Genomic DNA, 129,651 nt, shown 5'->3' with positions numbered 1-129,651 from the left:
GACCAGGGCAGCGCTCCTCGAGCTGAACCGTGCATGCGAATCACCTGGGATCTTGGGAGATGCAAATTCTGATTCCTAGGGATGGGAGTGGGGGGTGGGGCGCCAAGATCCGCATTGCTAACGAGCTCCCAGCCAACACTGCTGACTCCGGAATCACACTTTGAATGGCGGGCTGCCTTCATAGCCATGAAGTCATTACACACGAAGGGACTCCAGAGACCGTGCTTTCCTGCTTCCCTGCTTCCCATTAAGGCCAGAAATCCTTCCTGCAGCCTGACCGACGGCGGGACAGCGCCTGGCATGTACCAGGTGCCAAGTGAATGGTAGTTGGCCCGAAATAAAATGACTTCCAGGAGCAGCGAGCTCTTCTGGTGGCGCGGCTCTCTCGTGGGGAGGAAGCTCCTGCTGTTGGCGCAGCAAGGCTCCCCGAAACTGCTACCCGCTGGCCTCGGCACACCCCACGCCGCCTCACGCGGGGCCGAGGCTGAGCACAATGTCTGCAGCCTAAAAAGCGACCGACGAGCAAATAAAAAAGATTGCCTTCGAAGACTAAAAATAGCACACTCACAATTAATACATGTCTGCCTGCAAAATGTAACGTTTGGCAAACGGGTAAGTGCAATACTACTGTTACATAATTAGATATAGTTCGTTGGGGGTGCAGGTGCATTTTATTATGTGTCATGTGACCTCGGGTGGCCCTCAGACTCTTTCTCAGGCTCCCTTCCGCCTTAAAGGTCAGCAATGGGGGTCCCCCGGCGAGTGTCACCGCTCTGCCAAGCTAAGTCAATCCCACAGGCTTCACGAAGGGAAGACATACCTCAAAAGCAGCTCACAATGCTGCCAATCTTCTGTCAAAAATCACATGTTTTGGGGGGCTCCTGGGTGGCTCAGTCAGTCAAGCATCCGACTTCGGCTCAGGTCACGATCTCGCGGTTTGTGAGTTCGAGTCCCGCATCGGGCTCTGTGTTGACAGCTCGGAGCCTGGGGCCTGCTTCGGATTCTGTGTCTCCCTCTCTCTGTACCTCCCCTGCTCGTGCTCTGTCTCTCTCTACCTCTCAAAAATAAATACACAGTAAATACACACACACACACACACACACACACACACACACACACATTTACGCTCCTATCTTTCCATCAGGTTCCCGGGACACACTCCCTACTCCTCCCATCCCACTTCTGCTGAGTCTGTTGCAGCCGCTTGCCTCCAAAGAGAGGCCATGCTCTTTCTTGCCACCATGTGTTCATGCACACACTAATACCTCTGCCTGGGATCCCCTTCCCATATCCTTTATGTAGAAAATACAATTCTCAGGGCGCCTGGGTGGCGCAGTCGGTTAAGCGTCCGACTTCAGCCAGGTCACGATCTCGCGGTCCGTGAGTTCGAGCCCCGCGTCGGGCTCTGGGCTGATGGCTCGGAGCCTGGAGCCTGTTTCCGATTCTGTGTCTCCCTCTCTCTCTGCCCCTCCCCCGTTCATGCTCTGTCTCTCTCTGTCCCAAAAATAAATAAAAAACGTTTAAAAAAAAAAAAAAGAAAGAAAAGAAAAGAAAATACAATTCTCGGGGCGCCTGGGTGGCGCAGTCGGTTAAGTGGCCGACTTCAGCCAGGTCACGATCCCGCGGTCTGTGAGTTCGAGCCCCGCGTCAAGCTCTGTGCTGACAGCTTGGAGCCTGGAGCCTGTTTCCAATTCTGTGTCTCCCTCTCTCTCTGCCCCTCCCCCGTTCATGCTCTGTGTCTCTCTGTCCCAAAAATAAATAAAAAACGTTGAAAAAAAATTTTTTTAAAAAAATAAAAAATAAAAGAAAATACAATTCTCTCTTCAAGCTCAGTACACGTCTGGGGGCGGGGGGGAGGGGGGACGATGAATATGGATGCAAGCATTCCGAAACACAGTGACAAACACGTGGAAAAGCTATGGGAAAGCAGAGGCTTAGAATCTCCCTGAAGATAGAGCTGGAGGGAAAAGAGCTCTTGGGGACTCTTGTCCAATCTCTTCACTTCATGGGCAGGAGACCCAGGACAGAGAAGGGCACCGACTGGTGTCCAACATCCCCAGCAACTGATGGCAAATCTGGGAGGAGAACTCAGGGCTCCTAATTCCAGGCTGGCCTTTTCTCCATCACTCCACACCACCGTCCAGCGGCAAAATGCTCTTTTGGATGGCCTCTTATTCTTCGAAATTTTCTGCTGCTCAATTATCTACCCTGAGTACCCTATCCTGCTCAGGGCCTTAGTCCTTTTCAATTAAATGCCTGCGCCTTATGTTCATTTATTTGAGAGATGATTAGAGCGGTAATCCTCAAATCAGGAGTGGCAGCATCACCTTATTTGGAGGCTTATTAAAAGTACATTTTTCCAGACCCCTCTCCAGATCTATAATATCAAAAACTCCGGGAAGGGCCCAGAAATATATATTTTGTTTAAAGCTCCCCAAAAAGAGCCAAGAAACTGATAACAGTGGGTGCCTCTGGGGAAGAGAACTAGGAGACAAAAATGGAAGGACCTCATATAATTTTAAAATTCTGAATGTATTACCTTTCAATAGATAATAAAAAAAAATTTTTTAAGGAAAGAAATAGAATAACCAGACAGAAGATCACTAAGTAAATGCAGGACCTGAATGATACTGTAAACGAATTGACCAAACAGACATATATAGAACACCCAACAACAACAGAATGTACATTCTTCTCAAGTACACACAGAACATTCTCCAAGATAAACCACATGTTAGGCCACAAAACAAATCTTAACAAATTTTAAAAGATCGAAATCATAGACGGTATCTTTTTCCAATAACAATGGAAGGAAAAGAAGGAATCAATAGCAGAAGGAAAACTGGAAAATGCACAAACTCCTGGAAATTAAACAACACACTGTTAAATCACCAATGGGTCAAAGAATAAATTACAAGGGAAATTAGAAAATACGTCGAGACAAATGAAACAAAAACACAACATACCAAATTTTATGAGATGCAGTGAAAGCAATGCTAAGAGAAAAGCTTCTAACTGTAGATGCTTACATGAAAAAAGAAGAAAGATCTCAAATCAACAATCTAACTTCATACCTCAGGGAACCAGAAAAAGAAAAATGAACTAAACCCAACCTAGCAGAGGAAGGAAATAATAAAAGATTAGAGCAGAGATAAACGAAATAGAGAATAGGGGAAAAAAAAAAACAATAGAAAAGCATCAGCAAAATGAAAAGTTGCTTTTTGAAAGGATCAACAAAATTGACAAACCCTTAGCTGGATTAACTAAGAAAAGACGAGAGAAGACTCAAATAACTAAAATCAGAAATGGAAGAGGAGACATTACAACTGATTTTACACACATCAAAACTATCATAAGAGAATAATGTAAACAACTGTACATCAACCAGTTAGGTAACCTAGAGGAAGTGGATAAATTCCTTAAAATCACACCTATCAACAATGGGTCATGAACTGCTGTTCTGACTGCAGGCCCCACCTACCAATGAAATCTTCTCAGGGGACAAGGGAGAGTGCCCTGCAGTTTCGTGCAACCCAGCTCTGGCAGATGCCTGGTCTGACCCAACTCAAGCCCACAGCAGCCCCAGACTGGGCCATTAACAACATAAGGACAGTACTCTGCCAAAATAGGCCAAGAGAGCCACCGCAGGTGACTAGACCGAAGGCAACTGTAGCTCAGTCCCAACAGTAGGGTGCATGGAAGACACACAGGGGACTCTCCACTGCAGGGCACTACAGGACCTCTTTCTTGTAAGACCACTACTTTCAAGAGCAAGAGATGTAGCTGACTTTCTTAACACAGAGAAACAAATACAGAGAGTTAGAAAAAAGGGGAGAGAGGAATATGTCCCAAATGAAAGAACAGGACAAGACCACAGCAAGAGAGGTGAATGAAACAGAGATAAGTAATATGCTTCATAGAGAATTTTAAGTAATTGTCATAAAGATACTCACTGGACTCGAGAAAACAGTGAAGAATTTCAGTGAGACCCTGAACAAAGAGATAGAAAACATAAAAAAGAACCAATCAGAGGATGAAGAACTCGATAACTGAAATTAAAAATACACTAGATGGAATAAATATTAGACTAGAGGAAGCAGAAGAATGGATCAGTGACCTGGAGGACAGAGGAATGGAAAACAAGCTGAGCAGGAGAAAGAAAAAAGACTGATAAAAAATGAGAATAGATTTAGGGAACTCCATGGCACCATCAAGTGTAATAATATTCACATTTTAGGGATTCCAGAGGGAGAAGAGAGGAAGAGAGAGAAAAGGGGGTAGAAAATTTATTTGAAGAAATAATATCTGAAAACTTCCTGAACTAGAAAAGGAAACAGAAATCTAGTTCCAGGAGGCACAGACACCCCCTCCCAACAAAATCAACCCAAGGAAATCCACACCAAGACACAAAGCAATTAAGATGGCAAAATGTGGGGGCACCTGGGTGGCTCAGTCGGTTGAGTGTCTGACTTTGGCTCAGGTCATGGTCTCATAGTTCGTGGGTTCAAGCCCTGTGTTGGGCTCTGTGCTGACAGCTTAGAGCCTGGACCCTGCTTCAGATTCTGTGTCTCCCTCTCTCTCTCTCTGCCCCTCCCCGGCGTGCACTCTGTCTGTCTCTCTCTCTCTCAAAAATAAATTAAAAATTTTTAAATTTTAAAAAGGATGGCAAAAAGTAGTGACAAAGTGAGAATTTTTAAGTTGAGCAACAGAAGAGAAAACATTTATATACAAGGGAAACCCCATAAGGTTATCAGCAAATTTTTCACCAGAAATGTTGCAGGCCAGAAGGGAGTGGCATGATACATTCAAAGTGCTGAAAGAAAAAAACCTGCAACCAAGAATACTCTATCCAGTAAGGCTATCATTCAGATAAAAAAGGAGAAAAAAGAGTTTCCTAGACAAATAAAGGTTAAAGGAATTCTTCACTGCTAAAGCAGCCTTAGAAGAAATGTTAAGGGGGACTCTCACTGGAAAGGAAAGACCATAAATAGGAGTAAGAAAAGTAGGAAGCACAAAAGCAGTAAAATTAAGTATATCTATAAAAATCAGTCAAGAGATTGTGAATCTCTTGAATAAAAGGATGTACACTATCACACCATATACATAAAATGCGGAGGGAGAGGAGTAAAACTTTAGTGCTTTTAGAATGGGTTCAAGGGGCGCCTGGGTGGCGCAGTCGGTTAAGCGTCCGACTTCAGCCAGGTCACGATCTCGCGGTTTGTGAGTTCGAGCCCCGCGTCAGGCGCTGGGCTGATGGCTCGGAGCCTGGAGCCTGTTTCCGATTCTGTGTGTCTCCCTCTCTCTCTGCCCCTTCCCCGTTCATGCTCCGTCTCTCTCTGTCCCAAAAATAAAAAATAAAAAAAATAAAAAAATAAAATTAAATTTAAAAAACGTTGAAAAAAAAAAAGAATGGGTTCAAGCTGAAGCGACCATTCAATTTAATATAGAAGATGATGAAGAAGATGCTATGTACAAACCTAATGGTAACCACAAATCAAAAACTGGTAATAGATATGCAAAACGTAAAGGGAAAGGAATCCAAGTATATCACTAAAGAAAGCCAGCAAACCATGAAAGAAGAGAGCAAGAGAAGAAAGAAACAGAGAAGAACTACAAAAATGACAACACAAGTAACAAAATGGCAGTAAGTACACACCTATCCATAATTACTTGGAATGTAAGTGGACTAAACACTCCGATCAAAACAAGTAGAGCAACGGGATGGATTTAAAAAAAAAAGCAAGAGTCACTTCAAGGAAGACAGCAAAGTGGTAGGACCCTAAACTCACCTCCTCCCATGGATACAACTACCTAACACTCACATCAGTGCAAACAACCCAGAAAATGACCCAAAGACCGGCAGAACAAACTGCACAACTATATGTAGAAAAAAGGCCACAGTGAAGAGGACAGGAAGGGCAGGGACACGGCAGAGAGCTAAACCCTATGGGTCTGGCCAGCAGAGATGGGGAACCACGGCCGGGCCCAGAGAGGGGTGAGAAGCAGGCTATCACACCGGGACCCTGCACAGGAAAGACGAATCCACATAGCATTTGACACTGAACATCAGAGGGGCCAAATTTCATGAGTTCTTACAACCAGCTGGACACAACGCCTGGAACTTTAAAAAGCAGTGGGCTCAGCTCTGGGGGAGCCCTAAGGGCAACAGGAAGTGAGTCCCCACCCTTAAAGAGAAAGCAAAACAAACAGCTTGCAGAGATACAGCAAAGAGACGGCAGTCTGAAAAACCACCTGGAGCACAGAGGAGGGAGAGTTAGTCACTGATCTCAGAGTTCCCTGAGGGACTTCTCCAGGAATAAAGGAGTTGGCAGGTGCCATTTCCGTCCCCTGCCTCCCAGCATAAACACACAACCACTTGCAGGAACCAGTACGGTACCCTGGCATTCACTAAGTAACTTGCTAACATTGTGTCCTGCCTCCTTCGGCCACACCTGCCTCAGTCTGAGGTCAGCAGGTCCCCTCCCCCAAAATGCAGGTGCAAACCTTGCCAACACTGCATCTCCCAACCTCCTTAGGAGGACACCTGCACCTTGTTAAAACTGCCCCACCCACCCACATCCGCTTCGAGGTGCAGCCATGGCCACCTTGGTCACTGTGGTAGCTGTGTGTCCCCTGTGGAAGAGGACTTGTTAAAAATGGATGCCCCGCCCACTACTACCACTACTATGATAGCAAGAGATGTAGCTGACTTTCCTAAGAACAGAACCAGGCACAGAGAGTTAGGTAAAATGAGAAAACACAGGTATCTGTCCCAAATGAAAGAAGAGGACAAAAACCACAGCAAGAGGTCTAAGCAAAACAGATAAGTAATATGCCTGAAAGAGAATTTAAAGTAATGATCATAAAAATACTCCCTGAATTTGAGAAGAGAGTGAAGGACATCAGTGAGAACCTTAACAAAGAGATTTAAAAAAAAAAAAAAAAAGAACCAATCAGAGATGAAGAACACAATAATTGAAATTAAAAATGCCCTTGATGGTTTAAGTAGCAGGCTACAGAAAGTAGAGGGACAAATTAATGACCTGGAAGACAGAGTAATGGAAAGTAATCAAGCCGAGCAAGTGAGAGGAAAAAGAATTATGCGAAACAAGGATAGACTTAGGGAATTCAGTGATCTATCAAGTGTAATAACATTTGCATTATAGGGATCCAAGACGAAGAGAAAGAAAAGGGGGCAGAAAATTTATTTGAAGGAACAATAACTGAAAATTTCCTTGATCTGAAGAAAGAAACAGATACCCAGGTCCAGGAGGCATAGAGAACCCCCAAGAAAATCAACCCAAGGAGGTCCACACTAAGACACATAGTAATTAAAATGACAAAAGTAGTGCTGAAGAAAAAAAATTTAGAAGCAAGAGAAAAGAAAATAGTTACATACAAGGAAAACCCCATAAAGCCATCAGCAGATTTTTCAGCAGAAACTTTGCAGGCCAGAAGGAGTGGCATGGTATATTCAAAGTGCTGAAAGGGAAAAATCTACAGCCAAGAAAATTCTAACCAGCAAGTCTATCATTCAGAGTAGAAGGAGAGATAAGGAGTTTTTCACAGAAACGAAAACTAAAGAAGTTCATGACCACTAAACCAGCCCTACAGGAAATATCAAAGGGGGCTCTCTGAATGAAAAGAAAAACCATAAATGAGAGTACACATGTTGGACGCACAAAAGCAGTAAAAATAAGTGTATCTGTAAAATAAGTTAAGAGACTCACAAAATAAAAGGATGTGAAGGATACCACATACCTAAAACATAGGAGGGGCGGGGAGGAGAGGAATAAAGAATGGGTTCAAACTAAGTGATCATCAACTTAATATAGACCGTTACATGTAGAAGAGGTTATCTACAAACCTAATGGTAACCACAAATCAAAAACCAGTAACAGATATGCAAAGAATAAAGAGAAAGGTATCCAAGTTTATCACTGAAGAAAGCCAACAAACCATGAAAGACAGAAAGAGAAGAAAGGATCAGAGAAAATCCACAAAAACAACCAAAAAACAAGTAATAAAATCAATAAATACAGATCTATCAATAATTACTTTAAATGTAAATGGACTAAATGCTCCAGTAAAAAGACACGGGGTGAGAGAGTGCACACAAAAAAAGACACATCTGTGTGCTGCCTACAAGAGGCTCAATTTAGACTGAAAGACACCTGCAGATTGAAAGTGAAGTGATGGAGAAACATTTATCATGCAAAATGGATGTCAAAAGAAAGGTGGGTGAGCAATACTTATATGGAACAAAATAGACTTTAAAACAAAGACCGTAACAAGAGACAAAGAAGGACACTATATAATAATAAAGGGGACAAGTCAATAAGAGGATATAACAATTGTAAATATTTATGCACTCAACATGGAAGTACCCAAACACGTAAAGCAGTTAATAACAAACACAGAGGAACTAATCAATAGTAATACAATATGGGTAGGGGACTTTAACGTCTCACATCAATGGACAGATCATCTAAACAGAAAATCAACAAGGAAACAGTGGCTTTGAATGACACACTGGACCAGATGGACTTAACAGATATATTCAGAAAATTCCACCCTACAACAGAAGAACCCACATCTTTTTCAAATGCACATGGAACATTCTCCAGAATACATCTCATATTAGGCCACGAAACCAGTCTCAACAAATTCAAAATGACTGAAGTCATACCATGTATCTTTTCTGACCCACAATGCCAGAAAACTAGAAACCAATCACAAAAAAAAAAAAAAAAATCTGGAAAGACCACAACTACATGGAGGTTAAATAACATGCTACTAAACAAGGTATCAAAGAGAAATCAGATTTATGTAGAAACAAATGAAAATGAAAATACAATCGTCCAAAATTTGGGGGATGCAGCAGAAAGGGTTCTAAGAGGCAAGTTTATAGCAACACAGGCCTACATCAAGAAACAAGAAAAATCTCAAACAACCTAAACATACACCTAAGCAAGCTATAAAGAGAAGAACAAACAAAATGTAATACCAGCAAATGGAAGGAAATAATAAAGACTAGAGCAGAGGCAGAGAAATAAAAACTAGTATGATTACATCCAAGTAAAGTTTCTGCACAGTGGAGGAAACAATCAACAAAACTAAAAGACAATCTACTGAATGGGAGAAGATATTTGCAAATGACATATCTGATAAGGGGTTAGTATAAAAATATATGAAGAACTCCTACAACTCAACACCAATAGTAATAATAATAATAATCCAATTTAAAATGAGCAGAAGATATGAATAGACATTTCTGCAAAGAAGACCTATGGATGGATAACAGACACACGAAAAGATGCTCAACATGATTAATCATCAGGAAAATGCAAATCAAAACCACAGTGAGCTATCACCTCACCCTTATCAGAATGGCTAAAATAAAAAATACGAGAAACAGCAAGTGTTTGTGAGGATACGGGGAAAAAGAAACCCTCATGTACTGTTGGTAGGAATGCAAACTGGTGCAGGCACTGTGGAAAACAGTATGGAAGTGCCATAAAAAATTAAAAATAAAATTACCACATAATCCAGTAATTCCACTATTGGGTATTTCCCAAAGAATATGAAAACGTTAATTCAAAAGGAGATATGCAGCCCTATGTTTGCTGCAGCATTATTTACAACAGCCAAATTATGGAAGCAGCCCAAGTGCCAATCAACAGATGAATGGATAAAGAGGTGATACACACACACACACACACACACACACACACACACACACACACACTGGAATATTATTCAGCCATAAAAATGCACGAAATCTTGCCACTTACAAAAACATGGATGGATCTAGGGGGTACAACAGTAAGTGAAATAAGTCAATCAGAGAAAGACAAATACCATATGTTTTAGTCATATATGGAATTTAAGAAACAAAGAACAAAGAAAAAGACAAACAAAAAACCAGGCTGTTAAATACAGAGAACAAACTGGTGGTTACCAGAGTGGAGGTTGGGAGGGGGGATGGGACGAAATAGATGAAGGGGATTAAGAATACACTCATTGTGATGAACACTAGGTTGATGTACAGAATTGTTGAATCATTATGTTGTACACTTGAAGCTAATATAACACTGTATGTTAATTAAACTGAAATTCTTGAAAAACACATAATAAAATAAAAAGACTGGATCATCATAAAAAACAAAATCTGGGGGGCCTGGGTCACTTAGTTGGTTGAGCTCTTGGTTTCTGCTCAGGTCATGATTTCACAGTTTATGAGTTCGAGCCCTGCAGGCTCTGTGCTGACAATGCAGAGCATGCTTGGAATTCCCTCTCTCTCCCTCTCTCTCTGCCCCTCCCCCACTCATGCACACACTGTCTCTCGTTCTCTCTCTCTCTCTCTCTCTCCAAATAAATAAATAAAAACTGTTAAAAAAGATGTGAGGGACACCTGGTTGGCTCAGTTGGTAGAGCATGCTACTCTTGATTTCGGGATTGTGAGTTCGAGCCCCACATTGGACATACAGATTACTTTAAAATAAAATCTTAAAAAAATAATAAACAAATAAATAAATAATAAAAAAGAAAATCTGAGGAATGCAATGTACAGCATGATGAGTATAGTGTATTGCATATTTGAAAGTTGCTAAAAGAGTAGATCTTGGGGTGCCTAGGTGGCTCAGTTGGTCAAGCATCCAACTCTTGATTTTGGCTCGGGTCATGGTCTCATGGTTCCTGAGATTGAGCCCCGAGTCATGGAGCCTGGTTGGGATTCTCTCTCTCTTCTCTCTCTGCCACTCCCCGCTAATATGCGTGCTCTCCCTCTCTCTCAAAATAAATAAACATTAAAAAAATCATCTTTTTTTTTTTTAATTTTTTTTTTCAACTTTTTTTTAAATTTATTTTTGGGACAGAGAGAGACAGAGCATGAACGGGGAAGGGGCAGAGAGAGAGGGAGACACACAGAATTGGAAACAGGCTCCAGGCTCCGAGCCATCAGCCCAGAGCCTGACGCGGGGCTCGAACTCACGGACCGGCGAGATCGTGACCTGGCTGAAGTCGGACGCTCAACCGACTGCGCCACCCAGGTGCCCCTAAAAAAATCATCTTTGCAAGAAAAAAGTGTAAAACCATGTATGGCAATGGATGTTAACTAGATTTATTGTGATCATTTTGCAATTATGCAAATTCTGAATCATTACGTTGTACACCTGAAACTAATACAATGTTCTATGTCAGTTACACTTCAATAAAATAAAAGAAAATCTTAACAGACCTATAAGCAGCAAGGAGCTTGAACTAGTAATCAAAAACCTTCCAATAATGAAAAGTCCAGGACTAAATGACTTCATGGAGAACTCTACCAAATATTTAGAGAACTATTTACACAAATCCTTTCCAAATTTCTCCAACACAGTTGAAAAGGAGGGAACACTCCTCAACTTGTTTTATGAGGCCAGAGTTAAGCATATACCAAAGCCAGACAAAGACATGGGGCGCCTGGGTGGCTCAGTCAGTTAGGCGACTGACTCTTGATTTCGGCTCAGGTCACGATCTCACGGTTAGTGGGATGGGGCCCCATGTTGGGCTGTGTGCTGACAGCACGGAGCCTCCTTGGAATTCTTTGTCTCTGGCCCTCCCCACTCTCCCATGAGCCCTCTCTCTCTCAAAATAAACAAATAAACATTTAAAAGAAAAAAAAAAAAACAAAGACACTACAAGAAAAGAAAACCATGACCAATATCCTTGATAGATATTGATGCCAAAATCCTCAACAAAACATTGGCAGACCAAATTCAACTGCACATTAAAAAAGATTATACACCATGACCAAGTGGAATTTATTCCCAGAATGCAAAGATGGTCCAACATACAAAGATCACACAAGTAAATGGAGATGTCCTGTGATCATGAATCAGAAAAGTGCAGATTGTTGGGGCACGTGGGTGGCTCAGTTGGTTAAACTTCCGACTCTTGATTTCGGCTCAGGTCATGATCTTGCAGTTTGTGAGTTCAAGCCCCATGTCAGGCTCTGCTCTGCTGGTGTGGAGCCTGCTTGGGATTCTTTCCCTCCTTCTCTGTGCCCCTCCCCTGCTTGTGCTTTCTCTCTCTCTCTCAAGATGAATAAATAAACACAAAAACTTTTTTTTTAAAGAAAAAGAAAACTGCATATTGTTAACATGTCATTATTATCCAAACTGATCTACAGATCAGCATGATCCCTCTCAAAATCCCAATGACTTTTTGTGTGTGTGCAGAAATTTAAAAAAAAAAAAAAATCCATCCTAAAATTCACTTGGGATCTCTAGCAACACAGGATAGCCATGTATGATCAAATGATCTTTGAGAAGCATGCCAGGACCACTCAGTGGGAAAAGGACCACGTCTTCGACGAATGGTGCTAGGAAAACTGGATGTCCATGTCAAAAAATAAAGGTGGATCCTTACTTCATGCCACATATAAAAATTAATTCAGGCGCACCTGGGTGGCTCAGTTGGTTGAGCAGCCGACTTTGGCTCAGGTCATGATCTCACGGTCTGTGAGGTGGAGCCTCGCCCCCCGCTCTGTGCTGACAGCTCAGAGCCCGGAGCCTGTTTCCGATTCTGTGCCTCCCTCTCTCTCTGCCCCTCCCCCACTCTCTCTCTCTCTCTCAAAAGTAAATAAACATTTAAAAAATTCAAAAAATAATTCAAAATGGACGAAAGACCTAAACGTAAGACCCCAAACTACAAATCCCCTTGAAGAAAACATCAGGCAAAAGCTTCGCGACGCTCAATTTTGCGATGACTTTTTGGGACACGGCACCAAAACTACAAAAACAAAAGCAAAAGCAGACAGATGAGATTGTCACCACACACCCATTTAAAGCACAGAAAATCACAAGTATTGACGAGGACGTGGAGAAATCGGAACCCTGTGCACTGTTGGTGGGATTGCAAAATGGCACAACAGCCAAGGAGGACAGAAGGGCAGCTCCTCAAAGAATGAAAGAGAAGCACCATTTAGATCCAACAGTCCCACTTCAGGGTAAAGACTCAAAAGAATTGAAAGCAAGGACTCAAACGGATATTCGTACACTCCTGTCAACGACAGCATTAGTCACAAGAGCCAAAGGATGGAAGCAACCCAAATGTCCATCAGTGGATGAATGAATCAACCAAATGCGGTTTACAAATATGTGTGTGCGTGTATGTATATACGCTATATGGTAGAACGTTGTTCAGCCTTAAAGAGAAAGGCCACCCTGTGACACGCTAACCATGGACGAACCTTGAGGACATCAGGCTAAGGGACGTAAGCCAGTCACAGAAAGACAAATATTGTACGACTCCTCTTATGCGAGGGATCTAACGTAGACAAATTCACAGAGACAAAAGTTAAAGGGTGAGTGCCAGGGGCTGGGGCAAGCGGGAAGTGGGGAGTGTTTGTTTAATGTATACGGTGCCACTGTTGCAAGTAAAAAAGCTCAAAAGATATCTGTTGCACAGTAACGTAAATATTCTTAAGACTATTGCACTGCGCCCTTAGAGATGGTGGAAGTGGTAAATTTCATATTATGCGTTTCTGCCACCAAAAGAAAAAAATTTAAGCCATGCCAAAGGAAAAAAGACTTTCTCAGGTGAGTCCCAATGCCCCAGATTTGCAAACTACTGGCCCAAAGGGACTCTGCGTGGTTTCTGGAAAGAAGGGTGGCTGTAGGCGGGGCTGCAAAGGGCAGAGACGTTTGGGTTGGGCAGAGAGGAGGGGGAGGATGTTAAAAATGGAAAGAATTAGTTTAGCAGCAGTATCATTATCATCAGCAAGGTCGTTTATTATAAATGTCCCTTGTGTGCCAGGCATGTGGTTCACTCGTTGTTCTCTAATGTAACCCATACAACAGCGACTCTGTGGCGGGCGGCGGGGGCGGGGAGGTAGGGGGGTGCCTGCCGGTGCCATTTTACGGATGAGAAGGCAGGTGGCAGTTTGGGAAGAATGAGTGAGGGCCCCAGTCGGCCTGAGGGAAACGGTGCACATACATTGGAAGGGAGAAGGCAGGCCATCAAAGGCCTTGACACGAGGCAGAGACATCACATGATACCCATGGACATGGGGAGTCATTACAGGTCCTGGAGCGGAAGCGTGTGATTCGAGTGGCGTCTTTAGCAGCCGAACCTGGAAACTGTGTGCGGAAAAGACCCGACCGTGCCCTGCACTAAGTGGAAACCCAGTCAGTGCGAAATGAGGGACAAATGAGTAACAAACAGATGTGCAAAGTTGGGGTCAACCCCCGAAGCAGGTGCCCCGTTCTCTATTTCCCCCACCCCCAACACTCCCAGGCCTCTCCTTTGAATGACTCATATCCCTGGGCAGCGGGTCTCCTGGGATCTGCCCTGCTCTGGCTGAGCCGGATCAGAAGGGACAGGGCTTGGGGGCACCTCCCATCCCTGAGCGCGCCCTCTGCTGGAGGCGCCTGGTCTGGCAAGTGTCTGCCGGCCAGTCTGGGCACTGAGCCTCTTTGGCTTTCATTTTTTTATTAGAACGATGAGATGTCCTTCGGAGCCTCAGTGATATTAATTACAGCGTAAGGTTTCAAGACAGTGTTCTTTGTTCCATTGGCCTCTGGCACCCAGACAGTCCAGCCAAAAGGATTGACTTCTCAAGGATTCTGGAATCTCTCCTTCTTCTGCTGTTCAGCATGAGCCTTCAGCCCCACCAGCTCATCCCCAGGAGGGCCTATCAGGCAGAATCCTGGAGCTCCTGGTAGGCTATGCTGGAGCCTGCTCCTTAGGAATGGAGAACTCGAGAAATCTATCTAAAATTGGACACAGGGTGTAGAGACCAGTTAGTGCCTGGCCTTGCGGATTTGATCTTTTCTCCTTCTGGACCTGAGGCCCCTGCCACGACCACGTTACGCCAGATCCTCAATCAGGCCAAGAAGCATCCGAATTTGACCTCCCTCCTCACATTTATTGGGGGTGGAGGTACCGGGGCAGTACCGTATGTCTTGTGCCTGGCCTCCAGACGTCAGTTAGGATCAGAAAAATAACCCAGAGCTCTGAACAGATTGGGTTCCAATGATCAAGACAAGTTTTATTCAGGGCATGTAGATTACAGCAAACTGAAGAAGGAAGGTCCAGATTTCTAAATAACGTGTTTCACTGTAAAGCTGCTTAGCAGGAAGCTCTTCCAGAAACCATCCACATGGTTTTCCACATATACAAGGAAATCCGTCCCTTCCAAATGCACAACACGGTGCTCGTATGTGTTGGGTTGTACACGGATTAATACAGAGCTGAAACTTGGGCCGCCTGGGTGGCTCAGGCGGTTAAGCATCTGGCTCGATTTCGGCTGTGGTCATGATCTCCCGGTTCCTGGGATCGAGCCCCGAGTCAGGCTCTGCGCTGACGGCACCCAGCCCGCTTGGGATTCTCTCTTTCCCTCTGTCCCTGCCCCTCCCCCGATTGTGGGCACGCACTCTCTCTCGCTGTCTGAAAATAAATAAATCAACTTTTAAATACATAAATATCTGAAACTTGAAAAAAATAAAATAAAATTAGACGCGGCTGCCCATGACGGGACACTAGACTCTTGCTCCGGTAAAGCAAGGTACTGAATGAAGTCTACTCCTGCAGGATTCTTCGGAGAAGGGCCTCGGCCTCACCGGAGGAGCCCCGTAATGGACTCTCGCTCGGAGCCCTGGGGTTTGTAAACCTCCTTCAACAGCACAGCCTGGATCCCTGCCGACTGGGCCTTCTTTGCACTGATGCAACTCTGCAGAGCCCAGGATCCCTGAGGCCAAGGCTGCAGGCCCTGCTAACATCCCTTCCAACCGTGAGAGTCCGCACTCTGCCATTCCAAGCCAATCAAGTAGTATTCGATGAAGGAAGACCAGTACATTTGAAAGTCAGACTCGCCCTTGGAGGGTTAAGTATTCATTTCTGAATTAACCCAGGCTGGACTCGGGGGTTCCTGAGTTTCTGATTAGTTTTTCCTCCTTTGGTAACAAAGCAAAACTCAGGGAGGCTGGAAAGGCGCCAGGAACCGTGCTAAGTGTTTTACATGTTTCTCTCTCTGTCTGCACAGTAACGTTCTCATGACCATGAATGGAGGCTGGAACGCTCAGAGGTGATCTGTCCCAAATCTCCCAGAAGGAGGCCAGGATTCAGATTCAGGTCTGTCTGACCCCTGAGTGGCTAGCCTGCTTTCTTTCTCCCACTTGAGCCCCTGCCCCGTTTAACAGCCCCCACCCCAACCACCTCCTCCATCAGGGAGCCCAGCCCAAGCCCAATTCTGTGCTGCGGCCCTCCCCACCCTGTCCCCAACATACCCATCCTCCAGGGCACGAAACAGATGTAGAAAAAGTATGTTAAAAACGTTTGTTTAGTGTGCATTGGAAGATGGCAGGACCCAAACCATAGCATATTTAGGCCATCTGGGGCCATATTAGGATTCTAGAGAATTTTACAAGTGTTTCCACGTTCCACATTCCAGTCCCCACATCCATCCTGTTGAAAGAGACAAGCGTCGATACCCTCATTTTCCAGATATAACACAAGGCTCAGAGAAGCTGTGACCCACGCAGGGTCACGCAGTTGAGGAAAGCATCTCAGCCAGAACCCAAGGGATGGGAGTTTCTGGAGGAGTTGCCGCAGGCTGGGACCCAGCTCCCCGACACCTGGGCCAGCGCCCCTGGCATCGGCTGGCAGAGGGTAGCCGTCTGCATAAAGATCTCCAGACAGCGGCATTTCGCGTGGCTCTTCCTCCCTAGCACGTGCTGTTTTCTCATTATTCTTCCTCCTTTTGCTTCTCTTCCTTGTCTCTCACCGTAAATTACATCCCTCGTCTAAGGAATAATTAATTCCGCTTAAATAAAGATAACAGCAGCCTCGTTCCTGTGCTCACATAATTACGGACCATCACTTGCAGAGCCAGCTATGGACACGCTCGAGGGGTACCCTACTGCTTGCCGAGCTTTGAACGAGGTGCACGCATTAGCTCATTGCTTCCTCACACGTCTCGGAGATGGGTTTCCACTTGCCCATTTTACAGATGGGGTAACGGAAGCTCAGAAAAAGGCACTCAGAGAGGCACCTGGGTGGATCAGTCGGGTGAGCGTCCCACTTCGGCTCAGGTCATGATCTCACGGTCCCTGAGTTTGAGCCCCGGGTCGGGCTCTGTGCTGACTGCTTACTTCAGGCATCATGCTTTACCCCATTAGGTCATTCAGTCCCCACAAATGCTCTGTGAGGGGGAGACGGCTACCCCCATTTTACAGATGAGATAACTGAGTCTCAGTAACGTGCCCCTGGCACACAGCTTGCGAGCAGTGAGATGAGGATTTAGACCCAGATCTGGCTGATGCCTTCCCCACCTTTCTCCCCTCCTAAAAGCCGGGTTCACTATTCTTCCAAACACGGCGCGAATTCTTCCTGCCTCCAGAGAAGGGGCAGGAGAGGCAGGTCTGGTCAGTTTGGCCAGCGGGAGGCTCAGAACACCCTGGGTTCATGTCTCCTTGCTTCTGCCCCAGGCTGGCTGCCTGTCCCTGCAGGAGAACTACTCCAGGCTTCAGGACAGGTGCCAGAGGACAGCTAATGTCTGCTGGAGCCCTAGGAACGTATGTGACTGGCCTATTTGCAGGTGCAGAGGAGACAGGAGCTCAGACTGTTTAAAAACAGTTTCTTTTCTTTCAGCAAGTCATGTATGCACTGCTCATCCTACAAGGAGAGAGAGAAGGGTAGTGCATTTCAATCAACAGCGGGGCATCGGCAAATCTGCCAGGAGGCTCACTAATGCAGATGAGACCAGCGGACGAGAGAGAGAGAGAGAGAGAGAGAGAGAGAGAGAGAGAGAGAGAAAGGAAGGAAAGGAGAAGAAAGGAAAAGAATGCAAAAGTCTAATGACATCAACAACTCAGACAACAACAGATGTTGGCGAGGATGCAGAGAAAGAGGATCTCTTTTGCGTTGCTGGTGGGAATGCAAGCTGGTGCAGCCACTCTGGAAAACAGTATGGAGGTTCCGCAAAAAATTAAAAATAGAACTACCCTACGACCCAGCAATTGCACTACTAGGCATTTATCCAAGGGATACAGGTGTGCTGTTTCAAAGGGGTACAGACACCCCAATGTTTATAGCAGCACTATCCACAATAGCCAAAGTATGGAAAGAGCCCAAATGCCCATCGAGGGATGAATGGCTAAAGAAGATGTGGTATATTTATACAATGGAGTATTACTCAGCAATCAAAAAGAATGAAATCTTGCCATTTGCAACTACATGGATGGAACTGGAGGGTATTATGCTAAGTGAAATTAGTCAGAGAGAGACAAAAATCATATGACTTCGCTCATATGAGGACTTTAAGAGACAAAACAGGTGAACATAGGGAAGGGAAACAAAAATAATATAAAAACAGGGAGTGGGACAAAGCATAAGAGACTCATAAATATGGAGAACAAACTGAGGGTTGCTGGAGGGGTCGTGGGAGGAGGGATGGGCTAAATGGGGAAAGGGCATTGAGGAATCTACTCCTGAAATCACTGTTGTACTACATGCTAATTTGGATGTAAATTTTAAAAAATAAAAAATAAAAAAAATAAAAAAGAATGCAAAAGTCTCCTTGGGGTGAACAAATTCATGAACAGATCCACAATTTTGTGGCCACAGAGATATGCCAAATAGCTTCCAGACAAATTATCCTCCAGAAATTCATTTTTAAATCAGTTTTGAGCTCAGCACATTTCTACCCATGTGGGGAGAAGGGAGGGGGAGTTTTTTATTGTAAGCTTCCCAAACTAGCCTAACATTTTTAAATGTAACCCATAATAGAGTGGAAATGCTTGGATATTTGTAATGAAAAAGGGAGAGCAAAACTTCCAACAGTGGATGATAAATAAAAAGGATTTTGGATCTGAAACCTTGCCTTTATTTGCTATGAGTGCTGCTGCTTGGGAAAAAGCACACTAATGAATGAGAATGAGCTTCCAGATGGAGACCCCAGTGAGGCTCTGAAGGGGCTCCCAGCGCTCTCTGCCATGTTGAATTTCCCTCCACATGTTATGGTTTTCCTTTCTCTTGGCATAGGTACATCAAGGAGAACATTTGTCTTACGCCTTCTTTTTACAGATGTGTGCGGAAGTGAGTCTTGTAACTCTAGTACGATTTGGGTCATTTGGGGCCCACGGGTGGAATCCAAGGGAGGAGACGGGGCCATAATCCGGGAGGTGGTTCCATAGGACCGGGTTGGTGCATCGGGCCAGGTTGGAGGACACCTGTTCACAGTGGAGGTGAGAAGGTGGGCCTACGGAGGAATTATCTGAGCCTGGGGGAGGGAACAGGCGGGAGAGGGGGCCAGTCTCAGCCCCAGGTGCATTCAAACCCCCGTGTCTCCAGCACTCAGCCTTTCCCTTCTCTGACCATCTAGAAGTATGGCGACAGCACCCCAGCTGAGCCTAGGCCAAAGCCGCCCCCCCCCCCCCACATTGGCCAGGGAAGGTGATTCTCTGTGCCGTTTCTGTTTCCCAAGAGCTATCGATTACACACTTCCCTCCCTCTCCTTTTCCCTGTGCTCTCCCCCCAGTGCAACCACGCCACAGAATTTCTCTGCCTCAAACACAAATCTGATTCCATCATTTGCAACCCCCCCCCCCCCCCAAGACCTTTCAGGTTTGCCTAGGGCCCACAGCAGCATCTCTTATAACCTTCCTTATGTTCCTTAGAACCCTCATTCTTGGGTCAGGCAAGTTTAAGAAACCCTTTATACCTCATGTATTCTTACAGAATCCCAACACAAAATGACAAGTTAAGCGCTCCAAGCAGTCTTCCGGTAAAGGACCTGTTTTGATTATTTCTTACTCCGTCAATCCCTCGCCTCATTTGAGACCAAAGCCATTCTTATGCATTGTCATTTTTTTTTTAACGTTTTATTTATTTTTGAGACAGAGAGAGAGCATGAACGGGGGAGGGGCAGAGAGAGAGGGAGACACAGAATCGGAAGCAGGCTCCAGGCTCCGAGCCCATCAGCCCAGAGCCCGACGCGGGGCTCGAACTCACGGACCGTGAGATCGTGACCTGAGCCGAAGTCGGACGCTTAACCGACTGAGCCACCCAGGTGCCCCTCATGCACTGTCATTTAACAAACACACTTTGGGAATCGCTGGCTTAAAAGATAAAGCCCAGATAGCCTAACACAGCATCCAAGACCTTTCCGTTCTGGCCACAACCCCTTCTCCCAGCTTCGCCACCCAGAGTGCTTCCACAGATGCACCCTGGTCACCCCCATACAGACCACACACACACAAACGCTTTGTGCTTTCAATTTCTCTATATTTTTATACGTGTTCTTCCTCCTTCCTTCCCCTTTCCCAAGTAAAACAGCCTTTCCCAGAAACTCCATTCAGATGATTATTCTGTTAATACGAACGACCAGCATTTACTGAGCATTTACTATGTGCGGGGCCCTCTCTATGCAGTTTTCTGCACTCAGGCCCTCAAGCGTCAGAGCTCGAGCAAGATTCTGACCATGGATACGTTGCCTTCTGTGTTTCGATAAGCCCTTCAGCTGGCCCCCACAGTCCCTCGTACCAATGAACCCCTCTCTCCTCATGGTCATCCTAGATGGCCTCTGCCTGGCTTGGATCTCCAACCGAGTCCCCCCTCATCACCTCCTTCCCTCCGAGAAGAGCTTTGCAGCATCTAGTTGACAAGGATGATTGACCCCAGGTTCATTCAGACATTTATTCATTCATTCTAAATATTGACTGAGCACTGGGGGCTTTAAGAAAGACATGGTCCCCCCCCCGCCGACACACACACACACACAAAAAGACATGGCCCCCACCCTTACAGAGCCACAGGCCAGAAGAGACAGACAGCAAACACAGTGTTACGAACAATTCAATAATTGCTAGGGCACAAAGTATTGCCAGGAAGTGGGGGGGGGGGGGGGGGGTTTGGACCTATGGGAGGAACTTACCAGGGCCCTAATCTGGCCTGGAGGTCCGGGGAGGGCTTCCTGGAGGAGACAAAGGCCCACAGGAGATGTGACAGGACCGTGAAGGGCAGAGGTGGGAGGGTCGAGGCGTATTTAGGGGCTGCAACAGGCAAAGGATACCAAGATGGCTTTGGAGGGGGCTGGCAAGTAACAGGCAGGGCCCCTGGGACTCTCCTTGAAAACCCCAGCACAGTAATGGAGTCAGCAGGCTTGGGTATGAATCCCAACTGGGTCAGTTAGCAACCGGGGGGTGGGTGGGTTGGATAAGTCTCTTAACCTCTCTGTTTCTGCTTCCCTAGCTGCAAAAGGGGGCATCTTCTCGAACACCTAGCTAAATTTAACAAGCACTTGCGACCTGCTGGGCACGCTCTAGGCACTTGACGTGATGTAACTAATTTGATCCTCATGATAACCCAGTGAGATAAAGTATTATCCCCACTTAGCAGGTGATAAAACTGAGTCACTAAATGAATTCGTTGACGGTGGCCCAGCCAGCTGGGAGTAATGGTATCTGCCTAACAGGGTTGCAAGAGCTGAAGGAGATAAAGCACAGTGCCTGGCACACAGTAGTTGCTTAATAAATGTCGCTTTTTACCTTGAGTTATCCTGAGAGCAATAGACATCCATTAAAAGGATTTAAGACAGTAAGACTTTAAAGACTGGTCAGAGGGCTCCAGGGTGGACACAGAGAGAGGGTCAGAAGGCTAGTACAGGGCAGCTGGCCCAGGCCCGTGGGAGCCCGGGGGGCCCAGTCGGTTAAGCATCCAACTTTGGCTCAGGTCATGATCTCACCGTTCCTGACTTCGAGCCCCACATTGGTGCTCTGAGCTGAAAGGGCGGAGTCTGCTTGGGATTCTCTCTCTTCCTCTCTCTCTCTGCCCCTCCCCCACACACGCAAGCGCACTGTATCTCAAGAACCAAAACAAAACACTCAAAATCCCTTTGCCTTCTTCAGCCTGTCCGCGTTGTCCCCTGGTTTCCTCCTAGCTCTGGGAAGCCCCAAAGCCAAGCTTTCCCCATTGTCAGGTGGTCAGCCCTCGGCAAAGAATTCGATTTTGTCTGAGCCTGGCCATCCCACCAGATCTGCTCCCCACACGGGGCCCTGTCGCAGAAAAGGCAGGGAGGCCGTGCGGAGGCAGGACAGGGCCGCCGGCTGCACAGGAGGCCAACTCTGGCAAAATCTCCAGCTAGGAGGATTTGGGCAGGGGGCCCCCTTCTGGCACTGCCCCCTTTCCTCCCTCTGCTGCAGGCTCCCCCAACGTGCCCACGTCCCAAGATGGAGCTGGCCCTGGAGCCCAGAAGGCAAGCTGGAATCGGAACCCGCCGGGCTAGCCTTTAGTTGAAACAGCTGTGAGTGTGAACATTTTCTTCGAGTTTTGTTTTCTGGTGTTTTCTCTTGAGTGACCTGGCTCATGGTATCTTTTCATCATTTATCTATTGGGATTTTACAGTTAAAAAAAATTGGGGCGCCTGGGGGGCTCCGTAGTGGAGCCGCCGACTTTGGCTCAGGTCATGACCCCACGCTTGTGAGTTCGAGCCCCGCGTCGGGCTCTGTGCGGACAGCTCAGGGCCCGGAGCCTGCTTCGGATTCTGTGTCTCCCTCTCTCTCTCGGCCTCTCCCCCGCTCATTCTGTCTCTCTCTCTCTCTCTCTCTCTCTCTCTCTCTCAAAAATAAATATTTAAAAAAGATTTTTTTAATTAAAAAATCATTTATACAAGCTCTTTATATAATTTTTAGAGATGGCTTTTAAAATATTTAAAAAAATATTTCACAGTCTACCTTTTTGTTTTTGTCCTCACTTTATCTTTTAAAATTATACAAGCAGGGGTGCCTGGTTGGCTCAGTCGATTAGGCATCAATCTGACTCTCGATTTCAACTCAGGTCATGATCTCACAGTTGGTGAGTTCAAACCCTGAGTCAGGCTCTATGCTGTCAGAGCTCGGGATTCTCTCTCTTTCCTCAATCTCTCTCTCTCTCTCTCTCTCTCTCTCTCTCTGACTCTCTGCTGCTCACGCTCTCGCTCATCTCTCAAAATAAATAAATAAACTTAAATAAATAAATAGGTAAATAAAAAAATTACACAAGCAAATATGAGCCTATTCTTGATATAAAAAATCTAAATTCCCATGCTTCAAATAAAGCAGATATGGGGTGCATGGCTGGCTCTATCAGTTAAGCATCTGACTTCGGCTCAGGTCATGATCTCTCAGGTTCATGAGTTTGAGCCCCACATCGGGTTCTGTGCTGACAGCTCGGAGCCTGGAGCCTGCTTTGGATTCTGTGTCTCCCTCTCTCTCTGCCCCTCCCCTGCTCATGCTCTGTCTCTCTCTGTCTCAAAAATAAATAAACATTTAAAAAAAAAAAGGGGGGGTTTGTTTTTTTTTTCAAATAAAGCAGATGTCCCCTTGGCCCACCCTCTTCTCCAATCCACTCCACACCCCAAATGCTATCAGTTTGTGTACGTCTGTTCTCACCATGTTCTAGACATTTATACACATGGTATAGTTGCACACAAATATATAGCTTTGTTTTGTGTGCACTTTTCTTCCTTTTGTGAACATTATACTAATTGCAACTTGATTTCTTCACTTACTAATAGATCTTAGAGAAAATTTTTGTTTTCTTAGCATGGCAAAGTTTGACTTATTTACATCACCAAAAATGTTCTTTTTCCTGTTGATTTCCTCCATTGAGCCTAAGCTTGAAAAGTTATTCCTTCACCAGCTGTTTGAAAGTGTCTTTAAGGGGCGCCTGGGTGGCTCGGTCGGGTAAGCATCCGACTTCGGCTCAGGTCATGATCTCGCGGTCCGTGAGTTCGAGCCCCGCATCGGGCTCTGTGCTGACAGCTCAGAGCCTGGAGCCTGTTTCAGGTTCTGTGTCTCCCTCTCTCTCTGACCCTCCCCCATTCATGCTCTGTCTCTCTCTGTCTCAAAAATAAATAAATGTTAAAAAAAAATTTTTAGAAAAAAGAAAGTGTCTTTAATGTTTTAATGGTTTGATCTATTATTATTATTACTATTATTATTAAAGTCCAAATAGAAGCTATTTGCTGTATTATTATGTAAGGTAAGAGTAGAATCCCCCCCCACACCTCAATGGCTGTTAGCCTAAAATAATATTTTTTTAATGTTTATTTATTTTTGAGAGACAGAGAGAGAGAGACCGAGTACAACTGGGTGAGGAGGGGAGAGCAGAGAAAGAGGGAGACACAGAATCCGAAGCAGGCTCCAGGCTCCGAGCTGTTAGCACAGAGCTCAACGTGGGGCTCGAACTCACGAACCGTGAGATCATGAGCTGAACCAAAGTCAGACATGTAACCAACTGAGCCATCCAGGCATGCCAGTCCAACATAATTTTTAAAATAACCCTCTTTTGGGGGGCGCCTGGGTGGCTCAGTCCGTTAAGTGACCGACTCTTGGTTTCAGCTCAGGTCATGATCTCATAGTTCATGAGTTCCGGCCCTGAGTCGGGCTCTGTACTGACAGTGCAGAGCCTGCTGGGGATTCTCTCTCCCTCTCTCTCTGCCCCTCCTGAATTCTCTCTCTCTCTCCCTCTCTCTCTCTCTCTCTCTCTCTCTCTCAAAATAAATAAACTTTAAAAAGTAAAAATAACAATAACCCTCTTCTCCCGATGACAGTACCTGGTGACCTGTTAAATTAGTCCGTGGATTGTTGTCTTCTGAGCTACCTAATTTAACCTATTAAAATAATTGTACATCCTTTCAAGAAGAACTTGAAACAAAAAAATAATAAAATAACTACATCTTTGCCCTAATAGCACCCAATTTTAAATATTGTAGTTTTCCAATATGTTTTATTTTTTTTTTAATTTTTTTTTTTAACATTTATTTATTTTTGAGATAGAGAGAGAGACAGAGCATGAACGGGGGAGGAGCAGAGAGAGAGGGAGACACAGAATCAGAAGCAGGCTCCAGGCTCTGAGCCATCAGCCCAGAGCCCGACGCGGGGCTCGAACTCACGGACCGTGAGATTGCGAGATCGTGACCTGAGCTGAAGTCGGACGCCCAACCGACTGAGCCACCCAGGCGCCCCTCCAATATGTTTTATATAGAGATCTGTTCCCTCCATTCTTCTTCGCGTTGTACAAAATTGTCTTTGAAATTCTACCTGTTGGGGCGCCTGGGTGGCGCAGTCGGTTGAGCGTCCGACTTCAGCCAGGTCACGATCTCCCGCTCCGTGAGTTCGAGCCCCGCGTCGGGCTCTGGGCCGATGGCTCGGAGCCTGGAGCCTGTTTCCGATTCTGTGTCTCCCTCTCTCTCTGCCCCTCCCCCGTTCATGCTCTGTCTCTCTCTGTCCCAAAAATAAATAAAAAACGTTGAAAAAAAAATTTAAAAAAATAAAAAAATAAAAAGAAATTCTACCTGTTTGTGTTGCTCAATGAATTTTATAATCTTTTTGTAAAAGTTTGAAAGAGAATCACGTTCAGATTTGCGCTAAGCTTGTAAATTCACTTGACCTTTCTACATGCACATTATTCAACCTTTACCTCAGGTGCAGGGTCTGTCTCTCCCTATTCACATCTTCTCTTGGAAAAAAAGAAAAAAAAGGCAGTTTTCTTCACATAGAAAATGCTATATTCTGGTTTGACTTATAGAACACGGGGTTCCTCACGCCTCAAAACTATAAAAGACACCCTCCCCCGCCCCAATAAAAGCCTCTGGACTGAGAATTCTGGGGGGGAGAGTGTTCTTGATATCTTTCCTAAATCCTTCCTCAATGCATTTATTCATTAAAGTAGTATTTATTTCAAATGCCTGCTGCGTGCCAGGCCCAGGTTCTGTGCAGTAGGTATACAGCAGGAAGCCACACGGTTTTCTTACAATTATCTCAAAATAAAACATTTAATTAAAAAAAAACACAATTATGTCAAAATAAAAAGTTTAATTAAAAAAAAAATTCTCTCTTCGCAGGAAGCTCATATTCCAGTGGGGAGAGAGGAAGGGAAACAAGTAAGCAATTAGGCATATGTCATATCAGATGGTGTGAAACGCTGTGGGCAAAATGGAAACACAGGGGGGTGGGGGGCGCGGGGCTTTGGAAAGTGGGCCTGGGGACCGCTGTCTGTCCAGGGTGTTTCTGAGCAGAAACTGAAGGAAGTACTTTAGAGTTTCTACTTTTGATTCTGTCAAACCGAGGAACTTCTCCATTTTTTCTTTTCCCCAGAAAATTACCTATTCCGGGTGCCTGAGTGGCCAGGTGGGTTAAGCGCCTGGTTTGGTCTGACTCTTGATCGCGGCTCAGGTCATGATCTCGTGGTTCGTGAGTTCGAGCCCCGCATCAGGCTCCGTGCTGACAGTGTGGAGCCTGCTTGGGATTCTCTCTCTCTCTCTCTCTCTCTCTCTCTGCCTGTCCCCTGTTCGTGCTCTCTCTCTTTCTTTCAAAACAAAACAAAACAAAACACACAAAAAAACTTTTAAAAAAAGAAAGAAAATTATCTATTTCGTTGGAGTTTTCAGATTTGTCAGCAACTTCATGTAAGATCCTTTTATATTTTTCTTTTTAAGATCTGTTTGTTATTCCCACCATTTTCACCTTGTGTTCTTGTCTTTGTTTCTTTTTCTTCTTCGTGATGTTTATCCATTGTATTTTTCAGACCTCACTCTTTTTTTTTTTTTTTTTTCAACGTTTTTTTATTTATTTTTGGGACAGAGAGAGACAGAGCATGAACGGGGGAGGGGCAGAGAGAGAGGGAGACACAGAATTGGAAACAGGCTCCAGGCTCCGAGCCATCGGCCCAGAGCCCGACGTGGGGCTCGAACTCACGGGCCGCGAGATCGTGACCTGGCTGAAGCCGGACGCTCAACCGACTGCGCCACCCAGGCGCCCCATCAGACCTCACTCTTACAAAAAGAACCAACTCAAGGACACATGCATCAATGGGACTGTTTTCCATTTTCCTGTTCTTTTTGGCTTTTTTCCTGATTGCTTCCTTATTTTTGTTTGGAGTTTTGTTTTTTAATGTTTCTAAATTGTGTGATGAGTGTTTTGTTTAACTTTTTCTGAGTTTAATAGTAAAATCATCTTAAAAGCTAAATAACTTTTTGAGTAAAGCTTTGCACATACACTGTTGGTTTTGGTAGATTTGGTTCTTCCTGTTATTTTCCAAGCGAACATTTTATTCTTCATTTTCTCCTTTATCTAAGAGCTATTGTGGAGAATTTGAAATTGTCAATTAACATTTATGTCTACTTTTAGCATATCGTAAACAAAAGATGTGGCCCATAAGATGTCTCTATTTCAAATTTATTGAAGGGGGCACCTGGGTGGCTCAGTCAGTTGAGCGTCTGACTCTTAGTTTTGGCTTAGGTCATGATCCCAGGGTCATGGGATCAAGACCCATATCAAGGCCCCACACTGAGCATGGAGGCTGCTTATGATTTTCTCTCTCTCTCTCTCTCTCTCTCTCTCTCTAAATTAAAAAAATCAAATTTATTGGAATTTTCTTTAAGGTTGAAAATTCCAGTTTGTTGGGGGGGGGGGGGGCGGCGGGTGGCCCTGGGTGGCTCAGTTAGTTGAGCCTCCAACTCAAATTTGGCTCAGTCATGATCTCACTGTTCGTGAGTTCCAGCTCCATGATCAGCTATGTGCTGACATTGTGGAACCTGCTTGGGATTCTCTCTCTCTCTCTCTCTCTCTCTCTCTCTCTCTCACTCTTTGCCCCTCCCCCACTTGTGCGTGCTCTCTCTCTCTCTTTGCCTCGCTTTCTCTCTCTCTCGATATGAATAAACAGTTTTTAAATTTTTATTTATTTATTTTTTTTTTTAATTTTTTTTTTTCAACGTTTTTTATTTATTTTTGGGACAGAGAGAGACATAGCATGAACGGGGGAGGGGCAGAGAGAGAGGGAGACACAGAACCGGAAACAGGCTCCAGGCTCCGAGCCATCAGCCCAGAGCCTGACGCGGGGCTCGAACTCACGGACCACGAGATCGTGACCTGGCTGAAGTCGGACGCTTAACCGACTGCGCCACCCAGGCGCCCCAAATTTTTATTTATTTTTGAGAGAGAGAGAGAGAGTGTGTGTGTGTAAGCGGGAGAGGGGTAGAGAGAGAAGGAGACACAGAATCCGAGGCAGGCTCCAGGCTCTGAGATGTCAGCACAGAGCCTGATGTGGACCTTGAACTCACAAACAGAGATCATGCCCTGAGCCGAAGTCAGGCAATAAACCTACTGAGCCACCCAGGCGCCCCTAAATAAACATTTTTGTAAAAAGCAAAAAGAATTCCTTTTTTTTTTTTAAGTTTATTTATTTGTTTTGAGAGAGAGAGAGAGAGAGTTCGTAAGCTGGGAGAAGGGCAGAGAGGGAGAGACAGGATCCCAAGCAGGCTCTGTGCTGATAGGGCAGACGTGGGGCTCGATCCCACCAAGCGAGAGATCGTGACCTGAGCTGAAATCAAGAGTCAGACACTCAACCATCCGAGCCACCCAGGTGCCCCGAAAATTCCACTTTTAGAAGTATTTTGTGGATCCTGGAAAATGGGCTGAGTAGCTTGCAGCCCAAGCCAAGAGTCAGTACCTCCAGGAACTGGGGGAAAAGAGCAGTCTGTGAACAAGAAGTAAGCTTAAGGGGAAGTGACTTTGATGCCAAGAGGACAAAGAACGGGCTTTTTTTCAGTAGCAACTAGAGGCCAGGCTCTGGGAAAGGCCCTTTGCATGGATTGTCTCCTTCCGCAGTGAGGTAGGATGCCTCAGAGCAGGAAACTGGGGGGTAAGGAACTTCCTAAAGTCTATTCCCAGCTCAAACTCTTCCCTTGTTTTGCTGAGCAGATTCCCGCTTTTCTTTCAAGACGCCTTTTAAACGTCACCACTTCTAAGAAGTCTTCCCAAAGCCAAGAGCTGGGCTCTCCTGTTCCTGCATAAGTCATCACTAGTCTTACACGTGTCACCCTTGGTTGCCTGGGAGACCCTTGAGGGTGGCCGGCACAGGGTAGATTCTCAGTAAATGTTTGTTGATGAGGCGAAGATTAAAGGCAAAAGAAGGAGACCAAGAAGAGAATTCGTGTCTGAAGATTCGACACAGCCAAGCCATCACCCTGAGGTACCCCTCCCCTGTCCCTGCCAAGCAGGTGATGCCTGGGGGTGTTATAGGTAATCATGCTAACATTAAAAGCTCCTTCCGTTTGCGGAGTGCTTTGCTGTCTACACAGCATTACCTTGCAGGCATCATCTCATCTGACCTTCTTGAGCCTAGGTTGCCCTCAGCCCATTTTCCAGGCAGTGAAGCTTTCAGAGGCAGAGTCTGGCCAAGGTCACACAGCTGGCAAGTTGCCACAGCCAAGAGCTCCTGAGACTCAAGTCGTTGCCGCATTCAAACTTGAACTCAGGTCCCTCCTGACGTGAAAGCAGACACACACACACACGCACACACACACACACACACACACACACCCCTTGCCGCCTTGGTGAAGACTATAAATTCGCCTCCTGTCTTGCTTGGCATCATGGCTTCACAATGGAGTCTTTCTTTTCCAGACAACATGTTTAATTAATGCCTTAAAGGAAATTCACGAGCGTGATCCCTGATGCCATATGCTTATTCGTTCATCTTTTCTTAGGAGGGACAGTAGACATTTGCTGAGCTCCTGTCGATGAACACAGCGCCAAGGACTCGGCGAGTCCTGGACACTGTGACCTGCACGGAGGCCGGGAGGACGCCTTGGAAGGGCCTTCAGGACAGCCCTGCCCACGGCCCACCCACCACCCCCCAGGCCTGCCTCCTCCTCCCCGCGCCTAGCAGTTACCACCCTACCACCGGGCACCCTCTTGATTTCCCTTCATAAAAAGCCCCATTCTCCTTGTGCACAATACACTTTCACAATAGATAGTCTATTCAGCCCGGAGCCCAAACCAGCAGGAACCAAAATGCTGGTTCCTCTTTACCATTAGGTCTTCGAACGTTCCCAAGGGAGGAGACCTAATTGCGTCCTGCAGAATTAACTTCCTGTTTGCTTGGCTGTCGCTTCTAGGGACTGGAGGCCCCTTGAGGGTCTGGCCTGGGTCTTTTCACTGTCGCCTAAGGAGAGGAGATCTTCATTGCTTAAAATAATATAATCAGGGGTGCCTGGGTGGCTCAGTCGGTTAAACGTCGACTTCGGCTTGGGTCACGATTCCACGATCTCACAGTTTGTGAGTTCGAGCCCCCTATCAGGCTCTGCCCTGACAGCGCAGAGCCTGCTTCTGATCTTCTGTCTCCCTCTCTCTCTGCCCTCCCCCCCGCAAAAAAAAACATTAAAAAAATAAGATTATTATCAGCATAGAAATTCGGCAAACAGACTAAGAGTCAAAGAAGAAAATAAAAATCACCTATAATTCCCAGACAGAAATAACTCTCGAAAGTTGTGTTTCCTTCCCAGCATTTTATATGTGTTTTTTGGGATAAATCTATATGTATATGCAAAATTGTACAAAAATATAATTCTGATGCCTATGCAATTTTGTATCTCGCTCAGATTACAAACATTTCCCATGTCATTAAATATTCTTCAAAAACATGGTTTTTAATAGCCAAAAAGTACTACATCAAATGTGCATGCCATAGGCTCTTCAAACATTTCCTCATTGTTGAATACTTAGGTTACTTCCTTCCTTCTCCTTATTTTTTTGTTTGCAATTTTTGCCAACATAAATAATACTTTGATAAACACCCTTAACATACGTTTTTGTCCACCTCGCTGATTCTTTTTTTTTTTTTTTAAGTTCACTTATTTATTTTTAAGTAATCTCTACATCCAACATGGGGCTCAAACTCAAGTCACATGACTTGAGTTTGGCTCTTCTGACTGAGCCAGTCAGGCATCCCCCACCCTGCTGATTCTCTCAGATTTCTAGACACCAGTGTGCTGTTTTGTTTTGTTTTGTTTTGTTTTGTTTTGTTTTGTTTTGTTTTGTTTTGTTTAAGTAGGCTCCACACCCAGCATGGAGCCCAACTCAGGGCTTGAACTCACAGCCCTGAGATTGAGACCTGAGCAGAGATCAAGAGCCGGATGCTTAACATGACTAAGACACCCATGCACCCATTTCTCTCAGATTTCTAGAATGAAAGTTACTGAATTAAAGTAGCTTTGAAACTTGTCTTAGTCTCCAGTATCAACCTATTTTCCAGGCTGGGTACTGATTAGCCCTCCCATAGCCATACGTGTCGTCATTGTGGCTTTTATGTATTTGTTTTTAAGTGTTTGGTGAAGCTGGCAGTTTCCTGTTTATGGTCGATGGCCTTTGTTTCTTTGGGCATATTTTTATTCTTATATTTTTGCAAATAAGGCCAGTGAAGTTATGGATCCAAGTGATGATGGGAATTAACTCACGCAGATGTGCACCATCGGTCACAAGGAAGGGGTCAGAGGAGCTGGGTTATTCGATGGCACCCTGTCATTCCTCCTGGGAAAATAATTTGCAAATGTCAGATGTTTGCCCCCACCTGTCCACACAGACTTTTGCTTTTCTTTGGGTTTGCCCTGCAAACCCTGGTGATTCCTAAATTATTACTATACTTCTGAGGACTGTGAGTGGGTGCCCATTTTCTGTGGGACGTCAGTCCCTAGCCCCGTTCTCAGTGACCCTCCACCCGTTCTGGGTCTCCTGGCATCCAGCCCGTCCGTCCACCTCTGCTCTCCGCAGTCCCTTTTAATTCAACCCTGGGGTCCTACGCCTTCCATTGGCGGGATTCCAGTCGGGAGGTTTGATACTAAAAATCCAGATGTTGAACACTGCAAAGGCACTGATATATTTTTTAAATGTCTGTTCTGTCAATGAAAGAAACATTTTAATATTCACCTGCTAATCTCCAAGCGGTTACTCTGGCGAACACATCAATCGAGACACTGAAGAGCTGTGTTTCATCCCTTTTCTCAGCTTACAAGATTCCTCAGATTTTCAGAGATGGGCATGAACATTCTGGAAGGCCTGTGGCATGAATGCATCCTCCCTCGGGGAAATCATGAGGATTAGTAAACCTTATAATAACAAACCTTCCTTCCCATTTCAGCTCTAGGCAGGCAACCATGGCATGCCCAGGAGAGGCCTCCGTTTACTGAGTCTGCCTCACAACTGCTGATTTCTTCCTCTCTCATGGGAATCTGGCGTTCCTTCCTCGGTTGGGGAAGTAGAGGGGACTTGGCTGAACAGTCTTGGCAGGTGTCTGACTCTGTATCTAGGCCCTTGCTGGTAGCTCCTGACATTCACATAAGCTTTACAACTTATGAACTACAGCGCCACGGGTCCTGTCTCACATATTACCTGCTTTCGTGCCTCCCAACTACCCCCAGACGTGGACCCTAATGAAATTAAAAAGGTCTCAGAAAAGGAAGTGGGTCACCTGCCCAGACCGGTTCTCACCGGCAATCTGTGAGAGAAAAAGGTATCAGGGAGGTAGGTGGAGAGCACAGTTACTCTAAAGAAAGGGAGAAAACAGGGGCGCCTGGGTGGTTCAGTCGGTTAAAAGTGTCTCAGTGATTTCGGCTCAGGTCATGATGTTACAGTTCGTGGGTTCGAGCCCCACGTTGGGCTCTGCTCTGGCGGTGCGTTGCCTGCTTGAGATTCTCTCTCTCCCTCTCTCTCTGCCCCCCCCCCCCCGCCCCCGCCATTTCAAAATAAACTTTACAAAAAGAAGAAGAAGAAAAGGAGAAAACAGACTTGCTGGAAAGAAATCCCAACTAGAAACTCTGATTCAGTCACTCCATAGCTGTGACCTTGGGAAGTTTTGTGGGTTTTTTGTAACATCTCTGTGCGTCAGTCTCCTCGTATGCAAAAGGATGACCAGAATACGACACCTACCTGGCGTAAAGGTGACTGTAGAAATCTGTTTATCATAGTAGGTTCATAAAAATGGAAACATCCACTTTTTAAGTGCAACAATTAATTTGTTTAAACAAATTAAGATACATGCATATATGTATATATGGAATGGCATCATTCATTAGCAGTGACCTTGTGTTTCTAAACAGGGAGAGATATTTGTGGCCTATCTCTGGGTAGGTATCGTTGTAGGGGCGCTCAGTCAGTTGGGCGTCCGACTTCGGCTCAGGTCATGATCTCAAGGCTCGTGGGTTCAAGCCCCGCATTGGGCTCTGTGCCGACAGCTCAGAGCCTAGAGCCTGCTTCCGATGATTCTGTGTCCCTTGGTCACTCTGCCCCTCCCCCACTCGTGTTCTGTCTCTCTCTCTCTCTCTCTCTCAAGAATAAAACATTAAAGAAAATTTTTTTTAAAAAGTGGTTGTAATTCAGTTGGTATAGGGTTATGCCATTTTTGTTAATTTTGTAAAAATAGCATATTTACGTGTGTAATCATTCATCTGTTTAACAAGATTGACTTTGGAGTTTTATTATGATGTGCATTTACATGTGGATATGTGGGTATAAAACACCCAAGAATATACACCAAAATATAATGTCTCTACAGGGGGTTCTTTCTCAGTTCGGCTTAGCTGATTTTCAAATTCTTTCACAATGAACTTGTGTCACAGAGAAATAATAGAAGTATAAAATGTTTACAATGCAGGAACTGGAACGTCGGTGTCTGCCTCCAACCGGGGGGCGTTTTCCTGGTGCCAAGTTCATCTGCAGGTTGCTGGGGGAATGAGGAACCCAAGCAAAGGCCTGAGAGGTTTTAAGAGATTTAATTCGGGCTCTGGAGGAGTCGATAATCTCTTTCTCTCCCTCTCCCCCCCTCAGTGTGAACTTCTGTGTCTACTTCTCTTTGCTGAGCAAACACAGCCAGGTGTCTGCTCAGAGGGGCCCTCCTGGATTTTATGAGGCCTCCCTCTTCTAATTCTTGTTTGTTCTTCAGGCAGGCCACAACTCCACGGAGCAGGTCAGGCCTCTGCAACGGCAGTCTTCCCATTTCCAGGATGTGAAATTTCCGAGACATCCAGGATGTCCTGGCCATCCCGATCAGGCTTTAGGCGTTCCCCACTCCCAGTGAACCCACTGGGACACAGGCCATCTTTGAAGGAATGCTTCCTCCACAGAGAGCCCATCACGTTTCTGACACGGTGAGTCATTTTGGTTTCGGCCCAGAACGTAAAGTCATTCCCAGGTTGTAAGGGCACCTCCCTGGCAGTCACTCCCCGATTTATAATAATAATGAATAAAAGCCACCAGGTATTGGCACTTATGCACCGGACGCTAGGCATGGGCTCAGTTAAGCCTCACAACAACGCTGGGGGTCAGGTGTTTTCATGCCCATGTTACAGATGGGAAACTTACATCAACTTGCCCAGGATATGCAGCCAGTGAGCCCCCCCGCCCTTAAGACACAAGACCCCGTCTCTGCACCGCACAAGACTTCTTGACCCCGTTTTATAAGTGAGGAAACCGAGTCTAAGTTATTCACTGGGACTGTTGTTCACCCAAGTTCTTGAAGTTAGCAAGTGGGAGAAGCTAAAATTTGAACATCTCGCTGATAGGGCCCCGCTGCCTGACTTGTGCCCTGACACAGTCCCCACTCGCCCCTCCCTGACTTGTGTGCCCTGACCTTCCTCACTCCCCACTCCCCCACTGTACTCCACACTGCAGCAAATACTTGTGGCTATTCCAAGAATCTGTGAGAATGTGCTCTCTTGCCCTGGGGCCTTTGGACAGGCTGTACCTTCCCATGCGTTTGCCTGGCACAGGCCTACTTTTCGATGTCACCTCCCGCAGGAAGCCATCCCTGATCACCCCGGTTCCAAGAATGCTCTGTGGCGCCTCCTTGGTTCATTCATGGCATTGCGGTTGCCGGCCTCCAGGCTTCTTCCCCTCCCCTGCGGGTCTACAAAGCCTAAGCGAGGGCCACGTGTGCTGATGGCCAGTTCCTCAGCATCCAGCACTGGGGCGGGCACAGAGTAGGGACTCAGTAAGCATTTGTTAAATGAATGTCTGATTATCAGAGCTGCGTTTTGCTTTGTTTGGAGGACACAGCTGAGGTGCGCTGAGGGGGGAGTATATAAATAATGACAGCAATGTGGCTTCCCTTCTATCCTATTTAGAGGGCTTAGTGGGCGAGTGCGCTGGGGTCATACCGGGCTCAGTGCCCTGATGTGAAAACCATGGTGTCCCCCTGGCTGAAGCAGTCTCGGGCTACTGTCTTCTCACTCCCAGCCAGAAACAGTCTGAGCGACTGGAGTCATTGCTCACAACACCGGGAGCCGGTTTAGGGTGGGGCGAGGGGCAGTGGCCTTGGGGCTCCACTCTCTAAAGGCCCGGGCCTCTGGGCTGGGGGGAGGGGTGAAGAGTGGCAGGTCCCGTCCCTGGGAGGCTGCAGTCACTGGGGGAGAGACAATGGGGCTCAGCATCTGCTCCCCGCTGGGAGAAGGGACCCTCCAGTGAAAAGCCAGGGAGAGCAGGGAAGTGTGGGAGGAATTGATGAGGAGAAGGGGTGGAGCCAAGGAGAAGCAGCCGGGAGGAAGGAAGAGAAGGGGAAGGAAGAGAAGAGGGAGGGGTGAGGATTCAGGCTTTCCTTCCTCTCGATGACCCGGTCCCGGGCTGCAGCCCGCTCCGGCATTGTTTCCTGCGGAAACCCTGGGGGCCCACGGAGACCTCACGTTTCTCCCCAGCCCCTTGGCGGCAGCCCCGTCCGTGGGTCAGGCATCCAGCAGGTGCTCAAAGCTTACTTGGGAAAATGAGAAATGTGGCCAACTTTGCTCAGGGAACTTTTCCCTTGCCTTCTCCCCACTTCTCCGGAGAAGCTGAGGGCAGAGCAGGTCTTGGGAGCACGCCCAGGCGCCCCATGAATAATTGACCCTTCCTGGCGGCTCTGCCCGGCTCAGTCCGAGGACTCCAGACCGGCCCAGCGTCGGAGTCGAGAAGCGGCTCCGAGTGGCGGGCGTTCGGGAGGTTGGAAGCCGAAGGTCCGGCCTGCCCGGGGAGCGGGGTCTGGCGGGGGGGGGGGGGAACGGGGGAGGGCCAGGCGGTGGCAAAGCCCGCGGCCCCGCGGGGAGGCGCCTGGGGCCCGACCCCCCGCGCCGCGAACGGCCACGCCTCGGCGCCCCCCAGCCTCGCTCCCGGGGTGGGGATGGGGGGCGCGGCCCAGGCCCCGGGATCGGAGAGCCCTCGGGGGCGGAGGCGCGGGGGGGGGGAGGGCGGCGATCCCAGCGCCTCCTCCGAGCCCCTTCCCACCCCGGCCCCGGCGCTCGCAGCCCGCGCCGCTCCCTCGAGTCTGGCCGTCCAGGGCTCTGCAAACAGCTGTTTAAAGGCTCTTTTACAGTTCAGTGCTCTGCGGGGATGTTTGTTCCAAGCCCATCTGCCTACTTTAAAAATATATAAGTAAAGAACACACCCAGCCTTCCACCCCTGGCTGGGGAGGGGCGGACTCGGCGGCCCCCGCCCGCACTTCGGAAGGAGCCGGCACCCAGCCGCCGCCGCCGCCGCCGCCGCCGCGGCCCCCGCCCCCGCCGACCCTCCTCACGGGAGGACGCCCCGGGCTTCCCAGGGGGGGAGGGGGCGCGCAGCCCCGGGCCCCCTTTGTGCGGGGCAGGGCCGGGCCCCCCATTTCCATGCGAGGTTCAGACGCTCCCCCTCTCCCCCGCTTCAGTTAATCTTTGTTCCCCTTTTCTGCTGAGAGGAGAAAAAAAAAAGAGAGAGAGAGAGAAAGAAAAGGAGGAAAAAAGGCGTGACTTGATTTTCAAACGAAACTCCCACAGCAAACAAAACCCTTTTAGAGAAATAAGAAAGGAGGAAGAAGGAAGAAAAGAGGGAAGAAAAAAAAAGGAGAAAGAAAACCCTCCAGGCTTTCAATTTGAGTGGGAGAGTTGAACCGAAAGAAAGAGAAAGAAAGGAAGAAAAATCCTCTCTGCGGTAGAAAGAGAAAAGAAAACTTGGGCTGACAGGAGGGGGGTGTTGGAGGGGGGGGGGGTGGAAGGAAGTGAGAAAACAAAAGAGAGATAAAAGGGCTGCTTTTCTGTCTCTCTTCCTCTGCGAGCTGGGTTAGGAGGAGCTGTTTTGCATCCCTTCACGTCAGCCCTGCCTCATTCCCTTCTTCCAGGGAGGGAGAGAGAGCGAGCGAGCGAGAGAGCGAGCAGGAGGGAGAGAGAGCGAGAGAGGAGAGGGAGAGAGGAGGGGGGGAGAGAGAGGGAGAGAGAGAGAGAGAGAGAGAGGGAGAGAAAGAGAGGAGCCGGAGGGAGGGCGGCAGGAGCAGGCGGCGGGCGCGCGTGGAGGCGGGCGGCGGGCGCGCAGCAGCAGCCCGGGCGGTGGGCAGCCAGGAGCCCCCGGCCCGGCCCCGGCCCCGGCCCCGGCCCCGGCCCCGGCCCCGGCCCGCCGAGGGCCCCCAGCGCAGGAGCCGCGCCCGGACCAGGGTGAGTGTCCCGCGCGGCCCCCCGGCCCTCGGCCCCGCAGCCCCGGGCGGCGCGCCGGCGGGGGCGCGGGGGGCGCGGGGGTGGGTCGAGGCGGCGGCGGCCGACCCGCCCCCCGCCTCTCCCCGGGGACGGCCGCGCGCAGGCCCGCGCCGCGCTGCAAACATGTCGTCTTTTCCTTTCACTTCCACATTCCCTCATGCCGGGGAGCTGGAGGGAGAGAGGGAGAGCCGGGGAAAGAGGGAGAGATGGCGTCTGGGGGGGGGGGAGGGGGGAAGGGAGGGAGGGAGCGAGCGAAAGAGGGCGAGAGCGAGGAGAGCGCGCGAATGAGAGAGAGAGAGAGAGAGAGAGAGAGAGAGGGAGAGAAGCAGAAATGAAAGGAAAGCGCCGCGGTGGCGGCGGCGGCGGCGGAGCGGGAGGCCGGGGAGGCGGCGGCGGCGGCGGCGGCGGCTCCCGGGCCCGCACGTGGGTGTCCCGGCGCCCCGCGCGCTCCCCCCGCACCCGGCCCGGGACTCAAAGTTTCACCCCCTCGCCGCGCCGCCCCGCCCCTGCGGCTGCCCACAAACTTTATTCTCCGGTGCGGGGGGGGGGGGGTTGGGGGGACGGTTACGGCGCGTCCCCGCCGTCCCGGGAGGGGGGGTGGTGGTGGCGGCGGAGGGCCGAGCGGACTGAGGGGGGGGGGGCTGGGGGTGCCCCCCGAGGGCAGCCGGCGGCCGCACGTCGTGCGCTGCGGGACCCCCGCCTGGCCGGCGTCGGGCGCCCCGGGCCGGGGACCTGTTGAAGGTGCTCGCCGGCTGGCGGGGTCCCCACGGCCTGTCCCTAGCCTCCCTAGTCTCAGTTCCCCTTCCTCGTTGCCCACTCGCCGTCTCCTCGCGGTCATTTTCCTAATTGGACGGAGCTGTGGGGTGTGATCGCCGGCGTCAGACGGCGGGGGGGGGGGGGGGCCGAGGCTGCCGGGTGGGCGCGGGGACCCGGGTACCGACGGGGCAGCCCCTGCAGGCGCGCAGATCCCACAGACCCGGCCCTAGTGCCACCGCCCCCCTAACTGCGGACTTGCTAACTAGTGCGTGTCGGGTTTTTTTTTCCAACTTGCCTTTTAAGATGACTTTTATGGTCGCAGCAACTGCTTCCCTCCAGTCTGAGCTGTAGTTTGGGAAGATTTAAGAGGCCAGGGCGGTGCTTGCGTGGGTTTTAACTAACCCGAAACGGTCCTTAATGTATCTGTCTCTCAGCTCTGCGTTGGTTGGGGCGAAGGCAGAGCCGTAGCCTGGGTGCATTTTCACTGGGGAACTGCGAGGTGCCCGTCCTTCCCCGTCGGAGCGGTCCAGTGAGTGGCCATCCTGGTGGCCCACCTTCGGGCTGCCGGGCCGAGCGCCTAACTGCCAAGGGCACTCTGAACGCCTTTATTTCTGGGCAAAATGGAAACTCCTAGCCGGTGTCGACCTGGAGGGGACGGTAGCCGGGTCCCGTGGGTGCCTGGGAGAGTCACAAAAATTCCCCCACAGGTGTGCAAAGCAGGACTTTGCACCCTTGGGGGTCACCCAGCCAACTTTGAAGCTACTCTTTGAGTCCTGCCTTTGTACACGTGTAAGCAAAACCAGTCAAAGTTCATTTCTGCCAAGTAGAGGGCCCCTGGGCCTGCATCCCTGGTGTGCTTTTATCAGGGGCCTTTAAAAGACCTGCCGGGGGGCGCCTGGGTGGCGCAGTCGGTTAAGCGTCCGACTTCAGCCAGGTCACGATCTCGCGGTCCGTGAGTTCGAGCCCCGCGTCGGGCTCTGGGCTGATGGCTCGGAGCCTGGAGCCTGTTTCCGATTCTGTGTCTCCCTCTCTCTCTGCCCCTCCCCCGTTCATGCTCTGTCTCTCTCTGTCCCAAAAATAAATAAAAAATGTTGAAAAAAAAATTTAAAAAAAAAAAAAAAATAAAATAAAAGACCTGCCGGGTCTTGTGGGAGAAGGGAAGAAAACCACCCCTAATTGCCATTAGACATTAGAACATGTATTTTTAGTGTTTGCGATCAAGCCATGGGCCTGTCTGGTTTTGATTTTTGAGACCTAGCATGACTGTATGTTTCTTGTTTGTTTTAAGTGAATATTGTTTTCTAGAGCTTTCTTGGTGGTTTTGTCAACCGGCCCATGGGCCACATGTCACCACCCTGTGCCAAGCACCTGTTTGAGCCCTAACTGGTCACCTATAGTTCCAGCTGCATTAGTGCTCCAGAAACCTGCAGGACCTGGCTTCCTCACATGAGGGCAGTGGGAGAGAGCAGCTCTCTTTTGAGTAGGGGGGTGTTGGACATTTGGGTCACATTTTCTTTCCTCCAGGCTCGCCTGGAGGGAGACGCAGTGAGTTGAAGTGAGAACAGATGCTCACTCTTCCCTGGGCAGATTCCTAGGTGAGTCCTTGTCCTGTGGTGTGCGGCCAGCAGGCCGTTTGTTCTGTACTTGGGTCACCTCCATCCCGACCAGGCATTTCCTACCGGGGAGACTTATTTTAGGCTCGCTGTCTAGAGACCAGGAGACAGACAAGGTCTGGGATGGTTTTCGAGTGGACAGAAGGGAGACTAATGGGACCACCAGAGGTTTTGCACGACTTCTATTTTAGGTTTGCCTTGCGGCCCGGAGATATTTCCATCTGAGTTTGCTCAAGTTTGAAGGTAGAAGGGAGGAAGTAAACAAAGGAGGAGTCAAGTGTATCCCGGAGGATGCTCCCCACAGGCTCCTCATTGGGCTTGCTCCCCCACCAGGTCCCAGGGCAGGGGCTCATGTTGCTGACTGAAGGAATCTCTGCCTCTGCTGAGTCTCGTGTTAATGATGGTTGGTCTCAACCCTTAGACTTCAAAGCCGGAAGACACTGTAGAGATTGCCTGAAAGAAACTGAGGCATGAGAAAAGCTCCATGCCTGGGGCTGTGCTCTAAGTGGCAATGCCAGTACCTGAATCAGAACCTTCGGAGTCCATTTCCGGTGCTTTTATTTTTTTTTTTTTAAATTTTTTTTTTTTCAACGTTTTTTATTTATTTTTGGGACAGAGAGAGACATAGCATGAACGGGGGAGGGGCAGAGAGAGAGGGAGACACAGAACCGGAAACAGGCTCCAGGCTCCGAGCCATCAGCCCAGAGCCGGACGCGGGGCTCGAACTCACGGACCGCGAGATCGTGACCTGGCTGAAGTCGGACGCTTAACCGACTGCGCCACCCAGGCGCCCCATTTCCGGTGCTTTTAAACACAGGGCCTTGGCCTCTGTTCTCGCTGGGGATCCCGAATCAGGCTCTGTCCAGAGAGTGTGGCTCCGAGACCATGAAACCGTGGGCGTATGCTCCCTGCATGAGACGGGTAAACAGGGCACTTTATTGTCCAGCTCTGTTACACACATACTATTCCAGAGGCTTTGACGGGCCACTGTGACTACTAGGGGACACCAGGAACAAAGTCTGCCAGTTCAGTGAGGCAAGCGGTTTAGTTCTCGGGATGTTCCCAAGTCACACTCGGCACTTTTTGATCCGGAATGCTTCCTTCGTGCCCTGTTCTTGTGTGTGATTTATTTAGGATTGGTCTGCGGAGAAGAACGGGGGTGTAAGGAAGAGCCAGAGACCTGAACCGATGTCTCTTCGTGGGTTAGCTCTCCTACTAGAATGTCAGCTCGTGAGGGTAGGAGGTCTGTGTTCGTGGCTAAGCCCCTGTGCTCAGAACAGGGCCTGGCACATGGTGGGCCCTCGATAATCCTTGGTGAATAAGTGGACCGGGCATTAGGAAAAAGACCTCCCTCCCAGTAGGAACCCACGAGTGACACACAGAGGTGGGGACAGGGAGGTGATTGATGGGACCTGCAGACTTTTGCAGTGAGTCATGGCTTCAAACAAGCTCCAGACAGGTAAGGCAGGAGCAGCTGGGAAGAGTCGATCCTGCATAGGTGGAGCCACTGGGTGGAGACTGTGCAGAACAATAGAGACATCTCGAACTGGACTGGATCGCGGGAGAATAATAATAATCAGGGTATCTTGGGCCGGGCTTGTCTACGTGCTTCGTGTATATCGTGTCCCTTAGTCCTTGCAGGTGCTGGTACTAAATCGTTATTCCCGTTTGGCAGATGAGGAAACTAGAGCCCAGGGGCGTTGAATAACTCGCCCAGGGGCACAGAGCTGATACCTGAACCCAGGCTGACTGACTTCAGGTTTTGCCTCCCTGCAGTGAACAATGAGGTCGGGGATCCCTGCCCACACCAAGGAGCTGAGCATTCAGAGCTTTGGGGTTCCTCGAAAGGATGGCAGCAGAAACACTGAAAAAGAAATCGTTGGTCTGCAGTGGAGCGAGGCTGGTCAGGGAGCCTGCCCTCTGCTTCCCTTCGCCGGGACCCGCACCGCGCTCGAAGACCATTCACCCAACGTACACTCGAAGGGATGCTTCTTTGGGAGGCCCCCCTGTCCCCCGAGCAGAGTGGCTAGCACCAGGTCGGGACTATTTCGCACTTGATAAAGATTTAGGAGACGTTTTCTTTTCTTAAGCATGCCTTTCGACTTCAATTTTGGCTGGCAGGTATTTGAAACCGGTGGGGATTTTAAAGCTAGAAGTGTTTCCCACACGTGTAAACCCTCCCTTCCTGATCCAGGATGCTGGTCCAGGCTCTTCCAGACCACAACAGCTACCCTTTCATTGTCGGTGTGATTTACCAGCCTCTGTGCTGGGCCCGACCTCATGGAGCTTGTAGTCTCCCTGGGAGACAGACACTGAACTAATAATTACACACATACTCTTTAATTACAGTTGTTATAAACGCTTCAAAGGGAAAAGTACAGAGGCCATGGGAGCTGATAATCAGGGAGGATGAGGGAAGGGAGGCTTTCCTGAAGAAAGGGCATTTAAACAGCCACAGGAAAAAGGTGGGTGAAGAGGCCTTAGCCAGGGTGGGATAGTCCGTTAACCTTGATGTAAACCCCGGGCCCTGCACCCGCAGCACCAGCATAGTCTGCCCGGCCCGCCCAGGAGCTTGTTAGCAATGCATAATCTCTGGCCCTCAGCAGACCTGCTGAATCCGCATTCTAACACGACTCACCTGCGTGGTAAAGTCTGCGAAATGCCAAAGGAATCAAAGTTCTGAACAGGGAGGGAGGGGGGGATTCTCGGCTTGGCTGTGAATGAGTTGGATGACCACGGGAGAGTCACTTCTCTGGTTAATGAGGGAATTAGATCATCTCGCAAAGTTCCTTCTGGCTTCTGTCATCTCTGGCTTTTGCTGGTGTGTGCTGTTTCCAAGCTTATTAAGAGTGAGGGCCTGGGCGTCCACAGCATCCACCTCTGCGGTGCCTCTGGTGGCGCCCCCCCCCCTCCCCCCGCCCCCAGCAGGCGCTAGTCCGTGTGGTGGTCTGACTTCCCATAAATGCTGCAGAGCGGCCACACTGGCAGAGCTTTGGGGAAGGATCAGAATAATTCGCAAAGAGCGTGTGGGGCTTTGTTGCACGCAGAGAGATTGTCTTAAGGTGACCCAGGGAGGATTTGGCCTGAATCGAGAGAAAAACTGTTCAAGGGTCAGAAGGGCTTTGGGGAAGAAAGGTATACCATTTCTGCCAAAAGCGGAACCTAAAACGAGGGAGTTGCTCAATAGTTCCTTGCTTGTGAACATAATACTTTAAGAATGGCCACGGAGTGTTGTGCCTGAGATCCTCACGTCAGTGTGGAGAGGACCAGAGGGCCAAGGCCCGTGGTGCTTGAGCCTTGCAGTCTGGGGAGGGTGGGGGAGGGAGGGCTTCGGTTGTGCACGTGCGGCCGTGCAGAGTGTTGTGTGGATGTGTGCGTGCTTTGCTGGGGAGAACATCCAGAGCTTTTGCCGGCCTCAAAGGGACCTGCGGCTTCCCCGAACTAGGGGCAAATGCCTTTCTTAGCTCATTGCACCCAACTCTCTTCCTACACGGCACTTACTATGGACCAGGCACCATCCTAAGCACTTTCCATATATCCGCTCATTTAGGATGAATAGCTTTCTGGAGGTCACGTGTCAGAACCAGGCCTGGCACTGGACGGTTGGGCCCCAGAGTCCCGGCTCACAAAGCCTAACTTCCTAGCAGGGCAGGTGGGACTAGGGGAGAGCACTTTTAGGAGAATGGAAATTGAGCTGACAAAGGTCCCTAGGTTACAAGCAAGTGTCTCCCAGGGGCGCCTGGGTGGCTCAGTCAGTTGAGCGCCCGTGACTCTTGGTTTCAACTCCGGTCATGATCTCGTGGTTCATGAGTTCACGCCCCGCGTCGGGCTCTGCGCTGGCAGCGTGGAGCCTGCTTGGGATTCTCTCTCTCTCCCTCGCTCTCTGCCCCTCCCCCACTCTCTCTCTGTCTCCCTCAAAATAAATTAAAAACAAAAAACCAGGTGTCTCCCAATTGCTCGTGCATAAGACAGAAAAGTTTTTCCCCACGTTGCCAGGCTAGCCCACGAGAGTCTGTGTCACTACTGGGCCTAAGTCATTTTGTTTGCTTAGAAAAAAGAATTAGGAAACAAGACAGCCGCAGCACTGCAAGCTAAATGAAAGATTCTGGATTCGGCCAGAAGATTGTTGAAGAAGTGCACTGTCGAATAAGGGGTGGGGTGGTAGCGGGAGATTGGGACAGATTTTGAAAGGGGGATTAAAGGATATTAGAAGCCAAAGCAGGGCCAAAAATGTATGTCGAATCGGCAGCTTCCAAAGGTAAAATGGACTGGTTCTCATTACTTACTACTTAATGCGTGTAGCTCACAGACCTGACCCTTCCCCCATCCCTAATGCCTTACCCCCAAGTACAGAGGCCTTGTGTTTTCTCTTTAATTCATTTCTGTGCTGTTTGAATTTTTATCAGTGTGTATGATCTTTATAATTCATATACTTATAAATGGAGTGAAGGACTGTTAGAAGTGGGTTGACCTCTAGGGGGGTTTTAATTCTGTCTTCTATAACCGTCATCCTAAAGGCGTCTGTGATATTAAATATATATGCTCTATTGTGTGTATATTTTGGGAATACTGAGAGAGGTGTTGGAAGCAGGAGGATTTTCAGTAAAGTCAGAAGCTGAGACCAGGGAATCACAATGTAACCCGACCACCTTCCCTTTCTTCGATCCATACCCTCAGTGTGTAATAAATAGGGAATCAAGGTCAGGTAGGAAGGATCGCCACAGAAAGCGGGAATGTCCACCCTCCAGATTGACAGGGGAAACTATCACTTCTGTAATGACTCTTGGTTCAGTGTGGTTTGTCTTCTGGTCATGCCCGAATGCCATCTATGACCCCATCCCATTCCCAGTGGGGCAGCCATGGAAGAACGGGGTTCCAGATGGGGAGGCTATCCTGCAGGTGTTCGGTAAGAAACAATAGCCGAACTTCAGTGGTTGTTTTACGCACCACATCAGCATGTCCTCAAAAGGGCCACATCCAAGCCGGCCTCTTGAAAAGCATCAGGTTCCCTTTGGAAGCTGGTGGTGCCGGTAGGTCAGCCCCACCCTGCGATGTTTGATCGTGGGGCCCCCGAGTTTACATGCCTCCTCTCCCATCAGGCCTCCGTTCACTAGCCACAGACCACAAGTTCGCTGCGGACTTGCTATTACCGGGAAGCAGGTCACCTCTGAAATTCTGAACTCTTCCCATCTCCCCACCGCACTTCCCTCCTTGAACACCCCTGCGCCAAGCTGGGAAACCTATGCCTACCCACCGGGGCAACATGTCTACCATCAACCCCATCCCTAGGTCCCCTGTGTCCTGCCCTGGCTGCCCCCGTAGGCCTGAGCACCCCACATCCTCCTGTGCCCTAATTCCCTGCCTGCAGATACAGACACACCTGTCTCCCTCCTCTTTGGCCCTGCTTCTCCCCAACCCACTTCCCGTGTCACTCCACCCAAAACTTCACAGAGAAGAGTTCACCCTTTCTGTCCCTGCTTCCTCTCCCTCTCTCCTCTCCAGCTCCAAAACAGCAGAGTATTTCAACCCCCACTCCTACCTGCTCTTGCAGAGGCCCCTGACCCACCCCCTGAGCATGCCTGGCAGTCCCTTTTGTGGCCTCTGCTTACTTGACTTCTCCATAGCAAATACTGGCTATGGGGTCACTCTGGGCCCTCCTCTTACGACTTACTGTTTTCTGCCATTCCCTCCTCTCCTGCCAATACTTTGGTGCCTCGGCCATGGTTCTCTGCTACTTTTTCCCCTTCTGTGCTTATGGTTTCAGTCTGCAAGGCCAGGACTCTTGTCCTGTATCTATCTCTGTCTTCATGTCTCCTGTACACAGTTCAGAGCTGGGTTTACATTGGTTATAGTTTTGGATACATGTGGATTTCTTTGTACTATCTTATTTTGTGCTTTCTGTTTCTTCTTTTTCGTATTCTTTGTTCATTCTTTAATTTAAAAAAAAAAAAAAAAAAGATTTTATTTTTAAGCAATCTCTACACCCAACAGGGGGCTCGAACCCGCAGCCCCAGGATCAAGAGTCGCACGTTCCACCGACTGACTCAGCCAGCCGGGCTGTTCGTTCTTTTAAGTTGATTAAAAGATTTTTTTTTTTTTTTCCCTTTCTTTCCTTCACTGTTTTTTTCTTTACTGCTTTGCAGCTTACACACTCTGTTTCTATTCTTTTGATCCTTGCAGACTGCGGAAGATTTAAAGTTAGTTGGTGTCTATCTCTTCTCAAATAATGCAAGGACCTTGGGAATGCTTTCTGTAAAGTCACTGTTGTGACACATGCAGTCGTCACCCAGTGGTTTAGCTGCATCGTGTTTCTCTCTTCAGTTCCACAAACCGGGCATTTATTTTTAATGTTCTATACAGTTAGCCTTTGCTTTCATTTTCCGCATATTTTCCATTTTGCTTACTTAACGTTTCTCCTTGCATCTCAGACCTACTTTCTGATATCACAACATATGGTGAAGATCTTCTCATCGTAAACTTCTCGTTCCTGTTTGGCTAACGTTTTATGTCATCCTTACTGTTACTGTTTTAGTGGGTATAAAACATTAGCTTGCCAGTTATCTTCCCTAAGTGTTTAAAGATAGTTTTCCATTGTCTTCTGGCCATTGTTGATTGTTGATGTTGAGAAGTTGGTAGCAAATTATTGTTCCTCGTAGGTAATCTCTTCTCCCTGGTTGTTGTTGGTGGTGGTGGGTTTTTTTGGGTTTTTGGTAGTGTTTTCTGGGGAATATCTTACTTGTCTTCCAGCTTCTTAATTCTCTCTTTAGTTATCTCTAATCTTCTGTTTAGTCCACCCACCGAGGTGTTTTTAGTATCAGGATTAACTCACAAATTGTAATATATTTGATGTGTTTCCATTGCAATTATTATTTTTGATGCTCATGATTTGAGGGTTTTTTTTTTAAGTTTATTTCTTTATTTTGAGAGAGAGAAAGAGAGAGAGCGAGAGAGAGAGCGCACGCACATGTAGAAGGGACAGAGAGAGGGAGAGAGAGAGAATCCCAAGCAGGCTCCGCACCATCAGCATGGAGCCCGACGTGGGGCTCAGACTCATGAACCGTGAGATCCTGGCCTGAGCCAAAGTCAGACGCATAACCGACCGAGCCACCCAGGTGCCCCTTGGCTTTGGGTTTTTAACCTGGATGATTATATTTTTTTATTGCCGTGTTTCTATTCTATCCTTTTCTAATATGCCTGGTGATTTGTGTTTTTTAAATAATCTCTTACTCCTTAGTTGTGTTTTTAATTCTCCATTTTATTGATCACATTAAACATACTTATTTTGTATTCTGCATCCAGTAATTCCAATACCGAAGTGTTTGCAGGTATAGTTAGTTCTGTTGTGTGCTGCCTCTGCTGGTTCCCACTCTTGAGGGCTTGCTTCCGTATGTGTCTCATGATTTTTGATTGCAAGTCTATGTTTGTTAGAATTCTATCTGTGAGAATTCTTCAAGGTATGGGATGAAAGTACATTCTTCCACAGAGGATATGCTGCCTTCTACCAGACACCTTAAGGCCCTCCAGATGGGTCCACTTATTTATAATTCTTAGCGTGTAGTTTTGAGGGCCTGCCAATGACCACAGGTCCTCAGAGGAACTTTTTTTGAAAGTCCACCCACAGCTAACGCTAAGCCCGATTACTTCCTTCCTGACTGTATACCACCAGACACCCCACTTTGTGTCATCGTTCCCCTATTGCCAAATACTTTCACTTCACATTTGGGCAAGTCCTGGTCACGCCAGGCCCAATTAAAAACTGTGAATCTTCTGAGCCTTCCCCATGCCGTCCCTTGCAAAACTGACCTGTTCTTCCACATCCATTGGCCACTGTTCCCTTACCGCTCAGTCTATAGGTGTGTGTGTTTAGTCCCCATGCTGGACTCTGAGCTTCTTGAAAACTCAGAGCTGTTATTTATTTCTGGAGCCCCAGTGCCTAGTTCCCTGTTGGTCGTAGTAGTTGCTTAGTAGATCCCTATTGATTGAGCAGAATTTACGGCAAAATCAATTCTTCTCCTCTTCTTGGGTAGTAATTAAAGAAAAAAAAATCCAAGCGCTAACCCACCCTGTAATCTTGGACAAGTCTAGTTCACCCTTTTGGATCTCAGTGTCCATACCTATGAAATGAAAGGATGCTTCTAAGGTCTCTACTTGTTCTAAGATGCCGAAATTCACCACCGCTTGTATGGTTATCAGTCACGATAATATGGACCAGCCCTTGGCTCACAAACGGAACGAAGGCATGTGAGGACCATGGAGAGAAAGAGCATGATGTGAGGCAATTGGGCAGGATTTGGAAGAGAGAAAAGACAAGGGACTTAGAGGTCAATTACAGGTAAATTAATATGACATAAAGATGGCATTTTAAAATTTGTGACTTGGGACAGCAACTTGATGGCCTTCTAAAAAAAACGAGCACATTATAACACAGTATATTTCAGATGGCCTAGAGACGGTAAATATAAAAAATGAATTCAGGAAAATACTAACTGTGACTTAAAACCCAGAAGTCATAAAGGAAAAGATTAATATACTTGTATGCAAGTAAAAAATTTCTGTGTGGCTAACATCATAAATGGAGTCAAAAGAGTCTGCTAGTTCTCAAAACTAGGGGACCGTTTCTGCAACGTAGGTCGTAGATATGAACTGGTTTCCTTAATATCTAAAGAACTCCTACAAATCATGAAGAAAAAGACCATCAACTCAATTTTTTAATGTTTTGTTTATTTATTTATTATATTTTATTTCTTTTTTTAAATTTTTTTATTTTTTATTTTTTTAAAAAATTTTTTTTTTCAACGTTTTTTATTTATTTTTGGGACAGAGAGAGACAGAGCATGAATGGGGGAGGGGCAGAGAGAGAGGGAGACACAGAATCAGAAACAGGCTCCAGGCTCCGAGCCATCAGCCCAGAGCCTGACGCGGGGCTCGAACTCACGGACCGCGAGATCGTGACCTGGCTGAAGTCGGACGCTTAACCGACTGCGCCACCCAGGCGCCCCTATTTCTTTTTTTTAAGTAGCTCTACACCCAATGTCGGGCTCAAAATCACGACCCCAAGATCAAGCATTGCATGCTCCACCAGGTGAGCCAGCCAGGAGCCCCGCAACTCAATTTTTAAACTAAGCTAAGAACATGGGCAGTTCACAGAAAAGGAAATACAAATGGCACTTAACCATCCCACTACTAATTAGAGAAATGGAAGTCTACTATGGAGAAGTGACACTGGGAACAGATATTCTGATAATTGTTGATAGAGCACACAGTGTACCGAGAGGATTTTTATTAAAATGTCTCTGTTGTATAGAGACGATATTTATTAAAATCCAAAGTGCATGAGGTGCACCTGGGTGGCTCGGTCGGTTATGTGTCTGACATCGGCTCAGGTCACGATCTCCTAGTTTGCAAGTTCTTTGCTGTCGGCGCATAGCCTACTTCGGATCCTCAGTCTCCCTGTCTCTCTCTGCCCCTCCCCTCTCACACACGCACACTCTCTCAAAAACAAATGTATTTGTAAAGAAAGAAAGAAGTTTGGGAGGAAAGAAAGAAGGGAGGGGAGAAGAATCTCACCTTTGCTCTGCATTTTCACTTAGGCTGTTTTAGTTATTACTCCCCTCAGCAACCCCCAGTGAGGTTACCATTTTTATAGACCGAGAAACCGAAGGCTGGAAGTCCGAAATGACTTGCCCAAGTTCATGGACAGAGCCTTGGAAACTGGCCTTGAGTCCAGTTCGCACTCCAGAACCGTTGGGCTCCTGTCTGTAGATCAGCTTCTTGTTTTGGGGGGTTTTTTCTGGTTTTCGTCCTTTATTTCGAGCTGCCATCTCATTGGTCAAAGCCCAGTGACCCGTACACCGTGGCCTGAGGCCCACCCCTCCCGAGGGAGTGGATGTGCACTTCTGTCCCACCTCCCCCAGCTGGCTCGCTGGCTGACAAATGCCTATGGGGCAAAGCTCAGGCAGTAGGTGGTGAAGCCAGCCCAGAACCCAGCCAGCCACATCAGACACAACGAGGAGGATTAGGGATGGGCTTTGCAGTCCTACCTTTGAAGTTCCCAGCTTTTATCAGAGTGTCTGAACCTTAACATTATTTCAAGGGAGCTTTTATTACTGTCTGTGGACTGGCCTCAGGTAGGTACCAGCTGCTGCCAGGTGCCGAGGGAACACTTCCTGGTGCCTTAAGCTGGTGCCTTCGCTTTGTTATATGGCAGAGAAGTTTTTCGGGCCAAAGGCACTGGGTACTTAGAAGATTCTGGAAGAAAAAAAAATTTCTGTTTCAACTTTTCTATCTAGAGGTGCGATGGGATGGCATCCCTTTAATTAAAGGGAAGGAAAAGTGCTTGCTCACTTTATTCTCTTTTTTTTTTTTTTTTTTTTTTTGTCTCACAGAAACACCTCCTCTGCTGTTTTCAAAGTAGAGTATTGACTGCTTCCTTTTTGTCAAGGAGAAATGCTGTAGGAGAACAAAGCTAAAGGTGTTGGCCGTATATAATACGAGGCTGTAATTTATAGGTACGGCTTCACCTGGGGGAAGAATTTGATGTCTTTAAGAGATACAAAAATCATCCAGCACCACCTGTCCTGGGGTGTGGTGTCATATTTATTTGCAGAGTTGGAGTCGTCATTTCTTAAGGAAAAAGCAGGGCTCATGGGGGTAAGAAGTCTTCAGGATCCCGGGGTCTGAGCCGACCTTCCAACTCCCTGTCACTGTGCTACTTGGCATCTTTACGAGGGATGCATCCTAATACCCACCCTGTCCGTTTTTGTTTGTCTGGTTGGTGGACATGGAAGTGCCCTGAACGTCACAGAGCTGTCCCCATGTGAAGTTCGTACCCAGCTGTTTGCTGAACGCGTGAACAGATAGGAGGCGCCCGGTAAACGTTCCTCAGATGGATACATTTTGATATTGGAGGTAGACTTTAAAGCTTTCGATCATCAAGAGGACTCGAGAAACGTAGACGTCTGCCATTATGCTTCCGTGGATTTTCCTGACTCTTGAATAATTAAGTGTGTCCCATGGAATTTTTCCTTCCTTGCGCTGTAGGTCATCTCTCTTTAGACAAAGGCCAACTTCTGTAAATGGTACACTCTGTGCTCTTACTAACTCTCCCCAGCAATCCCGTCCATTATCTGCCTGTGTTCTAGCTCATTCTCCAGGAAAACTTCCATGTAACATCAGCCAAGTTCTTTTGCTTTGGTTACAAAGGCTTGTGAGAATTTCTCTTCCAAACCCCTGTTTTAGAGCTTTTGTACCTGGGTGGTCAAAATTCATTCCCTAGCACCAGGTAGATTAACAAATCTCGGCTCAGGAACTGGCCTCTTTCTCTCTCTCTCTCTCTCTCTCTCTCTCCTTTTTGAATATACTGTCTCAAGAGATGGCCACTGCCCTGTCCTCCATGAAGGACAAAGGTAACATTTGTTTTGCCTTTTCGCACCTTGGCCCCTCGGCTTGCTGTCCTCTTCCTCCCCTGGTGACAATTATTCGAAGGAGCTAGACAGGAAAGTGGACTTCTGGCTATTCTGGGGGAGTTGGCTCTTTGCTTATGACTCACACCCTCCCTGTACTCATTCAGGCCTCCTGGAGATTTTCATTCCCCTTCACTGGAAACTACCCCTTGTTGAAAATATTCTTAGGTGGTTTTAAGATGTCTCCATTCAGGGTTTGGGTTTTTTTATTATTATTTGTTTGTTTGTTTTTTCAATTCCACTCCAGGTTTGAATGTCCAAGGAATGAGAGGTCTCTTGACTCCTGGATCTCTTCCTTTTGTTTTTTTAAGAAAATCGATTTTATTGATTTTTTTTTCTTGTTACAAAGAGATTTATGATTTTTTGCAGAAAATTTAGGAAATATAAACAAGCAAAAAGAAGAGAGCAAAAACCATCTATAATTATTAATATTTTAGTATGTTATATACCCTTCCAGCGTATATTTTTTAATTCAAATGAGATCATACCGTGTGTACCTTCATGTTGCTTTTTTTTTTTGTTTCCCTTTTTTTTTTTTCTTTTCCTTTATTTTGGGGGGGTCCTGTTTTCTTTATTCACTCTGCCAATTTCTTTTTTTTAATTATTAAAGCATATACATTTTTTTTTTTTTTAATTTACATCCCAGTTAGCATATAGTGCAACAACGATTTCAGGAGTAGATCCCTTAGTGCCCCCTCCCCATTTAGCCCATCCCCCCTCCCACAACCCCTCCAGCAACCCTCTGTTTGTTCCCCATATTTATGAGTCTCTTCTGTCTTGTTCCCCTCCCTGTTTTTATATTATTTTTGTTTCTCCTCCCTTATGTTCATCTGTTTTGTCCCTTAAAGTCCTCATATGAGTGAAGTCATATGATTTTTGTCTTTCTCTGACTAATTTCACTTAGCATTATTCCCTCCAGTTCCGTCCACGTAGTTGCCAATGGCAAAACTTCATTCTTTTTGATCGCCAACTAATACTCCATTGTATATATATACCACATCTTCTTTAGCCATTCGTCCCTCGATGGACATTTGGGCTCTTTCCGTACTTTGGCTATTGTCGATAGTGCTGCTATAAACATGGGGGGTGCGTGTGTCCCTTCGAAACAGCACACCTGTATCCCGTGGATAAATGCCTAGTAGTGCCATTGCTGGGTCGTAGGGTAGTTCCGTTTGCAGTTTTTGGAGGAACCTCCGTACTGTTTTCCAGAGTGGCTGCACCAGCTGGCATTCCCATTTTTTGCTTTTCCTTAACAATATGTGATTAAAATTTTCATTGAGTTAAACCCCTTCCTTCGAGTCACATTATTTTTTTATTTTAATTTTCAGTTCCGGTACAGTTAACATACGGTGTTGTGTTAGCTTCAGGTATGCAATATAGTGATTCCACGTTTCGATACATTGCAGAGCGCCCCTCCCCTCCAGCTCACTTTAATTTTTTTTTTTTTTTCAACGTTTTTTTATTTATTTTTGGGACAGAGAGAGACAGAGCATGAACGGGGGAGGGGCAGAGAGAGAGGGAGACACAGAATCGGAAACAGGCTCCAGGCTCCGAGCCATCAGCCCAGAGCCTGACGCGGGGCTCGAACTCACGGACCGCGAGATCGTGACCTGGCTGAAGTCGGACGCTCAACCGACTGCGCCACCCAGGCGCCCCCCTCCAGCTCACTTTAAAGGGCTATCTTCTGAGCAGACAGGACCATAATACACATAAGCACACTCCTCCATTTACATTCTTTCCCCTTTTTCTCTCTTCTAAGGAATGCTGCAGCAAACATCCTTGGGCAGTTTTGCCCGTGGCCTTGATTATTCCTTGGGACTTGTTTCTAGAAGGGAATCCCTGGGCCGAGGACCCATTCTCAAGGCTCTTGATTTAGAAGGTAAAATTGCCCTCCAGAAAGGCCGTATGCAGATTTTACTCCTTTGGGGTGAAGACTTAAGTCATTCTCTTTTAAAACCTGGCTGTGTGTTTTTCCGACATCCCTTTCCAAATGTTGAGCCCCTGTTTGTTAAGAGTAAGTGGCCCTCCCATCCTCGAGGGCTGAGGCCTTTCTTAAGAGTCTCTGACTGCAGGCATCTGGGCAGGTGGGAAGCCCCAAGATGCCCATCCTTAGCATGCCCGGGACAGTGCTGGCTTTGAGGGTTCCAGAGTCTCTTGGGGAAATTTCTCGAAGCCTTTCTTCTAAGAGGATGCTCATAAAACAAACATCCTACCCTAACGCCAGAGACCAAGGCTGCTCGTCCTGACCTGGGTTGGGGTTTGGGGTTGCGGATGGGGGGGATTTCCTATCCAGGCCCCAGAGTCTGTCCCGGAGGGAGTGCATCTGCCCAGACCTTCAGCCCTGGCAGCCTGACTCCTCCACCATGGCAGGGGGTGGGGGGTGCGAGGGGAGACACTGCAGGGAGGTTTGATGGAATTACTGAGGAAGTAGCATTTGCTTAGGCTAAATCGGGCTTTCCTGTTCCAGCTCCACACTCTTCCCCCTTTTCGGCTCTCTTCCTCCTCCGTGTCAGCATGTTCTTTATGGTAGTTTTAGTTGGTGTGGCCGCTGAGGACCTTCCCGACTTCTTAGCTTTCCTCTTCGCCGCTGGTGACACCCAGGCTGGTGCCCACCTCCTGGATCTGGCACATGCAGGCTGACCACTACTCTTTCCCTGCACCTGCTCTGCTGTGGCTCCCAGCCGCCCTCCACCCTCCAGTCCCATCCGAGGCCCGATCCCAGCCTGCCCTCCTTTCCCAGGCCTGGCAGGAAGGCCACCGGGGCTCCTGGAGGCCCAGGCTGCGCCCCCCGCCGCACCCAGAAACACAGCATGCCAGCTGCTGCCCGTCGGGTTACAAAAAAACAAAAACACAAAACTCACCCCCTTGAGAGGAGGGACGGACGTTTCCGTCTCTATGAACCTGTTCTGGAAATGAGAGGCACGGGTTGGGAGAGGGAGGCTGGAGGTTTCCCTGGGGTGGGCTTTGTTTAAAATTTAATATGCTCTTCCTTTCTCTCTCGACCCATCAGCGATGGCTTCTAGGTCCTTTGTCATTTTAGCCCCGTTATCTGTCTGGTGGATGAGATCTCTTATCTGCCCGGTCCTGCCTCTCTTCCCTGAATGGCCCATTGCCATCCCCCACTCTCCGACTTGTGACACATGGTTAGATCCCATCCTGCTACCTCACATTCCATGAAACTTGTCACTTTGCTTCTTAGCCAATTAAGATCCGGGGAAGACGGGGGTCTGCTTTTAATGATGTTGGATTCACCCAAGGCGCAAGGAGTGGGCAACTTTGGTGTCCTGTTAGAGGGGGTGTGGAAGCCCACCCTTAGCAGGTGGAGAGTGCTGGGTCCCAGGGTGGGGGTCTCGGTTCCGGGTGGCCTCAGAGAGTCCTAGGTTTGCTCCTGTGCGTGGTCCAGCTTCTGCCCTGACACCTTCTCGGCCTAAGGGAACACAGAAACACAGAGCTGCTCTTTTTCCCACAGGCTCCCCACCAAAGTGGGCCCAGAGGCAAAGGGGAGGACGTTACTTCAACCCACAGGACTCAGGATCACAGGAAGCATGACTCACCATCTCCTAGCCCCAGTGAGGCACAGCCTCCATGACCAAGCCTTGGTTTCATGGCCTGTGAAATGGGTTTATGAGCCTACTTTTTTTTTTTTTATAGCTGTGCTCTGTGCTGTGTAAACACATGGTTATCATTACTACCTGGGTACCAAAGGGCCGTGAAGTCCAGGGAGAGGCCTGCGCCACCCTGGGTTCTCTTTTCTCTTGCAAGTCTCCTTATTCGTTTCTTTATTCCTTCATCAGATCCGCAAACATTTACCAAGCACCTACCATGGGCTAAACTCTGTGATCTAAAGGGGAACGACAGGGTTTTTGTCCCCGGCAAACCCTCAGCCAGAAGGAATATTAGAGAAGCAGACATGAGAACAGGAAGTGAGGAACGTGGTGGGGGCGGGGGTGTGTGCAAAGACTGCCTGGTGGAGGTGGTATTTAGCAGGGTCCCAGCAGACCAGGAGCAGGAGGAAGATCATTCCACTGGGTAACTGAAACATGCAAAGGCAGAAAGAACAGGCACGTTTGAAGACTCGGGCGGGGCGGGGGGCGGGGCGGTGTTGGTGTGGCTGGAAGGTAGGATGTGCAGGTGGGATGTTGGAAGATGGGGCTGGGGGTGTAGGTCGGGGCCGATCTGGGAATGTGTCCAAAGGCTTGGACTTAATCCAGAGGCCAGGCAGAGCCCCCCGGTGGGTTCTGAGCAAAAAAAACAACATGACAGATCGCTGGCATAAACCAGGGGGACTTGGGGCTTGTGTTGTTGTTAAAACTCCATGCGGGGAAATCCCCTTGGAAATGTTGATCTGAGAGTTGAGAAACCCCTCAGAGGAATAAGTATGGCACTTTTGCCTGAATTCCTTCTCATTTCACCTAAAATTTCAGCTTTGTGCCAGTTGTTTACAGATCATTTACAAAAGTACATTCTCTATGCTTCGTTGTTTCTCTTAAAACTCACCAAGAAAACAAAGAATAAAAAATTAAAAAGAAAAAAAAAAACCCTCATCAAGAAATAACCCCAAGTAAAATTTTTCCACCAGGGTGTGTTCCTAATACATATTTATAGTTACCAAGTTGATTTGAGAATGTAGGAAGATCTTTTGAAATGTTGCCTGAGTGCATGAGATCTTCAGGCTCGGGTTCCCAGAATCTGGCAAAAGAAAGAAAAAGAAAACCAATGTTTGTTGAGCACCTGCTCTGGGCCAGGCATGGGGCTAGACTCTTTGAATTCAATTACCCTGCAAGAAACAGCATTCCAGACCCATTTCAGAGGCAAGGAAACAGGTTCACAAAGGTGGCCACTTTCCCAAGGGCTCGAACCTGTAAGGGATGGTAAGGGGATTTGAACCCACGGTGTAACTGAGTCCAGAGTCCACACTCCATCCATTTGAACCACCCTGCCACCCAGCCCCTAGGGCATAACAGACCAGTAAAGCAGGAGATGTAGAGGCTGGGCCAGATGAGCCACTGGAGAGCCTTTTGACTTCTAGATAAAAATTAGACCAAGGGGCGCCTGGGTGGGTTAGTCAGTTGAGCATCCAACTCTTAAGTTTAGCTCAGGTCACAATCTCACGGTTCGTGGGATCGAGCCCCGCATCGGGCTCTGTGCTGACAGTGCAGAGCCTGCTTGGGATTTTCTCTCTCTCTCTCTCTCTCTCTCTCTCTCTCTCTCTCTCTGTCGCTTTCTCTCTCTGTCGCTCTCTCTCTCTGCCCCTCCTCCACTCGTGCCCTTTCTCTCTCAAGATAATAAATAAATGTAAAAAGCAAACAAACAAACAGGAAACCATGAGCTCACTCCCTTTCTCTCTCTGTAAGTCCTTCTGCTGGCTGATGTGGCAAGAACACAGCTTTCCTGGAGAGCACTCTTCCAGAGAAGGCCGTGGCTGCAAGTCCTTGGCTGCACTCTGATTTGGGTGTTTCAGCCTGCCGTGTAGATGCTGCACGGAGCAGAGGGCAGGAAGTTGGTGCCTGGAAGTGGAGTCAGTTTTGAACGTAGACCTGTTTGAAGGTCACTGCCCAGAACCTCCAGGGTGGCGGGCAGAACTGCCTGGACAGAGGAAGAAACAGAGGCGGTGACAGTGGGACGGGGTTTTGGAGAAAGGATGTTCTTGGCTCTTTTTCCTGGTGGCATCATGGGACTCTCGTCCACACCCCTTACCTGGGCCAAAGCCAGGCAGCGAGCATTCCCCAGAGACGACACTGCTGGGAGCAGGGCACACCCGCGTCTCTCTGCCCGCGTCCATCTTTGCTTGGCCACCTTAATCCATTCCCGGTGGGGAAGGGCACCTCCCTCAGGATTCTCTTCCCCGGCTTTCTAAGTGTCTCCTCCCTGTGACACAGGTGACCCCAGACTACCCACCAGACTGGGCAGCAGCTCGTTGGAAGCCAGGCGAGACATCTGAAGGTCCTCCCAGTCCCCCTTCCTCCCCAGCACGCTTTTCTCCCTCCTCCCTGCCGCTGTCTTCCAGGGCAGAGGGTTCAAGTCAGCGGGATTGGAGGGCAGGGAAACAGGAGAAAGACCCCAGTGTGAGGCGACTCCAGGTAATGAACGAGAGAGGGGAGTCAGCCTGGGTGGCTGGCTGGGCTGGGGTGCTTGTGCAGTGCGCTCACTGGCCCACGGTTATCGAAGGGTGGCTCTCCCAGGAACTCCTGAACTCCCTCTCCCCTCCCTGCTTCCTTGTCAGGGTAGGCAGTCACGGAGCAGGCTTCTGGATCTCTCCGGATCTTTCAGTCTCCAGAGCCGCTGGTATTGGGGTGACCCGCGGAGCCGGTGGGATAGTCGAGGGGGAGGTCGGCCACCTTTTCCAGTTCCAAGGACTCAAATAGGAGTGGGGCGGGGGAGGGGTTTGGCCAGAGTTGCTCCGAATTCAGCTCTGGGAGTTGACAGTGGGGCTGAAAACGCATTTTGGAGGGTGGGGGGGGCGGGGTGGGAGTGGGCCTTTGAGATCATGTTGAGGTACTTGGATTTTGCTGTTTTTTCCTTCGAGGGATGGCTCCACCATCACAGTAATGAGGGGCACCCATATGCGAGTGGGGACCACAAAGGATGAGGGTGGCCCTCCTGGGTGCCCCCTGGGAATGAATGTCCTCTTCCAGAGGGGACCTCCAGCACCATAGTGACTGGGTCCCTCACAAGGGCCACCGTTTTCAGGTGTTACTGCTGTTCGGGGTCCAAATCCAGTCTTTCTGGTTCTTCATGGTGACCTCCTTCACTCTGGCCGGGGGGAGCTTTGCAAAATCAGTTTCAGCCACAGAGCATTTCTGTCCCCAAACCTTAGGCAAATAAGCGTTCAAAGAAATCTTATTAAAATAGTAATTCTTACACTTACATAGAAACCTTTAAAAATAGAGACAAGTGGAGGCGTCTGGATGGTTCAGTTGGTTAAGCATCTGGCTCCTGATTTCAGCTCAGGTCATGATCTCACGGTTGTGGGATCAAGCCCCGTGTCTCTTGGTTTCGGCTCAGGTCATGATCTCCAGGTCCGTGGGATCGAGCCCCACGTCAGGCTCTGTGCTGACAGTGTGGAGCCTGCTTGGGATTCTCTCTCCTCTCTTTCTGCCCCTCCCTCATGCGCTCTCTCTCGCTCTCCCTCTCTCTCAAAATAAATAAGCTTTTAAAAGAAATACAGGAAAGTGTAAAGAATAAAAATTGCCCCTAATCTCCTCAAGTAGACTTTTACCAACACCGTTGAGTACCTTTATGTATTTCCTCACAGCCTTTTTCAGCGCACATATGTAAATATACTGTATTTTAAACATGGTTACAAACACATTGAACTTCATATCCTCTTTCTTTTTCATTTGACATAACATTATGGCAAGCAAGAACTTTTAAAACGCACTTGGGCTTTGCAAGCGAGCATATGCTTTGCAGACATTTCTGTCAGCCACCAGGAACCAACTGTAAGAACTCACGTTCCACCCAAAACAGAAATTGTGCCAGTTGGGGAGTCCTTTGATCACCAGGCAGTAAACGTAGCCAAAATAATTGTGCATTTAAACGGACTAAAACTAAAAAGCCAACCGCTTGAAAACAATTTAAAACCCTCTCCTCAACTGCTATTTGGTCGAGGAAGAAATAAAGAATATAGTGACAAATATTTAGAAAGCACCGAAAACCAGAATGCCACATAACCAAACCTCTGGGAGGCAGCTGCAGCTAGTCTCATAGACCTAAATGCTTTTATTATTAAGAAGGGAAATAGAAAAAGGGAATAAGCCAAGCATTAGCCTGAGATCTTAGAGAAAAAAAAAAAAAAATGAATAAAAAAAAGCCCCTAAGGAAAACGGGGAGAAACGGAGAATAAAGCCAGAAATAAATGAATTAGAAAACAGAAACACAGTGAAATTAGCAAATATATCCAAGAGCTGATTCTGTTTTTAAACAAACAATAAAGTAGACTAACCTCTGGCAAATCGACTTGAGAAATGAAAGAAAGAAAAGAAAAAAATAGGAGGAATAAGAAAGGGAACGTTGCAATAGAGAGTTAAAAATATGGATATGTATATATAAGCACAATTGCCTTAAGTTTGAAAATCGCAAATAAATGGAGGCTTCTCTGAAAATATATATATGTTGCTAAATGAGAAAAAAAATTGTGATTGTTATCAAAGCACTGCCCCCTTTACCCAAAGAAGACACCGGTCCCAAGTGTTTTTTGCTAGGTAATTATTTTAAATTTGATGGTACTGATAACATTAAGCAGTTTCCATGGCTTAGCAAAAGATTGATGGAATGATCCAATTCATTCTACAAAGGAAAATAAGCCTGATATTAAGCATGGAAAAGAAACCATATTAAAGGATGGAAATGTTATCTCAGAAATAAAATTCAATAATATATTAAGTCATCCACCATAACCCAGTGGGGCAATTGTCAATATCAGGAAAGCTTAATATAGTAACCGCGTCATGCTAATGGGTTAAAGAAGTACAACCGAATTGATTCCAATATATGTGGGGGGGAAATTGATTAAAGTCGAACAACCATTTCTACCTAATCAATACACCAAAAAAGGAGTAGAAGGGTGCATTCATAGCGTGATTAAGAATATCTATTTCAGGGGCACCTGGGGGGCTCAGTCGGTTGAGTGTCTGACTTTGGCTCAGGTAACGATCTCGAAGGTCCCGACTTCGAGCCCCGCATTGGGCTCACTGCTGTCAGCACAGAGCCCACTTTGGATCCTCTGTCCCCCGCTCTCTCTGCCCCTCCCCCTCTCACACTCTCTCTGTCTCAAAAATAAACAAACATTGGAGCGCCTGGGTGGTTCAGTCCGTTAAGCGTGTAACTTTGGCTCACAATGATCTCACAATTCATGAGTTCGAGCCCCAAGTCGGTCTCTGTGCTGACAGCTCAGAGCCTGGAGCCTGCTTTAGATTCTGTGTCTCCCTCTCTCTCTGCCCTCCCCTGCTCACCCTCTGTCTCTCTCTCTCTCAAAAATAAATAAACATTAAAAACAAATAAATAAGCGTTAAAAAAAAAAAAAGATGTAATTCAAACTGATGGCCAATGTTGTTATTAACCGTGAAACACTAGAGGCATCCCTGTTGAAACTAGTAACAAACTAAGGAGGCCCGCCATCATATTCACTGTTGAACCTCGCTTTTAAAATCCTAGTCAATACAATAATACTGAAACAGAAATACGTAATAAAGAAGAAGTAAACGTTTCGTATGTACAGTTTACCCTGCACCAAGTCTTGGGCTAGAGGTTGATTTCCAAAGTTTAGAAATAAAAAAGTCATCAAAAAACCGGCAGATTTGACTACATTAAACAAATGGGGGGAGGGGCCTGGGTGGCTCAGGTGGTTGAGCATGGGACTCTTGATTTCAGCTCAGGTCATGATCTCATGGTTTGTGGGATTGAGCCCCAAGTTGGGCTCCGTGCTGCCAGAGCAGAGCCTACTTGGGATTCTCTCTCTCTCTCTCTCTCTCTCTCTCTCTCTGCCCCTCCTTTGCTCTCTTTCAAAATAAATAAATAAACTTAAAAGTAATTGTAAGTACTATGTGAATTCTACAAAACAATCGACAGCCCAGGGGAAAAGATTTTATCATGAGATACCTAAAAGGTTAAAATTTCTATTCTACTAAGATCATGCATATGTTTGTTTAAAAAAGAGAAAAATCGAGATTTAAGCTTGAAGAGAAAACTGAACAGCCCATAAAATTAGCAAGAAAATACGCTGCCTGAAGAAATGCTGTGTGGTAAGTAAGCTCTGTGAGGTCAGGGACCAGGTCAGTTCTCTAGATAAATTAATGTAGTGCAAGGTTTCTTAAAGTATTATACGGTTTTTTACCGTTTAAATTTAAAGCAGGAGTTTTCATCAAGGTTTTATCATGAAATATTGCAAATCTATAGAAAAGTTGAAAGAATAGTACAGGAAATACTTATACACCCAGGACTAGAGAGAGCAGATACTGACATTTGCCTTATTTGCCTCATACGTACGTGTGTGTGTGTGTGTGTTTGGTTTTTTTCCGAGCCGTTTTGAAGTGAGTTGCAGAACACAACTTGTTCTTGAAGTAACAAATTACTTCAGTTGTGAGTCCCAAATTTCCCAGAATTTAGCTAGCTGTGCAGAGGATCTGGGAGCGTCATCCTCCCAGGGTGTCTCTGCAGATTGTCCTAGAAGGCATTCAGGAGCCACAGCTGTGACCTTCTGTTACTTAAGAGAAAAGAAAGTACGTAATTAATTGTCAGGCCCCGCGCTGGGTGTTTTACTGACGGCCTCCAGTTTTCACAGTCTTCACAACTGTACGAAGGGGGCGTTATGCCCATTTTCGGGGAAACTGAAGCTCAGGGAGGTTAAGTGACTTGTCTGAGTTCACACGTGGCATTATTCAACCCAGGCCCATCTGACACTGTCGAATTACACGTCTGCCTCTTCCCTTTATCTTCTCTCTGCATGAATATAGGAAGGCATCTCGTGGGCAGTGTGGACAAACCGGAAGCAATCTGAGTGCCCTTCGGTGTGGGTGTGGACAGGCGAAGGGGGGATCTGTGTGTTCATGCGGACGTGCTGTGTCGATGAACGTCAATTTTTGTAATGAACGTGCAACATGGGAAGTTGCTCGGTGGTCCAGGTGAGGGGCCACGAGCAATACACCAGGTTGTATACGCCATGATCAACGCCTTGCAAAAACCACGTGCTTGGGGAGGACCTAGAAGAAATACACAAGAAGTGGCTGGGTTAGGGCCAGAAGGAGTATTAATTTTTTTTTTTTTTTTTTTTAATGTTTATTTATTTCTGAGACTGAGACAGAGCATGAGTGGGGGAGGGGCAGAGAGAGAGGGAGACACAGAATCTGAAACGGGTTCCAAGCTCTGAGCTGTCAGCACAGAGCCGGACATGGAGCTCAAACTCACGAACCAGGAGATCATGTCCTGAGCCAAAGTCAGAAGCTTAACCGACTGAGGCACCCAGGCGCCCCTGTTTCTTGACTTTTGAGAGAGAGAGAGAGAGAGAGAGAACACGAGCGGGGGACGGGCAGAGAGCGAGGGAGACAGAGGATCCGAAGCAGGCTCTGTGCTGACAGCAGAGAGCCCGATACAAGGCTCAGACTCGCAGACTGATCATGACCTTAGCCGAAGTCAGAGCTTAACTGACTGAGCCATCCACGTGACCCTTAATTTTTTTTTTTTTTCTCTTCCATCTTTTTCAGACTCTTTGCAATGGGCAGGTTGTTTTGTTTTGTTTTTTTTTTCAATTTTATAATAGAAATTTTTCATCAGAAGAAGAAATTTGTACCCACTTTCCAGTTTTGTAAGTTCATGGCAGGGGAAGGCTCTGCTCTGTGTATTGCTGTTCTTTTATTTCCCAGTGCCCAGGCCCACACCTGGCATATTATGGGCATAATAAGTGTGCAGGAAGAGTGCCCACTGGGAAACCTCTCAGGGCCCGGAACGCGTTTGCAATTTCCGCCAGGTGGCCTCCCCAAGAGCAGCCACAGACCAGGCATGTGTCACGGGGTGGTGTATTTGCAGGGGGGGGAGATCTCCCGGCGCAACCAGAAAGGGCCCCCGTCAAGGTATAGGGGCCATTTGGGCCGTTCAGCATCACCATGGCATTTAGTGCTAATATCCATGCAGAGTAAACAAACTCCAGTCAGACAGAAACAGATTTTATGTCCTTCTCAGACTTTCAACATGGATAGTAAGGATTATATGGGCAGTTATTGTTTATTGAGTGCTAGCCATGTAAGGATTATGAACTATATTACGTCCATTCTATGGATGAAGAAACTGAGGCACAGGGGAACGTGGCATGAGTTCCAGGACGAGTGTTGGTTTTGCCAGGAACTGAACTGTCAGCAAATCACAAGCCTTCTGGGCTTCAGTTCCCTTGTTTATGAACAGCACCAGCTGACATTAGTTGAGCGTTTACTCTGTTCCAGGCCCACTGAGCCGAGATTGTGAGGCCGCCTTCAACCAACAAACTGGATTTATTCCACTGGTCTCTCAATGCCAGGGACGGACGCTGCCCCCGTGCAGTCAACCCAGTTGGCCCTGTTCGTTTAAGCTTGTCTTACGTTCACAAGGCCAAAACTTTTTAGCCCCTGGTGACACCCTGTAACCCCCGGTTCTTACACAACAGGGGCGTGTTCAGTGGCCACACCATTTGATATACACTGCTCGGGAACTTGTTACGTTACAGTTCCCTGCATCCAGCCCCCAATCCACCGGATCCCGGCAGGGCCCAAGAGGCCGCATCTTTTCTTCTGTGTTTAATTAAAAAAATTTTTTTGACGTATCTCTTTCTCACACACACACACACACACACACACACACACGGAGTACGAGTGGGGGAGGGGCAGAGAGAGAGGGAGACATAGAATCCGAAGCAGGTTCCAGGCTCCGAGCTCTCAGCACAGAGCCCGACATGGGGCTCGAACCCACGCACCATGAGATCATGACCTGAGCCGAAGTCGGACGCTCAACTGACCGAGCCCAGGCAGCCCCCCCAAGAGACCACATCTTGAAATAACGTCAGGTGGTTCCTACCTGCCAGTCTTGTTATGGCCAACGTGGGCCAACCTTGAACTGTTCAGTGGCCTTTTCCTTCTGTGAGTAAACCTGCGAATGCTTGGGCTAGTCCACACCGAAGCCCATTTCCTTCTGGAGGAACCCAGCGGAGCGATGAATGCGGCTAAGGATTGCGAATTTCATACTCGGACTGAACGCTTGTGGATTTCCCATTGACAGAACATTCTCTTCAAACCTCGGCTCCATGGAGCTCAGCAGGCCATGTGCAGTTGAATGTAAATTCCGAGAACACTTAAGAAACTTAAACGTTTGTTATTTTTCTGTTTTGAAGAGACAGGAGGGGCCGCCAAGACGACCTTCGGGAGGGCAGATTGGAGGCTCTCTCACCTAGCACTGTTCGCACGAGACCAAAGATACACATCTACCTTTAATCTCTCAAGTGTAGGAGCACGGTCACACATTCTCAGGCCGGTGCCACACAGAAGGACGGGCCATGGGCTGAGGGTGTGCTGTTCTGTAGGGTGTCACCTGGCCGAGAGGAATTGAGAATGGGGTTTAGCAACTTGTCCTGTGTGATGCTACCTGGATGACATCCCGGGGGGTGGCCTACGGCTGTATCTTGAACCACTGTGGGCATCGTTGACCTCCTGTGGCAGGGAGGAGGCCGCCCGGTAGCTTTATTTATTTATTTTAATGTTTTATTATTTATTTATTTTTTTTTTTTGAGAGAGAGAGAGAGACAGAACAGGGAGGGGGTGGGAACAGAGAGAGGGAGGCACAGAACCCGAAGCAGGCTCCAGGCTCTGGGCTGTCAGCACAGAGCCCAGCGCGGGGCTTGCACCCACAAACGATGAGATCGTGACCTGAGCCAAAGTCGGACGCTTAACCGGCCGAGCCTCCCCCGGGCGCCCCTAGCTTTAGTTCTTCCAGGGATCTCAGCAAGCCAGTTCATGCAGAAGGCAATTGGCTGCCACACCAGCTGTCCGCTCCATTGTGAGCCCTTCTACTTGTCCCAGAGGACTTGTGTACAGCCTGGTCGGGGAGCCTGCGGGAGAGACGTGTTGTCCAGGGGTAGAGCGGGGTGGTTTCAGAGATGGCCCTGGGAGTCCCTGCAGGCCTGGCTTTGCAAATAGACACTGGCGGCTGGGACTCTGGTCCCACTGGCTTTCTCTCTCCGTGTCTCAGGGGTTCAGAAAATGGGGAGTGGCGGTCCCTCCTGGAAGGGCTTTCGTGCGAGATAAAAATGAGATAATACAAGGGACTCCGCGCTTGAGAACGGGGGATGGGTTCTTTGTGTTGTTTTGTCTGTGTTATTTGAAAAAGTAGATTGCATTGTGGGTCTCCAGGAAGTTGCCAGCTGCCCTCCCTGTTTCTGAATTCCTGTGTGTGTGTGTGTGTGTGTGTGTGTGTGTGTGTGTGTTGTGCCCTTGCTCCGGGGAAACAGTCATCAGTTTCCTGCTGATTAATTCAGTTCCTGGAGGGCCCTCCCTAGCAGTGAAGGGGCCCCGGCCTCCTGCCTCCACTCTCCTGGCCCCTTTTAAGAGGCCCACCTGCCCTCCTGCCACCCTGGGGCCCAGGACAACCTTTGCAGGTCTTTGGAGCCTGGCTTTGTCCTGGCCGTGGGTGGGGCTCCCAGGTCCCAGCTGCCTGGAGTTCTGTCCCAGGGTGTGTTTCCTTTGCACACCTGTCACCTGTGGAGACATAGGCTGCTTCCATGTCACCCCCAGGTTGGGCCCGAGAGGTTTTGATCATCTGAACTGCAAGCCCTTGGAAATGATGCTGTCGGGGTCCTCTGCCCTTTGGGAGCAGGAGGCTGATGGCCAGGGCTCCAGAAGAGCACCAAAGTGGGAGCGGTGAGACCCTAGGATTTCCCTCCTGGTAGAAGGGGAGTTTGGAGTGTATGCCTTTGGTCTTCAGAAGGAAAGTTCTGGCAGCAGGGAGAGGCCAGTGTGTTAGGATTTGGGGTCCCTGGTCTGCACCTTGGCCCTTGAGTGAAGGACTAGCAGAAAAGGGGAGCTTGGATGCGGGCTGGGCGCCGGTCAGGCCCGCGGTCACCATGTTGGGCTGGATCTGCTTTTCTGCTTCATTTATTTTATTTTATTTTTTTAAAGTTTGTTTATTTTGAGAGAGAGAGAAAGAGAGCACAAGCAGGAGAGAGGCAGAGGGAGAGAGAGAGAATTCCAAGCAGGCTCTGTACTGTCAGTGAGGAGCCCGATGCAGGGCTCGAACTCCTGAACCGCGAGATGGTGACCTGAGCCGAAGTCGGTCGGTTAACCAACTGAACCACCCAGGCGCCCCCCTGCCACTTCACTTAGAGACTCCGTGACCACACAGTGGTCCCCTGAATGGTGTGGGGGCCACACGCCTGAAACTGTGGCCTTGCCCCCAAACACCGTAGCTCTCCGGCTCCCTGCATGGAGCCCTCAGCAACCACAGACGTGGCGTCTCCACTGTGCGCAGAGGAGCCCAGCTGTTCCCGGATGTGGACCCTCGGCCGCTGGCCGACTGCGGACGGCAGTTCTCCAGGACCGGGCGGGCGTTCAGCCTGGCTTTTGCGCCTGAGTGCCACCTGCGCCTCTTACACCGAGGGATGGGGTCAGGACCGTATTGTGCCCAGGGTGTGGCGGACCCTGAGCGCCCCCAGCCTCTCACGCTCCCTAGGAGTCAGGCCGGGGATGGGAAGCCCTGTACTTGATACCTGCTGGCTGAGTCAACAAGGCCAGGTTGTGTATTTGGTTAGCAAACAGGGAGCCGCAGCCGGAGCCGGCCCACTGCCTTCCTGCTCCCTGCCTTTCCAGCAAAAATGTCCTCTGGAAAGGTCAGCCAGGACCGGCCACATAATTTGCTCTTCCAAAATGAAAACGAGGGCCCCGTGTGTGAAAATTAGTAAGAGTCTTGGGGCGCCTGGGTGGCGCAGTCGGTTAAGCGTCCGACTTCAGCCAGGTCACGATCTCGCGGTCCGTGAGTTCGAGCCCCGCGTCAGGCTCTGGGCTGATGGCTCGGAGCCTGGAGCCTGTTTCCGATTCTGTGTCTCCCTCTCTCTCTGCCCCTCCCCCGTTCATGCTCTGTCTCTCTCTGTCCCAAAAATAAATAAAAAACGTTGAAAAAAAAAAAAAAAAAAAAAAAAAGAAAATTAGTAAGAGTCTCAAGATGGCTACAGCAGAGCTCAGTGGACCCAGCACCGGCCCTCCCAGGAGCCTGGTGCCCCCGGGGGGACCGCACCCTGAGGTCAGCATTTCCCAGCCTCATGGAGTTCTGATGCTTCTGGGGTGACCAAACTGGGCTTCTCTTTGGAAGAAGAGGGACTTTACTGCCACAGCAGCTGTGAGCTCTGAGACACGCTCTCCCCACCCCGTCCCACGGGCAGGCCAGCTTTTCTCAAGGGTTGGAGAGACTTCCACTTCTCTTTTTCTTCTCTGCCCCGTTTCCCCCTCTCTTGGTAAACTCAGAAACGTTGGACCCTCCCTCCCATTCCTCCTCCTTTCCTTCTCACCCTCCCTCCGCCTCTGTTGCCCTCATCCTCTCCCCATTGCTTTCGTCTGGGGCAAAACCCTTCCCGTGTTTGCTGTGTAGCATCTCCCAACCATTCCTTAGGTGTTGTTTGATTTTCACCTCCCTTTGAATGAGCGCGAATGCTCCTTGGATTTCCAAAGCCCCTCCCCGAAGTGGCTCAAGCAACCACCTTCCCCCACTGAGGGATGTCCCTTCGGTGGCCTCTGGCTCTGTCCAGATGGTCTCTGCCCATTGGGAGCCTGGAATGAGTTCTCATTGTTAGCATTTGTCACTCACCACGGCCTCCCCACATTCAGCTGTCAGCCCTACTGGCCATGGTGGCGAGAAAGCCTGCTCCATTCTTCCCTGTGACACCCCATGAGCCCTGGTGACAAATCTGGCCACGGCTCCAAAAGTTGGAGGCTTCCAGGCTTCCTCCAGGGGGGCCGAGAGAGAGCCGTAGGGGTGGGGACTGTGAGAGATCTAAACAGATAAGCCCAGCGGGGACACCGCGCCGTTGTGGCCTTCCGTCACACTGTAACCAGAAGGACTTTGCACACAGCCATTGGATCACAATCCTTCCTTGCCCGAAACCCTCCCCTGGCTTCCTGATGCCTGAGAATGGCGTCCAGACCCTTGTGCTGCCTTCAGGGCCCTGTCCTCCTGAAGAAGCAGGCAGCCCGGAGTTGCTGAAGTGAGACTGGAGCGCCACCTTGAAGGATGCTAGAGGTTTGGGGAGGTGGGGATGGCAGGGGACATTACAAGGAAGGGACGGCTCCTGTAGAGGACAGGCGGAAGGTGGAATCCTAGGATGGCTGGGGAGGAGGGCAGCAGGACTGGGAGAAGGTCTGTCTTCGCTCTGATCGGCTTCCTTGGGGGGCTGTACTCCACCCTCGTGCACATTCGAATCACCCAAGGGCTTTCGAAAATCACCAGAGCCTCTGGGGATGGGCTCGTCCTGGGTGTTTTCATTTACTCCCCCAGGGCGGTGAGTCCGGGAACCCCCTGGGAGCGCTTTAGGAAGGTGGCAGGAGCCAGCTGCCAGTCCTGGCCGCAGCAAGAATGCACTAGGGCCTTTCTCCGGTCCCTAGAGAGTCAGCTGGAAGGACCCATGTTCAGAAAGGGAAACGGAGGCCCCATCGCCTGTGAGCATCACCCCTGGGTAGCAGAGCCTGGGGCTTCCGGCCTTCACCACGGCCTGGCTACGGTACAGTGAGGGCTGAGCTAGTAAGTCACAGTCGAAATGATCTCTGGCAAGTACTTTGTGGTTCTGACTGTTAGAGCATCTTCAGCAGCAGGATCTGGGCCTGAAAGAACTTGTAAGAACTCAGGATCCAGGGGGGCGATGGGCCCGGGCATAAAATATTGAAATCTGGACACACAGGAGATGGGCCTGAGGGAGACGAGATGAGCTCCTTGGGGACGGACCCGAGAGGAAGCTGTGCCCAGGCACTGAATTTCCTTCAGCCCTCAAGCAGCGGGGCTGGGCAGGGCCGGGGTAGCTGGGGCCAAGGCGGGTTGTGAGCCGGCTTGCCTGCGGACTCCGGTGCACAGTCCGTGTGTCTTCTGCGTGTGCGTGCGGATCGGGGAGCAAGGCATGGCCCCGTCCTCGCCACGAGCACCTCACTTTCTGCATCGGGCAGATTGGGTAACAAACCAAAGATTGGCCCCAGCGCCTGCAAAGAAAAAGTCACACTCCGCCTGCGGGGCGAAGTTCTGTTTCCTCATAACTTTTTATTTTGAAAATGTCGAGCCTCACAGAAAAGCTAAGAACCTTCATCTAGGTTCACCAGTTGTTAACATTTTGCTACGTTTGCTTTATCTCGCTCTCTTTGAGACGGTTTTGCTGAGTCATTTGAAAGTGAGGTACAGGCAGCCCGACACTTCAGCCCTCAGTACCTCGGCAGGTGGCTTTTAGGAGCAAGGACTTTCCCCTGTATAGCCACAATGCCATTATCATGCCTCAAAAATTACCATTAATCAATAATATAGTGTGACATATATCATAATATAATATTCCCCCGTTGACCTCCAAAAACGTCTTTTAGGTTCTTTTCCTGATCCCAAAAGGCTCGCGCATCATGTTCGGTGGTTCTTTTTCTTTAAACTTCTTTTAATCTCGAACAGTCCCCCTGTGCCTTGCGTGGGCCAGTGGCTTTGAAGCGTCCAGGCAGGCCAGCCGTCTTGTAGAACAGATTCCGGCTTTGTCTTCGAGTGAGTGCGCACAAGTTCAGTTTGCATGGTTTTGAAACTGGCCTGATCATTGCATCATTGTGTCTAAGAAAGTTCTAAGGCAGAGGGTACGGTCGAGGGTATCTCCTTTGTCCCCTAACCTTGTGTGAGTCATGGGATGCCCCGTCCAGCCACCAGTAAAAGAGGTGGCTTTAGCAACGTTACATTATATTTATAAAATGTTTCCGCTGGCTGTAAAGATTATTTCAGTTGATCCCCGCCAAGCCTGGCCGGAGCGGGCAGGCGTTCTCTATCCACAGTTGGTGGATGGGATTCTGAGAGACTGAGCTTGTGCACAGGTCCACGCGGTAAGCAGACCTGGGCCAGAACCCGGCCCTTGTGACCCGCCTTGGGGCTTCCTGTGCCTCCGCACAGAGGTGGCAGCTGGGAGACTGGGCAGAGGCAGTGCTTTGCTTGCTCCAGACTGGCTAAGTGACAAGGTGGAATCCCCAAACCTCAGCCCTGGACCCAACACGTGCATCCCTGAGTGCCAGACAGAATGTTGGATATACTCTAATAGGATCTAACCTGTCTTTTGTTTTGTTTTTTAAGTTTGTTCATTTATTTTGAGAGGGAGAGAGAGAGAGAATCCCAAGCAGGCTCCACGCTGTCAGCGCAGAGCCCAACTCGGGGCTCGAACTCACGAACCGTTGAGATCACCACCTGAGCCGAAATCGAGAGTCAGGTGTTTGACCGACTGAGCCACCCAGGTGCCCCAGATCTAACCTGTCTTGACTCATCACTCAGCTTAGTGAGTGATGTGGGTGCGGAGACGCCGAACTTGCCTGTCCCACCCTGGCTGGCCCCACACTGCCTGCTGGTAGTTTTCGTCCTGCACCCTCGCCGTCACAGCCTCCAGCAGTGGTACCCCATCCACCTTCCTGCTCCTCCTTCTCATTTGCAGCTCGCATCTGCCGGCCTGGGAAGCCAGATACACAAGCTTGTTAGAACTGGGTCCAGAGGCTGCAAGCGAGGGGCGTGGTCCAGGAGGGAAGAGCACAGACTCTTCTCGGAGGCACGCTCGTCCGATCAACTTCTGCGCTTTTTGAGCTTTATCAATGAGCTTTATCTATAGCTCATTGATCAATTCTGGTTTTTTCCTATAGTTCTGAGCTGTCTGGTCTGCTCAGCTGTTCTCTGTTTTGGGGGACAGGTGGGATTGCCGGAGAAGGGACCTCTGGACAAGTGGGGTTTTGCTGTTATGTGTTTCGAGTTTAAAAGGCCTACCAAAGACCGTAAGGCACAGCGTAGTGGCTGGTGGGAACAGCATGCACGTGTGAGGGCCAGAACAGGAGGGCACTTTGGGCACGGTGGCCTCGATGCTGAGGGGTGGGGGCGTGGTGAGGGCGTCCCAGGGCTCAGGCCAGTGTGTCCCGACCGCCGCCCTCCCTGCGCATAGATCATGCTGCCCTTGCCCCAGTGGGCTGTATTAACACGGACCCCAGTTTTCCCGAGGATCTAGGCCCCTGCAGGAGAGCCATGTCTGGGTCTCTGGATCTCCTCGCCACCCCCCCAGGAAAGGATCCCTGGTGCTTTGGATCTTGTTTTTAAAACCACATGCCAATATTCTGCAGATTTTTCTCCCAAGGCACTTTCCCTCCATTCTGTTCTGTCTAATTATGTTACCTTGGGCAGGAGCCCGCTGAATTCTGTTCTTTCTCGGAGAAATTTCTGTTCTCATAAATGTATACGCATGGTGCCCTTCCTGGGTCTCTCTTGGCTGAGTCCTCCAGAAAGATCCCAATTTGACTTAACGAGTCCTCTGCCAAGCCTTTTTTGCTTGTTTGCTTGCTTTTAGTTTTGTTTTTTCTCAAACGAATGCATATGCATTTTTTTTAAAGTCAAACAATACTGGAGGTCTGGTAAGGGTACAACCACGGGCCCCACCCACCTCCTCGCCCACCCCAGCCCTCCAGACCCATAAACAGTCTCTCAGCTCTTTTATATTTCTCCTGTTGTTCACCTCCATATTTTGAAAGACTGTGTTTATCCTACCACTTCTCCATTTAGCAATTTGGGACATTATCTGTTGCTTCCATGTTCTTGCCTTTCCTGCCAATATCGTTCTATCACGATTTGGGGTTAAACTCACAATGTTCATACTGTTCACGGCTAAGCCGAGCGCTGAGCTCTATTTCTTCTTTAAAAAAAGTTAATTATTGTTCTCGGCAGCTTGGTTTTCTGGGTCTATTACTCATTCTTCCCAGTACACCAAAGGATTGAGAAAACATCTATCAGGTGTTTTTATCTATACCTCATTGATCAATTCTGGTTTTTTCCTAGGCACTGGGGTATCTCGCCGGTGAAATTCTTTAAAGCTTTCTCAAGACAACTGAAAATCTAGTTCATGTGAACGTATTACAATAACCCGATGCCCCCTCCTCTGAAAAGGCTTCTCTGAACCCCCAGCTCCCCGAGGCTGCCCCTCCTCAGGGCGCCCACAGCCCCCTCACCCTAAATTGTAATCACCTGTTTCATTGCCTGACGTGCCCCCTATATACCATGAGCGTGAGTTCTCCAGGGCAAGCCTTGGTCGGGTTCACTGCCTCCTCCCTAGAAATGCACAAGAGCTGGCTGGCACATAGCAGGCGCTCAATAAATATTTGTTGGAATTTGCATCTGTTGGATTGAAATGCAAGAGTAATTATATGCTCCTGGCGGTTCAGTGAAATTTCCGACCCTGCGCTCCTTTGCATTTTCCCGGTGCCTGTTCTCTCGGCTTCCTTGTTGGGTTTGGAGGCCTTTCTGGGCCCGTTCCAACTGAACAGCCCTTCCCAGATGAAGCTAGCAAAGGCAGGGTTTCCTTTCCCAGCTCTGCGGTGCACCCCACCCCCACCCCCTACTAGATTGGCCTCAAGCATCTCAGAGCCTCTGATTGGTCCTTGTCACTCTCTAATCCCAGCCCACGCCACTGAGCTCGGCACAGACTGATGGCTCAGTGGAGAAGTGAGATGGAGGCTCGCTCAATCAATCAGTCAATAAACCAATCAGTCTTCCCGCGCCCAGCCTCTCTGTTCCCAGGCATTTCTCATTATCCAGCGTCTGGATGATCAGAAGGGAAAAAGGAACCTCTGCGTAAAGGTGACCCCATTTTGGGTTTTGTCATGACTCCATGAGTATTGAAAGACAGGAAGAGAGCGAGACGAGGAAAGACAAAGAAAGGGGGACCAGGGGCCTTCACCTGTGATCTCAGAGGGACATCTTGGGAGCCATTTGGTCACTAGACTGAGGACTGTGTACAAGTAGGGACAGTCCTGTGCGCTGTGTTACCTGGAGCTGAGCACACAGTAGGTGCGAGGTCATTACTGATGTCTGACCGCAGGGAGGAGGGAAGGACAGAAGCCCAGATCTCGGACTGTTCCGAAAGAGGGACCCGGAGTTCTTTTTTTCTTTTTTTTAATTGATCTTTATTTTGAGAGAGAGTGTGTGTGCGAGCAGGAGAGGGGAGGAGAGAGAGGGAGACAGAGAATCCCAAGCGGGTTCCAGGCTGTCAGCACAGAGCCCAACATGGGTCTCTATCTCACCAACCGTGAGCCGAAACCTAGAGTCGGACGCTTAACGGACTAGGCCACCCAGCCGCCCCAGGACCTGGGCTTCTTGGGGCACCCGTATATCTTGCAGTGTTTGGGTCTTGGCTAACTCAGGAAAGTGCTGATCTGTGATGTGTCCACGGAGGCCCCTCCCTTGTAAACACAGTGATCCCACCGCCGGCAGCTAATGAAAACGACTCACCCGCCTCTCACCCTCCCAGAACGAGGCCTGACCCGAGCAGGCCTGAGCAGTGCTTCCTTGGCGCCGTCACTGGAGAGGGTGCCCCATGCCCGAGCCGCCAGTGTCATTCATTCCACAAGTAGCATGTGCCTCCTGCACGGCTGTGCAGCCCAGGCCGACATCCAGCCAGAACAGCTGCCCGGCGCAGACCCTCCTCTGTCGCCCTGGGCCTGGGCCCTCAGCTCTCAGCCAGCTCTCCACCACGAGGGCCAAGCTGCCCGCGGAGACCGGGCCTCCCCGACAGTGTCACAGCCCGGGGCCCCTCTCCACCTTGGCTCACCCAGGACCCAATGGGAGGAGGCCGACCCCGGAATAAAGCCGATGGCCACCGGCCTGTGCCCCCGCTCCCCGAGAGGGAGCACTTCCCTCGCGGGTGTAGTGAGTTTCGGGGAAAGCCTTTCAAGCCACTCTTTGATGCTTCTCCAGTGGAACTGAATTTATTTTTTGTATTTTTAGGAATTAACTTGCAGTTCTCAGCCTCTCCCTCCCTCCCTTTCTCCCCAGAAAGGAGAGAAGGAGAAAAGAAGAAAGGGTCTGCATTGTCGCCGTGATTGGCACCGAGTGTGAATGAGGGGTCACTGCCTCGGCTGCTCCTTTTCAAGTGCACCCTCTCCCCTGCATGCTGTATTCACGAGGAACACTCTTCCTTTCAAAGCTCCTGTCTTTCTCTCCTGCTTTGTCTGTGCGCTCTCCTTCCCTTCACGCTCTGCCTTTCATTCTGAGCCCTGCCGGCTCCCTCGGGGACGCTCTCCTCCCGCCCTCCTTCCCCTTCTTCCTCTTCTATTCACTTCTTTTCTTGTTGCCTCTTTCTTTCTTCTTTTTTCTTTCTCTTTTTGAATAGTGCTTCTGTTTTCAAGGGAGAGAACGAACAGAGAAGTCGGTTTATTTGAGCAGAGAGAATGTGAGTGTGTTCATTTTCCTCCGTGGCTCCAAATGTGTTAAAAAAAAAAAAAAAAAAAGATCCCCGTGCGGGACATGGTTTCCTCCAGGCTCCCACTCCGAGAGGGAAGGGTGTTTGGAAAAGAGGCTCCGCCAGACCAGAGGGAGCCACTCACGGGCAGATGGTTCTCACTGGGAAGTCCTGAGAGTCTGTCACCAGGGGCTGGCCTGGTCCTGCCTTGTGCAGGATTCAGACATAACCCTGGGGACCTGCTCCCTCTCTGCCTGGCCCTAGGGGCGGCCTTGACGTGAGGGTCAAGGTCCGAGGTGGATGCGGACCCCCCTCCCCACCAAACCACCCTGCTCTGTGGGAGCCTCGCTCTCCTGCAAGGGAGGGCCCGGTGGAGGCCGTGAGAACACGGTGTGTAGGCTGAGCGTCGGAAAAAGGGCCGGGTTCCACACGGAGCCACGGTTGTCCGGTGTGGCCTCGGCCCCCAGAGGCGGGGGACCCTGCTTCGGCTGGACCTGGAGTCCTGGAGAGGAGGATCCTTGGAGTTTAGAGGGATGGTTGACAGAAGGTTCGACACCCAGGAAATGCGGGGAGTGGGGGGGGTGGGCAGGGAGGAGAGGTGTAGGCTGAGTGATGTCAGCACGGAGGGGAGAGTCGGAGGAAGCCCTGGGAAGATGGGAAAGCGGACGCCACTGAGCTGAGGGAACAGAGGTAGAGGGAAGCCGTGAGCGGCCTAGAGCCCAGGGAAGATGCAGGGCTGCTGCCTGGTCAGGGAAAAGCCCCGGATCCTCTGTGTTTGGAAGTGGTCACCTATGGCGTCCAGTGGGGGAAACAGAGAGCAGGGGTCCAAGAGGGGGTAGAGGACCTGACCCCCTGTTTGGGGGGTAGAGAGAAGGCAAGAAGTTGGGCACCGCCAGGGGCTGCAGCCGGCTAGGACAGCCCGGGGGACACGGGCATCTCTGGGAAGGAGCCCTGGGGTGTGGGTGGCCTGGACGATGCAGAGCAAGGGTGCTGGCATAGCCGAGAGGCCAAAGTGGAGGCCTGGGCGAGGGGGTGACTCCCAAGGGCGAGCTCTGTGTGTGTCCTCTGCCGCGCCCCGCACAGCTGGCCCATGGACGATGCCGCATAAATGTTTGTTGAAGTGTGAACTGAATTTGTCCTCAGCAGATGTTTTAATGGTTACCGCACAGCACACAGCCGAGGGCTGTGTAGAACGGAAAGTTGCATTCCCAGCGGGACCCCGTCCCCTACCCGCTGAGGGCACAGGGTATTGAGGGAAGGGGGTGGTCTCCTCCCCAAGGAAGATGGAGGCAGGGTTCCAGCCACGTCTGTGGAGCAAGGTAGAGGGGACAAGTCAGCAGCGGACGGGGAGGGTGGCGTAAGCAGGAGCGGCCGGGGTCCAGGTGGAGGGAGGGGCTCGGGGAGGTCCACCCGAACCCCTTGGAGGGTGGTTTATTCAGGAAACGTGCCTGGAGCACGGACTGTGTCCTCCCCGTGGGCCTGGGGGACGACGGGGAAAGGTAGCAAGGAATGTGGTTATCTGGGAAAGTTTGGGATTTGTACTCCGGGGAAGGACGGAGATGCCTGGGGGGCAGGTGCTGTCCCCGCTGCAGAGAGACATGTGAGACTGGGGCCAGGCGGGGAGGCCACCACCACTGCTCTCCCTGACCCCACCTGCTTCTCAAGACACCTGCTGGCAAACCTGGAGGTTGCAAGAATTAGGGGTGCTGGCTGCCCGTCAGGTATTTCCGGTTTGGGCAAGAACATCTCACACCCTATTAAGGCCCCCACAGCCACCCTGGCCTAGAGATGAAAGGGGAGCAGATCCTGGGGGTGGGGGGCAGGGGGCAGGGGTGAGGGTCTGCCTCTGGGGAAAGGCTTTCGGAGGCAGGCATGTTTCATGGGCCCCCAGCTACCAGGACAGCAGAGGAGCTGATGGTCAAGAGCTACATCAAGGACCACAGCACCTCCAGTGACCAACAGTATGGCCCCCAGCAGGTTGCCAGGTGCTAATTATAGTAGCAAATAGGCGTGGCAGGTTCTTCTGTGAGCACCTTGAATTTGTTAACTTGTAAGCAGGTGCTGTCAGAACCACCCCAGTTTAGTAAAGAGAATCAGAATATGGGGCACCTGGGTGGCCCAGTCGGTTAAGCCTCCGACTTGGGCTCAGGTCATGATCTCACAGTTCGTGAGTTCAAGCCCCACGCCGGCCCCTGTGCTGACAGCTCAGAGCCTGGAGCCTGCTTCAGATTCTCTCTCTCTCTCTCTCTCTCTCTCTCTCTCTCTCTCTCTCTCTCTGCCCCTCCCCCATCCATATTCTGTCTCTCTGCCCCTCCCCCATTCACATTCTGTCTTTCTCACAGATAAACATTGAAAATTTTTAAAAAGAGAAAGAAAAGGAATAATCACACCTCTGGGAAGGAGCAGAGGCCAGACTGAACTCAGGCCTTCGGAAACCAGTCTGGGCTCTACGTGAGTGCTTCTAGTTTTAAAACTCCTAGTATTTGTAATCCTCACAGACCGACACCTTTTCAACCCTGCCTGGATGTCCTAGCAATTTCTTTCCTTTTTTTTTTTTTTCTTTAAGCGTTTATTTATTTTTGAGAGACAGAGACAGAGTGTGAGCGGGGGAGGGGCAGAGAGAGAGAGGGAGACGCAGAATCCGAAGCGGGCTCCAGGCTCTGAGCTGTCAGCACAGAGCCCGAGGCGGGGCTTGAACCCGTAAACCGTGAGATCATGACCTGAGCCAAAGTCAGACGCTTAACCGACTGAGCCACTCAGGCGCCCCATCCTGGCAACTTGAAGTTGCTGTAAAAGCTTCTAAATGCTTCCTGCAGGCATCAATATGGAGGCAGTCACGGGGAGCACTGCTCTAAAGATGTTCTTAATCTTTCCGTGCCTCAGTTTCCTTATCCGTAGAGTGGGGGTGATGGTGCACACAGACAGTGGTCAGTACTGACTTAGGTAATGCCCGTGGAGTTGGCCCCGGCGGGCACTGACACCCGCCAGCCGGTCTGCTAACATCAGGGTCGTCATCCCCCATCTGTCCAGTGGAGGAGATGCCCATACAGATGCCAGCCAGATCGGCACCCAGCAGGGAGGATCCAATGGCATTGTGCCTGGGAGGGCTTTGTAAACTGCAGAGGGCTGTGCCTGCGTGAGCGAGCGAGTTCACTCCCCGGCCTGAGTCCCTGACGAGCTTGTGTTCCATCATGTGCTTGGCGCCCAGATCTGGGGGCGTTTGGGGGAGGGACTGCGCCAGGCCTCCCGGAGGCAGCGCTTGCTCTGAGCTGGGACGCTGCCCAGCCAGGCCTTGCTGCAGCGTGGGGAGCAGGGTGACCCTTGCCCCCTGGCCTGTGCACGTGTGAGTTCGTGTGGTTCTCACACGAGAAACTTCTCGGGCATTTTCGTTTCAGGGAATCGGGCGAAGCACAGGGGATCTCATTCTCGAATTCTCCCTTCCCCTTGTGACCACCCCCCACCCCGGGGCTGTGTTTGTGGACGGTGGGTCATCCCAGCTGTTAGAGACTGAGAAGGTGCCCGGGGGCCCCAGAAGCGGGCTACACTTGTGAGGAGAGTTGAGTTTTGTGATTTGTTTCAGAGTTTGGTCTTTTTTTTAAGTTTATTAATTTATTTTGAGAGAGAGAAAGAGGGAGAGAGAATCCCAGGTCGGCTCCGTGCTGCCAACACAGAGCCCGATGTGGGGCTCGAACCCACGAACCTTGAGATCATGACCTGAGCCAAAAATCAAGAGTCGGTCACTTAACTGACTGAGCCACCCTAGTGCCTCGGGAATTTGGCCTTTTTTGAGCCACCTTGATGGGTTCCATAGAAGAGACGATGTGTGGCATCTATGAGGACAGCTTCCACATCCTGCCAGGAAAGACACTCTTGCCTCTCCAGGGCTCCACGCTACGTCCTGGGCCCCGAGGGACCCTCATGGCCCTACAGGCATGGGGTCGGGAATGTCCAACCCCAAGCAAGCGGGGGCTCCTTTGTGGACAGACAACTAAGCTAGAATCTTCCATAAGGTCGGGTTCATTTCCAGCCTCTCTCCCTGTGCACCTGATTTGGCTACTTTTTCTTCCTCAGAATCGCAGCTGTTTTTTCCAAGTGGTCATGCTCATTCATGGGAGTGGTAAGAGCATATTTTTAGTAGTAATAAGTATATGCCAAATATTCTAGGGTCCTAGGTGATTCACCTTGTGTGTGTACATATCTTGTACATATATATTGGTGAAACCAAGAAATCACCATTTACCAAATTCCAGCCCCGTGTGCCAGGTACTTTCACTCAGTTATATATATATATATATATATTTAATGTTTGTTCATTTTTGAGAGAGAGAATGTGAGCAGAGAGGGGCAGAGAGAGCAGGGGGACAGAGGATCAGAAGCGGGCTTTGAACTCAGGATCCGTGAGATCGTGACCTGAGCCGAAGTTGGAAGCACAACTGACTGAGCTGCCCAGGCGCCCCGACTCAATTCTTTTTTAATTTTCTCCATCATTCTGAGGAACAGGCAGCTGGCATCCCCATTTTACAGTTGGGCAAACTGAGGCTCTGAGAGATGACGCAGGCGGTGGCCAGGCTGACTGCCGCCCCCGTAGGCTGACTCCCAACAGCAGGGACAGTGGTCATCCTCAACCTGGACCACAATCACCTCTGGGGAAGGCAGATATTTGCTCGTTTTATAATTGTCACCTCCACTAAAATCACTCTGGTCCTTGGGTCACGGCCCCACATGCGTTTGAATTGCAGCACCTGGGGCCCCCCCCTACGCAGATGAGGTCTCTGAAGCGATCTGGATTGAAGAGGAAGCCGGGTCCCGCTTGGGCTGTGCTGGCCGCTGGGGACACCTCCTCTGAGTTTGTGGAACCGCCCCCCTCTGGGGACCTGGCGGAAGCCAGGTCCCTCTCCTGGAGACCTGGGGACCTCTCTCTGGGGACCTGGCGGAGAGCCAGGTCCCTCTCCTGGGGACCTGGGGACCTCTCTCTGGGGACCTGGCGGAGAGCCAGGCCCCTCTCCTGGCTCTCCCTGTCCTCCAGGACTCCCCCCCCCACCTCTCCTCCAGCCCGTAGATGAGGCCCCCCGGGGCGCACCCCGTTAGCTCCCGGTACCGTACGGACCCAGCAGCACCCGGCTGGGATGCCCGACCTGCCTTCCCTGCCAGTCTGTCGCCTGACTTCTTATCTCACAGCTGCACTGTGGGTTCCCTCCACCTGCCCTGTGCGTGTGTTCCCCCCTGCCCGGGCCAGTCCGCAGGGTCCTCAAGTATGCACATGGGCTCCCACTCCTCGCGTGGGTCCTGTCCCCCAACTCGCTGCGTGAAGGGGACTAAGGAGAGAACAGAGTTGCAAGTTGCTCCGGCTTGCCACTGATCCCAGCCTGTGTGGACGGCGTGTGTGCCTGATGTCTGCGCGCACACTGTCAGCCTAAGTGTTGCACCAGCTGTCCCTCCCCCCAGGAGATACAGGGAGGCATTACGTGAATGAGAGAGGCATTTTTTTTTTTCCCTCCTCTCCTGGCATAAATCTGTTCTCGAGTCGGGCGTGTGGGTGACTGCAAAATAAATGTTGATTACGGCATGGGCATCAGCAGGCAGGCGTGCCAGGGGCTCTGCCAGGATGGAGTCCCTGGGGCGACTCACACGGGTTGCCGTGAGAAAGAAGAGGAGGGCTCTGGGCCCAGGCCCCGCTCCTCCCCCATCCTCGCCCCTCCGCACCTTCTCTGCCCGCTGCTCTTCTCCCCTCCTCCATCCTGGGCCTCCAACTGGCCGGGCCCTCTTCGGCTCTCCTGCATTTCAGCCTTCCCCAGGAAGCAGCCTTCCTCTGCCCGCTGCTCTTTTCCCCTTCTCCATCTCTGGGCCTCCCCAGCCCTCCTCCCCCTCCCCGCCACCGCCGACCTTTGTGTCCTGAGCACCAGGGATCAAGCTCACTGGGCTGGTGGGCTCAGTTAAACCTGCCCACAGCCCGGGGAGATGGTTGTCGCAGATGAGGGGATGGGCACGCACGCAAACCAACGTGTTGGGATGCGGCCGGCTCTGTGGTCCACTCCCTGAGCGTCTGTGGCCGCCTTCTGAAGGGCCAGCTTACAAGGAAAAATGTTCCTGACCCCTTAGGTGGAAATGGAGAAAAAAGCAAAGTAGCTCTGTCCCTTTTGTGGTGCCCCGCACGTTACTGCTTATTTCCTGTCTGCTGCTTTGCTCTACTGTTTCGTAGTTCTTCGTCTTGTCTTTCTCACCAAATCGGGAGGTCCCTGAGAGTGGGGATCTTTGGGTCCCCCCAGCACCCGGCACTGGCCTGGCCCCAACAGAGTGGATGGGGATAGAAAGAATAAGAATGAGAGCTCCTAGAAACGGAGTCCTTCCTGTGCCCCAGCCGTGTTGTCAAATTCTATCTCCCTGGTCTCCTTGACCTTAAAAGCACGAGCATTTGAGTGAGACCCAAGAGCGGAAACCCAAACTCCAGCTTTCTTGGGCGTATCTGGGGACTTTGCACAGGTGGCTCAACTTCTCTGTGCCCGGGTTTCCTCCTCTGTAAAGCGGGTTCTGTTAGCAGGACTCCATGCTTTCGATACATGATCTCATCCGGGACAAGCCTGACCTGAAGGAAGAACCTTGGTACGAGGTAGATCCTGTCCATACGCCTACTCCAGCTCACAAGGAAATTGCCCCAGGCCATGCAGCTCATAAGTGGCAGAGACAGGGGTGCAAGCCAGACCTGCCGGACTGAGAGCCAGGTTCCTCACCTCTGATCCTCTGCAGAGCCGAAACCTGTCCTTCCCTTCCTCTGTCTTCCTCCTTAGGTCTTGCTCGTGGGGTTCCTGAGGTGCTAAGCCAGCCTCTGGGCGGAGAAGCTGAGTTGTGTCATTGACACCTCTGTGACCAGGCCCTGCCAGCTGCAGCCGATAGGGTAGGCCGCCGCCGGGACCTGCTCCCGCAGCTTGGTCCCAGGGCTTAGGGGACCGATACCAGGACTAATGCCCTGGCCCAGGAACTGGTCACAGCTCCCATAGATGCTCACAAGCCTGCGGGACTCCCAAAGACCCAGGACCTCTTTTTCTCCATGTGACTCTTTGTCTCACAGGGGAGTAATACCATTTTCCACCAGCCCCTCTATTCTGTCTGTCGCTTTGAGACGCTGGGGCCACAGTGATAATCGGCTTGCTTGTAATTTCTGTGGTAAATCTCTTTGTTTCTCCTGTCATTTCTGATCACTCCAGATTAAACACAGAAATGTAGAAAGAAGGTCAGGGGGGCTGGGCCAGGGGGCGGCCTGACCTGCCCCTCCTGGGAACATGGGAAGAAGGGACGTTAAAAGGGGGAAAACATGATTATAATCCATTCAAAGCCCCCCTTTACCTCTTACTGGCTGTGTGATTTGGACAAGTAACAGCCCTCCCGAGCGTCGGTTTGCCCATCTGTAAAGTGAAAATTAAAATGCCCATCTCCCTGGGCAGACCTGGTTACAAGAGTGGACACTTCCTTATCTCAGAGGCAATTTAAGATTATGGTGAAGAGTGAATCTTGACAAATGAATGAATCCAGCATCCTGTTTGGAGGGGGAGGGCCTGGTATGTTGGGCATCCCCCCTGCCGTGTGCCGAGGGGGGCGGGGTGGTCCCTGGGCTGCACTGAGGAGGGATTCTGGACCTGGCTTATCCCGAACTCTAGGTCCTGCCCTTGCTTCATCCTGGGGTGGGGGGGGGGGGGGAGGCCTCTGGCGTCTCCCCCAGCCCCCTGGAGTGCCTGCCCCCAATGAGCCCTCACCTGGGCCCCTCACAGCTGTCCCCCCTGAGTTGTGCCTTTGCCTCCTCCCTTCCGCGGGTGAGGCCAGAAAGGAGCCTGCGTGGTGGCAGGCAGGGGGCCCATTCTAGGATGTGTCTGCGTCTGGGGGCTACCTAAGAAAGAGAACGGTGGCTGGGACTGAATGGAGAGGCCAGGGCTGCTGGTGAAACGGGGTTTCTTTTCCCTCCTTTCTTCCTTCCTTTTTCTGTTTTCCTTTTTCTTAAGCAAGAGGTAAATAAACGTTGCCCTTAGATGACAAGAGAACATTGAAGGAGGTAAAAACACGGCAAAAAGGGGGTGAGAGACCAGAGGCAAAGGACAGAGGGGCATTTGGACCTTACCCCGCGCTCAGGGGAGAGATGAAAGAGGAAAGAACGAGATGGGAGCATGGGAGCGCGGGACCAAGTGGCAGAGCGGTGGATGAGGTTGCCACGGAAACAGGAGGAGGGGAGGGATGGAGGGAGAGGAAGACGGGATGGAGAAAGCTGAGGTCTCAGTGAGGGCGGGGCCTGGTGAGGAGGAAGGAAAGCCACGAGGGGCTCCCAGGGCTGAATTAGGCCCTGGAGGAGAAACTGAGGCTGGCAGGGGAAAAACACAGGCCCCGGGAAAGCTCATCCCTGCCCAGGGCTGGCCTGGGCCCTGGGGAGACCCAGCTGGAGTCGGCTGCACCCACCCTGCAGGGGGGCCTGCCTCTCTCCAAGCCTCAAGTTTCCACAACTGTAAAACAGAAACGGTCCTCCCAACCCCAGAGGGCCACCTGGAAGCCTAGAAATTGTGTGTGATGAAGCTCAGGCCCAGTAAATGCCCATTCCTTCAGCTGTGATTCTTATCTTTGTTTGTTTGTTTTCCCCTGTTACGTGAAGCTGGTGATCTTTGGGTCCAGCGTAGTGTAGTTGTTTGGAGGGCAACATGTGCTTTTTGCTTCAGGGATCGGAGGAAAGACATGGAGTCTTCCGGAAACAGGAGGCCAGCTGTCCCTTCCCCTGGGAACAGACGGTGGTCCTGAAGCTCAAGGAAGGAAGTCAAGGCTCAGGGGAGGAGGGTGGTTCCACCTGGGGCTCAGCAAGGGACCTCTATTTTTCTTTGCATTTGAATATGGGTGTTCTCAAAAGGACAACCTTTATTCTATATGTACACATACAGCAGATAATGGGAGTGCAGAGCGGGGAGGGGGGTGGGGGGGGGGTAACAGAGACAAGCTCCCTGCCCCACCTTTGTAGTCTGTCATCTAACTGGAGTTCCAGATAGTAAGCCAACAGCTGTATAAATCAATATATCATTAAAAATTGTAATAAGGTCGAGGAAGAGAAAGGGAGAGTATTCAACATATAACTTCTTAGAAGCTGGGGCTGCAGACCTGATTGGGGACACGGAGGGAGTCAGGGAAGGCTTCCCGAGGAAGGTCTGCGAGCTGAAAGGTGAAAAATCGGGAAGAGCATTCCAGGCACGGGGAACAGCATGCGAAAAGGCGTGTTCAGGCAAGTCTGTTAAAGAAGGAAAAAAGGCCGCGTGTCTGGAGGGTGATACGTAAGGGGACTTGCCGCTCGCTGTAAAGTTGCCGCAGGGGCAGAGACCAATCATGCAAGTTCTTCTAAGCCCTTGGGTGAGGTGTTTGCTCTTGATTGTGGGAGCAGTGGAAATGCCTGGGGTTCTCGGCAAGGTGAGAAGCCAGGATTGTTTTAGCGTTGAAGGTCAAGAGGCAGCTGTGAGGCCGAACTCTTGAGAGCTCAGGACACTTCCTGCAGGCTGGTTGAATGGTGGGAATCCCTTGCTACCCAGTCCCACCGTGCCCACCCTCACCGCCACCAGACAATGGAAGGCAGACGCCCTGGCGGGGGAGCCTGAGCACGAGTGGCCACCATATTTGATGTGGTGGGACAGAAACGTATCAGGAATCAGGGTCCATTGTGGGGTGGGGGCTTGGGGCCCCAGTTCCCACATCTCTAAACTTTGGCATTGGACAAGAGGGTCCACAAAGTTCCTTCCAGCCTTGCCAATGAAGATTCCAAAGCCAGCATTGAGGAGGGTACACAGCCCAAGTGGCCGAGGCCAAGGGCCATCAGCAGAACCACTGTTCTGCTGTGGGAGAACCCATCTTTCCTGCTTTGTGGTAAAGAAACAGATGCATCTGGCCAGGGAGCCGGTGGGGTGTCAGCCAGGAGGACGCAAGGCCCACGGCTTCTGGGGGCCTGGTGACTTCAGATCAAAGACACCATATCATTCCCATACTGGCATCAAGGGGAAGCTTCCCTGTGTCCTGTGGGCAGCTCTGCAGGCGGCCTGGCATTTGCCCCCATAATTTGTGCATCGGATGCCCGGTTAGTATTTAGGCTCATTTCTATAAGGATCAGAGACCCACCTGCCTTCCCTCAGGACAAAGGGGGTTGACTGTCGGCAGGATTCCCCAGGCTAGAAGCAGGGGCTGGCCCCATCCAGCGACCAGGGCTCCCCGGGCCCTCCCGAAGGTGCCTCAGTCCATCTCTGACCAGGGCCTCGCTCCTCTGGAGGGGAGCCTCCTTCTCCTCCCCAGCCCCCACTCACCGTACCCCAGTCTTGCTCAGGATCTCTGCCCCCTCGTGTCCTGGCCTGACTCCATCTAATGGCAGGTCTTCGTGAGTTCCTTGTATGTCTGCTCCTGTGGGTGAGGCTGTGAGGCTTGGTGCCTAGCCCTGTTTCCAGAAGAGGAACCCGTTTCGCCTAAGCCCATCTGGGGCACGGGAGGAGCAGGCCAAAGTGTGGGTCCAGCTCCTGTGTGAACTGCCTGTGTGGGGTGGCCCAGGCTGGGAGTGAGGCAGCTGCCCACAGGGGAGGGGGAGGAAGGAGCCCACGTGGGATGGTTTGTCACAGCTTCAGGAAGGTAGAGTACTCTGTTTGTTTTAATTCCAGTACAGTTAACATACAGTGTTACGTTAGTTTCAGGTGCACGATACGGTGATTCAACACCTCCATACATCACCCGCGCCCATCACAAGTGCCCTCCTTAGTCCCCATCCCCTGTTTCCCCATCCCTCCCATCCCCCTCCCCTCTGGTGACCCGCAGTGTGTTCTCTAGCGTGAAGTCTGTTTCTTGGTTTCTGTCTCTCCTTTTGTTTCTCCTTTGCCCCCTTTGTTGTGTTTCTTAAATTCTACATATAAGTAAGGTAGGGGGGGCGCCTGGCTGGCTCAGTCAGAAGAGCCTGCGACATCTCTGGGTCGTGAGTTCGAGCCCCACGTTGGATGTAGCAATTATTAAAAATAAACAAATAGGGGCTCCTGGATGGCTCAGTCGGTTAAGCATCCGACTTCGGCCCAGGTCGTGATCTCGCGGTTCGTGGGTTCGAGCCCCGCGTCGGGCTCTGTGCTGACAGCTCGGAAGCTGGGGTGTGTTTCAGATTCTGTGTCTCCCTCTCTCTCTACCCCTCCCCAGCTCACACTGTATCTTTCTCTCTGTCTAAAAAAAAATGTAACAATAATAAATACATAAATAAATAAACAAACAAACAAACTTAAAAAAAAAATAGCTCCCCGGGCCCCATTCCCAGATACCCAAGGCCCCGGCACCGGCACTCTTAGTCAAACGATGCCTTTGGACCCTGTGAAACCAGGATGTTTGCCCTTGGGAGAGTTTGAGGCAGAGAGGTCACACAGATACAGTGGGCCCAAGGTTGTCCCTCTTGCCACAGGGGCTCCATCCCTTGTTTTCTTGAATTTAGGGATCCCTGTGACCTCCCTGGAGGAGGGGGCCTCACACAGTGGCCACTCTAGGGCAGCCAGGCCCTCCTCAGCCCTCAGCTTGTAAAGCAGAGGTGTGGCTCCCAAGGTGGGTGCGTCTGGGTGCCCCCAGGCCTGGGAGGCCAAACAGGGAAGGGCTTTCAGACCAGGCCTTGCTGCCACAGGTCTGCGGGAGGAACTGTCCTGCCTGCGAGGGTGTCCCAGGTAAGAATAACTCAGAGCTCCTTGGCCTGAACCCCTGGGGACTCTGAGCAAGGCCTCCTCTGTGCAGCCTGGAGGCCCCCCCTGTGGAAGAGGCAGGATTGTCCTGAGGTTGAGGCAGGTAAAGGGGCAGAGAAGAGCAAAGCATCTGTGGAACTCTGGCAAGGATTTCACCCAGGTCCCACTCATTCCTTCATTCGTTCATTCCAGAGCCCTCAGTGACCGTGGGCTCTTTCCTCCCGGCCTGCCTACCCCGGTGTCTTTCTGTCAGCACTCTCCCCCACTGGGCCCACCGTGTTCCCTCACCGTCACTGTCCTCTGGGTGGGCTGTCTGGTAGGGGAGGTGATCATAAACATACAGTTATGAATCAGCGTGATCGTATAGACTTTTCCAGAGAAACAGAACCAGTAGGATACATATATATATATGCACAAAGAGAGAGAGGGATTTATTTTAAGGAATTGGCTCACCCAATTGTGGGGGCTGGCAAGTCCGAAATCTGCAGGGCAGACTGGCAAGCTGGAAACTTGGGCAGGATTTCCAGGATTCCGTCTTGAGGCAGAATTCCTTCTTCTCTGGGAAACCTCCGATGTTCTCGTAAGGCTTCAGCTGACCGATGAGACCTGCCCCCATTAGGGAGGGCAGTCTGCTTTGCTTAAAGTAAACTGGTTGTACGATGTTAATCATACCCACAGGATAGTTCCCTGCAACATCCAGACGGGTGTTTGACCAAACAGCGGGGCACCGCGGCCTGGCCAGATGTACAGTAAAATTAACCTGAGGGTCTCAGGCTGTGGAAGAGGCCCTCGCCCTGCCCCACAGGCTGAGGAATGTTTCCCCGGAGGCGGTGCCTGCGATGAACCTTAAAGGATGAGGGGGTTTTCACTCAGTGCAGGGGAAGGGCAGGCCTGGCAGAGGGGTCAGCCTGTGCAAAAGCCCTGAGGTAGGAAACAGGTGTTTGTGCACACTGCAGAGGTACGGGAAGATTTAGTGGAGGGTCAGGCAGAGCCTGGCTGGGGACAGCACCGAGCACTCAGCTAAGGCATGAGGACTTTATCCTATAGGCCACATGGCTGAGGGTGGGCTTGGGGCCACAACCTGTCTTTGCCTTGCCCTCTCACTGTGTGACCTTGGACCAGTCCCTTCCCTGGGCCTCCCTTTCTGCATCTGTAAAAAGAAGTGGTCGGGCACGTTGTATGTGCGGTTTGTGGGCCGGTGGCACTGTGTTGGTGGCCCAGCCACTCTGACTCCTGGAGGCGGGCTCAGCAAATCTGTCCACGGAGAAAAGGGGAAGCTGAGACAAAGGGAGACTCACACACTTCCCCCTTGGCCGCCGCACCCCCCCCCCCCCCCCCCGTCTGCTCCCTCGTTGCGGGCCTCACGCTGCTGAGTCCAGTGAGGCCCGGGGCTGGCAGAAGTGAGACTGTGGCAAGCAGCCCCGAGGTTTGCACAAGACTCCAGTTCTGGCTTCTGCTTCCTCTTCCTTTCTGGGGACGTGAGCGGATTTACCTTTAAGTCTTCAGTGAGGGAGACGGCCGGGGAAATGGAGGGCGGTTTTGCCACAAGTTGGAAGTCCGTGAGTGCTTACACCTGGGATCGCCCTCTCTCCTCCCTGGAGAAGCCACCTGCCGCGCACACGCCAGGCTCAGCCTCTCTGGGCCCAGGGGCCCAGACGCACATAGAGCCCCAGCAGTACAGCTGGTGACGGGAGCAGAAAGAGAAGCCAGAGCCGGATGCCATGGGGGTGGGAATGCCCGAAGGAGGAGTGAGACCATCCTCTGTTCTCTGCTGGCCCCCGAACTGTCTCCCCAGGGCCCCACCCCCAGGGCTGCACCCCCCAACCCAGAGAGCCCGCCCAGGGCAGCTCCTTGCGGGCGGGAACTTCATTTTGCTGTCGACAGCATCCCTACAACCGAGACTGGTACCCAGCACCTTGTGGGTCCCCAGTAGCTGTAACTGGGTCCGTGGTTCCATGGCAGGACTGGAGACTTTGCCTCTGGGCCACCTGGTGATTCAAGGCCAACATGAAGGGGTCAGGGGTAAACTCGCCCTCCCAGGAGAAGCCCAGAGCTCTGTGGAGCCCGGGTCAGGGCACGGGTCCTGACACCTACTAGATCCTCCACGGGTGGTCGGTCATCAAAGTGAACTGATCGTGGGCGCGTGGGGACATCCCAAGGCTGGGATGGCAGAACGCCCATGGTATTCCTAGGTCGGCAGTTGGATTTTGAGACGATGTCCTGGTGGTAGAATTTAGTCCAAGAATAAGCCGGTGGTCACTTCCTTCACAGAGGCTCCAATCCCAGCAGCCCCAAGCCAGTCCAGGCCTCCCACATCTTCCACCCGAACTCCGCCCCACGGTCTGTGTTTTGGGGACACTGGCCACCCCAAGTGCCCCAGCCCTCTCCTGCTCTCAGAGGGGAATGTGCACAGGGCAGGGGACTCCCTGACAGGAAAGGTGCTTTCAGAGCAGTGTGGGGAGAAGAAATGCAGCGGTGATGCTGGGTGACGGGCAGGTAGGCCAAAGATTAACCCATGCTCAAGGTTCCAACGAGCCACTTGTGCCCTTTTGACAGATGAGGAAACCGAAACCCTGTGCGGTCAGGTGACTTGTCTGGGGTCACACAGCAAGTCCCTCATTAATGCATTTGACAAGAGTGTCCGTGTTTATAGGGACCATTGTAGTACCCAGTAGGTGAAGGGACAGCAGGGACAGCGCTCTGGGGGGGTGGGGGGCACGGGTCCCTGTCTGGCTGGGGAAGGCCTCCTGCTGGGCCTCAGGGGTGTGGCTTGGGGCCCTCCCAAGGGGGCTGGTGCCCTGGGAGTAGGACTGCTCCTTCCCTCTCCTTCCTCTGCTTTTGTTTCTTGACCTCCGCAGCCTCTCCCTCCCCTTTCCCCCCACTTCCTCATCCCTCCCCCCTTCCCCTCTCTCCCTTCCCCTCCTTCCCTCTCTCCATCTCTCCCTCCCCCTCTTCCCCTCTCCCCCTCTAAGTCTCCCTCTCCCACTCTTCCCTCCCCCTTTCTCTCCCCTCTCACCTCCTCGGCCTCCCCACTTCTGCTGTGGCCTCCCTTCCCCCCACTCCCAGCTCCAGGGTTTAAGCTATTCCCTCCCCTTCGTTTCCCTGCCGGAGCCATGTCCTTTCTCTGCACCCTGGGGAACCAAGGGTACCCTGGCAGGAGGCTGAACTCCATCCTGCCCGGATGGATGCCCCTCTCCTCCTAGCAGGCTGTGGAGAGCCCGCGAAGGTCCCAGTTCCCCTCTCTCTTGGACACTGGTGAGCTTTTGTTCTGAGCCCCGGCAGGAGTGGTGGGGCAAAGGCCTTGCCCTGAGAGGGGAGCGCCACCAGGGGGCTCCAGGCAGATGACACAAGGGGCCTGGGTTGGGGGAGGTGCCTGGCTCCCAGGTGGTGCGCGCCTGGCTCCCAGGTGGTGCGCACCTGGCAGGCTCTGCTCCCGCCCTGGGTAGCCTCAAGCTGGGGCCTAAACACAAGGGCCGGAGCCAGTGTGTGCGGAGGGGAGACCTAAAAGGTGGCCCAGGAGGAGGAGAAGTAGTGACACTGGGTTGCAGAGCCCCCGCCTGCCCAACTACCCGTTTCTCTGTGTGGCGGACGGAACACGCACGTGAAATGCAGGGGGATCAGATGCCGTCTGTCTCCTTTCTCGGGGCCTCTGTCTCCGCACACGGGGCCCCTGCGCAACCCGCACGCGCATGCGCAGGGTGGTATGTGTTCTTCTCAGGCAAGTGTCTGTCCCGTGTACGTGGAAGGCAGGGGTCGGCCTGGCCAGGCGGGCACGGGGCTCGTGCGGACTCCAGGAGGAAGTGCGGTCGGGGTGCAGACCGGTAGGGGCCCCTGGCCGCCCTAGAGGGGACCCCGGAGCAGCCAGACAGGAATAGCCCCGAGGCTTCCCAGTCGCAGTTTGCCCGGGGCCCATGAGCACCTGCTGTCTCCCCGGGACCTGAGGACCCCAGGGCAGCACCTGGGAGCTGCGGCCAGGCCCACACCCCTGACGCCATCTGCCAGGGTGCACAGGCAAAGGAACCGAGCTGGGCGCGCCGGGCCCAGATGGGGCCGGGCTGGAGGGCCCACAGGCCTGCCCGCAGACCCAGCTGTGCCCCGACAGGACGCTAAGCATGTGACTTAGGCGCAGGGTTCCTGGGCTGTGAAACGGAGTGCACGCAACCCCCACGCCCACTCCCCATGGGGTGGTTTTTCGGATTAAATGACTCACCTGGGATCTTCTGAGCGCTCAGCAAAGCCAGACCTGTAGCCCTTTTGCCCACATTTGTGGCTCGTTGGCCCCTCTGCGTCCCGCCCCGCTTGGGCACAGACCCCTGAGCAGGTCCCCTTTTACACCCAGGCATGGGCTCCTGTCACAGAAACCTGGAGTCCAGCCCCAAAGTCAAAACTGCCTGCCTGGTCGGGGGCTGGGGTGATCCTTAGGAGTGGCCCCTTTCAGTCTTAAAGGTCACTCCTAACAGGATGGTCACCTGTACGGTGACCCGCCCCTCGGGGGGGACCACACCAGACCTGAGCTCCAGCTCCCCACGGCTCCTCTGCCGCCAGAGTGAGGATTTCTTTGCTCCCACTCCCCAGGTCCCTTGAGGTTGCCAGGAAGGGAGGGTGCCAGCTTTGGGATTGAGGAGAGGAAGACAAAGAGAAAACTAACATTTTTTTAAATTATTTTTTTTGGGGCGCCTGGGTGGCGCAGTCAGTTAAGCGTCCGACTTCAGCCAGGTCACGATCTCGCGGTCCGTGAGTTCGAGCCCCGCGTCAGGCTCTGGGCTGATGGCTCGGAGCCTGGAGCCTGTTTCCGATTCTGTGTCTCCCTCTCTCTCTGCCCCTCCCCCGTTCATGCTCTGTCTCTCTCTGTCCCAAAAATAAATAAAAAATGTTGAAAAAAAAATAAATAAATAAATTATTTTTTTAAGTTTATTTATTCTGAGAGAGAGCATGTGAGCAAGTGCAGGCAGGGGAGGGGCAGAGAGAGCGGGAAAGAGAGAATCCCAAGCAGGCTCTATGCCATCAGCACGGAGCCCAACACAGGGCTCGAGCCCGTGACTCCGGGTTCGCGGGTTCACGACCTGAGCCGAAATCAAGAGTCAGACACTCAAGCGACTGAGCCGCCCGGGCGCCCCGAGGGAACGAACATTTGCACTGATGTCCTCACCTGTCCTTACCACCCCACGGCCAGGCACTGCGTCCCCTCCACAGAAATGAATCTGAGGCTCGGGACACTGTGGGTTCTGCCCCAGCGAGAAAAGGGCAAAATGTGAATTTGAACTCCAAACCTAGCGTAGGCTCCGCTGCTGGGGATGGGTTCCTCCCTCTGCTGGCCCTGACTTCAGGGAAGTCTAGAAAAAGTGCTGCGTTTGTGGTTCGCTCAAACCCACAACGGGGCGTGAAGGCTGTCACCTGGAGCTGTGTCACACTGGCCACTGAGAGCAGAGGCAAGGATACTGCCCCACCGGGTGGCCCTAGGGGGCACAGTGGTCTCCTCTGAGGACTCCTTGAGGGCAGGACCCTGCCTCGCCTCCCTCGAATGTCTGAGCGCAAGGCCCAACCCATAGCAGGGATTTAGCAAAGTTTTTGTCGCGCTACAAAATGAATGAGTTCTTAGTTCCTAGAATGAATGAGTTCTTGTCCCAGAAACACCCCAACCTTGGCAGAATTTGGGGCCCTGGAATGGAGAAATCTCTAGGCTCTGTGGCCTTACCAGCAGGAAAATCTTCCAGAGGTCTGGGCAAATAGCGAAGTTAATTGTTTACATTTGGTGAGGGCTTTATAATTACCTAATCCCCCTTCACCGGGTTATGACCTGGGCCCTTGCAATCCTTCCTCGCAGGGGTAGGTGTTTCCATTCCCATTTTTTAGATGGGGAAACTGAGATGCTGAGGTGACTTTGAAGTGACTCTCCTCAGAGTGACTCTTGTCACTTGTAAGTGACAGAGCTAGGACTTGGGGCCGAGCTGCCTGACCTCCATTTCCGTGCTCTTTCCAGCAGGGGAAGTGGGGGGGTGGGCTGAATCAGGTGTAGCCCCTCCAGCCTGTTCCAGGTGGACCCTGAATCCCGTGTCAGGTTCTGTTCATCTGACCCCTTCCACGAGAGCCTTCCTTGAAGATTAATAGTTTAATCTGTAGTGTCTGTTTCAAGGAAGCTAAATTCCTGTCTGGGGTATTTTATTTTTAGCCCGCTTCAGGAAGGGGAAGCTGCACCGGCCTGTGGGGGGAGGGAGACACCAGGCTCGGGGCCGGCTTCCTGAGGAAAGGCCGCAGCCCGCGCCATGCGCCTGACTGTGACCCTGAGACCAGACCAGGCAAGGCAGGCGGGAGCCACCCCAGGAATGTCTTTCCCCTTCGCCTGGAGCAGGCGCTGAGCGGGGTGGGCGTTCTAACCGTGCCCTCCCACATCCGGGGCACACATCCTGGTCCTGGGGAGGCCCGGAGAGGGTGCCAGGGTGGGCGGGGAGGGCCGGGAAGTCCCAGGAACAGGTGGAATTTGAGGAAAGCCTGGGAGGCCGGCGGGAGGGGCTGGGTGCTCAGCACGGGTGCGGGTGCGAGAACCCTGTGCAAGGCCGGCTACTCCGTCCCTAGGAAGGCCAGTGCACCCGGGGTCTGGACCGGGCAGGTGGGTGCCTTGGCTTCTGTGAAAGGACCTGGTAGGTCAGAGAGCATGCCTGGGAACCTGGGAGCTGGCTCCTCAGACCTTCTCTCAAACATGTTGGCCATCACGAGGCCCTTCCTTCCAATCAGATCTCACATGAGGTTCCAGTTGTACAAATCAGATAAAAGCTGTATTTAAAAAAAAAATTTTTTTTTAATGTCTTTATTTTGGAGACAGAGGGCGAGTGGGGGGAGGAGCAGAGAGGGAGGGAGACACAGCATCTGAAACTGTCTCCAGGCTCTGGGCTGTCAGCACAGAACCCCATTTGGGGCTCAAACCCCTGAACCGCGAGATCATGACCTGACCCCAAGTCCAACGCTTAACCGACGGAGCCACCCAGGCACCCCAAAAGCTGTATTTTTAATTGGCATACATTTGGATATCTGAATGTATTATACTTAGCTAATCCAGAACAGTAACCTGTCGTGACAGACACAGTCTTATAGCATCAGGCTTGAAAGACAGATCGACCTCGGCTCCATATTTATTTATTTATTTTTTCTTTCTTTCTTTCTTTTTAACCAAAGCACCTCACTCATATGGTCAAGCCATTACAAATGGTGACAGCTGTTTAACACCTCACTGTACAGTCTGAGGGTCTGTGCGAAATTAATTGCCTTGGCAACAAAGCCAGTGAAGCTACAGAATGTGTTGGAATGAGGTATATGTTACATGTAGGGAGATGGGTTTTCCAAAATTGATTTTTAAAATAGAGGGGGGCCCCTGGGTGGCTCAGTTAAGCGTCAGAATCTTGATAACCCTCAGGTCATGATCTCACCGTAGGTGGGATCCAGGCCCTCCGGGGGCCCTATGCTGACAGCGCGGAGCCTGCTTGGGATTCTCTCTCTCATCTCTGTGCCCCTCCCCTTCTCTTGCTCTCTCCCATGATAAATAAACTTTAAAATAGAACTTTACTTTCTGCGATTTTGAATCCGATTTTTGAGCTGCTCTTGGAAAGACATTATGGGGAACCGACTTTAAGAGGGAATGCAACCCTCCTGTGGCAGGTGGGAAGACCGAGGCCAACAAGGGGGCAGGGCTTACCCAGGATCCCACAGGGGGATGGAGAAGATGGTCAGATATGCGGAGGGTGTCATTGCTCCGGGTAATTACAAGTGTGTCCTGTTCCCAGGGCAGGAGGAGAAAGACGTCAGGGACAGACACACCCCGGATCAGCCAAGCGCTCGCCGAATGCGTGTCTGCGTGTTGTGTGTGCGGCATTAACGTTCCCTTCTCTTCCCGCAGCGATGCCCTCCTAGCCAGCCGCCCCGGGATGGAGGGCTTCATGGACTCAGGGACACAGACGGATGCCGTGGTGGTGCTGTCCTTGGCTCAGGCCGCCGTGCTGGGCCTGGTCTCGGAAAATGAGCTCTTTGGAGCCACCATAAGCCCCGAAGCCTTCTACCCGGACCTGGGGCCTGAGCTGTCCGGGCCGGCCATTGGGGAGCCCGGGCCCCCGGGCCCCGACATCTACCAGCTGGCCTGCAACGGGCGGGCCCTGGAGGAGCCGGCGGAAGAGGAGGTGCTGGAGGTGGAGGCGGCCTTCGAGAAGCACACCCGGCGGAAGACGCGACCGCCTGTGCGGCTGGTGCCCAAGGTCAAGTTTGAGAAGGTGGAGGAGGAGGAGGAGCAGGAGGTCTACGAGGTGTCCGTGCCTGGTGACGACAAGGATGCAGGCCCAGGGGAGGCCCCTGCCGAGGCGGCCAGTGGCGGCTGCGAGCCCCTGGTGCAGAGCAGCGCCGTCAAGATGATCGACCTCAGCGCCTTCAGCCGCAAGCCCCGGACGCTGCGGCACCTGCCCCGAGCCCCGAGGCCGGAGCTGGACGCGGCCCCCTACGACCCCCACTTCCCAGACCCGGCCCGGGACGGCTTCTCCGAAGCCGGCATGGCGCTGCCGGGGCCGGAGGCCCTGCCCGTGGAGTGTGGCTTCGAGCCGCCCCACCTGGCCCCCCTGAGCGACCCCGAGGCCCCCACCATGGAATCCCCGGAGCCCGTGAAGCCGGAGCAGGGCTTCGTGTGGCAGGAGGCGGGAGAGTTCGAGGCCGACTCGGCGGGCTCGACGGCGGAGCGCCACAAGAAGGCCCAGCTGGACCGGCTGGACATCAACGTGCAGATCGACGACTCCTACCTGGTGGAGGCGGGTGACCGCCAGAAGCGCTGGCAGTGCCGCATGTGCGAGAAGTCCTACACGTCCAAGTACAACCTGGTGACGCACATCCTGGGTCACAACGGCATCAAGCCGCACTCGTGCCCGCACTGCAGTAAGCTCTTCAAGCAGCCCAGCCACCTGCAGACGCACCTGCTGACGCACCAGGGCACCCGGCCCCACAAGTGCCAGGTGTGCCAGAAGGCCTTCACGCAGACCAGCCACCTCAAGCGCCACATGCTGCTGCACTCCGAGGTCAAGCCGTACAGCTGCCACTTCTGCGGCCGCGGCTTCGCCTACCCCAGCGAGCTCAAGGCCCACGAAGTGAAGCACGAGAGCGGCCGCTGCCACGTCTGCGTCGAGTGCGGCCTGGACTTCTCCACCCTGACCCAGCTCAAGCGCCACCTGGCCTCCCACCAGGGCCCCACCCTCTACCAGTGCCTCGAGTGCGACAAGTCCTTCCACTACCGCAGCCAGCTGCAGAACCACATGCTCAAGCACCAGAACGTGCGGCCCTTCGTGTGCACGGAGTGCGGCATGGAGTTCAGCCAGATCCACCACCTCAAGCAGCACTCCCTCACGCACAAGGTAGGGCCGGCCGGCTGGCGCCTCCCCCCGGGGCCCCGCCCCCTCGCCGCCCGGGGCCCCGCCCCTCTCCCCCAGGGCGCCTCCCCCCTTGCCCCCTAGGGCCCCGCCCCCACCCCAGGGCCCCGCCCCTCTCCCCCGCAGGGCGCCTCCTCCCTCGCCCCTAGGGCCCCGCCCCCACCCCCAGGGCCCCGCCCCTCTCCCCCGCAGGGCGCCTCCCCCCTTGCCCCCTAGGGCCCCGCCCCCACCCCCAGGGCCCCGCCCCTCTCCCCCGCAGGGCGCCTCCTCCCTCGCCCCCTAGGGCCCCGCCCCCACCCCCAGGGCCCCGCCCCTCTCCCCGCAGGGCGCCTCCTCCCTCGCCCCCTAGGGCCCCGCCCCCACCCTCCCAGGGCCCCGCCCCTCTCCCCCGCAGGGCGCCTCCCCCCTTACCCTCCTGGACCCATCCCTCACCCTCCCAGGGCCCCGCCCCTCTCACCCCCAGGGCGCCTCCCCCCTTGCCCCCTAGGGCCCCGCCCCCACCCCCCCAGGGCCCCGCCCCTCTCCCCCGCAGGGCGCCTCCTCCCTTACCCTCCAGGACCCATCCCCTCACCCTCCCAGGGCCCCGCCCCTCTCACCCCCAGGGCGCCTCCCCCCTTGCCCCCTAGGGCCCCGCCCCCACCCCCCCAGGGCCCCGCCCCTCTCCCCCGCAGGGCGCCTCCTCCCTTATCCTCCAGGACCCATCCCCTCCCTCGCAGGGCCCCTCCCCTCTCCTTCCCAGGACCCCTCATCCCCCCAGGGCCCTTCCCAAGGGCCCTGCCCCAGATCTGAGGTCCCTCCTGTAGGTCTAACACCGGTGCTTACAAAATAGTGCTTGAGATCATCTAGGTGCTAATTTAGATGCTACGCGGATGAACTTTTCTTATGTTTGCAGTTCCGTGTTTATTTTGATGAGTATTAGAAAAAATACAATTGAAATTAGGGGGTTTTTTAACAGCAAAACTTTGTAAAGTTTTGAGTGAGGGGCACCTGGGTGGCTGAGTCCGCTGAGCAGCCAGCTTTGGCTCGGGCCATGGTTTCATGGTTCACGGGTTGGAGCCCAGAATTGGGCTCTCTGCTGTCAGCGTGGAGCCCGCTTCAGATCCTCTGTCCCTCTCTCTCTGCCCCTCCCCTGCTAACCCTGCTAATGCTCGCTCGCTCTCTCTCTCGCTCTCTCTCTCTCTCTCAAAAATAAACATTTTTGGGAGCGCCTGAGTGGCTCAGTCGGTTAAGCATCCAGCTCTTGATTTTAGCTCAGGTCATGATCCCTGGGTTTGTGGAAACCCCCCCCCCCTCCCCGAGGATACTCTGTGCCCACAGCATGGAGCCTGCTTCAGAGCCTCTGCCTCCCTCTCTCCGCCCTTCCCCCACTCTCACCTGCTCCCTCTCTCAAAAATAAATAAACGTTAAAAAAAAAATAAGATAAACATTTTTAAAAAGTAAATAAAATAAAAATTTTTGAATGCAATATTTGAGGAACCCCTGCAGGCCCCAGGGAACACAGTTGGAGAATAACTGAAGCAGCCTGCCCTTCCTTCCTATTTTAGACTGGAGGGTCCAGGCCAGGAGGCCCCAAGGCAACGGACATGACAGAAATACAGAGGGTTTCCTTTCTCCTTGTAATTACAAAAGTGTATCAAAACCTGTGCCTTCCCTTTAGGAAAAGTTTAATTATCTTTCTTTCTTTCTTTCTTTCTTTCTTTCTTTCTTTCTTTCTTTCTTTCTTAGTTTATTTATTTTGAGAGCAACAGAGACAGCATGAGTGGGGGAGGGGCAGAGAGAAAGTGAGACAGAATCCCAAGCAGGCTCCACTCTCAGCCAGAGCTGAGACCACCCCCACCCCTTCCCAGACTGGGCCCCAGAACCTAGCATCCTGCTTCCTGAGCCGGAGGCTTGGCCCCCAGAGTGTGGCTTTGAGCCGCCCTACGTGGCCCCCCCTGCGCGGGACTCAAACCCGTGAAACCGTGAGATCATAACCTGAGCTGAAACCAAGAGTCAGACGCTTAACCGACGGAGCCACCCAGGTGCCCCAAAATACATTTCGTTTGAAAAGAGAGCAGACGTAAGGGGAAATACTTGTTACGGAGAAGTCCAGTATGGCCAAATGAGGCAGAGTGGTTTGTGGGGCTAGAAGATGGGACACGCTGTCCTGCTCCACTATGTCCCTTAGACATAACTTCGACCCGTTGTCCCCTGCCGCCCTTCCCGTCCCTTCAGCCACTGCCCCCCCTCCCAGAGGTCCTCCTGTCCAGGCAGACGGAACGAGGCCTCTCGGGGCCCCCAGCTCCTCTCTGGCACTTAGGCTGCCCCTTCGTTTCTACCCCAGATCCGACCAGCTTCACGCTTTGACGCTGAATGTGCACACAGCTCCCACCTTCCCTCGTGGCAGCCTCAGGGACCCTCCAGGGCCAGCCTGTGTCCTCACCTCTCCTGTGCACACGGCAGTGAGTGCGGGAGTGAGGGCCTGTCAGGCCTTCCCTGCCCCGGGAACGTTTTCTACCGGCGCGGAGATGATTTGTAGGTTGTAGGTTTGTTTGTTTGTTTTTTTGTTTTTTTTTTTAATTTTTTTTTAACGTTTATTTATTTTTGAGACAGAGAGAGACCGAGCATGAATGGGGGAGGGTCAGAGAGAGGGAGACACAGAATTGAAACAGGCTCCGGGCTCTGAGCTGTCAGCACAGGGGCCCGATGCGGGGCTCGAACTCACGGACCGCGAGATCGTGACCTGAGCCGAAGTCGGCGCTCAACCGACTGAGCCACCCAGGCGCCCCTGTAGGTTGTAGGTTTTATGGCAGCTGTTCCCCCCCCCCCCCCCCCCAGTCAGCTGGTAGGGCTGCGGAAGTGTCGTGTTAAGAAGGACTCTGAAGCTGAGTCTGAGCTCAGCCTGAAAAGCAGAGCAGGGGTGAGGGTGAGAGTGATACGCACTCGTGCCCCGTTCGTACCGTCTTTCTCCTCTACCGAAAACCCCCACGAGTCTGCAAAGCGTCCAAAGAGAAATAATACTGTGAAGCAAAACTGAAAACAAGAAGCAAAGGCTAAGAAAGTCGCACATAGCTCTGTCATCGGCGTGAATTTGCACAACGTGTGCAACATGCACTTGGGCGGGAGGCGGCCCCGGGGCAGGGCCCCCTGGTGGTCAGACACCTCTTCAGCGTGTCCAGCAAGCATACCCGCGATATGACGTGTCCCCATCTGCTAAAGGAAAGAGACACAGGCACCGTTACATTATGATACGAAACTTTGTCCCCAGTAAGCACTTGGGACAGCAGCTGTGACCACAGACATGTGTCTGTCCTACTGGGGATCTTCTAAGTTACTGACTCAGCAAAGAGATGAGCCCCCAACTTTTGTCCTTTCCTCCCCGGACAATACATCAGACCCCCTGTGCCCACAGCACCCTGTCCCGCACTGGGGGTCACCTCCAGACCACGAAAGACCATGTTGACAGTCAAACCAGAGGGTTTTCCCCTGGAATTTTTATCTCCTGGGGCCGAGCGTCCCAAACTCCTTCAGTGATGGGAATCACTTGGGGGACCTGCTGAGACTAAAAATTCCTGGGCCCACTGGATCGGGATCTCCAGGGAGGAATCTCCTGAGAGGCTGTATGGGTAATGAGAACTTCAGGTGGTTCTTATCACCAGGGAAGCTTGCAGAACTCTCATGGGGTCAAGTGGATGGGCTCCAGAGGTTTGGGAATTCTTGTATTCAGATTCGAGTGTCATTTTTCCTGGAGCGTCCATGCTTTTAATCATATTCTCAAAGGGGTCCGTGAACCAGAAAGACCACTGAAGGATGGGACTGAGGGGGAAGACGCATACACATGCTCTTGACCTGAGGACAGTCCACCAGGCTACGGCTGCCTTCTTGGCCACAGGTCCCTGGTGCCTGGCGTGTGTGATGCTGGCCTGTAGCAGGTGCCCAGGGAATAGTTGCTGGATGAATGAACGAATGAATGAAATGAACGAATGAATGGATGAACACATTCGCCTTGGTGTGCTGGTGCAAACCTACAGGTACACCTGCCAAGGTGAGCGGGAGACAGCGGGTGTGTGGGCAGGAACCATGAGGCCCAGCCAGTCTCTGCCTGTGACTGGAGGACTTCCTGGAGTAAGTGGCCCTGCCCCAACATTCCCCCACTTTAAACACATGGTCCCTGTTCAGAACACCCCCAGGAAGTCATTTCACTCAGACACTATGGTCCACACACACACACACACACACACACACACACACTTCCAGAGGCTGTGCCCGTCGTGTGGCCCTGACCATCACCCCTTCCTCCCCACCCCCCGCCAGGGCGTGAAGGAGTTCAAGTGCGAGGTGTGCGGCCGGGAGTTCACCCTGCAGGCAAACATGAAGCGACACATGCTGATCCATACCAGCGTCCGGCCCTACCAGTGCCACATCTGCTTCAAGACCTTCGTGCAGAAGCAGACCCTCAAGACGCACATGATTGTACACTCGCCTGTGAAGCCATTCAAATGCAAGGTACCAGGCTGTCGGGGCCCCAAGGCGGGATGTCCCCACGGGCGGCCCAGAGTCAGCACGACGGCCGCAGCTGAGACCCACTCAGAGCTGGCCTGGCCAGCACGAGCAGGGGAGCCCAGCTTGGGGTGAAAATGCCAGGGTTCAGAGCCTACAAGCTGCTGCGGTTGTATTTGTTTCAAAGCTGGGGAGAGGGTGAAGGTCCCCGCACAGCCCCAGGGAAAGAGCCCAGGCGTGGGACTCTGTGTGGTCGGAGAGCCGGGCCCTGGGCTTCTGGTAACCCCAGCTCAGGGAGGGTGGTACAGTGACCAGCAAGGAGCGGCTTCCACTCTGTCTCACAGGCCCCTGGGGTGACAGGGGAAAAGGACAGAGTGAGTGCCGTGCATAGCGATGGGGACTCCGGCTGCGCCGGGGAGGCGGGAGCGGGCAGGGGGTTCGGGGACGGCGGGCTCCCCGAGGGCTCAGGAGTCGGTGTGTTCCAGGTGTGTGGGAAGTCCTTCAACCGCATGTACAACCTGCTGGGCCACATGCACCTGCACGCGGGCAGCAAGCCCTTCAAGTGCCCCTACTGCTCCAGCAAGTTTAACCTCAAGGGCAACCTGAGCCGGCACATGAAGGTCAAGCATGGTGTCATGGACATCGGCCTGGACAGCCAAGGTGGGTGGGCCACGCGCAGCGGACGGAGCGGGAGCAGCGCCGTCACGGCACACTCAGGAGCCTCCTGGCCGGTTAGGGGCGTGGGGAGGCCGGCCAGGCCAGAGACCTCACTGGGATGCGCTCAGGTCTAGGGAGGAGGCACCCTGGAAGGTCGTCACGGTGATAATGATGGGATATTTATGTATTCTTCAGAGGACATAAGTGGGCCCACATAAACAATAATAAATACGAATAAATAATCTTTTTTTTTTTTTTTATGTTTTATTTATTTTTGAGAGAGAGAAAGAGAAAGCACGGGAGGGACAGAGAGAGAGAGAGGGAGACACAGAATCCAAAGACAGCCTCCGGGCTCTGAGCTAGCTGTCAGCACAGAGCCCGACGCGGGGCTCGAACCCACGAACCGTGAGGTCGTGACCTGAGCCGAAGTCGGACGCTTAACCGGCTGAGTCACCCAGGCACCCCAAAAATAATAAGTAATATTGATCGAGTGCTAACTGTGTGCCAGGCCTTTATTAACTCACATGGTCCTCACGGTGAGGTTGGCTCTGTTATTATCCCCATTTTTGAGATGCAGGGACTGGAGGACAGAGCAGTTAGGTAACTCATGCAAGATCACAACACACAGGAGGTGACAGACACTTTTATGTGGACGACTAGAAGATGACATTTAAAATAAATGGAGGGGGAAGAAATTAACAAAAGGGAAAATAGCCGCTGGAAAGATGAGGGAAGCCAGGTGAGGTCACAATTCCAGATGTACCACGGGAGGGTCAGTGGACATCCCTGGGGAGCTCTGAGCATCCCAGCAGCCAAGGCAAAGAGTGTAATGCGCTCCATCACACTCCCGTAGTGCTTGCCAAAGAGAATGAAGCCCACGTACTCAGGTAAGGGGCCTCACCCCTGCGCTGGGTGGAGGTTTTGTAGGCTCTTTGTTGTCCAATCCGTAAGGTTAGTGATAGCCTCTCCCCTCAACACTTGTCAGTAGTGGAAAACATTAGTCTCTCGGGCCTTACTGAGGGGAGGAGGCACTTTAGACATTCTACCGGAAGCAAGAGATGGCACTTCAGGGAGGTTCCTTGTACAGTCAGGAGCTGTTTGACTCTCTGGTGCACCTTCTGAGACAAGATAGCCGGGAACGTGCCTGGACAAGAAGGGGTGAGTTGACTTGCCCGGACTTAACTCACGAGCAGTCCGTCAGATGCTGGGGGGTGCCTGCAATAATCCCGATTCGGTTTTGCAGCAGCTAACCAGGGAGTGGCCTGGGTTTTCTGGCAGAAACAGGCGTCCTCAGTTTTCTGTTCTTGGGGGCAAGGATGAAACCCTGTTGGCTGCAGACCGGCGCCCTCTGTAGCCCCTTCCTACGCAAAGTGTGGTACGAGAACCAACAATACAGGTGGGCATCACCTGGGATCCCGCTAGAACTGCAGACTCAGCCCTACCCCAGATCTGCTGAGTCAGAATCTGCATTTCCAAAAAGATCTCAGGGCGGTTTGTTTGCACGGTGGGGTTTCAGAAGCAAGGAGCTAGGGTGGTGGTTTCAGACATTAGTATTCACTGGAATCACTTGGAAGCTTGTTAAAACACCTGGCTGGGCTCCACCCCCAGCGTGTCTGCATCTGTACGTCTGGGTCATGCTGCAGAATTTGCATTTCCAGCAAGTTCTCAGGGGATACCGGGGCTGCTGATCAGGGACCTCCCTTTGAGAACCTTCGATCTAGACTCTAAAAGGACTGGCACTCAAACTTGGCTGCACATTGGAAGCACCCGGGGAATTTTTTAAAGGCTGATCCCGGAGTCGCAACCCCAGAGATTCAGATGTAATTGATCTGGCATATGGCCTAGGATCGGCACTTTAAGGCACTTTACAGACTGTTTTGTTGTTGGTTTTTTTTTTTAATGTTTATTTATTTATGAGAGAGAGAGCACAAGCAGGGGAGAGGCAGAGAGACAGAGGGAGACACAGAATCTGAAGGAGGCTCCGGGCTCCGAGATGTCCGCACAGAGCCCGACGCAGGGCTCGAACTGACAAACTGTGAGATCATGACCTGAGCTGAAGTCAGACGCTCAATGGACTGAGCCACCCAGGTGCGCCAGCACTTTAAAGCACTTGAGATAATTCTCTGTGCGGTAGAGTTTGAGAGCCCCTGCCCCCCCGCAGACCTGCCATGCATCTAACCTACCGGGAGGGAGCGGAGAAGAACTCTTCCTGTTGGAAACAGAGGTCTCTGCACACCTTGTCCCCAGGGGGTGGTGAAGGCACAGGCTCTGTCCCGTGAGGTCAGTCACCAGGAATGTGCAGGACGGCTTTCTTGCTGGCTGTACCAGGGAGTAAGGTGATTGACACTGGAATGGCTGGGACCCAAGCCAGCCTGCCTCTCGCGTATAACCTTGATCTGAGAAGCTCAGGCTTGACAGTCAGGAAGACTCACAATGTGTCAGATGCTCTGGGTGCACGTACACACACGCACACTCAGGCTGGCCTTCTTCAGAGCTGGCTGATTCGGCCCCATAATAGTGACATGGGGCGGGGAGGCTCCCTCCATCTGTTTGAGGCATTAGCTGTGATTTTCCTCATGGTCACAAAATGGCTGCCAACAGTCATCAGGGCAGTGTGCTTCCTTGTGCACAACCAGTGGGGAGAGTAAGAGCCTCTTCCCTTTTGCTCTAGGAAACCAGTGAGAATTGGGTGACTTCAGAGATTTCACACACAGGCCTTTCCTCGTGATTCACTGGCCTGAATTCATTCCTGAACCGCTCGTCGGTAAGGGGTGAGGTTACCCTCACACCATTGGTTCTCCACTGGGGGTGAGTCTGCCGACATTTGGCTGAATCTGGAGACATTTTTGATTGTTGTACCTGGGGTACCCAGGCACCCCTCCCTCCCGCCATTTGAGGCAGAGCAGAACAGTGGATCAAAACAACGGTGCTTTTGGGCACCTGGATGGCTCAGTCGGTTAAGCGTCTGACTCCGGCTCAGGTCATGATCTCATGGTTTGTGAGTTCGAGCCCCGCGTCGGGCTCTGTGCCGACAGCCTGGAGCCTGCTTCGGATTCTGCGTCTCCCTCTGTCTCTGCCCCTCCCCTGCTCGCAGTCTCGCTCACTCAAAAATAAACAAACAAAACAACAGTGCTTTTGCTGGGTGCCCTTTGGCAAGTTGATTAACCTCTCTGAACTTCCTTTTGATCTCCTACACGGGGTTGCTGGGAGTATTCGTGAGAAGTACCACGCGTGCAGTTCATGCTAAGCGAGTGGTGTTGCAGAAATATGACAGAGAGCAGCAGGCTTGCATGTGGCCAAGAGATCCTGCAGAGGACCCCCTAGGAGGGGCAAGAGAGGCATGACAAAGAAAAGTTCAAGGCCAGCCCTGCACCCACCCACACAACTTTAGGGCTCAGGTCTGGTGACCCAGGTGAGAAGCCACAGGGAGGCAGCTGAGAATCCTCTGGAAGCAATGACTAGGAAATCGTGTAGGAAGGTCCTCTGCCTCCGTGTAGAAGGGCCTGGCTCTTCCCACGAGGCGGCATCCGGGCCTCACGCGCGCCTCTCTTGCAGACCCCATGATGGAGCTGACGGGCACGGACCCCTCGGAGCTCGACAGCCAGCAGGAGACGGAAGACTTCGAGAACGCCTATACGTACGCTGGCGTGCACAGCAGCACCGAGGCCAGCGTCCTCACCGAGCAGGCCATGAAGGAGATGGCCTACTACAACGTGCTATAGCACAAGCCGGGCGCCCACAGGGCGAGGAGGGCTTGGGACGCGGGGGGAGACCCACGTGCCGCGGGCGCACCTCCCGCGGCTGAGAAAGCTACTGCCCCGCTGTCCCGAGCCCTCCCCTCCCACGGAGTCGTTTGCACCACTTCGGGACCCGTAGACCAAATGGAGACCGTACTACTGGCCTCAGCTGTGAACCAGGCCCAGGCCCCAGGCATCTGGGGGAGGAAGGAGAGCACAGGAGGCCCAGCTCTGGGTCTCCTTGGCCTGCTGCTGTGGGAGGGTGGGAGGAATGCTGATCGGGGCCGTTGGGGGATAGGCCACAGGGGCACGGGTCCTTGGGCCTCTCCAGGGGCCCAGCCGAGCTGGGGCAGCCAGTGGGGAGGGGTTTGATGCGCTTCCTGTCCGCTCCTCCTGGGGTCCCGGCACTGGAGGAAGAGAGAACGTGAGTCTTGCCTTGTTTCTCGTCTGGACCAGCTCCTGCCTCTAGGGATGTTTGAGCTCCTGTGCTGGTCAGCACTGCCCCCCCCCCCCCCCCCCGATCCCTCACCAGCCCCTGGGCCGCCAAAAGCCCAGGCCCCAGAGCCCCCCTTCCCCACCTTGTCCATAAACAGCCAGGCAGGGCCCTCTGCCTTCTACCTCCTGGTGCCTCCCGCGCTCTCCTCCAGCCAGGCATGCATGCCGCCCCAGTCCTGGCCTTAGGAAAGCAGGGTGTAGCCCAGCCCCCGGCGAATGCCCGCTCCAGCCAACCCCCAGAAGGCCCCCCCTCCAGCCATTTAAAAGTGGGTGTCCCTCAAGTGGATTTCAACAAATGTCATCCGGTTCTGTGCTGAACTGGTCCCCGCACCAGGGTCCCCCGATGTGAACAAAGCTGGGATGTGCCTTTCGCTGGGCACACACTGAGACAGATGGGGGCCCCCTTGAGTGAGGGGCAGGGCACAGCAAAGGGATCACGGGGACTGAGAGGGGCTGTCCCCAGAGGAGGCCAAGGACCACCTGGGGGGTGGCTGGAGTATTTTATTATTAACAAGTATCCATTTTGAGGATGGGGACAGCCAAGACTCAACAGGTTCCCAGAAAGAACAACATAGTTAAAAAGAAAATGAAGACCATAGAGATAAAAAAATTTTTGAGCAAAAGGGGTATTTTGAAGGTAATTTATTATTTTTTTTCCTTTCCAACTCTGTCACCTATTCTTTCTGCTGGAGATCATTTTCTTTTTCCAAATGGAAGCTCCCTTGTGTGCCGTGAGCGCTTCACGCCTCCCCGAGCTCCGGTGGCCAGCCAGGCAGGACTCCGGCGCAGAGGGGGGTTGGCAGGGAGCCTCGGGCCCCGGCGAGAGGCAGGACGCAGAGCTGGGCAGGCCCTCCGCCCCTGCCCGGCCTCTCCAGCCAGTGACTCGCTCTGCACCACCCACCTCAGCGGCCAAGGCTGCTCGATTCTGCTCAGCCGACAGCTCCCTCCCTTGCTTGCCTACTCTCATCGCCTCTGTCCCCACGCCAGCTCCTGCCCCGGGAACCGAAGACAGGCCCAGGGCATGAAATAGTACATTCAGGAATGCTAGGGCACCCGGACTCCTGCCCACTCGCCTCCTGAGGCCTCAGTGGAGAGGGGGCAGGCAGGGCTGTCCCCAAAGGCACGAAGGAGGTGAAGCCACCAACTTCGGCCCGGAAACCAGGAAAGGAGGGGGAACAGCCGGGCGGGGGGGGGGGGGGGGGGACCAGTTTGAAATGCAGCTGACTACCCCCAAAGCTGTACCCTTAGTGAAGGACCAAGCCAGGCTTCAGGGTGGCTGTGATCAGGACTGAGGGGAGGACAAGGTGGCCTCGGGATCAGGCAGCCAGGTGCCCCTTCCTTCTCTGCTCAAGCTCATGCTAAGAGGCAACAAACGAGAGGACTGGGGGCTCAAAGGAGCCTTTTCCCCTCCAGAACCCCGAGGCCCCCCCCCCAGCCCCCCAGGTGCCCGCCATGATGACCCTCAGGTGGCAGTGACCCCGTCACTGTAGAAGACATTTTCTCCTGCTGAGCAGAAGCATCACCCCCTGCAAACTACCTCTTCCCACAATGTCTTTCTCCCCTGGTACCAAAAAGAACCCTGTACCTCCTCCTTCTCCTCCTCCTCCTCTTTCCTGCCAGCGCAGTGGCCTTGGTCTTGGAAACCCAAGGGAGACGGTCTGGCCCCCAGGGCGGGGCTCTCCTTTCCTCCCCCAGCCCTGCCATCAGCTCGGCCCTCTGCGAGGTTCAATACTTGAACGCCCCCTGCCCTGTGCCTTGGACCCAGGCAAAGCTAAGAGAAAGAAACAGCACAACTTAAACAATTTGAGCTGGGGGGTGGTCTCGGCAAGGCTCCTGTCCTCACCCCTCCCCAACCTCTCAAGAGAGGCGTGCGGCCTCTTGGGTGACTTGGAAACTCCTGGACGAATTCCATTCTAACTTATTTTGACGTGTATACAAACCAACTGTTTAGAAATTCCACTTGTGCAAAGCCCTACTGTGTTTTTATGTTCCCGTTTAAGAGAGAAGTTTACTTAGCAATAATTATAAATAAATGAATATTCTTTAGCGAGGTGACTGTGAGTGCTTCTTCCCGTGGTTCTTGGGGACTTGGTCCTCACCCCTCCCCCAGAAGGAACTCCCAACAAAGCTGCCCTGCCCCACACAGCAGGGCATCCATCGCTCGCTCTCCGAGGAGGGGAAGAAAGAAACGCAGACCATCCTTCAGACCATCCTTGGCATTGGAATGGCCACCTGCAGGGCCAGGCGCCTACGGGGAGCCGCTCCAAGCCCAAGAGAGGAGGGCTGCGGCCAAGGCCCCAGAATTCCCACCACTTGCAGAGAAAAGCCGCTTCTCCTCTTGACCCACCGACAGGGTACCAGGACAGAAGCCAGCTCACGACGCCAGACTGCGCCTCCGAGGCTGCCAGCCCTTCCTACTGACGGGCAAGAAGGGGCCGGAAACCTTGAGCTTTGCCCCAGGAGTTGGGCCCTCAAGCAGAGCCCAGCTTTTCTTCCCACAGCCCTGGGAGTTCAGTATGATTACTGCAGACGTGCGGTCCTTCAAATACACGGAGGCCACCAGGGTGAGGGGCGGTTGGAACCCATCTCCGAGCTACCGAGGGTCCCAGCTGTCCAGTTTCAAGAGCCATGAGAGTCTCCCCCGCCCCCAACCCTGGAAACTGGGGAAATGGACTTTGGGTCGCCAAGTATCTGTCAGATCAGGTGAAAATGGCACAACTCTTCCCCGCCCCGGGCATCGAGACACCAAAAGTAGAATATATTCCCTGCACAAAAAGATAGCCCTTCAAGTTGGATCTGTTTTGCTTTACTGCGACTTTCCATCTTACTTTCCTGGTTTTGCCAAAGAATGGCGAGGAGGAACCCAAGTTGGGGACCCCGATGGGCCTAGACTACACGGGACCTCCATTCACAGTCCCAGCCCCCAGCCCCAGGCAGCCGTGCAGAGGGCCGTGAAGCCACCGCTGTGTGGAACCCATTCTGAGGACCAAGCAAAGGGTAAATAAAGAGGTCTCAAGATTTTTAGGAGGTTAAAACTAACCAAGCAAAAAAATCAATCAATCAATCAATGGCAACGTAACCAGAATCTACCAGGAAGTGGTAACAATCCCCAAGTGGAGATCAGCATATAGGAACCGGATCGTGTTTGGTAATTCCAGGCCCGCACACCACAGGCCCAGCGGCTGGCCGGGCGGCTCCTGTAGAATTCAGGACACTCACACTGCTGCCCGGTCCCCTCGCCTCACGGTGGCCCCTGTGAATGGAGGCCTGGGACGTGGGCGGAATCCACCGGCCCTTTGAGGGCCTCTTTCTCTGGGGCCCCGGGCCGGGCTGCCTCCTCCCTCGGGCACAAACACAGCAGACGGTTTTGTGAAGAGCTTTTTAGTAGCTAAATATGGCACCATGTGTTCCAAGGGCAATATAAATTACAGTATGCAAAACTCACTGACTGGCTGAGGTAAAACACGCTGTTCCTGCCTCACATCACCATGAGGGGAAACACACAGATATTCTTAAAAACATCTCGCTTATAAAAAACGTCCCCTAGAAAGGCCTCCTGAGAGGGGCCGGGAGGCTCAGCCGCGGCCCGCTGCCCCCCCCACCCCGGCCCGCCCGCTGCGGGCCGCGCCCCGCCCCCACTACTGGCCCAGGGCCTTGTCCAGGTTGTTCTTGATGGTGTCCAGGAAGTCCGAGGTGTTCAGGAAGTGCTCGTTCAGCTTCACGCTGCCGAGAGAACACCGTTCATGTGAGGCGCGGCTCCAGCCTGGGTCCGGGCAGAGCCTGAACTTGGGCACCCGAGGAGCTGCCCTCCCGTGCCCGTGGGGCGTGGCACGCCCAGGCTGCGCGTCAAAGGTTGCCTAGAGCCCGTCGCCAAAGGGCCACACAACTTCAGACACTTGTACAGACGGGGACGGCAAGGCTCTGAGCCCCTAGCCTCGGGGATGGGGGCAAACTCACAGGGTCTCAGGGCTGTGGACCTGGCCCACCCCAGGCCCCTGGCAGCTAAGCTGACTTGAGGATGAGGAGCGGGGAGCTGCCTCTAAGAGGGTCCTCTGGCTTCTTCCCACCCAGGGAAGAAGGTCCCAGAAGGCCAGCCCCTCCCTCTGCCACCAGCCACGCACTTGCTGAGGCCATGGATGCAGCCCGCCAGGTCCTTGGTCATGGCTCCGCTCTCCACCGTCTGGACACACACCTTCTCCAGGGTCTGTGCAAACCTGCAGGGGACGGGCCAGAGTGAGGCCCCGGCGATACAGAGCCCGCCCAGAAGCTGCCCTGGGCCAGCTCAGGCCCCTCCCTCTCCGCTCACCTGATGAGGTCCTGGTTCCCATCCAGCTTCCCCCGGTGCTCCAGGCCACGCGTCCAGGCAAAGATGCTGGCGATGGGGTTGGTGCTGGTAGGCCGGCCCTGGGGGCGGGGGTCGTAGGGGGATCGGGAGCCGAACCGGCCGACAAGGGGGCCACCGGGACGCGACCGCCCACCCGTAGGCTGACGGGCCAGCCCCATCCCCCCAGCCCTCAGAGCCAGTGGGTTCTAAGCCCCCGGGACAGATGGGCACGCGACCACGGTCCCTACACTCACCTTCTGGTGCTCCCTATAATGGCGGGTGACTGTCCCGTGAGCGGCCTCAGCCTCGATGGTCTTCCCATCTGGGCAGACCAGCACAGACGTCATCAGGCCGAGGGAGCCAAAGCCTGAAGAGTGGAAAGATCCTCCATTCGGTGCCGGCACCCACCCTCCTCAGACCACCGGGGTTGAGTCCCCCTGCCCTTCTGCTGGGAGGAGACCCCCTCAGCTCGTGACCCCCAACGGCACCCAGGAGGACAGCCACTGTTTCGGGCTTGCCCACCCTTGTCGTGGGTCTCTAGAGCCCAGCACAGGGCAGGGGGGCGTTCAAAGGTGGCTATCATCAGCCTATTAACATACATCTGGGTTCCCAGAGCCTGGGGCCCCCAGAGCCCACGACCCCAGGACTTCTGCCCACCCAGCCTGGCTCGCAACCGCACGGTTCGTTCACGCAGAAAGCAGAAAGCCTGCCACCAGCTACATCACAACGATCCCTCTGTGTGCCTCTCTTGCAGGCTACTTTAAAGCTTTGTGACTTATCTCCAAATTCTCCCAAATCCAGACGTCAACCTTTTCTATTGTCAAGGTCTCCTGGGCTTCAAAAGCACCCCATGGCACCAAAATAAGAACTGTGTAGGTCCCAAGAAAGAAAAAGCGAAAAACTTCTCCAGGAAAATTCATTGTCTGAGAAGTTCTGCTGCTGAGACTCGGGAAGGGGTCCCTTCTCCACGTTTCCTGGACCTTCGCACTCACCCATTCCTTGTTTACTTAAGGGCAACTTTCATGCCTCTCTCTTGTCTGCTATGGCTTCTCGTCCTTCCATCCGAGATAGGAATTGTTCTAGTAAGAGGACCACTGCCACACTTATTGAAATAAAGGCCAAGGTTTTATGAAACGTCAGGAATTCTTATGCATTCTCCTTGCAACCCCGGGGTGGGCGTCACCTTCCTTCTCGGGAGCTAGACCTCAAACCATCTCACGTACCCTTGTTTCTCTTCCACTCTCTGCTCTACACGTTGTCTACTCCCTACTCTTGTGGGGCGCTGCTCTTGTGCCCAACACAACCGGGCTATTTCTTCTTTTCTTTTTTTAAGATTTTACTTTAGAATTCTATTCTATTCTATTCTATTCTATTTTTCGAGAGAGAGAGTGCATGCAAACAGGGAGAGGGGCAGAGAGAGAGAATCTCCAGCAGGCTCCAGGCCCAGCGTGGAGCCAGACGCAGGGCTCAATCCCACGACTGTGAGATCATAGCCTGAGATGAAATCAAGAGTCAGGCACTTAACCAACTGAGCCACCCAGGCGCCCTGAGATTTTATTTCTTAAGTGATCTCTACACCCAACTTGAGGTAGGAAACCACAATCCCTGAGATCAAGAGTTGCCTGCTCTTCCGACTGAGCCAGCCGGGCACAATCGGGCTATTTCTTATGGCTACTTCTCTAACGGTCTCGTCCATGCTTTATGTTGCAATCTGAATTATCTCTTAGGGGACGCTCTAGGGCTTGGGGCTCTGCCGTCTTCCCCAGTATTCTCCTACAGCCAACAGGTTGACTGTGCAAAACGAATTCTCTATAATTCGAAACGTACCCGGTTGTGCTCAAAACCATTTTTCTTTTTTTTTTTTTTTTTTTAATTTTTTTTTTTAAATTTTTTTTTTTTCAACGTTTATTTATTTTTGGGACAGAGAGAGACAGAGCATGAACGGGGGAGGGGCAGAGAGAGAGGGAGACACAGAATCGGAAACAGGCTCCAGGCTCCGAGCCGTCAGCCCAGAGCCTGACGCGGGGCTCGAACTCACGGACCGCGAGATCGTGACCTGGCTGAAGTCGGACGCCCAACCGACTGCGCCACCCAGGCGCCCCAAAACCATTTTTCTACTGGAGCCAACCCTGGCCCAAACCTGGAGGCACAGTCGCTTGGCTTCGTGGACAGGAACAACCTCAGAGCTGACGCACCTGGCCCCTTAGAACTTGAATTCCTAGGTTCTCCTTTTTCTGTAACAGCAGCCTTAGTAACACACCAGTCCAAACCTAATTGGTGACCCTTCCTCCCTCAGATGCCGGAGAGCTCCTGCCCCCTGCTGTCCACGGGGAACCCTGCAATGAGGCGCCCGGCCCCAGTCCCGCTGCCACACTGGACACATTTTCTACGAAGGGGGTCTGAAAATCCCCCCAGCCAGAGAAGACCGACAATCCACCCCTTGGGGAACAGGTGCTCCCAGCATACCCTGGGCCAGGATGTCCGACTGCACATCTCCATCGTAGTTCTTGCAGGCCCACACGAAGCCGCCTGAAGACTTGAGGACCTGAGCCACCATGTCATCAATGAGCCGGTGCTCGTACCAGATCTTATTCTTGTCGAAGTCGGTCTTATAGTGCCTGGGAGCAAAAGGGCCGGTTGTGGGGAGAGGGCGGGAGGCTGCCAGGTTGAGGATCTCTCCTCGAGCCGAGCCGAAAGCCCTGGGACGGCGACCTCCCCGTAGGACAGGGGCCCGGGGGGACAGGAGAGAAGGGCTGTGGGATCCCTGGGAAGGGATAAAGGGAGAGGCTGTTACTTGTCAAAGATTTCCTGGAAGATGTCCTTGAAGCGCCCGTCGTAGGCTTTCAGGATGGTGTTCTTGGTGCTCATGTACAGCGGCCACTTCTTCTGGATGGCGTACTGGAAGCAGCTGTGCGCAAAACCCGAGATGGACTGCGGGGGGAGAGAGGTCCCTGGCGTGGGGCCCGGCCGGCCCGCGGGCTACCAGCCCTCCCTGGGCTCCCCAGGTCTTAGGCCGTGCGGCTGGGGTAAAGCTAACTCCCGCAGCCCACCTGCCCGTCTCTAGAGTTGCCGGCGCGTCCCAGCCTATCCTCTCTGAGCCCTCCGTGACTGGCTCAGAGAGGGTCATGTGAGCCAGGCCTGGAACTTTCACTGGAACCAGGAGCAAAAGAGGCTCTTTTCTGACAGGGTAACCAAGTCGGCAGGGGTAAGCCGGGAGCTGCCGGTGGTCACTGGTCACAGCCTGAGAATGAGGCCAACCGCAGAAGGAACGAAAGCCAAGAGACGGGGAAGGGGAAAAGACTGCTTATCCGGCTTGCTTAAGCCGAGAGTCCAGACAACTAACACGCCCCCAGAGGTGTGTCAGGGAGTGGGTGCGGGGGCACCTGGCTAAGCGGGGGTCTGTCTTCCAGCCTCACTCCACACCAGGTCCACAGCAGGTCCCCCCGAAACATAGCCAAGATGCACCGGTCCCCCCGAAACACAGCCAAGATGCATTGGCTCACGGGCCTCGGACCTTCCTCAAGCCACTGACGCGGGAGTAGTGAGCATCACCAACCCGAAGCGGCCCCAGAGGGAGGAGGGAACGCAGGAGCCACCCGCCAGGGCCTCACCTCATCCGTGTTGTACATGCCCATCCCCACGCCGCCGGCAGGGAAATTGAACACTTCCCACTCCCTAGCGCCACTGCCATCCTTCGGGGAGAAGACGATCTTGAACGTGCCGGCCCGGTCGACCACAAAGTCTGTGGCCTTGTACTGCAGAGACAAGAGCACGGCTCGGGCCAGGGGTTCAGGCCCAGGAGGAGGGGCCCAGGCCAGGAAGAGCCAAGTCCCGCCTCCGGCCGTGGCCAACCTGGTCGCCATGGGCGTGCCTGCCAATGGTGATGGGCTTGGTCCAGCCGGGGACGAGGCGTGGGATGTTTCTGCAGATGATGGGTTCCCGGAAGACGGTCCCCCCCAGGATGTTTCGGATGGTTCCATTGGGACTCTTCCACATCTTCTTCAGCTTGAATTCTAGGAGGACAGAGGTGAAGGGACCCCACTGCAGCCCCCGCCTTCCAACCAAAATCTGAACCCTAAGCAAGAACGCAGCCAGATGGGAGCCCTAAAAATCACCCTGGGGAAGGTCTAAAATAGAAGTATGTGGGCTCTGGGACCATACTTCTTTCTTTTTTTTTTTTTTTTTTTAATGTTTATTTCTTTTTGAGAGAAAGACAGACAGAGTGAGAGCAGGGGAGGGGCAGACAGAGAGGGAGACACAGAATCCTTAGCAGGCTCCAGGCTCCAGGCCGTCAGCACAGAGCCCGACGCAGGGCTCGAACCCGTAACTGTGAGATCACGACCTGAGCCAAAGTCGGACACTCAACCGACTGAGCCACCCGGGCGCCCCTCTGGGATCAGGTTTCTTGGGTCCAAGGTCCAGCTCCACCACCTGCAACTGTGAGTTTTATGCCAGTGAGTTAACCTGAGCTATAAAATGAAATTACCGATAAAAATACCTAGCATCTTGGGTTGCTGTCAGGATTAAATAAACCTCTATGTAAAGTGCCTAGAACAGTGCCTGGCACATCGGGGCTCCTTCAGCTAGTGTATTTTTCCCGCGTCACGCGTGGACATAGCTCGGTCTGATGAACTCTGGCAGTATGGCGTCTCGCTGGACAGAGGCCAGAAGACCAGAGGGCAGGCCTCAGTACTGCCACGAACCGTGGAGTCCAGCCCACGTTACCGGGACTGTTGGCTCTCTACTTCCTTCTCCATAAAATAGGGGTAAAGAAATCCCAGGGTTCAGGAGAAATGAAAAGAAACCCCACAAAGAAGAGCTTAGCCCTTAAATGATCCCAATGCCCTAGGGTCAGGTACAAACCCGAAAGACGGAAGAAGGTCTGGAGTGTTTGGAAAGGTGCTTCGAATGCTTCCTTCCAGCTCCCTCGTGCCGTAGGACGCAGGCAGAGAGAAAGAGCTCTGCACACCCCTGAACGACCCTTTCTCGAATTTTCCAAACGTGGCCCCTTTATCCACGTACTGGTGCCATTGTTTCGGGAAACCCTCAAAAGTGCTCCCCAGAAGCAGGGACCGGCAGCCGGTCCAAGCCTGGTGAGCGCACCTCTCTGAGACCCCTCCGCGGCCGCAGGGGGCAGGGGACAGACCCGCAAGGCCAAGACAGCGGCAAGACACTAGCGACGCTCCCTAGAGCCCGCTGCAGCTCTGAAAGATACAAGCTGACACGCGGCACTCCGCTGGCCAGAGGTGGCCCCGAGGTGTCTCTGTAAACCTGCCTGCAGGACAGTCCAGGAGGCGAGAGGGGCGCCCGAGGAGGCTGCCCTTCCTCTGACGGCTTCAGCAACGTGTCTGTGGCCCACGACACCTACTGGTGCTGGCCAGAGCCGCGCGGCACAGCAGCAACGCCACGGGCCTGGATTCCGCTCTGTCGCACCCCACGTGGGTGCCAGCCCCTCACCAGCCCTCCCGGCCTCCTCTGTAGGAAACCCCACGGCCCCAACGCCTCCCGCGAAGTCGCAGGGAGACGGGGTTCGTGTCGCGGCCCCCACGCCCCCAGCCCACCTGCCTCCGCACCCTCACACCTTCCACACGGGCCTCATCGGGGGTGATGGTGGCGCACTTCACAGCCACACTGTACTTCTGGGTGGCCAGTGCGGAATCTACGGTGACCTGGTCGTTGGTCTGGTCACGGTTTGGGAGCCCCAGGTCGAAATACTTGAGCTGGACATCCACGTGCGGCAGGATGAGCTAGAAACAGATGACCAGGGCAAGGCATCAGCCCAGATGACTGTGACTCAGGGGCACGAGGGGGCCTGCGCGGGGGGCTGAACGCCCACTTTGGGAGGGAACTACCTTCTCCTTGATGAACTGCCAGATGATCCGGGTCATCTCATCGCCGTCCATCTCCACCACCGGCTTCGCCACCTTGATCCTCTTGTCGGCATCTAGAACCGGGCAACACGGCGCATCATACCTCTGGGGGAGGGGGGGTGTTCTGGGCGAGCTCCTCTCCTCCCCCGCGGGATCTGCCCTTTACCCAGGAGAGCAGTGTCAGCCAGGGCTCGGTTACCCACACTCACTCCCCCTCGGCAGGACCAGCTCCCGGGCCGGGCCGCCTGGGCGGGGGGGGGGGGGGGGGGGACCCGGACCCCCCACTGAGGAGGGCCAGCTAGGACTGAAAGATGGTGGCCTGAATCTGAAGGCAGAGGAGCCCAAGAGCCAGAGGTCCAGAGCCAAGCAGGGCCACCTGTCCGGGAGCAAGTAGGGGAGGGAATGCCTACAGGCTGTCGCCACCCAGTTCCGAGGGCAGACGCTGTGGCCCAACCCCAGCGATTCTGTGAGTTTCCTCCTAACCTTGTTACAAGAGCCCGACTAAATCTAAGTGGGGACGGAAACTGTACTCGCACCTCCTCTGTGCCTGACGTGGTCCCCTACCCCCTTTGCGTGATTCCTTTTCATCCTCAAACCACTCCCAAAGGGAATATGGCTATCTCCACTTTAGGTGCGCCTGGGTGGCTCTGTCTGTTCAGCGTCTGACTTTGGCTCAGATCACGATCTCGCGGCTCGTGGGTTGGAGCCCCGTGTCGGGCTCTGCACCGACAGTTCAGAGCCTGGAGCCTGCTTCAGATTCTGTGTCTCCCTCTCCCTCTCTGCCCCTCCCCTGCTTGTGTTCTGGTCTCTGTCTCTCAAAAATAAATAAACATTAAAATTTTTTTTTTTAATGTGGTGCAACTGAGGCTCGGAGAGTTTGCCAGCTTCCTGCCAAAGGTGACACAGCTTGAGGACAATAGAGCTACCAGGATTCACACTTTCTCAGCGGCAAGCAGAGGCTTAGGGCACCCAGAATGGAACTCCGAACCCTGGATCCAAGCTGGCAGGCTGGCCAGTCCTGCCGGAGGAGCATCAAAGGTCCAAAGCGACAGTGGAGGAGGACAGGAGCCGGGCGGGGGAGGCTCTTCAAGGAAAGTCTGACTCATGAGGAAAACCAACAGTCTGGGAAGTGAATTCCAAAGAAAACTCAAGAAAATGACCCATCCAATTAAATCAGTGCAGGCTACCTTGAGCGAGACTTGTTGAACCTTAGCCTGTAGCACGGAGGTACCCACAGCCTGGGAAGAAACAGCCCCTGCAGAGTAGGGAGGGCAACAAGACAGGTGCAAAACCTACAGCCAGGCCTCGACCATCAGAAGGCTCGCTCACCGCTGACACCCGGGCCGGAGTGAGACAGCTGAGAACTGACTGGGCTCTGTCCCCAGCAGAGCCCCCTCCGCCCTCGCTTAGGGCCCATTTACTCTTAGGTTACGCACAATCCTTACAGATGTCGTGGATCTTCCGCCTCACCAGACACGAGACGGCGAATCAGAAGAAAGGATTAGGGTGTTCACTTAAAAACACCAATGGTCAGAAGCAGTGACATCTGCTAGGTGGACAGCAAGGAACGGACGTCTACGAAAAGCAGGCCCTGACACTGAAAAAGCATGACCACCTAAGCACGTTTAAAACAGAAGTGACTGGGGCGCCTGGGTGGCTCAGTCGGTTAAGCGTCTGACTTCAGCTCAGGTCGCGATTTCTCAGTTCAAGGGTTCGAGCTCCGCATCGGGCTCTGTGCTGACAGCTCGGAGCCTGGAGCCGGCTTGCGATTCTGTCTCCCTCTCTCTCTAACCTCCCCCCCCCCACCCCCGCGCTCACACGCGCACATGTTCTTTCCCTCTCTCTCTCTCAAGAGTAAATAAACATTAAAAAATTTTAAAACAGAAGTGACCAAAACCCAACAGATCCCCCACATATCACTGCCCTACAACACACACCACAGCCATGACTCATGCTGACATCCCCAACCCACTAAGAAAAAGGTGAATTATGTGCAGCGAAATGATTCACTATCTAAACACGTGCGCAGATTTTTTTTAATCTAAAAATAATCTCCCAAAGATGTGCAAACAGGTTTTTTTGTTTTTTCTTTTCTTAATCTAAAAGGAATCTTGGAGGTTATTTAGGAAGACAAATGAGACCCAGGAAGCGTGGCTTGTGTCAATGTCAGGACTGATCCCGGGTCTCTGGCCCCAGTGTGGCCTCTGGACACCCTCAGCGGGTCACGTATGGAGAAGCAGAAGGCAAACACAGACTCCAAACATTCCATTCCCTGGAGGACAAGGTGAGCTCAGCCGGCACCTCTCCGCCCCCCTTTCCAGGAGGCACAGGGGCCTTTGGACCCAAGCCGCAGAATTCCTTCACCTTTCCGGGCTGGAAGCTTGAGTGGAAAGGGCTTCAGGACTCGCAGAAAGTCTACTGGGCCACTGAAGAGCTAGCTTCATTTTGTTTTAATTTTTTTTTTTTTTTTTTTGATGTTTATCTTTGAGAGAGACAGAGCATGAGCAGGGGAGGGGCAGAGAGAGGGAGACAGAGAATCCGAAGCAGGTTCCACGCCAAGGAGATTCGGTGCCAAGCCCGATGCAGGGCTCAAACTCAAGAAACCGTGAGACCATGACCTGAGTTGAAATCAAGAGTAGGACGCTTAACCAACTGAGCCACCCGGGTGCCCCAAGCTAGCTTAGTTTTTAAGAGCATCTCCTATGAGTTAATGTCATGAGAGCTAATCAAGGTTGTTTTAATGTACTGAAGCTACCATAATCATAATCCCTAAGGAGAATTCATTTGTGGCCAGTCTTAAAGGTTTCTGCCTCGCTGGGCTCCACTCAAGTTTTGGGCTTCAGACCCAGCAGCCTGTGGGCTGTGGGCTCCACACCTGCTCCATCTGGGAGTTCAATGTCACGATCATAGCAGGCAGCCCTCCCTGTGGTGCCTGCAGGTGTCAAACCCTCAGAGACCACAGGGCCCACTTATTTACAACCAGGTGCTAAGCACCTCTTCCTGAAACACCAAAAAATATAATAGTTCCTGGCCTAAAGGAGTGAGTATGAAAGGGAAAACCCACAGATAACGGAGAGAGAGCAAGCAGCCCAGTTATCAAAGTCAGGAGCACAGCCTCCTTGAAAGGGCCCTTCCCAGAACCGGGGGCGTGGGGGACACGGAAGCCAAAGCAGCAGAGACTCCTGATTGGCTCACGCAGCGATTTTAAAAAAGCATATTCAGGGGCGTGTGGGTGGCTCAGTCGGTCGAGCGTCTGACTTCAGCTCAGGTCATGATCTCACAGTCCGTGGGTTCGAGCCCCACGTCGGGCTCTGTGCTGACAGCTCAGAGCCTGGAGCCTGTTTCAGATTCTGTGTCTCCCTTTCTCTCTGCCCCTCCCCTGCTCATGCTCTGTCTTCTCTCTGTCTCAAAAATAAATAAAAACGTTTAAAAAAATAAAAAATTTAAAAAAAAAAGCATATTCATTGGTGACCAAGGTTTTAAAATCAGGCGATTTCAACAACACAACAACAACAAAAACCAATTAATAAAGGGGCAAAGGACTGGAATCGACATCTCCCCAAAAAAACGATATATAAAAGACCAATAAGCGTATGAAAAGTTGTCCCACAGCACTCATCGTTAGGGAGATGCAAATCAAAATCACCATGAGATACCACCTCATACCCACAAGGACGGCTGCCAACAAAACCAAAACCAAACCAAAAACCCCAAAGCCGAAAACAACAAGTGTTGGTGAGCATGTGGAGAAGCTGGAACCCTTGTGCACGGCTGGTGAGAATGGACAGTGCGGCAGCTGCTACGGAAGACGGTGTGGTGCTTCCTCAAAAAATCAAAGATGGAACCGCCATATTGGTCGGCGATCCCACTTCTGGATAGCTATCCAAAATAAGTAAAAGCAGGGTCTCAAAGAAATATCTGTACACCCTCGTCCACAGCAGAATTACTCACAATAGGCAAGAGGTGGAAACAACTCCAGTGTCCCTCAAGGAACGAAGGGAAAAACAGAATGTGGTATGAGCCTTCGAGAGAACAGGACTCTGGAAACGGATCCAGGAGGGCTAAGAAAAACGCCCCTCCGAAAGGTTAAACGATGTTCACAGTTTCGAGCTTCTCCCAGACTGGGCTCCCCGCCACTTAAATGTGGATGTACTTGCTCAGAAATTGAAAAAGGGGGGCGCCTGGGTGGCACAGTCGGTTAAGCGGCCGACTTCAGCCAGGTCACGATCTCGCGGTCCGTGAGTTCGAGCCCCGCGTCGGGCTCTGGGCTGACGGCTCGGAGCCTGGAGCCTGTTTCCGATTCTGTGTCTCCCTCTCTCTCTGCCCCTCCCCCGTTCATGCTCTGTCTCTCTCTGTCCCAAAAATAAATAAAAAACGTTGAAAAAAAAAAAAAATTTAAAAAAAAAAGAAATTGAAAAAGGAAGTGCCGCCATTGTGAGCAACAGCAATGGGTCTGGACCTACCTCAATAGCGTTTGCTGCTCATTCTTTCGTCTCAAATTCCACAAAACCAGTTGCCCTTGGGATGGCCAGCAGACCTATACTGTGGCATACTCATATAAACAACACGGCCACATTTCCCACACACTTTCAATCCGGCGACGATGAACATTTCTGAACTCTTAAAATAAATTAGAAGCAGTGACAAATAGGCAAGGAATTCATAACCACATCGCCTAAGCTTTGCGCAATTCCCGTACCTTACCCAGAAAGTCAATACATTTTAAGTGGAGTATTTTTTACGTGGGTATGTACATAGAATGGAATATTCAGCCTTAAAAATTAGCAAGATGCAGACACAAGCCACAGCAACAGCAGGGATAAACCTTGAGGACAGTATGTGAAGAGTAAGCCAGTCACAAAAAGAAAAATACGTCTGATTCTCCTTACATGCGGTACCTAAAAGCAGTCAAATTCACAGAAACAGAAAGTAGAATGATGGTTGCCAGCGGCTGGGGGAGGAGGGAATGGGGAGCTGTTGTTTAACGGGTACCTACAGAGTTTCGGTTTTGCAAGATGCTGAAGCTCTGGGGGTTGGTTGTCCAACAGTGAGAAAGTATATAACACTACTGAATGGCACGCTTACAAATGGCTAGGACAGGAAATTTGTGTTATGCAGTATTTTTACCACAATAAAAATAAGAAATAACGGTTTTTAAGTTTTTAAAAATCTAAATCAGTCAAGGGGCGCACCTGGGTGGCTGAGTCAGCCAAGCGACCCGCTTCGGCTCAGGTCGTGATCTCGCGGTCCGTGAGTTCGAGCCCCGCGTCGGGCTCTGTGCTGACAGCTCAGAGCCTGGAGGCTGCTTCAGATTCTGTCTCTGGCTCTCCTCTGCCCCTCCCCTGCTCACACTCTGTCTGTCTCTCTCTCTCTCTCTCAAATATAAAATAAACGCTTAAAAAATTTTAATCTAAACCAGTCAAAACAAAAGCAACCCAGGAGATTTTACACAAAGATTCCAGGCCTATCGCGTACCCTCCAGAGGACACAGGCCCCAAGGCATCAGAGTGGGAGACCTTGTGTGGTTCAGCCAATATGGCAGAGCCACCCCCATCGTCCACCCCTCTCTGGGTGACAAGAGATAACGAACAATCTGAAACCCAAGGAACAGCACGGGGGTCTCCCTGAAAGCTTCCAAGGGACAGCCACCGTGACATTTTCAGATGACATGTTGCACACTGGCCTCTTGGCCAGAGTGTGGGATGGAATTACACCAGTCCACAGGGAGTCCAGGAGGCCAACTCTCCTCCCGGTCTGGGATTCCGAGCACCCAACACCAAGTAAGGATTTCAAAACCCGGCGCCTGTTTCAGGATTGGCCTGCTGCTCCAAACTCAAGGCTAAAGGTCCCTCCCAAGATGGCCACCCCCAAGAATAAGTGCGTAACCACATGCCTGCCCTGGCTGTCAGCCAAGAAGCTGCCAAGCCGGCGTGGCCCAGCAGCGTGTGGGGAGAAGCCCCCAGTTCCTGGGAGCTCAAGAAGGCAGGGCAGCAAATCTGGAAGAGATTTCCTTGGGGTCAACCTTCACTCCTCCCCATTCCCTCACATGCACGTGCCAACCATTGAAACATCCTATCGGCTCTTCCTTCAACATGCATCCAGAATCCAACCACTTCTTACCACCCCCAGGGCCAATAACCTTGCCAGAGTATGACTACATCCTCCTACCAGGACCCTGAAGCCAGAATGGGCCTGTTAAAATGTAAATGGGGGGGGGGGGGGGCTCCTGGGTGGCTCAGTTAGTTGAGCATGGACTTCGGCTCAGATCTCTCAGTTTGTGGGTTCAAGCCCCATGTCGGGCTCTGTGCTGACAGCTCAGAGCCTGGAGCCTCCTTCACATTCTGTGTCTCCCTCTCTCTCTGACCCTCCCTACTCACCCTCTGTCTCTGTCTCTCTCAAAACTAAACATTAAAAAAATAATTTAAAGATTAAAAAAGCTTTAAAAAATTGTAAATCAGGCCACAATACCCTTCTCAAAACCTTGCAAAACTTCTCTTTTCAGTCAGAGTAAAGGCCAAAGTCCTCAAAAATGTGTGGTCCCCACAACGCTTGACCTCATCTGTCACTGACCCCCTTCCCCTGACCTCTGCCTGGCTCAGGACTCTTCCCTCTCTGCTTCTCCCACAAGCAAAGGTGTACTCCTCCATCAGACGCTCCTCCATCAGGCTCTCCTCCATCACTCACTCCTTCATCAGACACTCCCCCATCACACATTCTGCCATCACACTCCCCCATCAGACACTCCTCTATCACACATTCCTCCATCAGGCACCCCTCCATCAGACACTCCTCCATCACGCATTCCTCCATCAGGCACTCCTCCATCAGACACTCCTCTCCTCCATCAGACACTCCTCCATCAGGCGCTCCTCCATCAGACACTCCTCCATCACGCATTCCTCCATCAGACACTCCTCCATTAGACACTCCTCTCCTCCATCAGACACTCCTCCATCAGGCACTCCTCCATCAGACACTCCTCCATCAGGCACTCCTCCATCAGGCTCTCCTCCATCACGCACTCCTTCATCAGACACTCCTCCATCACACACTCCTCTCCTCCATCAGACGCTCCTCCATCACACATTGCTCCATCAGACACTCCTCCATGAGGCACTCCTCCATCAGATACTCCTCCATCAGGCATTCCTCCATCAGACACTCCTCCATCAGGCTCTCCTCCATCACGCACTCCTCTATCAGACACTCCTCCATCAGGCTCTCCTCCATCACGCACTCCTCTCCTCCATCACGCACTCCTCCATCAGACACTCCTCTCCTCCATCAGGCACTCCTCCATCAGATACTCCTCCATCACGCACTCCTCCATCAGACACTCCTCTCCTCCATCAGGCACTCCTCCATCAGATACTCCTCCATCAGGCACTCCTCCATCAGGCACTCCTCCATCAGGCACTCCTCCATCAAACACTCCTCCATCAGGCTCTCCCCCATCAGACACTCCTCCATTAGACACTCCCCCATCAGACACTCCTCCATCAGGCACTCCTCCATCAGGCACTCCTCCATCAAACACTCCTCCATCACGCATTCCTCCATCAGACACTCCCCCATCAGACACTCCTCCATCAGGCACTCCTCCATCAGGCACTCCTCCATCAGGCACTCCTCCATCAAACACTCCTCCATCAGGCTCTCCCCCATCACACACTCCTCCATCAGACGCTCCTCCATCAGGCACTCCTCTGTCAAGCACTCCTCCTTCAGACACTCCTCCATCACGCACTCCTCCATCACGCACTCCTCCATCATACATTCCTCTCCTCCATCAGACACTCCTTCATCACGGCCTTGGCACCTGTGGGCCATAACCAAATGGCCTGTTTCCTTTGTTCCTTCGGTGCCTCTTCAAGGAGGTCTTTTCTGTGCTTCCTGACCCCCCCCCCCCCAAGTCCAAACCTCCACGCACACCTTCCTGGCCTCTTGGTTCTCCATACGCCATGCTAGCCAACTTCTACCTTTTTACTAACAGTCCCCACATTAGCATTTAAGCTCCACCCGGGCAGAAATCTTTGCCTCTTACTCCTGGCTCTGTCCCCAGCACCTTCACGTGCCTGGCACACAGCAGAAGCACGATAGTTGTTGAAGTCACAGATGAATGTCAAGTTACAGTCTATTTGGTCTATAGTAAGGGCTGCCCTGCCCCCACCTCCTGTTGGGATGAAATGTGCTCCTGGGATGCACTGCCACATAGAGGCCACTGAGTTCTTACCATCAGATTGCACCAGACCAGCACAGATGTATGTATGGGACAGGGGTCTCTGCCAGGCAATGGGCAACTTGCCCTGAGAAGCTCACAATTTATACTGGTTGTTTTTTTTTTTTTAAATGTTCATTTTTGAGAGTGAGCGAGGGGCGGGGGACGGGGAGCTGAGAGAGAGGGAGACACAGAATCCGAAGCAGGCTCCAGGCTCCGAGTTGTCAGTGCAGAGCCTGATACGGGGCTCGATCCCACGAACCGTGAGATCATGACCTGAGCCACAATCAAGAGTCAGATGTTTAACTGACTGAGCCACACAGGCGCCCCTCCACTGGCATTTTAAACGTGTACACAAGTGTCAACTCCAGGGCAGGTCCCAGAGCCCGGCTTCCAATAACCAGAAGGCAGTTTCCAGCACCTCATGCCCTGAATGGAACCAGTGCCAGAGGCTCCCAGCTCAACTGGAGCATCTGGGGGCAGGTCCCAGGCTTTCCAGAGACTTCTCCAAACGTTCCAGGCCTAAACATGACCACTCAAAACACCTCTGATGGGGCAGCCCTGGTCTTATCCAATGCCGTTGAAACAAGCCTCGGGGAGGAACACATAGTAACTCCCCAGGCGGGCCTCCAGAACTTTCAACAATCATTAAATAATAATCTGCCCTTGAATCTGAGAGTGCAGGCAAGTCACCAAGATCTGTAAAGTGAAGAGGCAGCGTGAGAAAAGTAAGAAGTTGCCAGGCAAGGAGTGAAGCAAAGGAAGGCCAGATAAGTCGTTCTCACAGTGAGGGCTTGGGCACAGCCCACCCTCCCCTCCGCGACATCTGGCTCATCAGAACCGTCACCAGCCGTCGCTGGAGGCCTAGGAAATGCAAACTAGAGCCGTGGCGTTACCAAGCAGCAAAGACACCAGAGTGTTTTAGCCAAAAGAAACGTATCCGTTCCTTGTCATCAAGGGGAATGCCAAATATTCTGTCTCCGGTGGTGTTGCTGGGTGACAAGCTCGAAGAGGCCACAGCTGTAAGTCTCATGTCCAACTCAAACACCAAGCCTTCTCCCCATTAATAACCCAACCAGCTTGGGAACTTCTGGAAGGACCTACAGCTAAAAGGACTTTCTTTTTTTTTTTTTTTTTTTTACCATCAATGCAGGGGGCAAGAAGGGAGAAAATATCTTTACTCTCACGCTGTTTTGCTAGAGGTGGTTTGGGGCTTGGGGGCACTTGGAACCCTGGAGTTGCAGGGCTAACCACTTACAAGACAAATCCCAGAAGTACAAAAGCAGAAATGTCCCTTTCTCCTTGGCAGGAGAGGTGGGGGCTGGGGCCCAAGCTCTGCCCCCACCTTCCCCTCCCCAATTCTGGTCAGCTGCTCCCACACTAGTTAAAGATTACCTACCGGAACAGTAAGGCCAGGCTGCCTGGGCCCCACTCCCTCTTCCTCACTGTCCTGGCTCACTCCAAGGGGTTCCAGGCCAGGTCAGGAAAGGGGTTTCCGTGGCAACAGGCAAGAGACAGGGCCAAGGGACCTACATTCTCCCTGCCTTTTGGAGCTGGCAATGGAGAGCGACGGTCCAGGCCACATGCCGCAGAGGGCAGCCTGCGAGGGTACTGGGGGTTCAAGTTAATCCTGCTTATTATGACCCGACTACTGTCTTCTTTCCTAAGCAGGGTGCTAAGGGCACCACAGAAGCAGGGAGTAACTAGTGGGGAAAGTGACATTTTGGAGCAGCTGCCCAGTCACCCCGTCTGGCAGTCAGGTGAGTGGGGCCGGCGGAGCAGCGTAGGAGCCGGCTGGCGAGAAAACGCAGGTCAGGCCAAGGAGAGGCTCCAAGGATGGAGACTTAAGTGCGACGGAAGGGGTGGGGGGTGTCCAAACAAAAGGGAAAATCAAAAGCACGCTCCTCCAGCTGTCGCGTAAAAGGCTCCAAAAATAGCTGACGCGGGCCTGACAGCGAGGAGGGATTACAGCGCGCCCGGCTGAAAAGGAAAGGGAAGTGGAGGCCGTCTCCCCGCCTTTGTCTGAGCAAGGACCGCGCCGAGACCCTCCCTCTCACGGGGAGACCGGGCCTGGCGCTCCGGCCCCCTACTCGCTGGCCTGGCCCCTCCCGGGGCGCAGGGCGCGCAGGACACCCTCCGGGCCCGGGACACCCCCAGCACCCGCCACGGGAATAGCTGGGGGGGCGCGGAGCAGCCCGGAACCCCCGCCCGCGCAGGGCCGCAGGACCAGCAGCTCCCGGGCCACCAGCTGCCACCGTCCTTCAAGTCCCCTCCCCCCCCCCCCGGTTCTTTGTGTGCCAACCCCGCCGTCCCCGGCCCGCGATCGCCCCGAGTCGCGCTCCCCGGTCCCCGCCCGGGAGGCCGCCACGTCGCGGTGCCGGGCGCGCGCCCCGCCCGGACCCTCCTCGTGGCACTCACAGTGGCGCCGCGGCTGCTCCTGCAAGTTGGGGCCTGTCGGGGCTGCCGGCGCCCAGGCCGGCCCGGAGCCGGAGGCCCTGCAGAGCGAGCGTACGACCCGCAGGTAGCCAGCCATCCCGCCGAGCAGGCGAGCGAACCGACCGCGGCGGGCGAGATCCGAGCACCGGTGCTGCTCCCGGCTGCCTGGCGGCGGGCTGCCAAGGCCCTCCAGGCGCCCTGGCGCGGGCAGGGGCGGGGCGGGGCTGCCGGGGGCCGCCACCCGATTGGGCCTCGCCGGGGAGGAGGCGGGGCCGGGGCCGAGCCGGACCCCTCGGGAGGCCCCCGCGCAGGCCCGACCCCGCCCCAGCGCGCAGCCCGCGCTGCCATTGGCGCCGCGCGCAGCCCCGCTGAACTGCCGGGGAGAGGCGGGGGAGACGCGCACCGACCCGCGAGCGGGGGCCGGAGCTGGGGGCTTAGGGCAGCAGGTAGCGAGGCCGAGCCCCTCTCTCCAGGACGCCCTATTTAAGCCAGGGTGTCAGTTGCTGACGAATCAGCTTAAACGCCCCCAAAGTGAGCAAACTCCCGCGCCCTTGGCGTTTGCTGGGCGGAAACTCCTTCGCCTTAACCAAGCGCGGGTTCCGTGTTCCTGAACTGAGACCACGGGCACGTCGGCTCTTTTCAGGTGCGCTCTCAGATACTCCTGTCCCCTCCACGGGTTGCGTAGACTGTCCGGTGTCAAGAGCCGAACTCTCTCCTCTGCTTCTCCCCAGAAGGTCAAGCGGCTAATCCTCGAAGTCATCCGGCATAGCCAGAATCTGTTTTTTCCCCCGTCCGAAATGGCAATTGTAACAGCCACAGGGCTCCCAGGAGACGTGGGTGCAATAACGTAAGTAAAAAGGCTCCGAGCACACCCTGTGCTCAGCGGTTGTGGTTGATGGCTTATCACGATCCAGATGAGTCCTCGTGCAGCCTGGACTGAATGAGCGAGCTCAGCCCCCACCCTGGCAAACAGGTCCATGTTTGTCTGTTTACACGCACAAGACCATACTGATTGGTTCTGTCATCAGCGACTAAACTCTCCTCACCCATGTTCTTGAAATGGGACACCAGCCCGGGCTGGGTTTTATTTAGAAAAATCTGACCCCAGCCCCCACTGTCCCGGTCACACCATCTCACTCCGAACGTTAGCAACCACGTTCTGCCCTGTGTCCCCAGCTCTCCCGTAACATTGCCTCAACAGTCAACATTGCCAGATGGGGCTGGGCCAGGAAAGCGACCTTGAATTACCGACTTTAGTGCTTCTTCTCCCTGTCCCAGCCAGACAGAGCTACTGCTTTGGCCCTGAGATCCAGCAGACTGGGTCCAAGGGGAGGTTGCTTTTGGACCCCCTCAAAGTCTGAGGTCTCAGTCAGAGGCCTGATCTTGGGCCAGCGTGTCCCAGAATGACTCCTAATCCCTTTCACTCCGTTCCCAATTCTCTTGCTCAAAACACCATCAAAGACCTTGGAGGCCTCTGGTATTTGGATTTATGCCATCCTGATATAATCAGGCACCTGGGCCTCAGTGTCCATACCTGTCAACGGGGAGAATGGACCCCCTGAGAATCCTTCTGGCCCAAACAATGAGATTCAGTTAATGTATGTCAACTACCCATACTACCACTTCTGAAAAGGTCAGGAAGAATTTGCAGCCTGTCCCCAGGGGCTCATCTGTTCCTTTACATGGTAGACCAGGGTGTCAGAGGCCCCAGTGAGAGGCAGCACGGAAGCCTCGGTATGTTCCAGAGTCCAGCCCTCACCTGCACAGGGATCAGGGTGGGAGCACATGTGTTTTTCGCAAACACAGTAGCAGCCCAGGGCAGTTGAGGCAAAGCCTCGAGATTAAACTGCTTCTTACTCCCTGCCTCCCAGGGCTGCAGCTCCATGCCAGCCTTCCCCATACAGTGCCTGTTTGGCAAGGCAGCTGGTGTCAACTCCTTTGGCTCAGAGAGGTTAGGACACTTACTCAAAGTCACAGAGCCAGGAAGTAGCAGAACTCTAGTTCCTACCCATGTACGTGGCTCCTAGTCTATCGCTCTTTTAAGAAAAAAGGAGAAAACAAAATCCCTATTAACTACACTTCATAGAAAGATAGTGTTTATTTTTTTTTAATTTTTTTAACGTTTTTATTCATTTTTGAGACAGAGAGAGACAGAGCATGAATGGGGGAGGGTCAGAGAGAGGGAGACACAGAATCTGAAACAGGCTCCGGGCTCTGAGCTGTCAGCACAGGGGCCCGATGCGGGGCTCGAACTCACGGACCGCGAGATCGTGACCTGAGCCGAAGTCGGCGCTCAACCGACTGAGCCACCCAGGCGCCCCGAAAGATAGTGTTTAAAGGAAAAATGCTCAGATCCTCCAGTATGGGGTCAGCAGAAGTGAAACTCCACCCTTCCATGTTTTTTTTAATTTTTTTTTAAATTGTATTTTAGAGAGGGGTAGGCAGAGGGAGAAAGAGAATCCCAAGAAGGCTCCACGTTTAGCATGGAGCCCAACTGGAGACTCAATCCCAAGACCCTGGGATCATGATCTGAGCGGAAATCAGGAGTTAGATGCTCAACTGACTAAGCCACCCAGGCACCCCATACCCTTCCATATTTTTAATCAAACCACAATTAGTTATTGAGACTAGGTCATACGCAAGTTTCCTGTGGGGGGCACAAAAATGCTCATCGCTCTATCCCTTTGGGAGCCAGACACACATGTGTGCAATCACCACAAACCAGGCACAAGAGGCAAGTGTCCCAAGAAGAGCTTAGATGACAGTGAGGCATCTCTCAAAGCCAAAATTATTTCTGATGAGGGAGAGCCTGGTGAGCATAGGGTCAGAGCATCCAGCAAGCTGGCCCTTAAGGATATTTAAGATCTGGGAACACCTGGGTGGCTCAGTCGGTTAAGCGTCTGACTTCCACTCAGGTCACGATCTCACAGTCCGTGAGTTTGAGCCCCGCCTCGGGCTCTGTGCTGACAGCTCAGAGCCTGGAGCCCACTTCGGATTCTGTGTCTCCCTCTCTCTGCCCCTCCCCCGCTCATGCTCTGTCTGTCTGTCTCTCTCTCTCTGTCAAAAAAAAAAAAATAAAACATTAAAAAAAAATTTTTTTAATAAAAAAAGATTTAAGATCTGGGAGAAGGCTGGACAAGAAGGCTGGGAGAGGTGAGGGGCTTGTACTTCACCCAGGTGGACACCCCAGGGCATTAGTTTCCTGGTATGTTTGCAGGCGGGGCATAAAGTCTGACAATAGCCGTGAGGGGGTGTTGGGGGATAGAGGATCAGGACTGGGCAAGGGAGGCCAAGAGTCCCTGAACCGGGCGCAGGCCTGACATAACGTCCTGGCAGGACCCTTAAGACTCCAGAGACCGGGTAGAGATAGAATCAGCAGAAATTGCAGCTGGCAGGACTTGGGCAGGGAGAGGAGTCAGAGTGACTCAGACTTCCATCCCTGGGTCCCTGGGGCTAGAAGAATAGGAATGCCATTATTAGAAATGCGAAAAGAGGAGAAGGCAGGGTAAGTGTATGTGTGTGGGGGGAGGGGAGGGTGTTGATAGCAGAGCTATTTATGGTCATTTCTAAACTGATTTCCCTGCCAGCAGTCTGTTCCCTCCCCTTCCCAGTCACCTGACCACTGTTCCCACCATGCCACCCTGAAGCACAGCCCCGAGAGCTTTACCCCACAGCCAGATACCTGCACTGGCTCCCCACGCCTGATACAGTCGAGTCTGAATTAGCTTATAACATTTCCTGGCCTTTACTTTCCTCACCGTCTTTCTCTTCTACTGTTTCCTCTCCCCAAGAACCCTCAATTTAGCCATTCCCCCAAACAGTCCCTGACTCTATGCACTGCCCCTTCCTCCCATCAGGTAGACTCTTTGCACTCCCAGGTGGCCAAGCCCACCTTTTCAAGCCTGCACTGGGGGCAGGGGGCACACAGCATTCGTTTCCACCTAAGTCATCATGCAGGGTAGACAACTCCCCAGACCCCCTCCCAATAAAAGAGCACACTATGCTACTCTGATTGTAACTTTGTAAAAAAAATCTATGGATAATAACAGGCAGGGTCCAGACGACACAAATTTGGAAGATGTCAGAATACTATTTAATACTTTTTTAAGTTTATTTATTTATTTATTTTGAGAAGTGGGGGGGCAGAGAGAAGAGAGAGAGAGAATCCCCAGCAGGCTCCACACCCTCAGCGCAGAGCCCGACATGGGGCTCGAACTCACAAACGGTGAGATCATGACCTGAGCTGAAGTCAGGAGTCAGATGTTTAGCCAGTGGAGTCACCCACGCACCCCAGAATACTATTTACCTTTATGAAATATTCTCTC

The 129,651-nt window shown here is 52.1% G+C and overlaps 2 protein-coding genes, 3 long non-coding RNA genes and 1 pseudogene across 10 annotated transcripts; 2 read left to right on the top strand and 4 right to left on the bottom strand.

Moving 5' to 3' along the window:
- The first annotated feature begins 13,494 nt into the window (after positions 1-13,494).
- LOC131515857 (cytochrome c oxidase subunit NDUFA4-like) lies at positions 13,495-15,193 on the top strand (annotated as a pseudogene).
- A 14,501-nt stretch (positions 15,194-29,694) lies between these two features.
- On the bottom strand, positions 29,695-35,386 carry LOC131516018 (uncharacterized). The gene is made up of 3 exons (XR_009263806.1): positions 31,731-35,386; positions 31,262-31,334; positions 29,695-29,970 (listed from the first exon to the last, which is right to left on the bottom strand). It is a non-coding gene; the product is annotated as an uncharacterized LOC131516018 (long non-coding RNA).
- Positions 35,387-35,422: 36 nt separating this feature from the next.
- Positions 35,423-106,528, top strand: ZNF710 (zinc finger protein 710). 5 transcript variants are annotated; one of them, XM_058736568.1, is made up of 5 exons: positions 35,423-35,530; positions 93,607-95,095; positions 99,404-99,595; positions 100,075-100,249; positions 103,802-106,528. In XM_058736568.1, the coding sequence occupies exons 2-5, from the start codon at positions 93,635-93,637 to the stop codon at positions 103,966-103,968; spliced, it is 1,995 nt and encodes a 664-aa protein (XP_058592551.1). In that variant the 5' UTR covers positions 35,423-35,530; positions 93,607-93,634; the 3' UTR covers positions 103,969-106,528. The 5 variants fall into 5 exon arrangements, with proteins under 5 accessions (XP_058592551.1, XP_058592550.1, XP_058592549.1 ...); XM_058736567.1 differs by lacking the exon at positions 35,423-35,530 and adding an exon at positions 35,654-35,782; XM_058736566.1 differs by lacking the exon at positions 35,423-35,530 and adding an exon at positions 36,018-37,225.
- On the bottom strand, positions 78,300-81,688 carry LOC131516020 (uncharacterized). The gene is made up of 2 exons (XR_009263809.1): positions 80,751-81,688; positions 78,300-78,665 (listed from the first exon to the last, which is right to left on the bottom strand). It is a non-coding gene; the product is annotated as an uncharacterized LOC131516020 (long non-coding RNA).
- On the bottom strand, positions 83,049-84,741 carry LOC131516019 (uncharacterized). The gene is made up of 2 exons (XR_009263807.1): positions 84,330-84,741; positions 83,049-83,272 (listed from the first exon to the last, which is right to left on the bottom strand). It is a non-coding gene; the product is annotated as an uncharacterized LOC131516019 (long non-coding RNA).
- Positions 106,529-107,843: 1,315 nt separating the features above from the next.
- Positions 107,844-125,512, bottom strand: IDH2 (isocitrate dehydrogenase (NADP(+)) 2). 2 transcript variants are annotated; one of them, XM_058736569.1, is made up of 11 exons: positions 125,309-125,512; positions 114,655-114,746; positions 114,384-114,549; positions 112,655-112,815; positions 112,414-112,557; positions 111,597-111,733; positions 111,269-111,420; positions 109,057-109,169; positions 108,785-108,882; positions 108,600-108,692; positions 107,844-108,201 (listed from the first exon to the last, which is right to left on the bottom strand). In XM_058736569.1, the coding sequence occupies exons 1-11, from the start codon at positions 125,421-125,423 to the stop codon at positions 108,117-108,119; spliced, it is 1,356 nt and encodes a 451-aa protein (XP_058592552.1). In that variant the 5' UTR covers positions 125,424-125,512; the 3' UTR covers positions 107,844-108,116. The 2 variants fall into 2 exon arrangements, with proteins under 2 accessions (XP_058592552.1, XP_058592553.1); XM_058736570.1 differs by lacking the exons at positions 114,384-114,549; positions 114,655-114,746; positions 125,309-125,512 and adding an exon at positions 113,666-114,271.
- Between the last annotated feature and the right edge of the window lie 4,139 nt (positions 125,513-129,651).

This window comes from Neofelis nebulosa, chromosome 7 (assembly GCF_028018385.1).
Source record: "Neofelis nebulosa isolate mNeoNeb1 chromosome 7, mNeoNeb1.pri, whole genome shotgun sequence".
In the NCBI taxonomy this organism is placed as follows: Eukaryota; Metazoa; Chordata; class Mammalia; order Carnivora; family Felidae; genus Neofelis; species Neofelis nebulosa.
The sequence above is the reverse complement of the archived record's forward strand: the minus strand, read 5'-3'. Positions and strand labels throughout refer to the sequence as shown.

Excerpts from the sequence above, each read along its gene's own strand:
- ZNF710 (XM_058736564.1), top strand. The coding sequence starts at position 67,721 with ATGCCTGAGAATGGCGTCCAGACCCTTGTGCTGCCTTCAGGGCCCTGT. Across the intron at positions 67,804-93,606 it reads GGCAGCCCGGAGTTGCTGAA|CGATGCCCTCCTAGCCAGCC; the intron begins GTGAGACTGGAG and ends CTCTTCCCGCAG. Across the intron at positions 95,096-99,403 it reads AGCACTCCCTCACGCACAAG|GGCGTGAAGGAGTTCAAGTG; the intron begins GTAGGGCCGGCC and ends ACCCCCCGCCAG.
- IDH2 (XM_058736569.1), bottom strand. The coding sequence starts at position 125,423 with ATGGCTGGCTACCTGCGGGTCGTACGCTCGCTCTGCAGGGCCTCCGGC. Across the intron at positions 112,558-112,654 it reads GGCACGCCCATGGCGACCAG|TACAAGGCCACAGACTTTGT; the intron begins GTTGGCCACGGC and ends TTGTCTCTGCAG. Across the intron at positions 111,421-111,596 it reads TTCCAGGAAATCTTTGACAA|GCACTATAAGACCGACTTCG; the intron begins GTAACAGCCTCT and ends TTTTGCTCCCAG.